The 143,308-nt window shown below is 47.4% G+C and overlaps 2 protein-coding genes across 4 annotated transcripts; both read left to right on the forward strand.

Annotated features, from left to right (window-relative positions):
* Positions 1-925: 925 nt before the first annotated feature.
* MYO5C (myosin VC) lies at positions 926-91,847 on the forward strand. Its single transcript, XM_070422669.1, has 40 exons — positions 926-1,053; positions 12,985-13,095; positions 16,635-16,800; positions 17,357-17,501; positions 23,073-23,229; positions 25,179-25,322; positions 26,857-26,938; positions 27,894-28,001; positions 32,176-32,282; positions 33,395-33,660; positions 37,401-37,482; positions 39,469-39,609; positions 42,214-42,339; positions 44,614-44,697; positions 46,289-46,423; positions 47,092-47,189; positions 48,024-48,110; positions 48,560-48,671; positions 49,339-49,550; positions 52,712-52,877; positions 53,522-53,668; positions 55,099-55,263; positions 56,513-56,606; positions 59,078-59,141; positions 61,554-61,734; positions 63,762-63,855; positions 64,207-64,270; positions 64,356-64,436; positions 66,343-66,523; positions 68,567-68,660; positions 69,139-69,338; positions 73,287-73,374; positions 75,879-75,977; positions 77,194-77,348; positions 79,135-79,224; positions 81,535-81,685; positions 82,473-82,755; positions 88,744-88,918; positions 89,402-89,482; positions 91,076-91,847. The coding sequence occupies exons 1-40, from the start codon at positions 1,027-1,029 to the stop codon at positions 91,226-91,228; spliced, it is 5,196 nt and encodes a 1,731-aa protein (XP_070278770.1). The 5' UTR covers positions 926-1,026; the 3' UTR covers positions 91,229-91,847.
* A 7,677-nt stretch (positions 91,848-99,524) lies between these two features.
* On the forward strand, positions 99,525-138,021 carry GNB5 (G protein subunit beta 5). 3 transcript variants are annotated; one of them, XM_070422683.1, is made up of 12 exons: positions 99,525-99,650; positions 105,374-105,485; positions 111,677-111,813; positions 114,602-114,643; positions 116,888-116,964; positions 120,447-120,579; positions 125,871-126,014; positions 128,942-129,033; positions 131,162-131,210; positions 133,829-133,925; positions 134,871-135,037; positions 136,357-138,021. In XM_070422683.1, exons 1-12 carry the CDS (start codon positions 99,525-99,527, stop codon positions 136,366-136,368), a joined length of 1,188 nt encoding a protein of 395 aa, XP_070278784.1. In that variant the 3' UTR covers positions 136,369-138,021. The 3 variants fall into 3 exon arrangements, with proteins under 3 accessions (XP_070278784.1, XP_070278801.1, XP_070278794.1); XM_070422700.1 differs by lacking the exon at positions 99,525-99,650 and adding an exon at positions 104,388-104,403; XM_070422693.1 differs by lacking the exon at positions 99,525-99,650 and having other exon boundaries at positions 105,313-105,485.
* The last annotated feature ends 5,287 nt before the right edge of the window (positions 138,022-143,308 follow it).

The raw sequence follows: 143,308 nt of genomic DNA on the forward strand, positions 1-143,308 counted from the left end.
TCATAATAGCATAAAAAAGGATAATATGCCTGAGAATCAGTTTAGTAAAGGAAGTGCCAGACTTGCACACTGAAAACTACGGAGCATTGCTGAGCCATCTTGCAGAAGTTTTCCAGCAATCCACACACTTTCCAGAGGCTGGTGCTCAACCAGGGTGGGACTTTAGACCATAAGAAATGTCAACCAATCGTAAAATTTTCCAGAAGTCCTGCTAGGGTTTTTGTTCCAAATATATTAGGCTTATATATTATTAATTTGGGTAGAATTGGCACATGTACAATATTAAATAGTCCCATCCATGAAACTGACATGTCTCCCCATGTACTGAGGTCTTTTATGCCCATGAAGGGAAATTTAAACATTTCCTGCACAAAGGCCAAGTGCGTTTTTGTTAGTGTAATTTCTGGACACTGTGTATTTTCGTTGATATTATAAATATCTTATTTTCCTATTTTACTTTCTTCGTATTTTCTAAATGGTTATTGCGGATATAAAGGAAAGTTATTCATTTTTATATTTTATTTTGAATATGGTCACCTGGCTGAGCTCTCACACGCTTGTTGATTCTCTTGGGTTTTCTATGGAAATGGTCATGTCCTTCTGCTCTTGACAGTAAAAACGCAGAGACTTAAGGGAGCTGGAACCTGGGCCGGGACAACCTGGGACACACCTGTTCCCTGCGGGCGGGACAGCGCAGCGCGCTCCGCCTAGTTCTTGGAGGGGCGCTCGCCCCGCAGGTGGACGCACTTCCCCGCAGACACTCACCGGGAGGAGGGCCGCGCCCTGCCCCGCCCCCGCCCCGGCCAATCGCCGCGAGGAGTCGGGCCGGAGGGACCAATCCGCGCCTCCCTCCTCGGGCCGCAGCCCTCGGGAAAGTTTGTGGATCCGCAGGAAACTTCTCCCGCTGGACGGCCCAGCGCTGCTGACGCGGCGCCCCGAACGGCCACCTCCCGGGGCCTCAGAGCCGCTGGCCCAGCCCCGCGCGTCGCCCCGTCGCGGCCCCGAGCTGCCCAGGCGCCTTCGCTCATGGCGGTGGCCGCGCTGTACACGCAGGTAGGCGGGGGGCGGGAGGGAAGGAGCCGGGAAGGAAGCGGCGGGCGCTAGTGCTGACTGTACCTGGGCCCGGCCGCTCCTGTGCGCCTGGCGCGCCCGAGGCCCGGAGGGGCCGCGGGGAGCCCGGGAATGAGGGCGCGGGGAACCTCGCCCCCCCCCCCCCCCCCCCGCCCCGCCGCGGGGACCCGGTCCCTGTCCATGGGAAAGGCGCCCCTGGAGCCTGGGTCCCCTCGGGACGGGAAGACCGAGTGTCACAGGTGCCTGGGCTCCAGGGGTCGCGCGTCAGGCCCTTCTCCGCGTCGCTCAGAGCCGCAGGTGGAGGCTGTTGCCCGCGAGCACGTGGAAATCTCAGCCGCGGGAGAATAATCGCATCCATCATCCCCCCGGCCTCCTGGGAGCCCTTTGAACTACTGGGCTCGGAAGCTCAGAGCGCGGTGCTGAGGCTGCTGCTGCTAGACTTGCTGGGTCTCCGGGGTGCGCGCGTGTTTGGGTTCATCCGAGGCCAGAGTCGCAGCAGCCGAGACGGGTGGCCCAGGCCTCACCCTAGAGGTTTGGGGGCTGCTAGGAACCCGGGCTCCTCACTCAACACGGATGTGGAGCTTTGCCGTGTGTACACCACCTTGCATACACACCCCTGGCTGCAGGAGTCACTAGCGCAGCCTCGGAAACCCCATCTCCCGTGGGGGCCGAGGGCTCCACACTTTAGGGAGGAAGGACGGCATTCCCACTCGGTGTCCAGAACTCTCTGAGATGACCTTGGCTAATAATTGGGATCAAAAGTGTGAAAGTGTTGGCCCTTGGGAAAAAAATCCATTTCAATCGCCATAAAGCCATTCCTCCTACTATACCCTCATCCCCAGGATTCAAATTGATGAGACTACAGACCATTCATTTGTCCTGACACATGCCTTTTCTTTATATTTAAAGACACTTTTGCTATAGATGGAAACGATAATTGTAAGTAAATATTTCAGTAGTCTAAGCAGTCTTTTTCTTCTACCTTGTTTAATTAGTAACAGACGTTTCCCCCTCTAATGCATGTGTTTCCATTAACTAGAGTTCTAAATGGACAGTGTTTGAATTGCCTCTATTCTGGGCTAGTTTTACCAATGAGAATATGAGCCATCAAATAGCCAACAGTGCTTCTTTGGTCTTCAATTTACTGGAGGTAAAAAAAAAAAAAAAAAAAAAAAAAAAGAAAGAAAAAGTTCTTGAACAAACCATTCTTGGAAGATACTGTGGAGGACAGAGAAAACTGTTAACCCATTTTAGGTAACAATCCCTCCCACTCCCTATCACCAAGTGCCTCATAAATATATGTAGGTTTACAGTTGTGAGTACACAAAACACAGAATTTATTCTTAGATTATTAATTATTGTATTATTTATTTGTATTACAACTGTAAACCTACGTTTGTCCACCCGTACATGAAATGCTAACTCGGACCAGGCACAGTGTAGGAAAACGGATATGGTAGAGTTTTCTAGAGATGAGCTTGAATGGATAGAGAATCTGAGTCTGTTTCTGTTCTGAGAATCCCAGAGCCAGAGGAACCTTGATGGCTGCCCCTACCCACTTGGTGTCCAAGTAGGCACACGTGTCCCTAGGCTGCCGCCTTCCTTCCAGGTGGGCAGTCAGCCCCCCACTGTGTCAATTTCAGAGTTTATGTAGCTGCCTGTTTAGGCTTTAGGAAGATTTTGTTAAAGATTTCTTTTTTAAAAAATATACTCAATTCCCGCCCCCCCCCCCCCCCGCCATATTCCTCTCACACCCTATTCCTCTCTCTCAAGAAAAAAAAAACCTACAGAGTATTTCGTGTACATTTTCAGAGAAGGAAAATGGTAATATATATTCTCACATATTCTTTACTATTCTTTTCCATATCAGCACACACTTCATTTTTAAAATTTATTTACTGATTTTAGAGAGAGAGAGACAGGGAGGAAAGGAGGTAGAGAAGGAGGGAGGGGTTATTTATGCATTCAGTGGTTGATTCTTGTATGTGCCCTGACCAGGGATCGAACCCACAACCTTGGCATATTGGGATGACACTCTAACCAACTGAGCTACACGGTCAGGGCAGCATACACTTTATAATGAATGTTTGCATTCAATAATATTTTGTATTACTTTCAGGTGTATAGCATAGTGGTTAGACATTCATATACTTTACAAAGGGTTTCCCCCAGTATTTCCAGTACCCACCTGGCACCATACATAGTTATTACAATATAATTGACTACATTTCCTATGCTGTACTTTACATCCTCATGACTATTCTCTAACTGCCGATCTGTACTTCTCAATCTTTTCACCCGGTCGCCCAACCGCCCTCCCCTCTGGCAACCATCAGTCTGTTGTCTGTATCCATGGGTCTGTTTCTGTTTTGTTTGCTCATTTACATTGTTCTTTAAATTCCACATATAAGTGAAATCAAAGATTTCTTTCTTAGATGAAATCTAAACCCTCTCCCTTGCTTCCCTACCACTCCCCCCCTCTTCCCCCCACCTCACCCTTTATTCACCCTCCTGAGCCTAAAGATCTAGTGGATTGTCCTAGAATGTCAGCCCACAGGATTGGCCTAAGTCAAATGTTTGTGACTGGAGACCCTTAGCCACATTTAACCCACACGCCATCTTAGCCACACAATGTTTTAAAAGAAGCTGAAACGCATTTCTGCACCCAGGCAAATAGTGACCCCGCAGTAGGGTGGTGGGCGGGCTGTCCATTCAGGGATCCCTGTGTGGCAGCCACACCGACCCCATGATCGCTTGGCTGCCCCAGTCACCCCCTTTACACAGTTACCTGCCTGGCCGCTGTCTAAGCTCTTCCTGCATAGTCTTGAAGACAGGCATACTCTCTCCCATAAAATATTTATTGGGCACTTTCTGTATATAAAACTTTATGCGTGGGGAAGGTTAGAAAGCATTGTTTGTGTTTTTAAGTGATAGTCCTGCCTCTCAGGGGGTTTTCTGATTAGTGAGAAATGAGAAATGACAAGTAATCCAGCCTGCTAAGGCGTAGAGGGCAGGGAGGAGCATGCTGGGCAACAGAGCCGAGAGGGGGAGGGTCATGGCAGCCAGAGGTAAGCCAGGGCCTTACACTCTGGTGAAGGTTTTAAGCGGGGAGGGGGAGACAGGATCAAGGGCAGTGTTTTAGGAGGTTGGGTGTGCCAGTGGGGCCGTGGGACTCTGTGCCCATGAGAGAGAGGCCAGAGTCACATTGTTGATTTGTCAGGTCTTCTTGACTGCCCGGGAAAGACGTGGGGCTGCAGTATTGGAAATGGAGGATGAGGCAGAGTCCGGAGAGCATGTGGAGATAGGTGAGAGGAGAGACTGGACTGGGGTGTGTGCGGGAGAGGGGTGAGCAAGGATGACATGGAGGTTAGCGTCTGGGTGACTGAGAGTCGGGGCGCACCGTTGGCACTAGGGACATCAGGCGGCGGGGATATTTCTTAGGAAAGTTGTGAGGCAAATCCCTGCCAGGGTTGAGGTGGTGGTGGGCTTCCGGGTAGTTGCAGGTTTGTGTAGACTCCAGAGGATGGGCCAGGAGTCTTGTGCCCAGAGGTGGAGCTGAAGCCCAGGCAGTGAGGGCCTCACCAAGGGAGAGAAGAGGGCCAGGACAGGACCCTGGGAGATGCATCTGATCAGGGAGGGAGAGGAGGGAGAGGGGCCGGGGCTAGAGCCAGGGCAGGGAGGAGGAGACAGGAGAGCCAGCATCCGGAACCAAGGAAGAGAGGTTCCGAGAAACAGGGACTCCTGGGAGAACAACAGTTGCTTCGGGGAAAGTATACAACGGCCCATCTCTTTTCCAGTGCAGTGTGGCGACATGCCTTAGAAATGTCCACAGCATTTGACCCAGCAGCTCCACGCTGGGAAAAACCAGTCTGGCCATTCTCTTCTTGAGGCCCCCTAGAGCTCCGTCACTTTCAGACTCGCTAACCGGCCATGACGTCCTGCCTCTGCCTCACCTCCCACCCCCTGCCTCCCACCCCCTGGCACAGGCTGCACCGACTTCTTGCTGCCTCTCAGTGCATTCCTCTGCCTGGGCACCTGGGCTCCCCCTGCTCGGAATGTTTGTCTGTCTCTGTCTCTCCTTTGCTCACCCCGGCCTGCACCTTCCAGATTCCATTTGAGCAGGACCTCTTCTGAGAAATCTTTGCCCTCCAACCGGCACCTTTAATATGACTGTGAACAGCTCATTAGCTCTCTGTCTCCCCTGTTGACCAAGAGCTTCTAGAGAACATGGAGCACTGGGCATTCAGTACGTGTTTGATGTGTGCATGCTTGAGCGAATGAGTTTTTCTGCTCTCAGAAAAAGCTGCAGGCATGAAAATGATGATGTTGATGATGGTTACTTTTATCTCAGTCACTGAGTACTTTTTATGTGCCAGATACTATCCTCAAAACTTTATTTGCCTTCTTTTACTTAATCTGAATAACCAATATCCCAATTTTACAAATGTCCCAGGTTAAATTGCCTAAGGTTCCATAGATGTGATGGAGCCAGGATTAAAAGCCTAAGTTCTTAACCCTTCCCACTACCATCCCCTTGGTTTTACGGCCTTATCATCTTCCTCCTCTTTAAGAGATCTGACCTTCCTCCCACACAGAGGACTGGTGGGAAGTCCATCCCCTTCGTAGCAGCCTCCTTTTACGCTGGGTTGTTTATCACATTATTTCTTCTAATAACAAATGGAAACAAACCCAATGTCCAGCAAAAGGGTAGAATTTGATGGATTATAGAAGACCTACAGGATGGAGTAGTATGAAGCCATTAAAAATGCTACTTAATGAAGAGTTCTTAGCAATATGGGGAAAATGCCTGTGTTACATAAATAATGAGGGTTCAAAAATTATATATGCTGTGTGATCATAAACATAATATATATGTTTCTATATGGCCTTCTTCCTTTCAAACCAGGGAGGAAGTCCATGTGTGTCAGTAACTGAAGACTGGGCAGTCAGCTGCCAAAAGGTCAAGGGGGGTGAAGGCCGAGGAAGCGTCATTAGGTTTGGCCACTAGGAGGTTCTTGGCATTGCTTCTCTTTCAGTACACCTGTGAGGGCAAAAGGGGACCCCTGAGCATGGTCACAGGCTGAAGAGAGGGACGTGGAGGACTGGGGTCGGAAGCTATAAGACAGGCACCAGGCATGGGATAGCCTCAGAAAGGAGGCGGGGACCTGAGGCCGTGGCCACAGGAGTTGAAGACTTGGAGATATTTAGAACAAAGGAAGCCCAGAGGCTTGACAGCTGCTGAGAATGCCACGTGGGCGGGGCTGAGAGGTTGGGGAGAGTGACAGTACACCCGCCTTTTCTCTTACAGCATCATTCCAGACCCTCAGCATCAAGGCCACCTTCCTCTGGGTGAATTTCGATACCTGATATCTATCTCATCTTAGTGGCACTATTTTCTACAGCTGGTCTGCTGAGCCATGAGTACCATGGGACTGGGGGATGCAACTCCTGTGATTGCCCTCAGTGCAGGCCAGCATTAAGTTCCTCTTCCGTTTGTTTCAAGGAGAGCTGCTCCTGTAGGTGGTGGCTGAGGTTGAGTCTTGGTTCTGGGTGACACTGGGTGACACTGTACAAGTTACTTAACCTCCTGGGTTTCCACATTCATAAAATGGACTTAGGTTTTACCAGTCGTTGTAAGGATTAAATCATCTGTGTAAAATCCTTAGCAAAATACCTGACACACAATGCTTAATAAAAGTTTTTTTAATATTGATGTTATTATAATACTGTTGATTTTGGGTCCCTGTATACTGGATTTTACATTTATCCCTATTAAATTTTCCAACTTGTTGTTTAGTGTTCTGCAGATTGTCAAAACCTTTAGCAGTCCTGACCATCCTTGGCTAATAATATTTCATCTGATATTTGATGCACAGGTGTTGTGTTTTTCATCTGAGATGTTGGTGAAAGTGATGAATGGAGATGAGGCACCAGAGCTCTATGGCGTCTCTGAAGACCTTCCTTAAAGTATTCTCACTCATTCATCAGAACTCAGGTTATGACTGGTTTTAGCCACAGATTCACAAATTCTATTATCCTTCAACTGTTTGCTTCTTTCACTTGTGCATGAAGAACTCACAGACATCTTCATTGAAGTTTTGCTTAAATTCAGATGTGAAGTATCTTTTTTTCCCCCTGCAGCACTTTTATTTTGAAGTGTCTTGACTAGCAGTCTGGGGTCCGTAGCTAAACTAAGGTCAAAATTCAGTTTAATGACTTTCCTTTTGGCTCTTCTAAGCAGCTTTTAGATTTCTATATATCATCAACAACTCTGAAAAATTATATTTAATAATATAATTTATATTATTATGTTATATTATTAATTATATTTATCTGTTGTATTATATATGGGTAGTTCAAAAGAATAAAAAAAGGGGAGGACATAAAGTCTAAACTACCACCTAGTCTTTCATTGATGCAACTGGACTACTACTGCAAATTCAAATTTTTGTTCAAAGATGTTCATTGAACATCTAGTGCTAGCTAGGGGGAAATCATTATATTGGGTTCCAGGGCAAAAAGACAACGTTCTTTAAGTTCAAATGTCAGTGGGGGAAGATGGAAGTGACCCAGAAACCTGGGAAGGGTAGAGAGAGCTCTAAAGAGGAAGCATTCAACTCTGCCTGGGGTGAGGGTGCCAGGGAAAGTGCCACAGAGAAGGGGATTTTGAGCTGACTCGACTGCTCAAAGCAGTTGCTCAGTGATGGGGGAGGAGGGTGGCTCGGGGGTGGAAGGACTCGAAGTGTTCAGGGTGCTCTATAAACTGCTGGTGGTTTGGGTGGGAAGCAGACAGAGGGCAGATTCACAAGGGGGTGACCCAAGGAGGGAAGTTGGATAAGATAGGCATAATGATCACTTGAGCTTGGGATTTGTGTCTGAGCACATTTGGGGGTTGATGTCTAGAAGGCAATTGGAATTGTGGTCTAGACTCATGGGGAGAGCTGGGCTGGAGGACTCAGTGGTACACAGTCTTGGAAACCATGTTGTGAGAAGAGACCAGGAAGGACTTTGGGAGACACTAGAGGAGGCCTAAGAAGGGCCCTGGGGAACGAGGGAAGAGGAGGAGGGAGAGAGGGAGCACTGTGTCACCACTCTGGCCTGGCTGACCCAGAACGTGTACTAGTAGAGTCCCTTCCAGGCCAGAAGGTGGCTGGGGTGGAAACCGGTGATATTCCATGATCCATGTGAGGTCTGTAGATGCCAGTGGAACCCCTCAAATGGGTGGGCAACCTGAGAAGATGCTGCTCTCTCTCACGTGAGCATGTGGGGTATGCGGATCAAACATGTTCCTGGGAACATATCACTTCTTAAGGGTCAGTTCCTTTGCCTCATTCCCGAGCCTCCCATGGCTTAGGGACACCACGATCGCCCGGCCTGGGGGAGGATTCCCAGAGAAGGTGTGGGAGATGGGCCTGCCCCCAGAGGGTGGCCTGAGTCCGGTGGCTCCTGCTTCAGGAAAAGGAACCACACTGGGGAGGTCACATGAGAGCTAGTCACATTGTTTGCAGGGACTGCGTTTGTTTGTCTAAATGCTGTAAAGTTAGCTCTCCCTCCGGTTTGAAGTGTTGCCTTGTGGGTAAAGGAATGAGAGGAAGAAGGGAGGGACCGAATGGGTGTAACTTCTGTGGAACTGGGTAAACTTTGGTGTGTTTACTTACCAGGCTGGGTTTCAGCCTAGATGACTGGCAGCGTTGTCGGTAGAGGCACCGGGCCCAGTGGGGGATGGAGGGCCTGGGAACTCAGGGGGGCCAGGGAGGCCGCTGTGTTCACACCAGAAGAGAAGCAGACACTTGGTTCCATACGTCCTAATAGTGCCTACCATGTAACACTACTTTGAGCTGAAATAAACCAATGAAACAGATGTAACCCGAGTGCTGGGAGAATCTGTGCGCCCTCAACAGGTGGTTGCACATGGTCCCAAGAATGTGTCCGCACTGCAGACCCCCACATGCTCAGGAGAAATCAGAATTATTTTCAGGGCCAGACTCCTGTAGTTAACAAGTAGTTCAAGTAGGAGTGCTGGCCCTGGCTCCCCTGGAGTCCGCACCTTTGAGACTCTCTGTGTGGTATCTGGTGGGTTACTGACCTCTCTGGGCTCCAGTTTAGGGATCAGGAAAACAAAAGGCCTAGATTGGCTGAGGGATTTGAACATTACTTCTCAGACCCCAGGATTCCTTGGAGGACTTGACAGACGTCAGCCGCAGCCCCCTCTGCGCTCCCGCCTGGACACCTCCATTTTCACCTCTTTCCCCCCGTTTCACGGAAGTCAGCTTTCTGCAGCTATGTGTGAAGAACACCTGGAGTAGACAGCCTTCATGGGCCCTTTCAGCTCTAAAATCCTACCGTGGCCAATTCGTGATAAATTGGGATATTCTGTTAATGATTTCAGCTTTATGAAGTTAGTAAGAAATATTTTCAGTAGCAGACCTGAGGTAGAAAATGGTAGCCATGGCAACAAGGATGCATAGAGTGTGGGCGTCTGTCTGAGAGGTGTGCCTGTCTGTGTTTATTAGGCTTATGTCCACCTATCTGCAGGGGGCGGGGTGTATCTGAGTATGTGTCATTGTCTGCCAAGTCATGCTTCCTCTCTCTCCCTCTCCCTCTCTCAAGTCTTACCCTCCCATGCTACATTTCAGCAAGCTTCTGCTCTTAAGTAGCTGTCAGTAATTAAAGCAACCCAAATAACTTAGGGAGTCATGATTGATATCCAACCAATTTTAAATAGATATATATATTACTAAGTGAAGCAATTTATATTAACTAGGAGATTAATAGCTATGCTCCTCAGCCAACTTTGCCCAAGTCTAGTACTGAAACCCTGAATTATGTCTTATACTTATTTTTTATTTCCTCCAACATCTTGTTATGAAAATTTTAAGCATAAAGTTGAACGAACTCTACAGTAAGCATCTGTCCCACCACCTAGATTTGAGCATGAACATTTCACCATATTTGATGTATCACATATCTATCCATCTTTCTATCCTTCTATGCAGCCCTCCACCCATCTTATATTTGGAAGCATTTTAGAGAAAATTGTATATGTCAATACCCATCCTCCTAAATACTTCAGTATGCATATTGTTAAGAGTTCTTTTTTGTTCTGTGTGTAAAATTTCCAGACAACAAAATGCACAAATCTTAAGTCTATGTTCTCTGAAGTTTGAAAGTGCTTAGCGCCTGTGTAACCCAAACCCCATCAAGACATCGAATGTAGCCATCACCCAACAACATTCCTTCAGGCACCTTCCCAGTTACTCCCAGGCCCTAGCTACTCCGAGAGGCAATACTGCTTGGATTTTCCCCACTGTATGTTAGTTTAACCTGTTCTGCACTTCATGTAAGGATACCTATACAGAATGTACTCGTTTGTGCAAAGCTAGTGCTTCAAAGATTCATTCAAGTTCTTGGTTGTATCAGTAGTTGACTTTGTGTTGGTTAGTAGGATTCCATTGTGTGCGTATGCCACAGTTGTATGTCTACTCTTTCTAAAATGTATTCTCACATCAATGGACATTTAGCCCGTTTCCAGTTTGGGACTGTTATGAAAACTGTGGAGCTCATCTTAGCTCTGCTCCTGGGGAACTTGGTGGCCAGTGTTCTGTGGGCAGTGAGGGTCAGACACTGCCGGCCTCTCACGCTTCATCCAGATCTGGCATCCTCGGCTACCGAGCCTTTAGATTCAAGAGCTTTCTTTCCTAGGTGCTGCTTAATGTCTTCATGGGGGTGCTTTTCAGTTCCTGTCCCTGTTGGCCTGCTTATGTCCCAAGATGTTAGGGTATCCTGGAGGGGCGCCCTACTGATAGACACTGCTGGTACTTGAGCCGAGAGATGCAAATATGCACATATGCACAGGCCAGTGATTGGCTGGTTAGTAGGAAGACCATGGTGACTATGAGAAGATGCCTTTCCTTTTTGGTAACCCAGCACTGTGCCAGACATAGGCATCATGGATGTTTAGCAAGTGTTTATTGAATGGATGAATGAATGGGCAGAGGAATGACTTTACAGACTGCTACAGGAGACTTGGATGCGGGGTCTGGGTGGAAGGGTATGATGCAGACAGCATGCCTGGAGGAGAGAGAGCAGCGAAGCATGGACCCTAGGATGGCAGCTGCAGTGTAAGCACTTGGCTGTCACCTTATATTTATCTTTTTAAATATATATATATATATATATATACACACACATATATATATTTACATACATATATATATACACACACATAGAGTTATTAGAAAGATCTCTTACCTTTTGAGACAGCATGGAGGAACCTGGAGAGTATTATGCTAAGCGAAATAAGTCAGTCAGAGAAAGACAAGTATCACATGCTCTCACTCATATGTGGAATCTAATGAACAAAATATACTGATAAACAAAATAGATCCAGAGACATAGAAACAAAGAACAGAATTCGGAAGGAAGGCGGGGGAGGGTGGGAAGGTGGGAAGTGATCAACCAAAGAACTTGTGTGCATATACGCATGACACATGGACACAGATGATAGGGTGGTGAAGGCCTGGGGAGGGGGGCGGAGGCAGGCTAGAAGGGGTCAATGGGGGAGCAAGGGGGACATATGTAATACTTTCAACAATAAAGGTTTTTGAAAAAAATATATATATTGTTATTAATTTCAGAGACAGGAAGGGAGAGGGAGAAAGAGAAACATCAGTGATGAGAGAGAACCATTGATTGGCTGCCTCCTGCATGCCCCCTACTGGGAATTGAGCCTGCAACCCAGTCACATGACCTGACCAGGAAATGAACCATGACCTGCTGGTTCTTGGGTCGACACTCAGCTACACAGACCAAGCACCTTGTCTTTATCTTGAATAGCATTCAGGTATGACTGGTAAATTCTGTGAATTTCCTAATATGTGAATTATTAGGCATGTGTGTTCATCAGCTTGGGTTGACATAAGACTATACCACAGCCTGGGTGCTAAACAACAGACACCTATTTCTCACAGTTCTGGAAGCTGGGAAGTCCTAGATCAGGGTGTTGGCAGGGTTGGTGTCTGGCGGGAACTTCTCCCCCTGGGTGGAGACAGCTGCCTTCTCACTGTTTCCTCACATGGCCTTTCGGCAGCGCATCAGGTGAAGAGAGATTGCATGTGTGCGAGCTCTCTGGGGTCTCTTCTTATGAGGACACTAATCCTAAAGATCAGGGCCTTATGACTTCATTTAACCTTAACTGCCCCTTAAAGACCCTATCTCCAGTCACATTGGAAATCAGGCCTTTAACATATGAATTTTGGAGGGACACAGTTCAGTACACAGCGGTGTGGTTCTGCCTGAAGCCTTGCACATCAGCACTGGGTGTACTGATGGCTTGTTGGGAACTGAGCTCAGCAGCTCCATCTGGACTTGCATTTCCCACAGTGGGAACCCTGGGCTGCTGGCCTGGGCGGTAAGACAGGGATAATGCTGCTGTGACATGACCTCTACAGCACTTTGCAGAGTGCTTTCAAGTACAGTGTCTAATTTAACCTCCCAGCAAATCTGCGAGGTAGGCCTTGTTGTACCCATTTTATGGATGAGAAAAATGAGGCACAAGAAGTTAAGTGTCTGGCCCAGAGCCCCATGGTACATCACCAGGGAACCCAATCTCTGCTCCAACGCTTGCAGGCAGCGCTCCGGTCTTCCCTTTAGGGGTGCTCAGGGACTTCTTGTCACTCCCAGGGGTTCAGCTTTCCAGGTGGATATAGGAGGCTTTGGGAATCCCGTTGTCTAGAAAATGAAGCAGCCAGGCCTGATGCATGGCAGATACACCAAAGCTTACCTCCTCAGCAAAAATTAGGTAAAAGTGTTCCTAATGAAGGAACAGAAGCAAACCTTCGAGTCTGATCACCAGGTGATCTGTGTCTTATTGTCGAAGTTCTGGAATTAAGCCTGTCTCATTGTGTTGGTCAGTACAACAGGGTTTGGATTCCGGATCCTGAAGACGTTTGGAAATCTGCTGAAATAGCAAAGGACTACAGAGTTGGTGACAAAGTTCTGCGACTCCTGCTGGAGGATGGAACGGTAGGTCCTCGCAGGCTGTGGCTGCCGTGACGTATGAAGGGATAACTGGGGTATGTGGGGGGGTGGGGGGCATATGGTCCTTGTGGGAGCAGCCAGGGGAAGGCCCATGTGGGGCACCCAAAATGGCCAGCTGGTGCTGTGGATGCACTCATGTGTACCACTCCCCCTTTTCTCCCCACCCCCCTACCCCCACCCCAGGCTGCCCAACTGAAGGCCAAAAGTGCCCTACCTCAGCTGGGCCTCTCTCGCACTGAGGTGGGGCAGGCAGGACACCAAGATGGGTAGACAGCACCGAGGTGTGGCAGACAGGCCTGTGCCCTGTGCTGCATTTCCAGGGAGTCCGCACTGTTCGGAAAAGGCTGAAAGGCAATTAGCCATTTTGGTTTCCTAGGCCTTAGCTCAGAGACTGGGCAAAGACAAGAACCTTGGAGGGAAGTAGTTTGAGCCCGAGGCATAACTGGCAGAAAACAACATCAAGATGGGAAGACAGCCCTAGCTATTTGGCTTAGTGGATAGAGCATCGGCCCATGGACCAAAGGGTCCCAGGTTCAATTTCTGTCAAGGTCATGTACCTCAGTTGCAGACTTGATCCCCGGCCCTGGTCGGGGCAAGTGCAGGAGGCAACCAATCGATGTGTCTCTCTCACATCAGTGTTTCTCTCTATGTGTCTCTCCCCCTCCCTTCCACTCTCTAAAAATCAATGGAAAAATATGCTTGGGTGATGGGAAGAGGAAGAAAAACAGAGGGGAGAGATAGAAAATAAGACGGGAGTGGGAGGTGTGAGAGGAGAGCAGAGGGAGAGCGAGTCCGGCTGCAGGTGGATAAAAACATGAAGAATTGGGACCTCCACAGGGAGCATGATGGGGCAATTAGGAAAGTGACGGGAGGTGGGACGGGTGGACAGGAATGTCCAGCTTTGTGTGACATCCTGAGGGCCTCTGTCCGAGTTGGTGTGGCGAGGCAGAGACGGGGCTGGGCAGTGCCTGTGGAGGAGCATGTTGGTGAGGACGTCCTCTCGGAGGCTGGGTATGCCTTTTGATGACCAGCTTCCGCACATTTGCCTTTGCTTTACCCATCGTGAGGCGTCCTATTCCTCCCCAGTGCTAATGACATCCCGCTGGATCCATAGCTAAGGTGGCTTTACCTTTTTAGAATCAAGTATGAGGATACAGAGCTGGACAGAGGATTCCTGACCCAGCTGGATGCCAGAGTTGGTCTGGGGAAGGTCATCTGAATATTTAAATGCTGGAATTTCCAAAGCATGCAAATGGCCTCTCTAGAGGCAGGACACACTATTTCCAATCAGAGTATCCTGGATTTGGGCATCATTTCCTGAGATACTGAAGGAAGATGTGAAGGGCACATCCTCTAGAATCAATATCTGGATTCAAATCCTACCACAGCTACTCACTAGTCCTGGGGTGGGCAAACTTTTTGACTCGAGGGCCACAATGGGTTCTTAAACTGGACCGGAGGGCCGGAACAAAAGCATGGATGGAGTGTTTGTGTGAACTAATATAAATTCAAAGTAAACATCATTACATAAAAGGGTACGGTCTTTTTTTTTTTTTTTTAGTTTTATTCATTTCAAATGGGCCGGATCTGGCCCGCGGGCCGTAGTTTGCCCACGGCTGCGCTAGTCTGTGACCGGGAGCCCTGTGATTGCTTCATATGTGGAATGGGTTAATAACGGCACCACAGCACAGGGAGGTTGCTGCAGATCAAATGAGATGGCCCAGGTGTGCATGTGCAGATGCAAGAGACATGTAGTAGAGGATGCTGCGCCTCCATTAGCCTCTCCCTTCCCATCCGAAACCCCTCGCAGCATTTGTGGAAAACCTCCTGTGCACAGCCAAGCTTCTAATTAGGGATCAGATGGCTCTGGGAGAACAATCTCAGACAGCAGCTGCAGCGGTGGCTCGCTGCCTTAGTAATATCAGCAGGGCCTCAGGTGGCGACATTCCTGGCCCTGAGCCAGCTGCCTGGAGGAGGAGGGAGAGGCAGGTGAGATGGAGGCTGCCAGGCTGCTCTGTAACTTGACTCTGTCTGTACCATGAAGGACAGAGCCTGCTTTGTGTAGGAGAATGGCAATTCTGCCCCGATTGCCAATCTGATGTTCTTCACATTTTCTCCCCCAGGCTCTCCCTTCTGTTTGTCTTTCCCTCTCTCCCTCCGTTTCTTACACACACACACACACACACACACACACACACACACACACACTGGCTGAACTGGAAAAGGAGGCTGTTAATTTAAAACAGAAAACTCAGGGAATGTAAAAATTATATATGAGCAGCATTTTTCTTTTATTCTCAAAGTGTGTAGATGAAGAATGTTCTGCAAACATAATGACATTGACCATGGAGCCGGCAGCTGCATTGAGGACTCACGTCCCGTTGTTGTCCAGAGCTGCGCTCCTTATGCAGAACAGAGCGAGCAACCAAACAAACCACACCCCTGTCGGTGTGGATGGGGTCCATCCTGATGCAGGCTTCAGGGTCAGCCAGACCCATATCATGTGTGACCTGGGACAAGGGCTGAACCTCTCTGAGTCTGTCTCCTTCACCGTTGATCAGGATAGTCATGCCCTCCTGGGAAGGCAGTTTTGAGGATTAAATGAAATAACCAGTGCCGAGTGCTGACACAGTAGGTACTTGCTAAGGGGCAGCTGGCTCACCTTGAGCTGGTCCAGGACCAGGTATCGAAAGGAAGGCAGCCTGGGAAGGCGGAAGGGAAACAAGCTCGCTGGGCGCCCTAGTTCAGTCGCTTCCCCAAGCTGTGGACGGCAAGTGAAGGAAGTTAGAGCAGGGAGCCATCGGTCCCTTGGTGCTCTGACATCTGGAAGGCACAGGCGTCTGAGGCGTGGACACCGCCAGGTAGGCTAACCGGGCCTTCACTCTGCTCAGGCAGCTGCCTCCGGAACACGAGGTGAAATGGGCAGAGGAGAGGCCAGCCTGGGGTTCCCCAGCCCAGGGCTGAGGCTGGTAAGCACAGGCAGCCCTGCAGGCGGAGCTGGGAGCCCTCGGGAACACTGGTAGCCTCGCTCAGAGAGACCACCACCTGCGTGGACCCCTTCAGACACTTCTCATCACGAAGCGTGTCAACTTCCAACAGAGATTCGGCAGCCTTAGCGCTGCAAGGGACCTTAGGTGACCATGTCATTTTTAGCAGTAGGATTCTGTTTTCAAATCAAAACTTCCATGGCACCCAATACCTAAACCACATACGAGTAGGGCGCCTGTGGTAGGACTGGGGGTGAGGGACCTGACCTGGTGCAGCCAGTCTTTTCACAGATGAGAGAAGAGAGGCCCAGAGAAGGTGAATGAGTTGTCCTAGGACACACAGCCAAGACCCCAGCCCCCTGGCTCCCACTTTTTAAAAGCCAGCCATGAAGATAATTTTCTCATTCCTCTACATAAGCTTGGTTTCAGAGTGTCGGGGGTCACTCTGAAGGGAGGGAGGGAGGACAGAGACGGTGGTCCAGCAGAAACACCCAACATCTTTCACTTCCAGAGCTTTAAGTGTATCTTCGTGCACAGGAGCTGGATTATTCCGTTGATCCGGAGTCTCTGCCTCCGCTCCGGAACCCTGACATCCTCGTGGGTGAGAATGACCTCACGGCCCTCAGCTACCTCCACGAGCCCGCGGTGCTCCACAACCTCAGGATCCGCTTCGCAGAATCCAAACTCATTTACACCTACAGCGGTAAGGAGAGGGTTCCCGGGAGTGGGACTGGCGCGGACACAGTGCATGCTGCCCAGAGCATCCTGATGACACATGTCATAGTACGTTTATATTAGAATTGCTGGTGTCTGTCAAAATGTGTAGTGACACCTAAACATGTGCCCACATTTCCACCTCAACGGCACAAGCATTTGATCTTAGGGAGTCTATTATAGAAAGAAGTGTCTGGGCGGGGAGAATTTTCAACAAGAGCTAAGGTTGGACTACCAAGAAAAATATATGTGGATGAAGCTTGTGTTGGAGTTTCCCAATGGAGGTGATAAATTTATTACTTATTTGGGGCAATAACGTAATCATCATATTTCCATTGGGAATTGCCAAAGCCTCTCAGTGTTAGGACAGTCTCATCTGTCACCTCATCGGTCCCCCTTAGAGTAGCCCAGACTGGGGGTGGCATCGGCAGGGAACTGATTCAGAGCACTGAGTGACCTGCCCAGAGTCACACAGAAGGTTTTGTAAGTGGCAGAGCTGGGGTGACAGTAAGAACCCCATCACTGTGTCTAACGTCTCTTCTCAGGAATCATTTTGGTGGCCATGAATCCTTACAAGCAGTTGCCCATCTACGGAGATGCCATCATCCATGCCTACAGCGGGCAGAACATGGGCGACATGGACCCGCACATCTTTGCGGTGGCAGAAGAGGCGTACAAGCAGATGGCCAGGTAGCCTCCTGCAGGCGAGCTTGCTCTGGCTCTCCTAATGCTCCTGCATTTGCTGGGTTCTCGCTGGGGAGGGAGACATCAGGCTTGGTCTCATTAGATGTGACCATCAGACCGGAGGGGCACTGGTAGAGCAGACTACGTGTACCAAGTAGCAAATGACTCTCAGCGCATACCTGACCTGTTTAAACCGAGTTTCCTGGGTTTTGTTCCTTCTGGGTGATCAAAAGTTGTTCCTACAAACCAGGGACTAGCAGGTGCCTCTCTTGCAGTGTGTTGGGTTGGAGGAATACTGACGTGTTCTCCGCCGTGAGGTGTTGAAGCTTTCTGACCCACCCAGGGCAGCAGAGCCCAGTGGTAGATGAACACAGGTGCCAGTGTAGATTTGGGTTTTATCCTAATTTTTCCACTTGTTTTTGTATGGCCTTGTGGAGTTCTTGCTTTGCTGGCAAACATTTATTAAAAGCCTCCTGTGACCACACACACATTCCTGTACATCATCCTTGCACCCTCGGGGTGGCCGTGATGGAGATGCCTGGGCAGTAAACAGAATCCAGAGCCATCGCGCAAGGTCACCCAGCACGTACGAGGCTGGGATTGGCACTGAGATATTTTTACTACATATGTAATTTATTTTTCCCATAACCAGGTTCTTTTGGCTTCAATATCCTCATCTGTAATGTATGAAGAATAAAACACCACCTTATTTTTGTAGATCCTTTCACATTTGCAAAACAACTTTCACAGTAATCTTTGAGTCTCCCAACACTCCAGTGAAGTCAGCTGAGCTACCATCGTCGCCCTCATTTCACAGATGAAAACCTGAAGTGAGGGACCTGGTCCTGCTCATTATTTACCATGTAACCTTGGGCCCAGGGCCTGGTCCCCTCAGCGCCAGGGTCCTCACCTGTGAGCTGGGTGCACCCATTCCAAGCTCCACTGCTTGTCATCAGGAAAAGATAATGGCGGCTTAGACAAGGTAGACGCGTGTGGTTCTCTCCTGGGCAGGCAAGGCTAACACAGGACCTCTGCCAATCACCAGGGACCTGGTACCTTGCAGCCCCCCACCCCTGAGGTGGCACTCGTCATTGGGGCCAAGCTAATACTTTTAAAATAAAAAAATTGTTTTTGTTGATTTCAGAGAGAGAGAGAGAGTGAGGGAGAGGGATAAAGAGGTAGAAACATTGATGAGAAACATCGATCAGCTGCCTCTGGGGGTCGAGCCTGCAACCCAGGCATGTATGCTGACCAGGAATCACACCGGTGACCTCTTGGTTCATGGGTTGATGCTCAGCCACTGAGCCACACCGGCTGGATCCAAGCTGATACTTAGCCATTTCCTGCACATGCTGGGTGACAGAGTGCCAGGGAAGGTTGTGCCCCTCCAGGTGAAGGAGACTTTCCAGAGCCCCGCAGAGCACTTCTGATCACAGCTCATTGATCAGGACCCACCCACTTGGCCATGCCTAGCCACAAAGGAGCCTGGGATATGTTGTTTTTCACATGGACAGCACTGTGCCCACTAAAAATTGGGGCATAGTCCCTAGGAAGAAATGGGAGAGTGAATGCTGGGTAGGGAATTGCCAATTAATAACCAAATACCTTGGTTTCTGCCACAGCACGTTTTCTCCCAACCCTAACACACCTGTGTTGTCACAGTGCATTCTGGGATTTTCCCTGGCTCCCTGCAGGTCCAGGACATCCCCTTAATTAGCGTCCCTGGCTCAGGGCCCAAAGGGCCAGGGCTGCTCCTGGACACCAGAGTATGTGCTGCTTGGAGCTGCAGGGCTGAGCCAGCTTCAAGCTTAAAAAGCCAGGTTTCTACAGGTCTGTCTGTCTAACTGTAGTAGCAGAACAAACCTAAAACAGGCTCCTGTGGGACTTTCTGAGGCTAGACTGGGATCGGGAGAGCCCGGCATTAATAACCCCAGCCCGATCGTACCCTGCCGGCCAAGGGCCCTCTCGTCCTCTCAAGCATTCATAAGGGAGGCTGTGTGCTCTGTGCCCTGGGTCAAGTCTCTTACTCTCTCTGAGTCACTGTTTTACTTATCTGTAAAATGGGTAAAAGCGGCATAGGATTTTTGTGAGGCTTGAATGAGAATCCCTGTAAAGTATTCACGGAGCCCCTGACACATAAGCCATGCTGGATACATAAAATGGCATTATAATAAAGTTCTACCACCATAATCTCATGACATGAAAAGTTCAATGCATTTTTTAAGCTCTCTGAGTTATGCAGCAGAGCATTTTGGCTTGCAGAGCACCTAAATATGTTCCCAAGCGTATTTTGAATAACGGCTCTCCAAATAATGTGTTTATTTTATTTTATTTTATTTTTTTTTTAAATCTTTATTGTTCAGATTACATTTGTTCCTCTTTTTTTCCCTCCCATAACTCCCCTCCTCCCAGTTCCCGCCCCACCCTCTGCCCTCACTCCCCACCCACTGTCCTCATCCATAGGTGCACGATTTTTGTCCAGTCTCTTCCCGCATCTCCCATTCCCCTTTCCCCCCCAAGAATAGTCTGTCCATTCCCTTTCTATGTCCCTGATTCATTATAATCACCAGTTCATTCTGTACATCAGATTATTTATTCACTTGATTCTTAGATTCACTTGTTGATAGATGCATGTTTGTTGTTCACTATTTGTATCTTTACCTTTTTCTTCTTCTTCCTCTTCTTAAAGGATACCTTTCAGCATTTCGTATAATACTGGTTTAGTGGTGATGAACTCCTTTAGCTTTTCCTTATCTGTGAAGCTCTTTATCTGACCTTCACTTCTGAATGATAGCTTTGCTGGATAAAGTAATCTTGGTTGTAGGTTCTTGCTATTCATCACTTTGAATATTTCTTGCCACTCCCTTCTGGCCTGCAAAGTTTCTGTTGAGAAATCAGCTGACAGTCGTATGGGTATTCCCTTGTAGGTAACTGAGTTTCTTTCTCTTGCTGCTTTTAAGATTCTCTCTTTGTCTTTTGCTCTTGGCATTTTAATTATGATGTGTCTTGGTGTGGTCCTTTTGTTTGGGGTTCTCTGCGCTTCCTGGACCCGTAGGTCTATTTCTTTCACCAGGTGGGGGAAGTTTTCTGTCATTATTTTTTCAAATAGGTTTTCAGTATCTTGCTCTCTCTCATCTTCTGGTACCCCTATAATTCTGATGTTGGTACGTTTGAAGCTGTCCCAGAGGCTCCTTACACTATCTTCGTATTTTTGGGTTCTTTTTTCATTTTGCTTTTCCAGTTGGGTGTTTCTCGCTTCTTCTCATTTCAAATCTTTGACTTGATTCTTGCCCTCCTCTGGTCTGCTGTTGGGAGTCTTTATAATATTCTTTATTTCAGTCAGTGTATGCTTACTTTCTAGATGGTCCTTTATCACACCATCGAGGGTCTCATTAGATTTCCTGTATATCTCATCAAGTTTATCGACAGACTCTAGAAGCCTCTTGAGAGACCTCAAAAGTGTGGTTCTGAACTCAATATCCTCCCTTGATAGTTTTGTCCTGTTTCTTTGTCTCTGCATTTTTTACGCTTTCTTGGTACACCCCCTAGTAGTCTTTGTGCGCAGTCTTCTTGTAGTTAAGCCCTGACTGTTGTAGTTAATACTAGAGGGATTTGACCACCAGGCTGACCGGCTGTGAGAATCAGCTGTGTGGAAAACTTCTGTCCTCTGGGGAGGTGCTAATCTAGCCTTTGCCTGAGGCGATCCAGCAAATGGCTCTGCGCAGGGCTTGGGCAGGGCAGGATCAACAGGGCGGGTGGAGGGAGCAGTTATGGCTGCTCTCAGTCCCGATCCTAGAGGCTCTGCTTCTCAGAACCCCGGCCGCCACTGCAAACCTCGGAGAGAAGGCTGCCCTCAGATTCTAACTGATGCCAGACAATCCCGCTTCTCCCGTCTGAGTCTGAGTCCCTAGAGACTCGCCCAGATCTGGAGCCCAGAGTCTGAGACTCCCTCCTGATTGAAAACGACAACCACGCCCTCAGCCACCAGCCCGCTTTGCGCGCGCACCTCGGTACCTTTATATTTTCCACACTGCGCCTCTTCTGAGCTTCAGTATGCTGTTCTCTTTCCTTCTAGTTGAAGAGTCTCTCCTCAGCCAGCTTTCCTGTGGTTCTGGGTGATGTCTGTTCCGTCTTTTAGTTGTATTTTTGAAGTGGTTGTTTGCGGCAGCAATCTCCGGTGTTTACCTATGCCGCCATCTTGGTTATTCTCCTCCAAATAATGTGTTTAAAATGCTTCATATTTAAGTGGGGATATGCAGGAAGGAGTTGACATAGGCTCACTCTCATTAGAGGCCTGTTGGCGAAGATGGCCCATGGCTGGCCCCTGGGGACTTGGACTTCAAGAAGGTTCTCCCCATTTCCTCATTGATGAGCGTGGCTCACTGTACTGACGCTTACTTCTGGGCTCATGCTGAACATCTGCTTTCCTCTGGGCACCTGGAATGTTGGTATCTGTTAGGGCGGCGGTTCTCAACCTGTGGGTCGCAACCCCTTTGGGGGTCGAACGACCCTTTCACAGGGGTCGCCTAAGACCATCGGAAAACACATATATAATTACATATTGTTTTTGTGATTAATCACTATGCTTTAATTATATTCAATTTGTAACAATGGAAATACATCCTGCATATCAGATATTTACATTACGATTCATAAAGTAGCAAAATTACAGTTATGAAGTAGCAACGAAAATAACTTTATGGTTGGGGGTCACCACAACATGAGGAACTGTATTAAAGATTGAGAACCACTGCGTTAGGGGATGCCTGAGTGACCAGCCCCAGTAGGAACTCTGGGCACTGGGTCTGATGCGCTTCCCGGGTAGACAGCATTTCCGCGTGTTGTCACAGTGCACCGCGGGAAGAATTAAGTGTGTCCTGTGGACTCCACTGGGAGAGGACTCCTGGAAGTTGACGCCTGGCTTCCTCTGGTCATGGCCCATGTGTCTCTTCCCTTTGCTGAGTTACTTTGTATCCTTTTGGTGCAATAGATCTTAGCCGGGCCTACGACTACATGCTGAGTCCTGTGGGTCCTCCTAGTGGACCACTGAACCGGGATTGGTCTTGGGGATCCTCAACACAGGAGACATAGGACACAAAATTGTGTCTTCAGCATGGTCCCATAGGAAGAAAGACCGGGAGGAAATTCTCGAATGCTGGAAACAGGTACGTTAGAGCAGCGATTTTCAACCTGTTTCATCTCACAGCACATCAACTAATTACTAAAATTCTAAGGCACACCAAAAATTTTTTTTGCTGATCTGATAAGAAAGTAGGTAGGATTTTGATTCATTCACACTGGACAGCATTGTTGTGTTGGCTGTTGTCAATTTCTTATTTGACAACCTAAGGGAGAAGAGGTCCGTGCCCCTGACTGAATGGTCAGGTAGTGCATGTTTCACAAATCCTTGTGGGAAAACCATGGTGCCTGCCGCCAGCACGCGGGCTGAAAAGCGCTGCTTTGGAGTGATGACACAGTGTCCCTTCCAGCTGGTCTGCATTGTTCTTAGTGAGTAGATATTGCTTTTTTAATAAGAAGGAATGAACATGCTAAAACCCTTTCATTTGTTTGCTTTAGAAACAATAAAAATCAGTCAATAATTGTGAGCGGGGAGTCGGGTGCTGGGAAGACGGTGTCTGCTCGCTATGCCATGAGGTACTTTGCCACCGTCAGCAAGTCGAACAGTAACGCCCACGTGGAGGACAAGGTGCTGGCGTCTAACCCCATCACCGAGGTGTGTGCCCCGGGGGGGTCGGGGCGGGCTGGGAGGCAGTGGCGTGTGGTGAGGGAGAGGCGGGCTGGACTGTGTGTGTGTTGTCCTGACTAACCATAGTTCCCTCCCCGCAAAGACCTGACTAACCGAAGTGCCATGCTTCTATGTCTCTGTCCAACCCCAGAGGGAAGGTGAGGGTGGGTGGGAAGAGATTAACCAAAGAATTTATATGCATAAATGCATAACCCATGGCCACAGACACTAATGTGGTAAAGGCCTGGGGTGGGGTGGGGTTGGGGGGCCAGGTGCAGTCTAGCAGGGGTCAATGGGGGGTAAGGGGACACCTGTAATACTTTCACAATAAAGATAAGTTAATAATAATAATGATGATGATGATAATAATAAAGATCAAAGAAGTGAGGGTGAGAAACAGCCTGGAATGCTGTTCTCGGTGGGATCTGAAGGAGATGGGGCAGAGATTGCTGCCTCTGAGGCTCCGCCCCTGTCTGCTGGGCTAGAAATTCTACCAGCAGCTTTCAGGAGCCCCCTGTTTACATTTGCATCCCGGGGAAGTGTCCTCAACCACAGACACCAGTGCACGGAGGCCAGCCGAGTTCTGCAGCCAGCGGCACCAACTGTCCTGAGCTGAGTGTTAAATATGCAGGCCTTGTATTGTGAGCTATTGTGAAACCCATGGGAGCTTGGAATCAATCGTGGTGGGAGTATCCACACCTTAAAAATCAGCACATGCCACGTAGCAAGGCTCTTCCTCTTTCCTACAGCGGATTCATCAGCATAATATTGACGGTCACGTGTGGGCGAGGCCAGCGGTGATAGCAGCCAGGGCTGAGGACACTACCCTCTCAGAAGAAGGGGCATCCGAAAGGCTCGGGGCAGGGCCCAAAGGCCAGCTCTGGCTGCCTCGCAAAGTGGGAAGAGGATTGACTTGGGTTTATTTGGAAGTGGAGCAAGTAATTAAGAACATTAGATTTCTAGACCTCTCCTCTCTGCTTTCTCCTCAGTGAATATCTATGTATCAGACCACCTATGTTGTGTAAGCACTGTGCCAGGTAATATGGGATGTAATGGGAAAGAGTAAGACCCAGTCCCTAAGTTTTAAGGCTCCTCTAACATGAGCATGTTTTCAAGTTAAATAGAAACATAAATCACAGTCCAAGGAAGCAATAGAAGAGTCAAGAGGCCCTGCCCGGTTAAGTGCCCAGTGGGTGATTTTATGGTTATTTGTTCAGAGTTGGCCTTGCCCACCAGCCTATGGGCTCCATGAAGGCAGGACCAGGTCTGTTGGGTTCACCTCTGCCTCCCGAGCACGTGGCCCATGGCAGGGGCTCGGTAAATACACGTCGTAATGAAGTGTGGTGACCGGGGCAGGAAGCACAGTATATGTGCATAAGAAGGGCACTTCTAGACAAAGGTGCTCAGGAAAGGAGATGGGCAGAAGGGACGGAATTCAAGGATAGAAGTAAAAAAGCTGAAATCGTGCTCAGAGTGGGGGGGTGGGGGGAATGGGAGAAGGCAGTTTTTCGGTTAAGGGAAGCGGTAAGGGCTAAGGATAGAAATAAAGGTTGAATGAAGGATGTGGACTTTTATACTATGTGGGGCATGGATGAGGCGAGGCACTCTATATTATCTCATTTTCCTCCCAGTTCTGTAGGGTGCTTATTTTCCCCATATTACAGAGAGAGATGAAATAACATTTCTAGCATCACACAGATAGTAAAAAGGAACCTGGGGACCTGAAGCATCAGAGCCTGCACTGTTTCTGTTCTGTTCAGCGTCTGCCAGAGATTGAGGAGAGCGCTTTCCCACTCACCAACCGCCCTCTGCCCGCCCCCCCCCCCCCCAACCCCCCGCATACAGGATTGGATTTTACTAACACTGCTCCAATAATGTTAATGCAGAGATATTTTTGATGTGGTGTGGTTATTTCAAGAGAGTTCTATGTTTTGCAGGCTGTTGGAAATGCCAAGACCACCCGCAATGACAACAGCAGTCGGTTTGGGAAATACACAGAAATCAGTTTTGATGAGAGAAATCAAATTATCGGAGCCAACATGAGAACTTACCTGCTGGAGAAATCCAGAGTTGTCTTTCAAGTAAGGATAAAAATATTCGTTAAATTTTCCTTTTCCCAACTTTTTAAGTATTGTTTCCATTCATATACTCATTAGACAGCCTACATTGTTCTGTGACTTGACTAGAGTCACTTCATTTACAGTTTGGTTTCTTCTGTTCTTAAAAACGTTTTTTTTTAATTTTTATTAAATTTATTTGGGTAACATTGGTTAATAACATCATGTAAATGTCAAGAGTACAACATGATAATACAGCATCTTTATACATTACTGTGTGCTCATTACCTGAAGTCTAGTCTCTTCTGTCCCCATATATTTGACCCCTTTTATCCTCTTCATCCTGCCCCCACCCTCCTTTCTCTCAGGTAAGTACTGAGCCAAACTGGCCAGGGCCATTTGTTGCTTTTTGTTTTATATCCCACATAGGATTGAAATCATACTGTTCTTATCTTTTTTTATCAGACTTATTTCAGTTATAATGCCCTCAAGATCCATCCATATTGTCACAAATGGCAATATTTCGTCCTTTTTTATGAGTAGTATTCCATTGTATATATGCACTACATCTTCTTTATCCAGTCTTCCACTGAAGGACACTTAGGTTGTTTCCGTATCTTGACTGTTGTGACTAATGCTGCAATGCACTTAGGGGTACATATATCTTTTTTTTTATTTTTTAAGAGCAGTTTATTGATTTTTAGAGAGAGAGGAAGGGAGGAAAGAGAAACTATGTGAGAGCATAGCATCAATCAGCAGCCTCCTGCATGGCCCCCTACCGGGGCAACCCCCAGAGACTAGACTTTATTTATTTATTTATTTTTTAAATATATTTTATTGATTTTTTACAGTGAGGAAGGGAGAGAGATAGAGAGTTAGAAACATCGATGAGAGAGAAACATCGACCAGCTGCCTCCTGCACACCTCCCACTGGGGATGTGCCCGCAACCCAGGTACATGCCCTTGACCGGAATCGAACCTGGGACCTTTCAGTCCGCAGGCCGACGCTCTATCCACTGAGCCAAACCGGTTTCGGCCAGAGACTAGACTTTAGGTAACGAGTGTCGGCCTGTGCACCAAAGGGTCTTGGGTTTGATTCCCAGTCAAGGGCATGTATCTGGGTTGCAGGTTCCATCCTCCGCTTCAGTCAGGGCGCATGCGGGAGCCAATCAATGTGTCTCTCTCTCACATTGATGTTTTTTTTCTCTCTCTCTCCCCCCTCCTTACCCTCTTACTCTCTGTAAAAATCAGTGGAAAATTTATCCTTGGGTGAGAACCAAAAAATGTTTAAAAATAAAAAATAACATTTTCTCTGGGGTCATTATTTGGAGGGCCACCAGAGCCACCAGTTCTCCGTCTGCAGGGCCGGCCTATGGGCCAGCAGAGGGAGCAGGGTGGGTCCCAGCATGGCTGACGCAGCAGAAACCGAGGTAGGTGCCTGGGTCCCCAGAACAGAACTGTCGATCCAGGATCAGCCATCCAAGACCCCCTGGTAGAAACCTCACATTTTCACTTACAAAGGACTGGTGTAATTTGGGGTCTTTTCCTTCTTTTACAGTCAGAAAATGAACGAAATTACCACATTTTCTATCAGCTTTGTGCATCTGCACAGCAGTCGGAATTTAAACATCTTAAATTGGGTACGTGATGGATGGTATGTGGGAGAGTCTCTCTTTTAAATTCTAGGTTAACTTCTTCTTACGGTAACATCACTTCAAAAATATATTCTGTCCAAAGATACAAGATCCTTGGGTTTTGGTGTGGAATGGGTGCCTCTAAGGAGATAGATAAGGGCTGGAGGGTAGGGTGGGCCCACGGAGAGCGGAGCCCTTCAACCCAAGGCCTCTTTTCAAGGTCATGGGGATTGCGTCATCGAGCTAGAGCCACGTGGAGAAGGCCTCCTGACAACTAGAAGTTATGCTCTAGGTCTCCAAACTTTTCTTTTTATCTGAACTTGTCGGTCATTTTTCTAATGTGTATGACGTATTTGTTCCTTCTAAGATAGAGTGCTTTTATCATAATTTGAACTTTCCTGATGACTCAAGGTCACCATTTAGGAAGTCATAATGAAGTCACACGAAGATACTATCCCTGCTTTGTGCTCTAAACAGACTGTGAATAGCGAACGTGGAAGAAGGGTAGACTACTATCCAAATATCAGATGCACAGGAGGTCATGATCTTGTTTGTGGTGATGTTTATCAGGGTACACATCTATCAAAACGCATCAAAGTGAACATCTAAAATGTGTGTGGTTCATTGTACATTTAATAAACCTCACTAAAAAGTGTCTGTGACACCGACATTTGTACAGAAGCTTGACACAGAAAGCTGTGTAATAGAATCGTTAGATGTGGGATCAAAAACCATGAGTGTTGGAGGCAGCCTGTGTTTAAGTTCTTGCCCCGCCATCCATGCGGGACCCTGAGGAAGTGACTTTTCTCTTCAGAGCCTCAGCTTCTGTAGGTAGAATTCTAGGGAATAAATGGAATAATGTGTGTAGAATGCTTACTATAGTTTATTAAGAACTTCCCTTTTTGATAAACTTGGGTGTCCAAGTTTTTATGCTACAGATGTAATAATCTTGTGATTTCAGGGAGTGCGGAAGAATTCAATTACACGAGGATGGGCGGTAACACCGTCATTGAGGGGGTGAGTGACAGGGCTGGCATGGAGGAGACGCGGAAGACCTTCACACTGCTGGGTAAGGGAGACATCCTGTCCACGGTGTGGCCATTTCCTCTTTTAAACAAATTTAAGAAGTTTATTTATTTATTTTTTTTTAATTAATTTATTTTTTTTTAAATAGATTTTATTGATTTTTTACAGAGAGGAAGAGAGAGGGATAGAGAGTTAGAAACATCGATGAGAGAGAAACATCGACCAGCTGCCTCCTGCACATCTCCCACTGGGTATGTGCCCGCAACCCAGGTACATGCCCTTGACCGGAATCGAACCTGGGACCCTTCAGTCCGCAGGCCGACGCTCTATCCACCGAGCCAAACCGGTTTCGGCAAATTTAAGAAGTTTAAAAGCAAGGGTGCCCAGCATGCATGTGTTCAGATTATTCCTAATAAATCCTAATTTTAGAATGAGCCTATCAGAACGTAGAGGCCAAATGATCAAAACTGTGTCTCTCCCGGAAAAGATGGAGCCCCCAGCTTCTTTGTTCTCTGCTTGCAGTTGCTGGGAGGGCTGTGGCCCTGTGGGTGCTCTGAAGCGCTTCTGGGCTGACCAGGGAGTAGCCTGGCAAAAAAGCTTCTGCTCAGTGTGAGACCAGAGCCAGCTCAGCAGGTGATGGGCGTGGCTGGCAGAATGCCAGGACTACAAAGGAGTCTGCATGCTTTCCTTTCCATATGCCTGTTGTTCAAGACCATGTTCTCTTCTGACTGCCTGTGCATTGGCCATTAGACCTCACAGCCTAGTACTTAATTATCTGTTGTCATGTATTTTCTTTTTAAAAAAATTCGTACCCAAGGATATGCTTATTGATTTTAGACAAAGGGGAAGGGGGGGGCAAGGAGGGAGGGAAGGAGAGAGTGGGAGAGAGAGAGAAGCATCCATGTGAGAGAAGCATCCATGTGAGAAGCATCCACACCAGTTGTTTGCCTTCTGTATGTGCCCCAACCAGAAACTGAACCCAAAACCTAGGTATGTGCCCTGACCAGAACTTGCAGCCTTTAGGTGTATGGGATGATGCTCCAACCAACTGAGCCACACTGGCCAGGGCATGCTCCAGTTTTTCATGTGTCATAACATAGGTCCTTGACCTCGTGCAGGTCCATTATTATCTCTGGGCATCAGTTTCCCATCTGTAACCTGGAAGAATAATGACAATATTTAGTTGTTCCAATTATCTATTGCTGTTCCCCAAATATTAGTGGCTTACAATGACAGTTTATTATCTCTTGTGATTCTGGGTGGACTGGGCTCAACTGGGCACGTCTCACGTAGGACTGTCATGTGATGGCGGCAGGGCCTGGATCCTCTGTGAGCCGGGGCAGCTGCAACCACGGGGGGCTGGGCGGCATCTGTCTCTCCACATGGACGTCCCAGCTGCTGGTCTCACAGTGAAGGGACTGCACGCGTGTGGCTACCTTCTCCCAGAGCTGGTTCCAACAGGCTCAGGTGGACTTTTCCAGTCTTTTTATGAACTATCCTCAGAGGTAATGTGGTCTCACTACTGCCACATGCTAATGCTCACAGCCAGCCATAGGCCAGCTCAGACCAGGACTCGTGGAGGAGCCACACAGGCACGAACGCTAGGAGGGGGCACTGGGGCCATTGGAGTAGCCACCACAGTAGCTGTGAGTGATGTTGTGAGATGAAGAGATCATCTCTAAAATGGCTTATGAACTGTGCCATGCTGTGCCAGAGGTCAGTACACATTTAATGAAAGCATGACCTCACTGCATGAATCACTAAAATTATCCTAGACCAAAGGTCGGCAGATGGCATCCCATTTTTGTAAACACAGTTTTTATTGGGACCCAGACACACTCATTGGTGTAAGTAGGGTCTGTGGCTATTTTCACGCTATGGTGGCAGGTGAGTAATGATGACATCAGCGGCACTGCCTGCAAAGCCGAACAAGAAAACAGTGGCTGACCCTTGACCTAGATGAGCGTTTTCTTGCAATATGGGGAAAGACCCAGGGAGTTCATGAAGCCATCTAGCTTCACCCCGTGTGTCCAAACACGGAAGTCCCCTGACCACCCAGGGCCAGGCAAAGGGGAATGTGATGGACTCTAGAGGTCCAGTCACTGGATTCGTGTGTGGGACCAGATGGCCCCGTAACTTCAAGATGGCCATCATCCTGTGACCCTGCAGCCAAGGAGATCATGCTGGGAGTTGGTTTCATGGTCTCTAAACTGATGTCCTCCAACACAGTAGCCACCAGCCACAAGTACTTTAATTAGAGTGAAATGAAATTGAGTCCCTCAGCTTCCCTGGGTGTGTTTCAGCTGCTCGTAACACATGTGGCCGTAGCTCCTGAGCTGCCCAGCACAGAGACGTCATGTCGGAGAGCTCTGTCTCCTAGCAAGGTGAACACTGCACCCTCTTTATACTGCCTGTCCCACTGGCTCTGTTCTCCTATCCCTGCCGCAGTGTTGTCTGTCTTAGGCGGAGCCCTCCTCCAGGGCAGGTTGTCTAACTTGACGCTTATGCAGGCTTATAACGCACTCGGGCACGTCACCCTCCTTTAAATGTGATTGCTAGCTGTTGGATGATTTGTCCGTGCCTGTGTTCTGTTATGGAAACAGTAGAGAGAAGCGGGCACGGTTAGCCGTGAGGTCATCTCGTTCAGTTCACTCGCCGCTTCACACCAGGCCCAGGAAGCGGGCCTCTGGAGCCCGCGCATCCTCTTTGCCTGGCCTGGGTCACCAGGGCACCTCCACGTTACTCACACCGGGTAAAGCTAAGATGGCTTCACAAACCCCACAGCCTTTTCACACACCGAAGTGGTCTGTTTAGGTCAGACATACCCGGGCTGATGGTGGGCAAGTGTCCTAGCCCTCCTGTGCCTTAGTTTCCTGTCTGTACAATGGGAATAACCCGAGTACTTGCTTCATAGAGTTGTAAGCATTAGAGAGGTGACCGTGCCCGAGGGACACAGGGTTCCACCACATCCCCTTCCCACCCAGCTCCTGAGGCACCTCCGCCAGCTGGGCAGCTGCAACGGTGCCCCCTGAGGAAGCAGAGGTGGTGCGTGTTGATCATAAGCTCTTTCCTTTGTTCGCCTCCGACTCATTGAACCCCGTCCTTTGATCCTCGCCTGGCCGGTTAGAGCTCCCACAGAGAGCACCCTGGACACAGTCAGACCCGGCCAGGACTCCGGCCCAGGGGACCGGACCATTGTGCTTCTTGCTGAAATCTAACTCAGGCCGGCGGAGCGGGTAGGGCTTCAGGGGCAAGAGGGGCAGTGGGCACCCAGTGCAGCAGCAGAGCTGTTCACTGCACCTTCCCGCTCAGGCCCAGGGGTGTTACTGGAGCCAGAAAGGAGGGTTGGGAAAGTCAGTGCTGGACCAGGAGCAGTGACCTTACTTCAGTCGGCAACATAGTCAGCTTGGGACGATGTTACCAGAAAAGGGACGAGTGAGCAGATCAGCCCCTCTCTCCTCCTCCTCTCTGACCTCCTCCCTCCAGCCCCCACTGGTCAAACCCAACCAGAGGCCAGAGGACATGACTGCCCAGTCCGTGATCTGCCCAGGTCAGTCCCCTGGGGCAAGTGAAATACATCCAGCACTCCACCAGAAAAATAATTCAGGCAGCTGTGAACAGAAAAGAAAAATGCACAATAAAAACAAAGCAAGTACATCACAGAGTAAACGAGAGCCGATTCTCCCGGGCGCCTGGCACGAAATGGTTACCTGGGTATTAATTTGTGTGGAACTTCCAGCAGCCTCGGCTGAGGGGGACCTAGCGGGTTGCAGAGTTCACACTGTGCATTTGCACAAGTCCAACTGGGGAGAAGAGTGAGCCAGGTTCACCTGGGGGCCACTTCATGCTCCCTGTCCCAGCTCTTGGCACCAGTGGTCTTAGAGCAGTGATGGCAAACCTATGACATGCGTGTCAGAGGTGACACGCAAACTCATTTTTTTGGTTGATTATTCTTTGTTAAATGGCATTTAAATATATAAAATAAATATCAAAAATTTAAGTCTTTGTTTTACTATGGTTGCAAATATCAAAAAATGTCTATATGTGACACGGCACCAGAGTTAAGTTAGGGTTATTCAAAATGCTGACACGCCGAGCTCAAAGGATTCGCCATCCCTGTCCTAGAGGATCTTAAAGGAATCCAGGTGTTCGCTTCCTAGTGGCTAAGTAAGAGAAGAAGTGCAATATTCCTAATTTGGGAACATTTTTGTCTTCAGGTTTCCAGGAGGATTTTCAGATGGACGTGTTTAAGATCCTGGCAGCCATCCTGCACCTGGGCAACGTGCAGATCACAGCAGTGGGCAACGAGAGGTCCGCAGTCAGTGTAAGCGGTTTGCTTGTTCCACCCTGCCTGTGTTTGGAGGGTCATCGGTAGAACATCTCAGGCTTCCCCTGCTTTTGCTTTTTAGCACCAGGAACGTTGGACCAACTGGGGAGGCCAGCTTAATAGGAAGAGGAAAGCAAGGGTTCCCATGGGTTGTCTTCAAAGAGTAAAGCTTCTTTCTCTTGTAACAGAAGAGGAGGGGGAAGTGCATTTTCTATGTATTTTTCTTTTACTCAACAAATTTGACTAGCACTGCTATGTGCCAGGCACTGTTGTAGGCTCGGGAGAAACAGCAGTGACCAACACAAAGCAAGGTGCCCCTCGAAGAGCTTTTAATCAGAGGAGAGGAGACACTATAAACAATCACAGGCTCTGGCAGCTGCTGATGGCTGTTGAAAAGGAAAATGAGGCAGAGCAGGGTTGAGAGGAGCAGGGCCTTCAGAAAATTTCTCTGTGAAAGGCCGCCTCACATCCGAATCCTCCTCCTTTCTTTCTGACACGGCAGCAGTGGGCAGAGGCCTGCACACAAGGACGTGAACTCTGCCTGTGTCTGGGGCAAGGAGCTGTAATTTCAGAAATAGCAAAAAAGTCAGTATATCCAAAGAGGAGTGTGTGAAAGGAGGGGTGGAAGGTGAGGCTGGAGGGGCTGAGGGGTGCAGGTTATGTAGGGCCTGAAGGGCACAGGACAGTTGTAAGCAGAAAGGACACCTCCTACCTCTTACTGTGTAAGTTCTGTGACAGATTGCTTTATTAATGGACACTAGGTAAGTTTATGTGTGTGTCTTCTGTGACAAATATGAGTGATGGTTGGTAGGGGGCCTGTGTTTAGTTAGTCTCATTAATGTCTGCACGAGGAAGAAAAGAGCACTGGTGAAAAGCACATCTACGAATGCAGATGGCAGCAGTGTCCTGCCAGGGGCAAGGTGCAGGCTCCTGCCGCTGGGCCCTCCCGCTTCATGCCCAGGCCTGGCCGTGTCGCTGAGTCCTGGCCTTTCTCACACCAGCTCGTCCTCCTCTCGTGCAGGCTAAGTGGGGGCCAGGGGCCCTGGCGGGGGGGCCATGCTGGCTTTGGTGGCTGACGGCCCTGATGGGGCCCGTGTTTGTTTTCAAAGGTGGATGACGGTCACCTGCAGGTGTTCTGCGAGCTCCTGGGCCTGGAACGTGGCAGCGTCGCTCAGTGGCTGTGCAATCGCAAAATCATCACGACCTCGGAGACGGTGGTGAAGCCCATGACCAGGCCCCAGGCCGCCAACGCCAGGGACGCGCTGGCCAAGAAGGTCTATGCTCACCTGTTTGACTTCATTGTGGAGAGAATTAACCAAGCGTTGCAGTTTTCAGGCAAGCAGCACACTTTTATTGGTGTTTTGGACATTTATGGGTAAGAGCCTATCTTTCCCCGTTTGAATGTCGAATGCCCGTTATCCTTAGATCATTCGGTTCTGGTTTCTCCTCTGTGTTTCATGTGATCAGAGAGGCGGCGTCCTCGGTTTTTTCACATGTGGATGTTAAGTCCAGTCTCCTGGGCAACAGTGTCTTATTTAGTGTGTTAGTAAATGCTGAGTTAACAACGGCCCCTCGAGAGCTCACCGTGGCCAGCGACTATGCCGGGTGGTTTCCATGCGCTGCTCACCTACCCTCACTCAGCCCTGAGACTCTCCCCTGTTAGGCCGGGGCAGGACCCAGCACTGTGGGGGGCCCTGGCCCACTTCTGTCTCCTGATAGAGACCCCGCGAGGTGTGGACCCCGTGTCCCTTTCCCGTTTCACAGGGAATGACGTCCCAGAGGTCCTGCCCTCGCCCAGGCCCACAGGCCGGAGGAGGACTCAAACCAAGACCTTTCACCAAGCTGCCTCCCACACCTAAGTCCTCATCCTTTCCCGTATAATGCGAGTATTGCATTTGCCCCAGCCCTTCCCCAGGAGTCCCCACGTTGGAGTTCTGTTCTTCTTCCTTCTCTTTGCCCCAACATGCTTTCCTAAATCCCAGGCCAGACTCCCACGAACGATGCTCACAGACACCCAGAGGGCGTGTGCGGCCAGGCCCGTGTGGAGGTGGGCGCGAGGGGCCATCACATTCCGGCTCTATTTGTTGGCACCTGGCCTTCCACGCCCGAGCCCTCCCCTCCCAGACCAACCCTGGCTTCTCTCCGGGACAAGGGGCAGCTTGTCCCACGAAAGGCACCACAGTGTTCTGCCCAGACTGGGAGCGGTCAGTCCCCCAGGTCTGTGAAAAGCAGCCCAGCCCCTTCCCCATGCAGAGGGGAGAGCCGGGCCTGGGCCTTCCCACCTGGGGAAGGGCAGGCAGGGAGGCACACTGACCCCCGGTAAAGAGGGTGCCTCAAGGGAGTCACTTTGTTTAACTTAGACTCAACTAATACAATGACTACCAATTAATAGCACATGTCAACAGTTATAAACTACTGAGGCATTGCGGGGATCTCTAGTAAATTATTTACCTTCCCTTGTTCTAAAAAAGGTATGTGAGCAGCCGATAAGGATGTAAGTAGACTTGTAAAACAATAGTCTCTTTGTGGTAGAAATAGGTGATTGTTGTACTATTCTCTGTTGTTTTCTGTGTTTTTAAAAATGCCTTAAAAATAAATAGGCCTTTATTATAAGAATATATTATTTCATTCATCCAACAAATAGCTATACAAATATCTATGTGCCAAGCCCGGTGTTGGGTGTGATCTGTGAACAGCATAGACACATGGCCCCTGCCCTTTTGGGATGTAAATTTTAGTGGAGTGGGCAGGTAGGTAATTAGGTGGGGATGATTCTTTGAAAGGAATGTGTGGGAGGTTAGCTGGGGATGGGGAGAGAGGAGGCAGCTGAGTGCGAGGAGCAGTAAGTGAGGAGAATGGCATGTAGCCCAGAGTCAGATCCAGGAATCTGAATTTTTTGGCTAAGTGTGCAAACCTGAGACAGGAATAATTATAAATTCACAAGAACTTCTTAGAGTATGTATTAAATTTTAAAATTAAATTCCTCTTCAAAAAGTATAAAAGTAACATGCTTGCCACCACCCCTCCAAAATGGTACCCCTCCAAGAGCATAAGCACCCCTTTTTAAGTAGCAATGCTATTGCCTAGGTGAGTTCTTTCATGCCTTCTCCAGGATGCTCATGTCTAGTGAGCCCTGTTCCGTGCGCACCCTGAAACTTTGGAGAGAACTGAGCTCAGTTTGGCCTAGAAATGAGGCAGCCTCATAGGCAGTGCTCCCTCACTCAGAGCCTTTAAAGATGAAGCTGTGAGCTGCGAGGTGCAGCTGGGAACGACATGAGGGCTTGGGGTCCCCTGGCCAGTGGTGTTTGTGTTCTCCGGCCCCAGAGCTGTGAAGGCCTGGGCTGGGAGGTCAGACCCCTGGGAGTGCGCACTGCAGCGTACCGGGCGTGTGGCCCCGAGAAAGCCACAGAGCCTCTCCGAACCTCAGCTTCTGCATCAGTAGAATGGGGCCTCTGTCTCAGGGTATGATGAAGATCAAACAGAAGAATTGGTAAAGATATCTTCAGAACCATCAGCATCGTTCAGATGTGAAGTGTTGTCATCACCAGTGAGCTTCTGGCCTTTTAAGTCATAGGTTTAATTCTTTCCATTGGGTTGTGAACTTTAGCTCTGGGGAAGGTGGGCAAGAGGGCAGGGAAATAATCACTGATGAGTGACATTCCGTTCCTGCTCTAGAAAGCCCTGCCTCTGGCCTTGGCCCTGCGCTGTGGAGCGCAGTAAGGCCCTTTTGACCCTTCCCCAACCAGCCCCGGCCTGTCCGCAGTGTCCAGCCTCAGCACCCCCCTGCTGCCTCCCCCCCCCCCCCCCCCCCCACCCAGTGCATGTGGAATGGGGCTGTGTGGGTTCGGCTCCTGCTCCGAGTCAGCCTGGAGCTGTTTAGAGAAAGTCGAGGCCCTTCAACTGCCCAGCAAGTCTAAACTGAGCCAAGCTGGCTGTCGAGTGACACTCCCAGGGGATCCATGTTGGCAATGGCAGGACCCCAGGGGATAGAGAAGTGAAGAACCACAGCTTTGGAGGCACCAAGAGCTGGCGTCAAATTGCATGTCTGGCACATTTGCTGGCTGCCTTCTCCGCGATGGTCACCGTCTCCTCTGACCCTCACGTGTGACCGTGGGGTCGCTGTAGCCCTCCAGCTGGGGTGGTGGTCGGTGGAAGTGGTGTGTATCTATGCTGATGCCTAAGCACCGGGGAACTTCCTCCTGGCAGAAGCGTTCCCCTGGCCGGGTAGGGGAATTTCATGCATGAGTTTTGTTCAGCCAATAACATGGGATAATTCACTAAACGTCCAGATTTCTGGCTTTTCTGGAGAATCAGGTGATCTAGCATCCTGACCTGCATTCATCCATGGACACAGCTGGCGGGAGCTGAGTACCAGGTAGCAGCTGCCCCGTTGGATAATCCTGTTTGCCACGGCCCCGCACAGCTTACTGGCCGCTCTCCAGCCCGCTTCCCCTCCCCTCTCTGTCACCTGCCCACCTCCTGCCAGCCCACGAGTGGGCAACTTTAGGGCAGCACCAGAGACAGCGCTGAAAGTCTGAGGATGGAGGCAGGGCATGTCTGTCGCAGACCTGATGGGCCTGCTGGGCTATAGTGTTAAACGACCTTGACCTTTTCTTCCAAGACCTGGGAAAGCACCCTGGTCGGGGCAGAACTGTGCTGCCTCTCCCTCCAACTGGCAGCGAGTAGGGAGTAAGAAAGAGCATTGCTTTTTTACCGCAAGCGTCAGTGTTCTAGCCCGGCAGGCTCACAGCAGTCTGACATCACTGTGTGACCTTAGGCAAGTTTCCGAACCTCTCGGAGCCTTATTTCCTCATCTACAAAGTGATGATAACAGTACGGCTGTGAATGAAATGATACATGATATTGTGAGGGGCCTGATCTAGTGCCTGCCTCAGGGTGGGTGTTTTGTACATACCATTCCTTCTGAGGCAACCTGGGAAACGCTGATTTATGCTGTAGATTGACTGTCAAGCATTCAGGTATATTTAAAACTTTCAGAAAGCACAGCAAACTTTTAAGCTATGAACTTTGTCCAAAAAATACTGACCAATAAATGATGTATATGTCCTCCAAGTTACATTTTAACTTTACATGTACATTTTAACTGCATTTCAGCTTTGAAACCTTTGATGTGAACAGCTTCGAACAGTTTTGCATCAATTACGCTAATGAAAAACTGCAACAGCAGTTCAACCTGGTAGGTGACTTTTCTCCCTTCTTGAAACTCATTCTTAGCGCTGAGCACAGGGAATCTGGAAGGAGGCAAACCAGGCTTCTGCCCTCTGCCAGTTGTGATTAGTAAAGGAGCTGCAGCATCACTGCACCACCTTGTGGCCGTGTCTGAAATCACACCTTCCCACCTTCCAGTTTTATCTTTCTGGAGCCACCTGCCTACTCTTCAGTTCCAGTTCCTCATCTGTCATTCTCGGGTACAGACCCTGATATGCAGCCAGTCCAAGTGGTCTTGTTAGCTTCCTGAAGGCCCCACGTCCTTGCAAAACTCTGCATCTTTGCACCTGCTGCTCTGTCTGCTGTCACCCACCTGCTGTTCCCATCCTTTCCCCGCCCCTCCATCTTCACCTGGTGAACTCTCCTGCTTGTCATTTGAAAGTCGTCTTCTCCCACACAACCCCGAAGAAAAGACAGAATGACATCCTGGAGAGCACAGACTTTTCCCCAAACTGAACTGGTTTGAGTCTCAGCTCTCCCACCTGCTTCCTCTGGGACCTCGGGCTCTCTGAGACTCAGTTTCCTCACTTTAAAAATGGTTCAATAGCACCTACCTAATGTTGTTGAGAAGACCTAACATTGAATCATATTCAGTAAGTGTTTCTTTTCTTTCCTTTTCCTTACCCCAGAATTAATTCACGTGTAAGCATTACATGTTATCCTATTGCAAATTTCTATTAGCATTCTCAAGGATACCTGTGTTTCGCATTTAATGACCACAGCCAAGCTTTATTCCAAGTAGATATGCAGTATAACTAAAATACAAATCTCCAGATCTTCCCTCTCCCCAACACAACTTAAAATAATGCATATGCAAGACACCTCCTGGAAATAGCATAGCAGAGGCTGCAACTGTGATTTCCTCCTGTTCTTCTCCACCTCCTTTCTTTCGAGTCCTCTGTCAATGTGCAGAGCCTCCTGGGAGGGGGTAATGCCTTAAAATGTCAGCACTAAAGCCCTAGTGAGGACTGTCTCCTAGCTCCTGTCCCATGAATCTGGCTGCTGCTGGGCCCCCGCACCAGGTGGACTCAGGGAGCTCAGCAGTGACAGAGGGAACCCACCGCCTTCCCCTCTTGGCCTCCGTACCCTCCCTGCTTACTTTTGTGGTTAAACCACTATCATTGACACAGTGTCCTGGCCTAATGTTTGTCCTAACTGTGGCTCTTGGTCACCTTCCTCCCCCAGAGTCCTCCAGGTCACCTCCCGAGTGTCCGGCCACAGCAGAACTGAGTCCTGATGGGCCTCTCTGCCTCCAGTCCTGCCCCCACCCCAAGCTGAACTACCAGGTCTCATCCTGACCCTCCTTCACTCATCCCCTCCCCTTCCTGGGTCCTCACTGCCCTTAGGAAAAGGCCACATGGGGCTTGCACCCACCCACCCTCATCCTACTGTGCTTTCCCATCGCCCCCCTTCGCTGCTGTGCTCTCTCTCTGGCTGGTTCTCAACCACCTACTGTGCTTCAGAGCTGCTCCCACTGGATGTTTCTGTGGGAGGCTCTCTCCTCACAGCCCCTACCCCTGCCGCCTGCAGCCAGGAAAAGCCTGAGCCAGGCTCTGGGAAGCCCCCTGGTACCCTCACAAGTAGTGAACGAAGCTCTGCTAGTGGCTGGCTCCTCACACTGGCCCACAGCCAGCATTCTCGGCAGGCTGGCTCCATCCTGGAGAGCAGCAGTGCGAGAGCAGGGAGGCCCCGGGACCACCCTGAGTGCCATCGGTGCTGGAGGTGATGGGATGTGGGCACCCACCCAGACTGGGTGGGGGAGTGAAGTCTAAACCTGCGGTAGGAATTCAGTGGCATTGGTCAGGGATAAGGGGCATAGCCTGCACCTCTGGGTCCTCGACAGACATTGAAAATCTGTCCTGTATCTCCATCTTCCAAATGCTTACACCCTACCCTTCAGAAGCACACCTCGGTGTTCTGTTTTACTCCGCATTAACTTTTGGATTCTTCCCAGCATGTCTTCAAACTTGAACAAGAAGAATATATGAAGGAAGATATCCCTTGGACTCTGATCGATTTTTATGACAATCAATCAGTTATTGACCTGATTGAAGCAAAAATGGGCATTTTGGAGTTGCTGGATGAAGAATGCTTGGTAACTTAAAAAAATTTTTCCCCCAACTTGTGAGTAGTAACAGATGAGCATATTGTAAAGTGGATTTTTTAAAAACGTACATGTAAATTCTTGATGTGCTACCCAGTGGTTGTATATTAATGCTGGGCAGCGTCCGCAGCAGGAGCCCACGACGGCCAGGTGAGCCTCCCACCTCAGTGTGTGGGACCCACCCTTGGGTAACATGCACAACCTCTTAGGTCACCTCCAGCAAGGAGGCGCCCTTTGAGGCTGCCCCTAGGAGTGTGTGCACATGGAAGTAGCAAGTGACCCCGTGCCCATTGTAAATAACTAACAAGAAGTGAGTTCCTGATTCTGTGACTCACCCATCGGGGGGTGTGGCTGAAAAATCAATGCCATGCACTTGGGAGAAGAGGTCCCTAGGAGTTCTCCTCTTCTTAGTTCCCCCTGGGAGGAGCAACTTTGTGGTGAGTCAGCCTCGCAGTGCCCTTCATGGGGCCACAGGAACAAATAATCCCCAGGACACTAGTCATTTTTTGGTTTAAAGGCGGTGTTTTGATGTTCAAACATAGGTTCTGTTTCTTTTTCAGATATTTATTTGTACCAAAAAAAGATTATAATGTTGAGGACTTATTGGCGTTTTTCTCCCTAGAATTCTCAGCCCCATGGTTCTTCTCACAGATCATCTGTTCTGGTGCCTCTAGCTTTAGTACCTGCAGCGATTAAAGGGCCAGTGTGAGTGCCAAGCACTCTGGAATGATCTACTTGGGGCAGGGGTGGTCTCTAGAAAATCACAGATAGCCCTAGGTGACCAGTGTCACAAAGCAGTATGCAGGAGTCATCCCACATAATAAAAGGGTAATATGCAAATTGTCTCCTCTACCTGGAGTTAGACCAGGGGGCAGGGCCCGCCAACCGCCCAGGGCCTCTCCTCCCTCCCCAGCTGTCCCAGTCCCCAGGCTGGCCAGCCAACCTCCTGCATCCCTCTCCCCCAGCTGGCCGACCCAATCGGGGAGGGCAAGCCAGACCCCACCTGTGCACGAATTCATGCACCGGGCCTCTGGTTTGAACATAATAAGGTATTAGATTCACAGCGCTCAGGCTGAATATACTTGATAGCTTTAAAATCACCAGTATCAAGAACAAGTTTTGCTGCTAGCTTAGTTTGAGGAGGTAAGATCTTAGTGCAAGGAGGTAGTGATTCATTAGGCAGTGAAACAAAAGAAAAACTTCTCCAGGGGGGAGGGGAACTACATTTAAGTGCCAATCTTTTCCCATAAAACTGAGAATAAAGTCTTGTGCACATAATGGAACCAGTGCTACTTTTCCCTGAACCTTTGGACTTCTTTGGAGAAAAATATAAAAATACTGCCCATTTTACAGAAGTAAAATTCTTCATTTTCTTAAGTTATTATATGACCATTTCCTTGTAGTTTATAACATTTTGTTCTAAAAGGGCACTGATATAGCCATTTAAATATCACTCTGAAGATTGTTGAGATCAAGGACAGATTTATGCCTAGGGTTGCTTTTTTTTTTAAGCATTCATTTATTCATTTATTTACTTTATCCTCACTCGAGGTTACGATTTCTTAATTGATTTTAGAGAGAGAGAAACGTCAATCAGTTGCCTCCTGTCATGCTCCGACCAAGGATGGAACTGGAAACCTAGGTATGTGACCTGACTGGGAATTGGACCCACCACCTTTTGGTGTACCAGACAATACTCCCACCCACTGAGCCACCCGGCCAGGGCTAGAGTTGCTTTTTAAAAAGGAGCTGTGGTAGAGCCCTTCACTCCTAAGGCCCTCATGTCTTGGTTTCCCAGAATAAGTGCTTTTCTATAGAAAGAAATAAAATCTTAATTATTTGTGACAGCATGGATGGACCTAGAGGGTATTATGCTCAGTGAAGTAAGTTGGTCACAGAAAGACAAATATATGATTTTGTTTATATATGGAATCTAAAGAACAAAACAAATAAACAAAATAGAAATAGACTCATAGACACAAAGAGAGAACTAGTGGTTGCCAGAGGGGAGGAGGGTTGGGGGACAGGGTGAAAGGGATAAAGGTCTCATTTGATTGGAATGTCATCCCATACACCAAAAGGTTGCAGGTTCCATTCCTAGTCAGGGTACACACCTAGGTTGTGGGTTCAATTCCTGGTTGGGGCACATTCAAGGAGGCAACTGATTGATGTTTCTCTCTCTCTCTCTCTCTCTCTCTCTCTCTCTCTCTCTTTTACTCCTTCCTTCCCTCTCCCCACCCCTTTCTCTCTCTCTCTCTCTGTCTCTAAAAATCAATAAAAACTTTTCCTCGGGTGAGGATTTAAAAAATACAAATTAGTATTTACAGGGATGTAAAGTACAGCATAAGGAGCGTAGTCAGTAATACTGTAATAACTATGATGTCAGATGGATACTAGATTCATCAGGGTGATCACTTCGGAAGTTATATAATGTCCACTCACTGGGTTATACTCCCGAAACTAATATAATATTGTATATCAACTGTAATTGAAAAATCAAAAAATTATTTTTAAAAAATGAGCACTTTTCCTTGCCTCTACTGAACCTTCCTCTCTATTTTCTTTACTTGATATTTGGTTTGCTTCCTCTTCCAGTTGCCACATGGAACTGATGAAAACTGGCTTCAAAAGCTGTATAATAATTTCGTCAACAAGAACTCTTTGTTTGAAAAGCCCAGAATGTCAAATGCATCCTTTATCATCCAGCACTTTGCTGATAAGGTACAGTGATCTGGGAGGGCGCTGTGTGGGGAGCCGGAGCTGCTTCCCGTGGGAGAGGCTGGCCAGGGACTTCTCAGGTCGGATCCAACTCATGGGACATGAGTAAACGCAACAATTTTTCATTTGTCTTTATCACAGAACGCACACCTTCCTATTGTACTGCTTTAAAGATAAACATATTGCCGGTGGACCCCATTTCTGCGTTAGAATTTACTGTGAATTTATCAACCTCTTGTCATTTTATTTTCTCCATGAAATTGTTATAATCAGGACAGCGTAATTGTTTCTTATAACAAAAGCTATGCCTTTTTTTGAGGTTTTCCTTTGTTACTAAGTTGTAATGTATTTATTATATGGGTGAAATAGGTTGGCGAAGATGGTGGGTTTTCTAGGTGATCTTTATTTTCTTGATAAACCTCCTATTTTTAATGAAACAAATGTTACTCTATTAAAAAAGAAAATTACTTTGTAAAAATCATATGGCAGAAAGCTTAGAAAATACAGGGTGGGGTAAAAGTAGGTTTACAGTTGTGAGTGCCCAACTTATTCTTATATTATTATTTATTAATTATTGTGTGATTTTCCCTACAATCAACTGCAAACCTACTTTTGCCGCCCCCTAACGAAGGGGAAAGACAAATCGCCATAACCACCTGCCGTAAACGTGCCTTCTCACCTTGTTTTCCTTTCCCAGGGAAGCTCCTCTCCTCAGTGGGTGTCACGCTCGAGGCCTGGCCAGCCCTGGGGATGCTGGGAACGGGCTGTGCTTGCCTGTCCCAGCGGCCGGTGCTGTGGGTCAGCGTGGGCTGGCCGTGCGAGTGACCGAGGGCCTGGGAGGGACAGGAGGCTGGAAAGCGGTAGCAACTCTGTGGGCTAGAGGTGTGCTGTTAAATGTGGTAGCCTTTTAGAGCTTAGGGCTTCTCAGATTTGGTTCCTGAAGAGAGGCAAGTGCGATGGATGATGATATAACGAGTTATACTTACATTTTTGAGGTGTCCTTTATAATTTCCTATTTGGGATCCCCAAGGGGGAAAGAAAGGAAGGATCGGACTTCACGCAAAGCACCCCTGGGATTTATTTCAGAGGCCCTCTTTATAACACACAGTTTCTGTACATCTCATGCTCTCACCTGGCACTTCCAAGAAATGCCTCGTAAAAGAATTGAGGCAGTAACTCGAGTGGGCTGCGGATTGGTGGGAAAAACACACACACTGTAAGGTCAGCTTAGCTCTCAATTCAGGAAGCCGAGGACATAGTCATTTAGAAAGTGAGGCAGCTATGCTTAGATGCAACAAGACGGCCCATCTTCCCTCGGTCCCCTGGCCCCCGACAGAGGCACACAGCTCTCTGTGACCTTCCCCACAGATGGTCTCCCCGATCGAAAAGGCTCTGCATTTGTCACAGCTTTGCTCATTTCAACAAGTGGCTCACACCACCAGCTGGAAGAATTTATACAAGAGTCCAAGTACTTCATTCACAAGGGAGTGTTTACAGACCGTCAGTGATCCAGAGAGGACCCCTCCTCACCCAGAGGGACAAGCAGAGTCCTTGCTCGGGCGTCGCTGAACACCCGCTCTGCCTCGAGGTCCCAGCACCGAAAGCCCGTTTCCTCAGAGTTAATATTTTTATTCTCAAACATTTTTTTTTAATTTACGAAGGATATATGTCATATGAAAATATATAACTCAGAAGCAGATTCCTGAAATCTCGTGAATCTGGAAGGGGCTGCTGGAGAGCTTTTCTAAGCCCGATTCAAGCAGTGCAAACACTCACCCATTCTCACCCCGACTCTAAGAGCTTTGCTGGCTCTGGGAAGCTCTGTGGTCAGGTGGTCAGGTTCTTTCCTTTCTGCCCCATTAATGCTGATTTAGGAAAACATTTCTGTTTGAACCCAAAGGACACCACTGAAATGTTTCCTCTCCCCGGTGGCTTCTAAGGCCAGGTGAGCCCCAGTCCAGGTCTTGTTAGACCTTCATGTGTATTAACCGCCCACGCTGCAGAGAATGGTCAGTGTGGCCAGAGGGAATGGACAGGTGAGAGGACAGCGGGAAATCCGGGCAGTGGGCAGCCGGCCTCTTCCGTCCGTGACATGTTCCCAGCTTTCTAAGCTTCATCTGTTGGGGTGGCTGTGGTCAACGAAACCGAATCTCTTCGTGGGAAGATTGTCTTTAGAGCCCTTCGTTGCTCTTTCTTCAAAAAGAAAAGAAACTTCTGGTACTTAGATGCTGTCTGCTGTTGTCTTTTTGGAAATAATGAATTCCTTTCTCTGCATAGGTTGAGTATAAATGCGAAGGTTTCCTTGAAAAGAACAGAGACACTGTCTATGACATGCTGGTTGAAATCCTGAGAGCAAGCAAGGTTTGTCAAGTCCAGAGGGGTAATTAACGTTCTGCATTATGCAGATGCGTGTCAGGAAAGAGTACGAAGTGTCAGTGTGTGTGTGTGTGTGTGTGTGTGTGTGTGTGTCTTGCAGTGGCAAATTGTAAGTCAGACATACAAAGAACTATTTTAGAATTGGGATTAAAATATGTGTCTAGCTTCTGAAAGCATACAAACCTCTGCTATATGCAAACTCAGAAATCAAATGTGCAAATAACAGAGGAAGAACAGCTGATCTGGCCATTTAAAGAACCACAGCTCACATTTTATTCATTCAGTCACAGATACTATTTATGCAGCACCTGCCATGTGCCAAGCACTGGCCTAAGTTCTGGGGATGCAGCAGTGAGCAAGGCAGACGGGGTTCCTGCCTCACATCCTGGAGGGAGCACCAGAATTAAGCACGTGATCAGCAATGGTAGGCAGTGCTGAGTGTGCGAGGAAAACCCAAGCACGAGGGGGAGAGAACCACACAGGGAGGGACAGTGGCTGTGGCCGGGGAAGCTCCTCAAACCCACGGTTCTGTGTGATCACTAGTGTCACCAAAAGAGTGACTTCTGGCTTTTTTAAAAATTTCCTCTTTAAACATGTCTTTATTGAAATTTGAGAGAAAGGATATTTCATAAGCCTTCATTTTTGTGAAGATTTGGTTATCATAATTACTTTCCTTCTTTTAAAAGATCCCAGTCCTTTGTTGATGTTCAGGTGTTTTGACCATTTCCCAGATGAGCACGGGAATTCCACTAATGACAATAAATCAATCACTGGCTGTGACACCTTCAGTCATTGAAACTGGTTCATGGTAGAGAATCCAGTGTAGAAATGGCCTGCATCTTGTGTAGAAATTAGTTGACTTAATTTGCCAGTTGTTTACTCACCCCCAAGCTTAGCCTGGGGTCCAGTCTGGAAGCCGCAGGCAGATCCTGTGGAAGCACCGATGAGTCTCCCATAAAGCACATAGGCTCTCGGAGACTCGGGTTTCAGACCCACTCCTCCATGGGCACACCAGATGCATCAGGCAGAGATTCTGCCCTGAAGGAGATCAATGTCCAATTTAAATTAAAAAATAGGAGGTTCACTCTAAGAGAGAAGGCGGACATTTAAAGACATAACTGATTAGGTAGAAAGTAATGAGTGTCTTAGAAGAGGTACAAATAAAAGATTAAGACAGTTCAGAGAAATGTGGAATTCTTTCCTGCTGGGCATCAGCGAAGGCATTGTGAAGGGGCAGGGTGAAAAATATGTTAACAAAACCCTGAATGACAGGTTGGGTTTGGATCTGTGGGAGTGAGGATGTGGGGTGGGAGGGAGACTGCAGGCGCACAGGTAGGCCTTGTACATGCTTCCACCTTCCCGACACTGGGCGATGCCCACATACAGACAATCTCTGCTTCCATTCCTGGTCATCCTGAGTGAGGAGATCGCTCAAGGAATTGAGACTTGATGTAAAGACTGTCACTTGACCCTCCACTGGTTTGGATGGGCTTGTTGTGGTCATTTACGTGGCTTGTACCAGCTGAGGGCTGTGGGTGAGCATTTTTGACCCTGAAATCCTCTCTGCTCCTTCCAGTTTCACCTCTGCGCCAAGTTTTTCCAAGAAAGTCCAGTTCCCCCTTCCCCTTTTGGTTCAGCGATCACAATGAAATCTGCCAAGCAAGTCATCAAGCCCAACAACAAGCAGTTCCGGACCACCGTGGGGAGCAAGGTACCGGGAGGGGTTGAGGGTGAGGGGCCACGGGCTCAGCCAGGCCCCAGGGAGCCGGGCTCTGGGCGGACCCACCTTGCAGGCCTGGACATGGCACCACGCTTCATCCAATGGGACGTAAACTCAAATGCAAAGAAAAGCAGTAGTTCCTCGTGGTCGCACCTCAACCTCCGAGGCCACACACACCTGGGCAAACCGCACATTTGCACAGTAGCGTGACTTACCACACTTCCTGCTGTGTGGGAATGTGGGATAGAGCCGTGTTCCATCCAGGGCAGTAGGACACGCTGATAACTGCAGTCACAGGTTGAAACCTTTCAGAATAGATGTTTAGCATGAAGTTAACTCTTCCTCCCAACTTACCAAGGTGGGGCCTTTTATTGCCTCGATGTAAGCCAGTGGTTCTCAACCTTCCTAATGCTGCGACCCTTTAATACAGTTCCTCATGTTGTGGTGACCCCCAATTTCATTGTTACAAATTGAACATAATTAAAGCATAGTGATTAATCACAAAAACAATATGTAATTATATATGTGTTTTCCGATGGTCTTAGGCGACCCCTGTGAAAGGGTCGTTCAACCCCCAAAGGGCTCGCGACCCACAGGTTGAGAACCGCTGATGTAAGCATTCCCTTTCAGCACATTTGTTGTCTGACTCTGTCTCCTAGTTCCGCAGCTCTCTGTCCTTGCTCATGGAGACCCTCAACGCGACCACGCCCCACTACGTTCGCTGCATCAAGCCAAACGATGAGAAATTGCCCTTTGAGTAAGTGCTCTCATGCGGCAGAGTGTTTCCGTCATAATATTTGCGGAGTGTGCCTACACTGTTTCTGATTCAAAACGATCCTGCCCTGTGCACATAATGTTAGCACAACCCCTGTGGCCGAGGCCCCTTATCTCCAGCATGAAGCAAAGTGGCGAGAGGTGAAAGAACAGTCTGTACCTGAAGTTTATGCAACTGAGAAAGCCCGAGCATGTTCCCTGGTTCTGAAAGACTTTGCATGTGTTTAAAGGAGAAAGGCTGAAGGAGGGAGTCACAGTTTCACCTTCCGACGTGGCAGGAGACATGAGACTTTCCTCTGGGGCCCCGGGAAAGGGCTCCAGACCTGTGAGTGGAAGGTCTCGAGTCCCTCTTAGCTGATGGAGCTGAGGGCTGGCCGAGGGGACGTGCTGTCCCGGAGGTGGTGGATGTGGTCACCAGAGGGTCAGACCCAAGGCAGAGGCCTGCCTGCCAGTGTCTGTAAAGGGAACTCAAGCATCAAACGAGCACTTGGACGAGGGCAGCTTGAACATTTCTCCCACTCTGTTGTCATTCGAAGCTTAGCCCAGTGGTGTTTCCCCATAAGGCCCTCTCCCTGTCGCCTACAGCAGAACCAGCCGCTCCTTTCTCTGTGTCCTCAGCCCCCTGAGCTGTGTCACAGATGTGCCATTTTCACCTGACACAACCAATCTTCATTAGCCGTCTGCTGTGTGTGGCCTGTGGGTCACAGAGACGGCCTGCTCCCTGGGGGCTCCCGGTCAGGGCAGCTCTGCTGCACTACTCATGGGCACGATCGTCCATGATGATGGCTTAACACCTTGTAAAATCCTCTTCTTTAAGGTTTGACTCCAAGAGAATTGTCCAGCAGCTGCGAGCCTGCGGCGTCCTGGAAACCATTCGCATCAGTGCACAGAGCTACCCATCCCGGTACGCGATCTATCCTTGTTTCGGAAGAAAGTGCCCAATTGGTCACATACTTTTGTAAGATGCTCCCAAGTTGTGTCCCACTGTGCTGGGCCAGAACAGGGTGATAGGCAGGCAGCGCGGGCAGGGGGCGGGGGAGGGGGGAAGGGAAGGGAGGTTGCCATCACCACCACCCCATCCCCCACCTCAGCTGCTGCCGAGGGTCACTCGCGGTCTCCCAGCGCCTGGGAAAGGGAGTGGGGATGGGGGAGAGGACACTGTTGGAGCTGAGCATTAATAAAACAGTCCAGGTGTAGACAGGTGTGCTCCGCATGAGATTCGGGTGGTGTCCCAGCAGGGAGGAGGGTCAGAGGTCAGGGCCATCACCCCAGAACAGACTGTACCCCACCAGCAGTGACAGATGACACGCTCCCTGCCTGGCACGCCTTCTTACATCCACTTTGACTTTCCAGGTGGACGTACATCGAGTTCTACAGTCGCTATGGTATCCTCATGACCAAGCAAGAGCTTTCGTTCGGCGATAAGAAGGAGGTCTGCAAGGTGGTTTTACACAGGCTCATCCAGGTCAGGCTCGCTCACCTCGGGTCTCGGGCTCAGACCGAGAAGTGCGTCTCCCAAGCGTTTCCTCATCCCTGCTTCAGTCTCTGGGCTGTAATTGTCATGGTGGCTAAGAGGAAAGAAGATGGGCCCTACGCCTGTATGTGCTAAGGAGGTCAGAGCAGCAGGCTCATGGGCATCACCTCCCCTGGCAGCAGGCGTCTCCTTTAGGGACCCACATTCCAACCCTGGCTTCCCCCAGTGTCCTCCTGTCCGGCTTTGTTCTCCCACACCCTGGGGATCTTCCATGGGCCTGGTTTATGTTACACAGTCCACCAGACGTCATCGAGCCAGGGTTCCAGACGTCGCCCTCAGCGTGGGTTTAGATTATTACCGAAGCAGTGAGTTATGATGGAAAAGAGATAGGGAAGGAGTTATGACGGTCAGGAAGGGGGTCAAAGAGGAGCCAAAATGAAGACAGAAACCAAGCCTTTCCCAGTGCCTGTGCCCCTTTGTGGACAAACAAGTCAAAATATAAATTTCTAGATCATGACCAGAGTTTGTCTGCTTTATGTCAAAGAACAAAAATGTAAACAAATGTTTTGGGCATCTTTGAATCTCTGAACGTCTTTCTCAAATACTGTAGAAAATCTGAAAAGATTTTGTTTTTGATTATGTTATTTTTCTCTTCCAGGATTCCAATCAGTACCAGTTTGGTAAAACCAAAATTTTCTTCAGAGCAGGCCAAGTGGCTTATTTAGAGAAGCTCCGACTGGATAAACTGAGGCAGGGTTGTGTTGTGATACAAAAGCACATCCGTGGCTGGCTCCAGAGGAAAAAATTCCTCCGAGAGAGACAAGCCGCCCTGACCATCCAGCAGTACTTCCGGGGGCAGCACACCGTCAGGTAGGTGGGAGCCAAGGGGATGTGTGCAGTTGTGCAGCTTTCTTTGCTGGTCACGTCCAGGAAGGGGGAGGGGCCTGTCAGGGACAAAGGACCTTTCTCCTGGGACCAGGGTGCATGTCCCCGAGGCGGCCATAAGCCTCCTGATGAGAAGGGTGTGTCCCTCAGGGCAGGGAGTGCTGTCTCAGCCCGCTGTCCCCATGTGGGACAGGTGACAACCGGGACCCAGAAGAGAGGAAACCCCAGTCAGGGTGTCTCGGAAGAGGTCAGAATTCCCCGTGAGACCAGGTGAAGGGACTGGGCCCCTGGTCTGTGAGAACTGAAAATGCCTAGGACAGTGGTCGGCAAATTCATTAGTCAACAGAGCCAAATATCAGCAGTACAACGATTGAAATTTCTTTTGAGAGCCAATTTTTTTAAACTTAAACTATATAGGCAGGTACATTGTTATTAACTTAATTAGGGTACTCCTAAGCTGGCCTTTGCTAAAAATGTCCTCAATCTGATTGAGGTACGTTTGCTGAGGTCGACCCCTTCCAACGCTCACATCCACACTTGTCTTGTATACTTGTTTCGTCTATCTCCTTTCGTTTATCCTCTCTATGTCCAAACCAACTCAAAAAAAAAACTTCTTCAAAATAGACTCGCCCAGGCCGAAAACCGACTTCTTCGCATGAACCACAAACTTTTAATCACAATGTACGTGTGCGCCCGCACTTGGTATTTTGTGGAAGAGCCACACTCAAGGGGCCTAGGAAGACTAGGGTCTCGGTGAAGCCCCTGAGTAAAGATGCCAGAAATAGCCACTGACCAGCCTACTGGCAGAGGACAGGAGACAGAGCACGCCTGAGGGGATTGACGGGGAGGCCCTGCCAGCACATGCAGAGCCCTTGGGCAAGGCTACGCGGTAGCCCAAGGGGATGGCTGAGCGCAGGGCAGTCCCACCAGCCATGCCCATCCCACCTTCCTTAGGTGCTCCCAAGAGGCCATGTTGGGCTGGCCATGTACAAGCCTTCTTCCCAGTCTACACTGTGTGCTTCCATGTGTGTAGCCCAGCTCGCTTCCTGGCATGCCCCTAGGATAGTTGCGAAGGCAGGTGTGTCACTGAGCCTGACCTCTTTCTGTGCTTCTCCACGTGGTTGGTGCACCACCACCTTCATCTCAGCCCGCCCCAAACTGGCCTTGCCATCGCAGCCCCCATGCCCCAGGCAACCGGCTTACATGCACATGCAGCCAGGCTCGCCCTCCCGGGCTTCTGAGTTAACAACAGCAGCCTCCAGGGCAGGAAACCCTAGACTTATCTTCTTCCCCAAGTGTGTGCTCCCTTTCCAGTCGGGAATCACAAAGGCCTGACTATTCCATGCACCCTTCACTTGCCTCTGTGTCTGTCCTGCTCGTCCCATTCCTGGGTGCCTGCCCTGGGTGAGGCCTCCATCATCGCTTCCTTACACCCTTAGAGCACATTCCTTCACCACCCGCTGGCCCACAGAATGAGTGAACAGGTGAAGGAGCAAGTGCAGTGCCGCCTTTCTCTCCATCTTCCTAAAGCAGGGCTGATCCAGCCACTGCCCTGCTCCTGAGCTGGATGCCTCCAGCAGCCCCTGTTTCCTACCAAAGAACATTCAATCTTTTTAATGTTTTTAAAATATGTTTTTATTGATTTCAGAGAGGAAGGGAGAGATAGAAACATCAATGATGAGAGAGAATCATTGATTGGCAGCCTCCTGCATGCCCCACTCTGGGGATCGAGCCCACAACCCAAGCATGTGCCCTGACTGAGGATTGAACTGTGACCTCCTGGTTCATAGGTTGATGCTCAACCACTGAGCCACACTGACCGGGCAAGCATTCAATCTTTGCTATGGCCTGGATGCATTCATAAGAATGGAAGCTCTGTGAGGACAAGGAGCATACTTGTCTGGTTCCCATTACATCCATACTAGGACCTAGCACAGTGGCTGTCACATAGTAGGTGTCTAATACATATATATATTTCAACTAGAGGCCCAGTGCACGAATTCGGGTGGGGTCCTTTGGCCTGGCTGGTGATCAGGACTGATCGGGGCTGATCAGGGCCAGGCAGCCGGAGGGAGGGACCACGGGAGGTTGGCTGGCTGCAGGAGGTTGGCTGTGGGACATCACTGGCATACCTCATTTTCTTGCTCCTGTTTTGAGCATCTGACCCCTGTGGTCAGTGTGTCGTCAGAGTGACCCGTCGACTGGTCATAAAGGTCACTTAGGCTTTTATATATATATAGATATATATTTTAATAACAAATGGTTCCCATCTGTTTTTCTAACCTTATTGACTACTAATTTTCTCCATGTATCTCATATTCAAGCAATTTTAGACAGAGTCTCTTTTTCTGAACATTCCAGCACTGCTAGGCCTCCAGTATGAAATGCTTTTCCAACCTTCACTGTCTACAGAAATCCTTTTCCACCAAGGGCTGGCTCACAGGTCAGCCCTTCCCAAGCAGTTCTGTAAGATCTTACTGACGGATCTTTTAGCAGTCATTCTATTTCTCTCATATCCCACTTGGCCACTTATAGGTCTGTCTGCTCCACAAGGTGGTAAATCCTGAAGGTAGGAGCTCTGTCGTCTTCTCCAGTCCTTTGGGTAGGAGTCGACAAACGCGTTCTGTGAGAGCTGTCGGGGCCCTGCCGTTTCTCTCAAGTTGTTCACTCTGCCGTGTAGCATGACGTCAGGCACGGGGAATATTGTAAAGCATAGGCGTGTGTGTTCCTGTAGAACCTGACCATCTCAGGTGGACAGCTGCAGGCTTGGCCCCGAGGCCCTGGTTTGCCACCCTCTCCCTGATCTGGAGCCTTCAGCCCGCTGGCCCACAGAATGAGTGAACAGGTGAAGGAGCAAGTGCAGTGCACAGGCTTGTTGCCACTGTCCCTGTGGGCGTGAGGGAGGCGGATTATCAGCCTAGATGTGAGGAGTGTGAAGTTCCTCGTGCCTGGAGCCAGCATATTCAGATCAGGGTGAAAGGGGAGACGGTAATGACTGATCTCAATCCGGCGTTACAAGAAACCACTCACAGAGCATAATGTGTAGATTTGCAAAAATGTGACTATTCCTTAGTCGGAAAGAGCACACGCTGTAGAAGCCAGTGCGCTGTGGGTAACAGGTTGACTCCCCATTCTTCTCAACCAAGGAAAGCTGTGACCGCGGCCGCCTTGAAAGAGGCCTGGGCAGCCATCATCATCCAGAAGCACTGCCGTGGGTACCTTGTCCGCAGTCTGTACCAGCTGATCCGCGTGGCCACCATCACCATCCAGGCCTACACCCGAGGATGCCTGGCCCGGAGGAGGTATCGCAAGGTGCGGCCAGGACCACAGGCTTCCCCAGGGCTCGTGTTATTTTTCATCAGCAGTACTGGCATACCTCATTTTCTCGCTCTTCACAGATATTGTGGGGGTTTAATATTTACATTGAAGGTTTGTGGCAACTCTGTGTTGAGCAAGTCGATCAGCACCATTTTCCAACAGGCTTGGGTGATGGGTAGTATTGTTTAGCAATAAAGTATTTTTTTATTGTTTTGTGCTTTTTAGACATAATACTACTACACACATAATAGACTACACTATAGTGTAAATATAACTTTTACATACCGTGGGAAACCCAACAATTCATGATACTCACTTTACTGCGATATTCACTTTATTTCTGTTTCTGGAACTGAGCCCACAGTATCTCTGAGGTATGCCTAGAGTGAGACAGTGCTTTTGCATGAAGACCTTCCTAGAGCAGGAAGTTCTGGTATGTGAATGTCCGGACATGGCTGCTACAGGTGGAATTTGGCTATTGTTTCAAAGGTCTATTGTAGGTCCCTATGGGTTGATGACAAGAAATCCGTATTTTGCACTGTGGGAACATGGTGGTAGTTGCACCTCCCAACATTGGAGGCGTTGATGAGAGAAAGAATGGCGAGCCAGTTTGCATTTCACAAAATCTTGTTTTAAAGATGCTGGAGGAACACAAGGCTGTGATCCTTCAGAAATATGCTCGGGCGTGGCTGGCCCGGCGCAGGTTCCAGAGCATCCGACGGTTCGTGCTCAACATTCAGCTCACGTACAGGGTCCAGCGCCTGCAGAAAAAGCTAGAAGATCAGGTAGGTGTTCCTAATGCATCTTTCATACTTACTTTTTCCAATAGATATATTTTGTTCTGGGCCAGTTCCTTAGCTATGCAGTCAAATTTATACCCATGCCAGGAGGTTCAGGTCACATGAACCCTGAGCCGGAAAATAGAAGCACATTTTAAAGGGCTGCTACATGTGTTCGTGCAGGTTGTACACTGCACAGGGCAGCTGCCCAGGAGGGCCGGTGGGGCTGAAACCCAGCCTGGTACTGCTTGGCGAGCCATGTGTTCTGGCACCGAGATGGGCTGCCTAGACGCAGGGGTGCGTTTTTTAATTTGCACAGAGCTGCTGCTGTCTGGGTGCCAAGCCAGGCTCCCTCAGCGAGGTCTTGGCTCAGAGGAGCTGCCATTTCCTAATCTGCCTGAAGGTCCATATGGCCTAGCTGTAGCCCTGCCTCGTGTGAGAAGACTCCCCGTGCCATTCCCACTGCTCTCTGCCCGTGGGTGAGGGCTGTGCAATATGCAGCATCCAGGCCTATGGAGCTCACTCCTGGGCTGCCTCAGTTTATACTGAGAGTCTCCTGAGGTGAACTTTAAATGTAGCCTTAGCTATACCATGAGTACCCTTAATGAATGGATCAGCATGCAAACCAATACATTTGACATTTTGATGCAGTTTCCCCTATTGTGCTGCTGTGTGACAGGCGTGTGTTATGTGGCTTGTGCAGAATATCGCTCCACGTTCAAGGTGTTGGCCAAGCTGGTTTCCACTGAGTTGTCTCCCCTGGGCTTGCAGATGGCGATCTCTTCCCCATGTCTTTTTTTTTCTAAATATATTTCTACTGATTTTAGAGAGGAAGGGAGAGGGAGAGAAAAACATCAACGATGAGAGAGAATCACTGATTGGCCACCTCCTGCATGCCCCTCCTGCATACTAGGGATCGAGCTGGCAACCCGGGCATGTGCCCTGACTGGCAATCGAACCGTGACCTCCTCCCTGTGTCTTCACAGCACCTTCCTTCTGTGTGTGTCTGTGCCCAACCTCCTCTTCTTATAAAAACACCACTCATCCTGAATTAAGTCCACCCATGTGGCCTCATTTTACCTTAATTCTGTTTAAAGTCAGTCACATTCTGAAGTGCTGGGTGTTAGGACTTCACCATGTGACTTGGGGGCACTGGGAAACCCAATCCAGCCCACACCACGCGAGTTGCCTGATGCTCCGGGATTAGGCCGGCCCCACAGTAAAAGAGCCCCACCAGCTCAGGAACATTAACACACCAGCTCTGCCTCGCTGTTGTCGCTGGGACGAGGATGCTCAGACACGCCCTCACAATGATAAACGTGGCCAATGTAACTGAACCTCTGAGAGACTTAGATGCCGTGTAAAGGCTGTGAGAAACCAAGGGAACGGCTTCTTTATTTGGGGAAAACCCCTGAGCACCTGCTGTTGTTCTCTAGAACAGAGAGAACCACGGGCTGGTGGAGAAGCTGACCAGCCTGGCTGCCGCTCGGGCCGGTGATGTGGAGAAGGTTCAGAAACTGGAATCGGAACTGGACAGGGCAGCTGCCCACAGGCGCAATTATGAGGAGAGGGGTCAGAGATACAAGGCGACCATGGAAGAGGTTGGTGCTGGTTGTGACTGGCGATCACTGTGAGTCTTCCCATGGGAGGGGCCTCAGCGTGTGTCCCCACAGAGCTCCCGCTGTCAGAGGGGCCTCCCTCTCAGAGGACAGAGGGCAGAGCCCAGAGTCTAGGAAGAAACACAACATGACGTTGCCTCTTCCTTTCCATTTCTGTCAAGAGACGAAGGCCAAGAAGGAGCCCTGTGGCTGCTTCCCCCTCTGCCAGGACCACCTTGGTCCCCTGTTGCTGGCCCATCTGGTGTGAGCCCTGGGCACCTCACCCAGGACAGCAGCGCAGAGCTCGGCAGGTCTTCATCTCGGCGGTGGGGTCAGAAGAGCAGCAGACATAAAAACCCAGTGTCCCTGCTCTAAAGCTTGTCTTTGCTGCTGTCTGGCTGGGTGGCCTTAGGCAAGTTGCCCTCACCCTCTCTGAACTTCAGTTCCTCGTATGTAAAACGGAAATGACAAAAAGTGACTTGGCAGCGTTGTTGTGAGGATGAAGTTCTCTGGTGAAATCATTTAGCTAAACGCCTATCACAGAGCCCTGCCCAAGCACGAGCTGATCATTTCTAGCGAGGTGTCTTTATTCCTGTCCATCCTCCCGCACTTTTCAAAGTCCTCAGCACCCAAGGTTGTGGCAGCCTGGAGTCCTGGGTGTCTCTGTGCCTCCCCAAGGCCTGGTGCCTGGCTGCTGGCACTGCCCACACTGCCGCTCACCAACCGTCTATCAGCACCTTCAGCTGCCAGCCCGGCAGACACTTGACCAAGAGGAGCTAAGATAGTAGAACTTACATGACGATCACACAGCCTGCCTTCCTGAGTCATAACACTCTCAAAATGTGAATCCATGGTACATCACAGATAATTTACATCGTATTAAATAGATAAATACCCTGTGTGTCGAGAAGCTCAAGAAAAGGATAGAGAAGATGCCGTGACATGTGAGGTGACCTTGGTTTGGTCTGGCTCCTTGATCTCAGCCCTTGCAGGCTGGGAACTGGCGTCTGCTTGTGGTCACCTGGAGCCCTTGCATGCGAAGGTAAATGCAGTGTGATGCCGTGTGCTGGTGCTGGCTGCTATCCACGGATAGAACGTGTGTGTGTGTGTGTGTGTGAGTACACATGCATACATACATACACACACATGCACACACATACTATTTTAAAAAGACAGCCTTTCACCAAGTAGGACAATGGTGACCAAACTTAAAATGAGGTTTTTCAAAAAAGTTTTTGCTTCCCTTTGCTAGAAATTGGCAAAGCTTCAGAAGCATAATTCGGAGCTGGAAGTACAAAAAGAGCAGATACAGCGGAAGCTTCAGGAGCAGACTGAAGAGCTGAAAGGTAAAGCCCACAGCGGCCGGATTCATCCACCCATGCGTTCGCTTGTCCAGTCATTCTGGAATAACTGTCGGCTGTGAACCGAGTTTTAGGCAGCATGGGGAGCCTCTGGTGTATACTTAGTATAACAAGAACATTGTTGCTCCACAGAAAATAACGATATTTAAATTGTGGTAATTTACCCTATAGATTCATCTGTTTATTTCCATCTTTGTCAGACAACACAGCAATCCCTGTCTCAGACCCTCCCTGGGCCACTTGCAAGGTACCGATGTTTGGCCATAAGCCTGGAGCCTTTCATCACAGGTGGAGAAGGATGTGTGTCTGTGTGTGTGCATGGGTGTGCTCTGGGGGGTTAGGGTAATGTTGGGGTCGTGTTTGTTGTTTGCCAAGGATTTGCAGTCAGGTTGCAGATCTGTCCACCTTACTTGATCTAAGGGGTACCCTGGCCCTGAACTAAGGGCATGCTTTCCTCATGAGCCACAGCTCCCCCAGGCTGTCAGGCACAGATGCTTGGAACCAGTGGTGGTACCACTTTAATTTATGGGTGCGAAGCAGCCACTCTTAGCTTCACTCTGTCCATTTGTAGCTTTCCAACTTGAATTCTAATCGTAAGCACTTGCTAAACCCCAACAGGCTCATGAACCTGGTGGTTCCTGACCAGGTGGTTTAAATCACCACACTCAATTGCCTATCTTTTCCAGGGACCTTTTTCCTAAAGCTCTGACTCGAGGCACATGAGGCCTGAGGGTTCAGGCCTGGGCATCTAGCATCCCCCTGGCCCCTGCTGGGTGGAATCCAGAGCACAAGAGCCCTGGGGGTCCAGGTGAGAGTGTGGAGGGGGTGAACATCCCGAGTCCTGTCCAGGAGAGCAGGAAAGGCCGCCCAGATGAAGCTGAAGACGGCGTGCCTCCTGCTCCAGATTCTGTGTGCACCCTGTCTCTAAGGACTGATGATGAACAGGGCAAGGTCAGAGGTCAGGTCTAAGAGTAAACATTGAACTTAAATGAGGGAAGGCCTTACCCATCGTTACCTTTCTTTTTACAATACACTCCTCTTGAGCACTTGTTCTTTTTTTCTAACTTTAAGTGGCATTTCCCACAGGAATTTTAAAATTCCCACAAGTGTGTCTTGAAATTTACATATTTGGTAGCATTAACATGTTTGGGTGGATAATTTTATACCTTCTTCTAAAACGTGTATGAAAACTGTCAAACCCAGTGTTCATAAACTGCTTGTCCCGAGGGTCTCCCTACACATGGCAAACAGTGCTCTGTGAAAGGCACCAGCCTTTGCTCATCCTGGGACCTAGACGGAGGGATGTTATCAAAGTCTTTTCCCCTTTTTGAGATTCCGACTTGGACAGAAAGTCACATGTGAGCAGCCTGTTTAGCCTTTTTTGCAAATGGCCCAAGATGGTAAGCCAATTCTGGAGTGAGGTGAAAATTGAAATTATATCAAATATGCTGGCTTCTAAATGTAACCTTAGGTGTCTTCCCTCGTGTTTTCTGGCTGACTTACGATGTTTAAAGCAGTCATTTTGATTCAGGGACATTTGACACTGCACTGGATAAACTATTAAACTGTTGGCTTTTTTTTAACCAAATAATTTGGAGGATTGCTATTGTCACTTCATCCCTGGGCTCCCCTCTGGGGCAGGACTCAGGAACCAGGCAAAACTCAAGAATGAGGTGTCAGCTAAGTACAAATAGGGACACCAGGCTCTGATGGGCTGCATCTGTCGTCCTGCTCTTGTTTTGAAGGGCACCTGTCGTGTGTGGACATGCTGGGGACGTGGGATTGTCATGGCCAGAGGCTGTCCAGAACCCCATGCTCCCTTAACCTGCACTGTGTTAGGGATCCCGTATTTAAATTAAGACACTTTATTATTTTCTTGGTTATCGTGAATGACTGGTTTCAGTCAAGGCGCCCCCCAGGACACTTGGCAATATGTGGACACATTTTCAATTGTCACAAGTGGAGTGAGTAGAGGTGCCGCTGGATTCTAGTGGGTAGAGGCCAGGGATGCTGCTCAATATCCTACAGTGCACAGAGAGCCCCCTCCCGCCCCCGCCAGGATAAAGAATTACCTTCCTTGAAGTATCATCATGCTAAGATTGAGAAACCCTATCATAAATTGGTCATTTTCTCCCCAAAGCGTTTCTGTTTACTTTTAATAAAAATATTTATTATCTCAAAGCCAATATGCCTAATTTTAATCAAATGATATTCAGACCAATAAAATAATATAAATGAAACTATTTATTGATTTCAACATGACAAATTTGTGAGGATTATTATTCTGAACCCCCGGACCTGTATTTCTAGTTTATAAAGGTGACAGCTACACTCATCGTCCTGTTAGGAATAAACACCCCATGACTGTTCTTGCATTCACACTTTCTTAAATAAGACGTGAAGCAATCCAGGCATTGGTGTGCAGACCTGTTTCAAAAAGCGTTGTCTTTCCACAGGGAAAATGGATGACCTCACCAAGCAGCTCTTCGAGGACGTGCAAAAAGAGGAACGACAAAGAATGTATGAAAGATGGGTTGCCTTACAACTGCCACTTTCTCTCTCTGCTGTTCTCTACTTTGCTTCTTGGCTTGCAGATAGCAGGTCACAGGCACAGGAGAGCAGGGTGTGCATATTTGTAGGAAGTGAAGACGTGGAGGTGTGCGAGAGCGAATGCCCACCCTGTGCACCTTTCAGACACTGCCCGGGCTCTACATTGTGGGCAGGGGACCCTGGGAATTTCCTGCTTTCCCTTTTTTGCCAAGACAGTGAGGAGTTCAGACACTGCCACCCTTTCAACTCCCATGAAGCCTAAGAATTAAGATTATTGCCTAGGAAATACACCTTCCTCCCTCCCCCCTCCTGTTACACCTGTTCACATGATTCTTGTCCCACACAGTAAGGGATAGGAAACCCTCACAGAAACTAAGGCAGCTCCCCATGACCTCGTCAATATTAAACCCTTTACTAATCTCCAATCTGGGCTCCCTTCTCTTAAGATGTCAACTGAAAGGCTTTAGATCTCAAAGTAGGAATGCGTGGCAAGGTGTAGGGGAGAAATGGAACATTCTTGGCATCCGGGGTGTAGGGGGCTAGGAGGCTCAGGGCTGCCTGGGGTGGTAGGATGTGCACCCTCCCCATGCAGTTAGTTAGTAGCCTGGGTCTGGGTGAGGAGGAGGATGCCAAAAAGTTAGGGGAGGGGGTATCGCTGAAGAGTCCAAGAGCTAACAAAGTGTCTCATGATCCTACATCGGTTTTAAAATAGGGATATTTGACTCTACCTTGAAAAATCTATTTTTCAATGAACTTTCAACTGTAGGAGAAGAGTTCAATTTTTGGACCCTCACTGTGTACTGGGCCACTTGGGAGTGACCATTGCAAGCAGGGAGGCTGGGAGAGTCAGGCTGAGGCCAGGTCACCTTGAGCTCTTTGCAGTCCTCATCAGCACTCACCTGTACCTCGGTCTGGTCCCTGGTTAGTTGACGGGGGACATCTTGGCCACTGTCACAACCCGACAGAGTTACAAAGAAGCCCACAGTCTGTGGAAACACACCTCATTTAGGTTACACATGTGACTGCCGGCTGCAGTCTGCTTCTTCAAAGGTATTTTGCTGGCCTCTTAGGAGCACTGCGGGGTTTTTTTGGTTTTGTTTTTTTTTAATATATTTTTACTGACTTCAGAGATAGGAAGGGAGAGGGAGAGAGGGATAGAAATATCAATAATGAGAGAGAATCATTGATTAGCTGCCTCCTGGATGTCCCCTACTGGGGATCAAGCCCACAACCCAGGCATGTTCCCTGACCGAGAATCGAACTGTGACCTCCTGGTTCATAGGTCTATGCTCAACCGCTGAGCCACACCAACCAGATTAAAAACCTGAAAACAAAGTTTAAATTTTTGATAATATCTATAAAAGGAAATGAAACAAAAACCTAGTGGGAATGTGACTCTTTTCCTCAGGAATTTTCCTTTTGTGCTATAAAAGCAAGTCCTAAAATAAACCCGTCGACAGTTTAGCAAGTAGAATGATAACTCATAAACTCAGAACCCCTAGGTCTGCTTCAGTTCTCACTGGGCTGCTGTGCACTGTGTTGGCTGGTTTAGATCATGGATCTCTCTTCAGATATTTTCTTGGTCATTCATCCGTATTTAATTCAGCAACCATCTCACGAGGAATTGGGTTTTCATGGAAGTTGGGGCACCTGAATTTGCTGAAACTTATTCTAGAGCAGTGGTTCTCAACCTTCTGGCCCTTTAAATACAGTTCCTCATGTTGTGACCCAACCATAAAATTATTTTGGTTGCTACTTCATAACTGTAATGTTGCTACTGTTATGAATCGTAATGTAAATATCTGATATGCAGGATGGTCTTGGGCGACCCCTGTGAAAGGGTCGTTCGACCGCCAAAGGGGTCGCGACCCACAGGTTGAGAACCGCTGTTCTAGAGTCTTTGAAGGGCTGGATGCTTCGACATATTAAATGACTACACTAACTTGGGTAGGACCAGGCCAAAGCCCTCCAGGATCCTTGGGACGTGGCAGGGGCCAGGACTTGGCTGAATGTGCCAAGGTCTTTGCTGAGGGAAGTGGCCCCTCCATGGGGGGCCACATGGAACTGGGATGGCTTTGGGAATACAGTGCCCCAACCACCACTGAGACTTTAAGTTCAACCTTCTGTGCTGTGTTTCCTCTGTGCGGGACTGTGTTAGAGCCACACTTCTCAGATCAGAAAGTGTAAGAAGCTTCCTTTCCTTAAGGGGACAGGAAACCGTCAGCTAAAAATAAGGCCATTATTATGGGAACTGTCACAATAGATCCTAATTAACTTGTCTCCTTTCTGGAGTCTCCTCTTATTTTCAAAATGATGTATCGTTCTACCTCAGGGTAAAGACTTTAGAGACAATTCTGAATTATTTTTCCTTTTGCTGCCTAGACTTCTTGAAAAAAGTTTTGAACTGAAAACACAGGACTATGAGAAGCAGATGTGCTCTTTGAAAGAAGAAATCAAAGCTCTCAAGGATGAGAAAATGCAACTTCAGCGCCAGCTGGAGGAGGAGCGGGCCACCTCGGCTGGCCTGCAGGGGGAGGTGGCCCGGCTGAGCCAGCAGGCCAAGGTAGAGGCTTCCACTTCCCCAGCTCTCTCTGAGTCAGGTCACTGCACAGGGTGTGTGTGTGGGAGTGGGGGGGAGGGGTATGTGTGTGGGGGGGGAGGGAGGCGGGTGTGTGTGTGCGGGGGGTGGTGAAGGGGGAGCAGCTTCACTTTCCCACAGGATCAGACAACTAAATGCAAATGCATGTGTGAAGCCAGAAGTGAAAGGACCCTGATTGCTTCAGTTCCTCCCAGTATAAACCCCCAACCACCTTTGATTTAGCAATAATGGCTTTTCCTATTTTAAAGGTCAGCTCTCTTTTTTAAATTACATTTACATAAAGTTACTCAAATATGTTGACCTAGAGAATACGTCCAAATTAAATTACAAATGGACATAAGCTCTTACACAATCCATCATGGTGTTATCCTATATAATAAAAGGCTAATATGCAAATTGTCCCCTCAACTGGGAATTTGTGCACCAGGCCTCAGTATACCTATAAATGCCTGTATTAAAATTACATTGCCGTACTGTCAGAATCTTACATTTTAAACTGCTACCAGAAACTCTCACAAAAGCAATGATGCATGCTTGGACAGTCAGGCTTAACTGGAGTTCCTTCCCCACCAGAATGTCCCTGTGTTGTTAAATGCAAAACATTTCTCTGCAAGGTGGGAAAGTTTTTAAGCTTCCACTGAATATGTGAAACACATGTGAGTAGAATGTTTGTGAAGATTTTGCAAATATTATCTGATTGTCATGGAAGAGCCATTCATGGTTCAGAAGAGCGCTAAGAATCACCCCGGCGTTGCCTGTGAACTCCACAGCGGAGCTGTCTGTATTCTCTGGGCCTTGGGCCCCTGATGCTGAGAGCGGGGGGTGGGACCACCCAGCCCTGTGACTGCCTCACTCTCAGCAGTCACATGAGACTGCTGTCCCTCTGGAAGTCAGGCCATCTGGCTACTGTCTGCATCTTGGGAAATGGTATGGCTATACTTGGAGTGAGGCACCGATATTTGTCACTTCCTCTTTGGTACCTAAAACTGTGGTCCAGACTCTCCAGTGTGGCGATTAGTCTCATTTGCAAAGAAAGTGAATGTATCATCATCAAGTTATCTGTGTTATAATCCATCTGTATAAATCCACTTACAACTGGTAACAATGACTGAACCATTACAGAAAGCAGGGCTTTCAGATTGGATAGTCCTGGCACCCCATCAACTTGCCGTGTGATCCTGAACAGGCCGTTTACTCTGTGCAGCTTCAGTTTTCTAACCTGTAAAAGGTCACCCTAGTCACCCTCTGGGCCTGTTTTAAGGAAGAGGTTGTGTATGTAAAATGACCAGCAAATGTCACTTTGATCTCCTTTCCCATGCCCTGTAGAAACAGGAGTTGTATGTAGGCCTTAAACACTTACACTAACTGAGAAATGTCAGCACGGGCTTAGTCACCTCTGCATAGCTCCCATAGCTGCAAGCACAACCCTGACATCCTTACTCAAGCTGAGTCGATAGGTGAAAGGCAGAATACAGCCCCCCGCCCCCAACCAGGGCTGCCCCTCAGGGGACCCCGGCACACCCCGTGGCCACCCCCCAAATCCTGGGTGCGCCTGGCTCTGCCGCTGCGCCACTCCTAAACCCAGCTGGAGCCCAAACCCACACTTCCAAACGTGGCGGGCTTGCCCACATCCAGGATTCCATCCTACGGCGAAAGATAATCAGCCCCTTTGAATTTCCTTCTCTGGGCTCTCCTTCCTCCCCACCCCACCAAAGCTTGTAGTAATTAGTTATCGTTTCCCTTTAAGTAGGGAAACCAATTCTGTTGATACAACCAAGTAGATCTGGAAATAATTAACAGTATTTGGGGGCAGTTAAACATGTATCAAGGCCACGCTGTATGTATGGGCAGGGATGGTTTATCAAGAGTTTAGCCAAGAAGCAGCAGTGAGGACACCCTGCCTGAGTAGACGGTGCTGTAAGAGTGTTCCCTCTGTTTGATAAAAATTACAAAAGCTCTTTTTTCTTCACCTGGTCATTGCTGTGATTCAGACAATCTCTGAGTTTGAAAAGGAGATAGAGCTACTTCAGACACAGAAGATAGACGTGGAAAAACATGTGCAGTCGCAAAAACGGGAAATGAGAGGTAACAAAACTACGAGGCACCAAGCCCATGGGTGCAGACTGAATGTATCATAAGTGTCCCTGGTGAGGAAATGCTCCTTTGACTGGCATGAGGCTGGTTGGTTAGCTGGTTGGTTGGATATATGGCAGGCTGACTAGCCGGTTGGCTCCGTAGCTAGTTGGTTGGTTGGTTGTTTGGTTGGTTGGTTGGTTGGTTGGTTGGTTGGATAGCTGGTGGGTTAAATAGCTGGTCAGCTTCTTGGCTGATGGGATGGTTAGCTGGAGACTCTGTGAAGGTAACTGGGCCCTAGAAAGGGAACAGGAGAAATCAGGCAAGAATGTAATTTATACCAGCTCTGCCTTTTCCTCTCAGAAAAGATGTCAGAGATCACCAAGCAACTTCTCGAAAGCTATGACATTGCAGACGTGAGAAGCAGGTAATCATTTTTGCATTATCAAACATTTAGAAACGTGTAACACATGAGAGAGATGATAGACTTTCTTACCCTCCTTATTTTCCAGGCTGTCTGTGGAAGATTTGGAACATTTAAATGAGGATGGAGAACTTTGGTTTGCTTATGAAGGACTAAAGAAAGCAACCCGGTAAGGAATTCCCCCAGGGTTTCTTTTTCCCCCAGAGATAATAAGACTATTGGAAAGTGAAAAGTTTGTCTTACATAGATTTGATACATAAAATAATTTCTTACAGTAGAATGATCTAATAATCACTGGAAATATTTCTTTGAGTAATTGGTAACAAAGAACACTCTTTATGGGATAAAATGCTGAGTGATAAAATGCATAACCTATACAGTAAAACTGATTATATCAAACTAGAAACCTGGTACATGAAAATTTGTGCACTCAGGGGAGGTGAGGGGAGTCCCTCAGCCCAACCTGTACCCTCTGGCAGTCTGGGACCCCTCAGGGGATGTCCACCTGCCAACTTAGGCCCGCTTCCCGGGGGGATCAGGCCTAAGCTGGCAGTCAGACATCCCTCTGGCAGCCCAGGAGCCCTCGTGGGATGTCTGACTGCGGCTTAGGCCCCCTCAGACATCCTTAGCACTGCCAAGGAGGCAGGAGAGGCTCCCACCACTGCCACTGTGCTTGCAGCCGTCAGCCCAGTCTGTGGCTGAGTGAAACTGCCACTGTGGGACACATTGACCACCGGGGGGCAGCTCCTGTGTTGAGCTGTGCGTGTCATAGCAACTGGTCATTCTGGGTTGTTCTGCTGTTAGGGTCAATTTGCATATTTCCCTTTTATAATATAGGACTAAAGGCCCGATGCATGAAATTCATGCAAGAGTAGGATTTCCTTCCCCTGGCTGCTGGCACTGGCTTCCCTCTGGCACCCAGGACCCGGGCTTCCCTCGCAGCCCCGGCTTCATCTAGAAGGTCGTCTGGAAGGAAGTCCGGTCTAATTAGTATATTATGCTTTTATTATTATAGCTAAGGTAGCCAGTGTTGCTATAGACAAATAGGTGTGTTTAAATTTAAAGTTTGATGCATTTTTTACATTAATAAACTTTATTTTTAGAGTAGTGCTAGGCTTACAGTAAAATTGAGCAAAAGTTCAGAGATTTCTCATATACTTCCGACCCCCACACATACACAGCCATTATCAATATCTCCAAGCAGAGCTTACATTTGTTGTTGTTTTAAAGATTTTTAAAATTGATTTTTTAAAAAATATAATTTATTGATTTTTCACAGAGAGGAAGGGAGAGGGATAGAGAGTTAGAAACATCGATGAGAGAGAAACATCGATCAGCTGCCTCTTGCATACCCCCAACTGGGGATGTGCCCGCAACCAAGGTACATGCCCTTGGCCGGAATCGAACCCCGGACCCTTCAGCCCACAGGGCGACACTCTATCCACTGAGCCAAACCGGTCAGGGCTAAAATTGATTTTTAAAGAGAGAGGGAGGGAGGGAGAAGGAGGAAGAGAGAGAAACCTCTATGTGAGAGGAAAACATTAATCGGCTGCCTCCTGCATGCCTCCCACCAGGAATCAAGCCTGCAACCCGGGCACGGGCCCTGACCAGGAATCGAACTGGCAGCCTTTCAGTGCACGGAATGATGCCCAACCAACTGGCCAGGGCAAGGTTACATTTGTTAAAACTGATGAACCTACGTTGACACCCAGAGTCATTAGTTTACATTAAGGTTCACTTTTGATGTTATATATCCTGTTGGTTTTGGCAAATGTATGATGAAATGTATCTTTACCATTATTGCATCCTACAGACATTTTTTAAACTATTAGAGTAAAAATGTAACTTTAATAATGTCTAAAGTAATATTTGTTATTAACTGCATGTTAATGCCACATATGCTTTCTAAATTTTATAATTCTGTGTTCCTAGTTCCAAAGCCTGTAACGATGTGCACATAAGTATGCTCTCTGTACTTAGCACTTGGCTCTAGTGGTGGGTTTTCATAACTGCTGCACGTGCACACACTCAGAGTGAAGACCAAGTGGCTAATTTCTCGGCCCCTCTTCCAACAGCGTCTTGGAGAGCCACTTCCAGTCCCAGAAGGATTGCTATGAAAAGGAGATAGAAGCTTTGAACTTCAAAGTGGTGCATCTAAGTCAAGAAATAAACCACCTGCAGAAATTATTTAGAGAAGAGAATGACATCAATGAAAGTATTCGTCATGAAGTTACCAGGCTGACATCAGAAAACATGGTATGGTCTCAGCCGTGGGTCCCGGTTGTGGGCACTATTCTAGAAATGTTATTCATTAGCCAAGTCATATGCAGTTTCTTGGCAATAAAACAATGGATCAGACTTATGTTTTCTAGGAGTGAAATACTTGGGTCAGAAGAGAAACTTATATTACCCCAGGCTGGAGAGCACTCTGATTTGAGAGTATGTGTCTTTTCCATAGGATGGGTCCACATTCTGTGTGTGTGTGTGTGTGTGTGTGTGTGTTCTAAATCTAGCCAATACCCCTTGGAAATTGACAAAAGCAACATTAAGGTAAAAGGATAATTCAAGAGGGACATGCATTCAGGTCAGCCTCTACTCCTGCTTCTCATCTCACCTTTTCAGAGGCCTTCCCTCTTGTGATGCCCATTCTTTCCTCCTGCACATGTCTCATCCCTTCTTCTACCTCATGCCTACTGGCATGGAGAAAGGCTTCAGAAATCTCCTCACTCAAAACTATCCCTTTCTTGGCCCCACATCCCTGGTAGCTACCACTCCATTTCTTTCTTCTTTCCTTTTTCTTTTTTGGTAATCCTCACCCACGGATATTTTTTTCCTTTTGTTTTTTAGAGAAAATGGAAGGGAAGGGGGGAGGGGGGAGGAAAAGAGAGAGAGAGAGAGAGAGAGAGAGAGAGAGACACAGACACATTGATTTGAGAGACACATCGGTTGATTGCTTCCCATACGCTCTCCAACCAGGGCCAGGGAATCAACCTGCAACCCAGGTGCGTGCCCTGGACCGGTGGAACCTATGACCTGTCAGTGCTCAGGCCGACACTCTAACCACTGGGCTGTGCCAGCCAGGGCACCACCCCATTTCTTTGGGAGAGTTGTCAGACTTCTCAGCAGCCATCCAACTGCCATCTCTCCATTCACCTCCCATTTGCTCTGTGGCCACCCCATTTTGCCATGTGCCCCTACCATTAAACTGGTCTGTCTGCATCCAGCTGAGCACAGAGGGTTCATTTCCGTCCTCCTCGTTGTCTCCCAGGGCACCACCCTCTCCTAGGTTTCTCATCCTCTTTGCCATTCACAGGCTGCCCCTTCTCAGCTTCTTTGCTGTCTCCTGCTCCTCTGCCTAACCTCGAACTACTAGGACCTCTCGGGTCTGTGCCAGCAGGTGAGGAGCTGTGGCCCCGGCATAGCCAACACGTGGAGCAGGAGTAAGGACCTTCACATCTTTGTTTGGTCCTTGAGTGAAACTTTCATGAGGAATCCGCGTTGAAATCCAATTGCATAATCAAACAAGTATTCTTCATTTGAGCATTAGCGGTGTGGGTGTTTTTATAAACTTGGGCAACAGAAAAACTGTTTTTACCTGCCTGAGGGTAGAGGTGACAGACATTTAAAAAACTATACAGGCGGACAAGGACAAAGGATTGAGCCACGCCTGGAATGCAGAGGGCGCAGTGCGACCCCCTTGAGGTGGTCCATCCCTAGATGAAGAGGTGAGGTCTCTGGGTCTGGACCAGAGAGGCTGGCTGCCACCTCCTCACATCACCCTCCCTCAGCTCAGCATAGAATTCCCATCCGCCCCTGCCCCACCACTACACACCCTTCCCTCCGGGAGACATCCTGATGGGGACCGGCTGTGTGGAACCGCTTTCTCTGAGCGTGCTGGTATTTCTTGTGACGATATAGGTCTCGAGGTAAAAAATCATGATACCAATGGAGTATAATGTCTTAGCTGGCCTTCTTATACAATTCACTAGAGGCCCAATGCACGAAATTCGTGCAAGAGTAGGCCTTCCTTCCCCCCAGCTGCCAGTACCAGCTTCTCTCTGGCACCCGGGACCCGGGCTTCCCTCACAGCCCAAGCTTCGTCCCAAAGGTTGTCCTGAAGGATGTCCGTAAGGATGTCCAGTCAAATTAGCACATTACACTTTTATTATTATAGATTAGATGTATGTTCCATGGGGTTAAACTCCTCAGCAGTTGGGTTTGCTTCTGATGAGCTCTGAGATTTTAAAGTTCATAGATGAAAGTATTTCATAGTCTAATATTTCTAATTTTTCTCTAAAGATGATCCCAGACTTTAAACAGCAAATCTCAGAACTGGAGAAACAGAAGCAAGACCTTGAAACCCGTCTGAATGAACAGACTGAAAACATGAGAGGTAACTGGACCCCTCAGGGACCTGCTTTTAGAAAAAGGTTTTCTCCACCCAGGACATGACAGAAGTCACTGCACTCGGGGTCTCACACTCTGACCTCCCGTGGGCCAGGCAGTGGCGTGAATGTGAGGAGTGGGCTGGGTGGAGGGTGCAATAAGGTGCATGGGCACCAAAAGGGGGAAGCTGCCTCAAGCTCTGGGGATTGTTGCCACATAGGCATGCAGGCCCAGTGTTGCTTGATAGTCCTGGTTTTTTGGTTTTTGTTTTTTAAGAGAAGCCATTTTTATGTGAAATAAAAATTTTATGTGAAATATCAAGTTTTAAACAATGACTTAAAAATATTTTAAACATTGTTTATGCCAAACAAAACCTAATCTCTGGCTGGATGCAGCTTAGGACCCCTGACGACTATACATAGGACCAAGCCCCAATCGGAATCCAGTGATATGGCCCCAAGTACTGACAGTTCTTCTCACCGTAGGAAAATTAGAAGAATTTTCTGATGAGTTGAATCACACTCGAAAAGAAGAGGGAATACACCCCAAAGGGAAGGAGAAGCTGATGGATGACATTCATGCAATGCCAGAGGTCAGCGAGGGCTTGGAGAAACAGGTTGAAACTGAACCCAAAGTGGAGAGTAGCCTCCGGCAGGAAGCGTCTCGTCTCACTATGGAGAACAGGGTGAGGAGTGGACGAAGTTGTTGATAAATGACTGCCTGCCTGTGCGCAGATGTCACAGAAGGGGGGACAGGCCACCTGGAGCACACACTGAGCAGCTGTGGACCAAAGCCACTGTCAGAGCACTCTGTTTCCTTTTGCAAAAGACAGGTGGTCTCTGAGGTTGAGCCCACTCAGGGGAGGCTCAGGGCTCACAGGGACGTGCCTGATAAAGCAAAGGGAGGTGGGGTGCAGGGGTCCTGCATGCTGTCCCATGGCGGCACCCATCTGGGAAGACGATGTCCATGTGTTCTCCTGGGGGTATGTCCTTCCTACAAATTTCATAGACAAAATGTTCTTCCATGAAATGACCATGGTAGTAGGCAACAGACTTTAAATCATGAAAATCTTCATCAAATTGAAGAGGCCCTTGTCAAAATGAAATTTGGCAACTCTATGTCGGTCCCCAGCGATTCTTTTGATATTAATTGGTGTGTGAAGCCTACAAGACTGAGACACACTAAAGTAGCAGCTGGGGTGCTTTCCTGGGGGCTGGAAACTGAGGCCCTTCCAGGCCGGGCAGCCTCTACAACATGCCCAGGGGAGGGCTTACCAGGGCAGTGGGCACCTGGACATGCCCACAGGCCCTGCTCCCCATGGTCAGGGCCCCCCCATTTTCTATCTTACAGGAAAACCATGGTAGGGTGAAATTATATTTTACATTGTCAGGATTTGACTTTGAAGAATGATTATATTTTAAAAGAGGAATCCACAAAAAACAAAACAAAACAAAAAAAACCTTTTTAACTACTGGCAAAAAAACAAACAAAAAAAAACACTTCTTTTTAACTACTGGCAAAAAAACAACAAAAAACTTCTTTTTAACTACTGGCAAAAAACAAAAACAAAAAACTTCTTTTTAACTACTGGCAAAAATAAAATAAAATAAAAATAAAAAGAGGAATCCAGGGAGTTTGATATCTAACAGGAAATAACACATTCCAGTCAGGGGCGCCCAGATGATGGCCATCTTTTCTCAGGGGACACAACTTCCTCAGAGAATAGACTCATCAACTCACACCAAATGAACAGCTGTCCACTGAGCCTGTGTGAGGATGTCCTGCCTGCCGGCGTGTCCTGGGTCTCAGTTGGGGCCAGTGGTAACGGGGGTGGGCCATGTGTGTGTTGCACGTCTTGTCCCGTGTGAACTGTCATTCCTTAGCTGTGAGTGTGTCCCTCTGGGTATGTATCAGGCCCTAATTGTGTGGGATTTGTGTGAGTTTGTTCCGGATGCTCCTGGACCAGTGAGGTCCCACGCAGTGCCCCTCTCAGGAGCCCCAGGTGTGTGGCTCTGTTCCCAGGTGGGGACAGGCCAGCCTGCTGCCTCCACCCTGAGCTGGGGAACAGTCATAGCTTCCTGTTTTATATCTACATGGTCCTTCCAACAAACTCCCCCTAAACCAATGAGGAGCCTCAGTGCTACCAACGAGCCAATGAATATGCCACAAAGGAATATAATTCCTATAAATTAGGTGCTGATTTTACCCACAAGTGAGGCTTAACTGTATTAGTTTCCTAGAGCTCCCATAACAAAGTACAACAAACTGGGTGGCTTAGAACAATAGAAACATGTCCTCTCATACTTGTAAAGGCCAGAAGTCCAAGTTCAAGGTGTTGGCCTAGCCACATTCCTCCAGAGTCTCCAGGGGAGAGGATTTCCTTGCCTCTCCCAGCTCCTGGAGTCACCTGACATTCTTGGTTTGTGACAGCGCACCCCCAATCTCTGCTGTCCCTTCACGTGGCCTCCCCTCTGTATCTCTGTGTGCCCTTTATCTCTGTTATAAGGACAGTCTCATTGGATTCAGAACCCACCCCAATCCAGCAAGTTATCATATTGATCTGTGGTTTAATTACAACAGCAAAGACCCTATTTCCAAATGAGGTCACACTCAGGGGTTCTCAGTGGACATGAATTTTGAGGGTACACTATTTAATCCCATATCTGATCCTTTAAGTCAAAGAAAATCCTTATTAAAAAAAATAATAAAAACTTTTAGTGATCATCTCACTATTTATCAAAGAAATTCTAAATTAAAACTAGATAATATGTTTGCCCCTGAAATAATAGAGATCTTATGGTGCTGGTGAGACTGTCATCACATATGGTTTCTGGGAACATAAACTTGCCGGAAGCTAATTCCAGCAGGTCATAAATGCAAGAAGTTCATCAAAAGGTTGGTGGACCTTGAGCCTTCAGCAAGGGCTGGAAAATCATGTTATTACCTATTGGAATGGCCAAAGGCATTTCCCCAAACCTGAAAAGGATGCATAAATGATTTCTTGCTGCCAGACAGCTGAGGGCATTTCAATCTACATGTTATTGCCTCCTGCTGGCCAAATACCTGAACAGCCATAGGCAGTTCCCCCAATCTGACAATGGATTCTGTATGCTAAACCTTGCCTTTGATATGTATATCTACCTTGCTTTAGGACAATTTGTGTTAATAAAAAGCAAGGGGTCCAGAGAGACAGAAGGACTTGGTTTCTTTAGCTGAGTCTCCTCTGGTTCCCCAAAATGCCTTTCAAAATTATGTTTCGTCTCTAGACTCTAATAATTTACCGCAGCCCCTTCTCCAGATTCCTGAACCCTTCTAGATACTGGATAAACTCCCGGCATAAACTGGTATAAGCTCTCTAGGGAGGTGCATTCCCTTTAACTCCGTGATGAACCACTAAGATTCTATTCCTAGTAAGTAATCAGATATGTGGACAAACAATAGTGTTAATAATCATAACCAAAAAAAAAAAAGAGGGGAATAAAGTGGATGTCCAATAAAAGTGGGTAGGTTAATTACTGTATATTACTGTATCCATTAAAATGACGGTTTGGGTATGTTATCAGACATGGGAAGGTATCTGCACTATAATTCGAGAAAAATATAGGATATAAAACTTCACATACAGTATGATCCCAATTTTATAAAACATACATGTGCCATATTGGAAAAAAGAAAGGAGTGAAATAAAATGTGAGCAGTGGTTTCTTCCAGATTATGGATTGATGGGTGCCTTTTTTGGTTTTTAGACGTATAATAGGATGGGCTCAAGTTATAAGACAGTATACCCACACCCCCACTTCAAAGGCCAGATAAAGTTCCAAAGGTGGTAGCAGGGAAAGAGGTGGCCACAAGGGAGAAACAGCACGATTTCCCTCTGCCCAGGAGGCCCGAGGGGGCGCAGGGCCGCAGTGACTGCGTGGTGGGCATTGCTGAGCTGGAGGGGCCCAATTCCTTCCTGTGCCAAAGCCCCTGGGATTCAGGAAGAACCTGAAGACCCTGTGCCCTTTAGAGGAAATATTTATAGGAATCCCAGACTCTCCCTGTTCTTGAGCCAAAATCAGCCTGGGCAAGGCCACCCCTTTTCAGGAAGGAAGGTCAAAGCCAGGACTCCAACCTCTGAAGAGTTTCTCCGCCTCCAGCTTCTGACATTCAGGGAGCTTACTTTCCCACATTCATGTTTTTTAATTCTCTACAATGGACATTATTTTATTAAGGGGAAAACAGATCAAGATAAGTGTGGTGTATGCACACAATAGGATATTATTCAGACACAAAAAGGAATGAGGTACTGATACAGGCTACAGCATGAAGAAACCTTAAAAACAGTAATGAGAGAAGCCAGGCACAAGGGTAGATAGAGACAAAAGTAGGTTAATGGTAGCCAGGAGCTGGGAAGGAATGGGAGACCAGGGGGTGACGGCTAAAAGTCACAGGCTCTTTTTGGTATGATGAAATGTTCTGGAATTAGATGATGGTGATGATTACACACAGACTATATACAAACCATTGTGTAGTATAGTAATCTATAAACTATATGTGAATTGGGTGCAAATTATAGCTCAATAAAGCTATTACCAAAAAATCAATTTAGATGCTTCTAAGCTAATGATCTTGTTTCTTTTGATCTCTGCAGGATCTCGAAGAAGAGTTAGACATGAAGGACAGAGTGATTAAAAAGCTACAAGACCAAGTCAAGAGTCTAACTAAGACAATTGGAAAAGGTGGGAGAAATAACATTCATTTTCTTATTTCTTGAACTTTCAGCTAAGGTCAACATGTGCTGACGAAATGTTTAGTTTTTGATGTGGCCCAAAGTCTTTGAAACCCAAAGGAATGATTCTCAACTGGCAGGGTTTGGGGCTCAGTGATGGGGAATGGAAAGAAAGATCCTTTGAGGCAGGCAGATCGCTCACCACTCCTCAGATAATACCACGTCTGTCCTTCCCAACCCTCGTTGTGTCCTCATTGTTGGAATGGATGAATGAACTGCCATCTCTGCATAAGGACTTCCACAGCGTACCTCCCACTCCTCACCTCTTTGCTAAAGTCTCAGTTCTTTTGCCTCTAAGATTACCTCCTTTGCCTTTCTCTTATCACCTCCAACTCAACATGTCTAAAGCAGAAATGCATGAGCTTCCCTTCCTGTATTAGTTTTCTATTGTCATAGCAAATTACCCCAAACTTAGCAACTTAAAACCACAAACACTGTGTGTTGCTACACACAGTTTCTAATGGTCAAGAATCTAGAAGCAGCTTAGCTCAGTGCTTCTGGCTCTGAGTTGCAGTCAAGTCGACAACAGGGACACAGTCATCTGAAGGCTAAACGGGGCTAAAGGATCTGCTTCAAACTCATTCACATGACTGTTGGTGGGAAGCCAATATCTCCTAAACACTGCATAGGTGGCATTAGCTTCCAGGTTCCTGCAAGGAACATGCCCACATATAAGTCTTCACACTCAAGAATACCCAAAGTTAAGGGGGAAAGGAGGACCTATGTAATACTTTCAACAATGAAGATTTTAAAAAAAAGAATACCCAAAGTATCCTTATCAGATACATCTGCTTCATTTATTGTTCTCCCTGGTCCAGATGCAATTTACCAATCAGAGATCATTCTTTTTTTATTCTTATTGAATCCTTTTTTAAAATTCTCATCCAAGGATATGTTTTTATTGATTTTAGAGAGAGAAGGAGGAAAGAGGGAGGGAGGGAGAGAGACATTAATATGAGAGAAACAGGATGAGCCACCCAGCCAGGGCCAGAGGTCATGCTTACCATAAACAGTGTTGCTTAGTAAAGCAGTTGACACTCTACCTTTATCAGTCTCCAAGGGAACAGAGCTAGTAAGTTCAAAGAGAAATTCTCACGCAGTAGGAAGAGAGTTCTGTAACTCTTTATCTACACCACCTTCTTTTTCATCCACCAAAGGCTACTTACTTCTCTTGGCCCAACTGGAGTGCTACCTCCTTCAAGAAGCATTTTCAACAGCTTCAGTTCATCTCTGTGTGAATCCTTATGGCCCTTGTGTTAATTTCCTGTGGCTGCTATAACATCACCACAAAATTAGTGACTTGAGAGAGTGCAGATTTATCCTCTTAGAGACCTGGAGGTCCGAAGTCCAGAATGGCGTTCACTGTGCTAAAATCAGCCAGGCAGCATTTCTTCTGGAGCCTTCAAGGGAGAATCCATTCCCTGGCCTTTGCCAGCTTTTAAAGGCCACCACATACCTTGGCTTGTGTGCCCCTCCCCCATCTTAAAATTCAGAAGCATGGCATTTTTGAAACCTTTCTGACTCTCTTAACTCTGCTTCTGTCATCAGACCTCATTCTCTCAGAATGTACATGAATCTTTGGGGACCAGAAGGTAGACTGTGGCCCACCCAAAATGTCCCTCTCCCAGTCCTGGGAGCCTGTGAATATGTCACCTTACATGGCAGAAGAGATCTGCAGGTGGATTAAGTTAAGGGTCTTGAGATGGGAAGGTTATCCTGGATTATCCACATGGACCCAATATCATAAGAGAGGCAGGAATGTCAGAGAGAGAGAAGGTGATATGAAAACAGAAGTAGATGGAGAGGAGATATGATGTGGAAGCAGAGATTAGAGTGATGTGGCCACAAGCCAAGGAATTCAGATAGCCTCTGGAAGCAAGAAAAGGCAAGTAATGGATTCTCCCCCTACAGCTTTTAGGAGGAGCACAGCTCTGCTGATTGATTGATTGATCCCTATGAGATCCATTTTAATCTTCTGATCTCCAGAACTATAAGATTAAAATTTTGTGTTGTTTTAAGTCACTGCATGTTAATTTCTTACAGCACATGGGATCCTAATACAGTCTCCTCAGGGTCATGCACTTTGGTACTTTCCAAACCAACTGTTTCATGAATCTTGCTTCCTTAACTGTAGCATCAGATCTTAAAGACAGGGGCCACCTCTTGGATTGCTTTTGTATCCCAGTGTGCTGGATGCGAACCAGGCACTCATAAGGATTTCTTCAAGGATAACTCAACCTTTTCAGCAGAAGCTATACTCACTGATATACTCACAGATAAGAATCACTATCAGAAGAAATTCTTCAGCACTCAAGAAAGTTTTCATTGATCTGAAATCCCCAGAAGTTCCGGTGCCAACCAGTCAGAATAGGGTAGAAGGAGATAAGAGTCCTATTATAAATCCTGTGGGTGTTGTTATTGAGTGTTTAACTAATTGTTTACCTCTGTCTACAGCCAATGATATGCACTTGTCCTCGGGACCCAAGGAGTACCTGGGAATGCTGGAGTACAAGAGGGAAGACGAGGCCAAGCTCATTCAAAACCTCATTCTTGGTAGTGAAACCTGGAACTCTGAATTTTGGCTTTATTTTGCAAACTTGAACATCAGCCATTGCCACAGTCCTGAGTGCTGGCAGTCCCTTCTCTTCTTTCATTGCTTCTTGCCCTAGCCCGGAGTTTCTCAGTCTCAGCCATGTTGAGCAGATAATTCTTTGTTTGGGGTGCTGTGCATTGTAGGATATTGAGAGGCATCCTTGGCTTCCACCTGTAGAAGCCAGTAGCAGCTTCTAGTCATGACAATAAAAAGGTATCTCCAGACATTGCCAATACCCCGTGGGGATGCATTGTCCTCAGCTGAGAAGCACTACCCTAACCTCCTCCCAGCCCTAATCACAGGGCCCGGATAGAAGACCCGCTTCCGCAGCTTCGGGTCTCAGAACAGGGTCCCTGGTGGGAGTGAGCGTGGCTCCTGTGCCCTCTTTGACTTCTGCTGAGAAGTGTATTTGCAGGCAATGTGACGGGCTTCCCAGCAACACCCTGGTTGCAGGAATGTCCATGTGCATCATGCTCAAGGGTTGGTGGTCTGAGAACTAATGGGACGAGACTGTCTTCACCATGACAACCACATGCCTCTTTATCAACTGGTCCCAGGATCTCAGAGCGGGAAGCCGCTGTGCAGCCTTACTACCGCCTCATCTAAGGGAGGAAGGAGCACCCCTACCCTTCCTTCCCACCCTCGCTTCGGCACAGCTTTGGAGCCTCCTCTTTGTCGCCCCCGTTTTTATGCAGCCACTGAGAGGTCTTTGTTTGCTTATCTTAATTTGTTCTATAAAGCTTCTCTCTCCCCTTCATCCCACCTGTCTCCCCACCACTCTCTCCTCTCCAAGCCGGCAAGGCCTCCTCTGTGGGACTGTTGTGCTCCTGTTTTCCAGATTCAAGGCAGAGATCGTATTGCATCCTCGTCATAGAGATGAGGGTGGGGTGCTTGGAACTGCGGTTCCTCTCTTACGCTAGAGATCTGAAATCCGGGGTCTCCACACCAGGGAGAAGGCACTTTGCAAATGAGAAGAGGAGCAGGTAGCATCTGAACATTTTTGCCAAAAGAAGAGCCAAACTAAATTCCTCAAACAGAAAAGATATGCCTGTGCATTCAGGCATTGCATCGAGTGCATCGGGCACAGAAAAGCAAATAACCCCTCCCCATAGTCAGAGGTTCCTTCGGGAGAGAGCTAACCACAGCGGTCATCCTCACTGACTCTTTCCGCTCCAGACCTGAAGCCCCGCGGCGTGGTGGTGAACATGATCCCCGGGCTGCCGGCTCACATCCTGTTCATGTGTGTACGCTACGCAGACTCTCTCAATGACGCCAGCATGCTCAAGTCCCTCATGAACAGTATCATTAATGGCATCAAGCAAGTGGTTAAGGTAGGAACTACCTTTGACATTGCCCTTGGAATTATAGGTCCTTTAGCAACATCTGTGGGGATGACCAGATGCCCATCCTTCACTCCTGGCTTTGGTGAACCACATGATTCCTCGAACCAGTCTGAGGCCCAATCGGTGAAAGAAGCCAAGTTGTTAGGGAAAGACAAGTTAGGTCAGGGATCCCCAAGGGTAGGATCTGCCAATTGACCTTGAAGCCTTACCTGTGCGATTACAGCCTCGTAGCCACACACACACACACACACACACTATTTCTATCCCCTCAGGGTGTCAGAGTTCTGGCTGTAATGTAGGAAGTGTGTAATGTAGGAAAGGTGAGGAATGGGAAGGCCTGAAAAATTACTCATCTATAACTGTCCCTTCTAAAACTACATTGTGCACCCTTAGTCCCAACTCAGAAACAAAGAAGAGCTGCATGTTAGTAGAAAGCAGTAAAATACAGATCCAATATTTTCATTCCCCTTCCACGTGGGGAGCAATCTTTGATGTTGGGATATATTTGAATTTTTAGTTGCAAAATGTCCTGTCTCACTTTTAGTAAAATATATGTTCTAGTAGAATCATGAGTAATTAAATCCTATTTTAAATATCCTAGGGAAAGAGAAGAATAAAAGCAGTGGATGCATGAGAGGTTAGAGTAATTCTTCCCTCCCCTCCCAAAAATTTTGTACCAAGAATTCATCTCGAGTTAAGAGGAGAAAATTAGCATTTGTTTGGTCCTGGGTCCTTTATTGTCTCTGTCTTCACAGTAGCCACCAGAGCGTCCTAGGAAGGGCCTCCCATATGTGGATATTTCCCCTGTCCATATTTTCATAAATCAGGTTTTCTTAGGACACACTTGCATTGTATCCCAAGATGCAGACACACAGTATTTGCCCCGTCTTGCTGCTCTGGAATTTTAAATATTTAGAAAGTGAAAGATGCCTGACATGAGGAGTATAAATACTTTCCCACCAGCATCTTCTGTCTCAGCTTCCCCAGCAGCTCCCTGTCCTATGCCTTTGCTGATGCCAGTATCTGCCCCTTCCGCTCTGGTGCACAGCACATTGAAGCAACCCTCACTTGGACCCACACCCTTAGCCATGGTTCCTTTGCCTCCAACCCCCTGCCCCCCCGACTGCCAAAAGTGTTTAAACTAGTGCTCTTCACCAGTTCTCTTTTTTATCCCTTGCCATCTGGCTTCTACTCCGTCACTCCACAAAAAGACCACCAGTGATTCCTCTTGCTGAATCCAGTGGTATTGCTGTAATTCCTGTTCTCCTTAAATGGAAAGAAGCAGTAGCATCATCCCAACAGTCCTGGATCCTGAGCTTTTGTCTGTCCCCCGCTTTCAAGGAGGACCATCCCCTCACTTCTCTCAGGTTTTCTCAGCTGCCCTGGTTTCCCATGGTCCCTCCATCCTCTGAGCACAGTCTACATCTACCACATGGGCAATCGGCCACCTAATTACTGTGTCCCATATGTTATGTCCATCCTCCCAGTGGAGTGGGAACTTTGGAAGGCAAGGCCCGAGATTGACATTTCTGTGGTATTCCTGCAGGGCCCCATTTAAGCTTCAAACAAGTAACCTGCTCAATAACATAAGGGCCTATCATTATAGCACAAATTTAATAAAGGCTTTAGTGAATAAAAGAGGACTCCATTTTGGGCAAAGACACTAACTAACCAACAGGTAAGGTAAGGCTGATGTTGCTCAGAGGCACCAGTAATCACCAACTCCACCTTTGTCTTTTCTTGTTTTGTTTTGTTGTGTGTGTGTGTTTTTAAGGAGCATTTAGAAGACTTTGAGATGCTGTCCTTTTGGCTTTCCAATACTTGTCATTTCCTCAATTGCCTGAAGCAGTACAGTGGAGAAGAGGTAGGAATGCTTGCCTGCTCTGTGTTCTGTGCCGACTGCCAGTCTATAACCTCCTCATGAGCCAGAGCTCACTACAGGGGTAGGAATTGGGGCACCCAGCTCCAGGGACAGCCTCTGCCCTCACTGGCTTTCTGGCCTCCTCCACACCCAAGAGGTCAACCTCCAATCACCAGGTAACAGAAGTGGCAAGCAGAAGACTTCTAAAAAGAGGCTTAGACTTTGGGCATGGTACTGAGCCTCAGTATCCTTGAGTTTTAAATCAATGGGGTAGACTAGATGATTTTTAAGTTTCTTTCTGATTGTGAAATTCTGAAGTTTTTAGTATTATGACTCTAAACTACAGCCTTTAGTTCAATATGCCTGTTTGTTCAGAGCTGTTCTCTATAAAATTCTGGTTGTTCCCTCATAGTCCGTAAATCCTTGGCCATTTTGAAGGGACTGACATCATAAAGGAGTTTTCCACCTCCAAGTATTCACAGAGCAGAATTTCATTGGTTAAATAATAACAAAATGGCTTTCAGGGTTTTTACTGCTCTCCAAAATAGTTGCACCATTTTATAAAGTGTCTCACTCAGTAGTGTATGAAGTTTCCAGTGTCTCAGACCTTCACCAGCACTTAGTATTGACAGACCTTATTGACCAAGCTCATGGGCATAAAACAATACCTTGTTGACTTCAATTGAAATTACTTGATGCCAGTGAGATCAAGCATCATTTCATATGCTTATTGGTCATTTGGGTTCCCGTTTAAACTACCTATTTACATCTATTCTTTATTCTTTTAGGGGTGATTTTTTCTTATTTACTTATAGAAAATCTTATATATTATGGATAGATTGTGGTGTATCTTCTAATTTTATTTATGGAGTTCTTTTTCATACCCAGTTTTTGAATTTTTATGTACTTAAATCTATCCTTATGTTATATGTTTCAAGAAATTCTCCCCTACCATGAGATCATGAAGATATTCTCTTACTTTCTTCTAAACTCTTACAATTCAAATTTAGAATTTACAATTATGCTTTTACCTATCCAAAATTGGTGCGATTAGCTATTCTACATTGACTTGTGAGGTCATGAACTCATATCTTCTTCCACATGGATAGCCAATTGTCCCAATGAAGAGAAAGTAAAACAGAATATAAAAGTATTCCTACTGGAACTATAGAACAAAAGGAGAAATAAGTAAAGAAGATCCAAGCTCTGACTAAAAGGAATGCTGAAGTGTGTGGGGGAGGGGAAGTGGGAAGGAGAAGGGAGACACAGGTCGTCCATTTAAGAAAAACTTGCATCTATGAGGCATTAATGGAAGAGGATATTATATTATACAACAGCGTTTACTTTTTAGTCCTATTTTTGTCCCCTTCAGCCATGTACACAATGTTCTTTCCCCTGTCTATTTTTTCAATTACTCTATTTTTATTTCTAAAATTTTAATGGTTCTTTTTCACCTCTGCCTTTTATCATAGTGTCCTATTCTTGTCTTAATGTTTTCCTTTTATCTCTTGGGACATGTTAAACATATTGTATTCATCTGCCTGGGTTGCTATATACAAAATACCATAGACCAGACGACTTAAACAAAGAAAGTCATTTTCTCACAGTTCAGGAGACTTAAGTCCAGACCAAGGTGCCAGCAGCGCTGGTATCTGGTGAGACCTCTCTCTCTGGCTTGCAGACAGCCACCTTCTTGCTGTGTCCTCACATGGCCTTTCCTCTGCATGGGGGCGAAAGAGATTGAGCTCTTTAGTGTCTCTTATTATAACACTAATCCTAACAGATGAGGGCCCTACCCTTATGACCTCATTTGACCTTAATTACTTCCTTAGAGACCCCATCTCTAAATATAACCACATAGGAGGTAAGAGCTTTAACTTATGAATTGGGGACCGGGGGAAGCATGAACAGTCAGTCCATAGCACATATTTTATAATATCTCAGAGTAGTCTATAATCTGCAATTACAAAGTCATGAATCTCATTTATCCACTGTCCTCTTATAGCAGTTTGTATCCTTGGGTGCTTTGCAGTTTTTTTCTGCGAGATTCCATGGGAGTGGTTTTCTACTGTGGCTTACAGGCCTGGGGGCACGTATTTGTAGGACGAGCAGGCAGTACAGTGACACTTAGTTAATTATAGAACATAAGTGCTACTCCAAACATCAAGAACCTTTTTGATACAAATCAGACATTAAATTGTAAAGTGCGGGAGTATAGTAGAAGCGGATTATAACATCATTAATAGAGATAGTATTTTCATTTCCTATGTGTCTATATTATGTTAATATTTATATGCCCCAAATTACTTTCAGGAATTCATGAAGCATAACAGTCCACATCAGAACAAGAACTGCTTGAATAATTTTGACCTGTCAGAATACAGACAGATTCTTAGTGACGTGGCTATACGAATATATCATCAGTTCATTATCGTCATGGAAAATAACATTCAACCAATAATAGGTAAGAAAAGAATTGATAACCAAAAATATTTATAGTAACATTGAGGCCTTAAAAAATAAATCAGGTGTATGGTTACAATGTGTGGTTATAAAGAATATAATTTCTAAAACCAAGAAAACTTAGTTGTGTATATGTGTACCTTTTAATTCTTTGTTTGCTTGAAGCAATCCCATATATAAAAGTACATGGTTCATAGTTTTTTCCTGTAAGAGCGATTCATCCTGAGGGGAAAACCGTGGAAGAGCTGCAGCTATTTATATGGCTAATCCTGGGTCTTAGACAGGTGTTTCTGAGATCCTAAAGTCCTACTTCCTTCAGTTTTCTGAAATGTAAATACTTTAAATCAGGGGTCCTCAAACTTTTTAAACAGGGGGCCAGTTCACTGTCCCTCAGACCGTTGGAGGGCGGACTATAGTTTAAAAAAAAACTATGAACAAATTCCTATGCACACTGCACATATCTTATTTTGAAGTAAAAAAACAAAACGGGAACAAATACAATATTTGTATTTGCATGTGGCCCGCGGGCCATAGTTTGAGGACCCCTGCAAATGGTCGCAGACCATGAGCTACCATGCTAACCTGCTTCCATTCCTGCAATTCTCAAAGAAGAGGTCTGCAAGCCTAGCCAGGGGCTGCTTCCCTGTTGAAAACAGTGTCTGTCCCATCCACCTGATTCTATCGCTTTGTCACAACTACACCCACTACTAACTCTTGTAGAAAATGTTGCACCTCCTGAAACAGGCACATAGAGCAGTGAGAAAGTCCTCTGGGTGTCCCCCCTGCAGTGCCGGGCATGCTGGAGTACGAGAGTCTGCAGGGCATTTCCGGCCTGAAGCCCACGGGCTTCCGCAAGCGGTCGTCCAGCATCGACGACACGGACGCCTACACGATGACCTCCGTCCTGCAGCAGCTGAGCTACTTCTATAGCACCATGTGCCAGAACGGCCTGGACCCCGAGCTCGTGAGGCAGGCAGTGAAGCAGCTCTTCTTCCTCATCGGGGCCGTCACGCTCAACAGCCTCTTCCTGCGCAAGGACATGTGCTCCTGCCGGAAAGGGATGCAGATCAGGTAAAACCCAGACACCACCACTTCCTCCAGGAGGCTGACGGGGAGTAATGCTCATCAAGTCTGACACACACTCCGGTCCTCCTTCCCCAAGGGCTGTAATGCCAGGGGTAGGGGGCGTGGGGCAAGGTGACTCTTAGAAGCTTAGAGTGTTTGCCACCCACTGCCCAGACCGCCTCCCGTCACTCCACACTGTGCTAATTTGAGCTGTGGAAGAGTGGCTTTCACTGGGAACTAGTAACCCTATATTTTAAAAGCCTGCCTCCTGTGGTTATCATACACACACCCAGGGTTTACTGACCATCACCTCTGTGAGCAGCACTGTCTGGTGCAGGACAGAGGAAAGCAAGGACAAGGCTCTGTGCCAGACATAGGCATCATGGATGTTTAGCAAGTGTTTATTGAATGGATGAATGAATGGGCAGAGGAATGAATTTACAGACTGCTACAGGAGACTTTGATGTGGGGTCTGGGTGGAAGGGTAAGATGCAGACAGCATGCCTGGAGGAAAGAATCATGGACCCTAGGATGGCAGCTGCAGTGTAAGCACTTGGCCGTCATCTTGTCTTTATGTTTAAAACAAAACAAAACATATATATATATATATATATATATATTGATTTCAGAGACAGAAAGGGAAAGGGGGAGAGAGAGAAACATCAATGATGCACGTCCCCTACGGGGATCAAGCCTGCAACCCGGGCATGTGCCCTGACTGGGAATCAAACCATGACCTGGTTCATAAGTCAGTTGACTCTCAACCACTGAGCCACACAAGCCAGGCTGTGGTTTGATTTTCTGAACATTCCATGTGCAGTTGAAAAGAATATATATTCTGTGGTTGTTGAGTGGGATGTTCTATAAATGGCAATTGCTGATGGTGTTTTTCACTTCTATACAGGGTGGGGATAAGTAGGTTTATTTATAGTTGTGAGTACACAAAACACAAAACAGTTTATTCCCCCTACATCTCATTTGGATATCATTTTCCTTCTGCCCGAGGAAATTCTTTTAGTAGGGCTTTTAGAGCAAGTTCACTGGCAATTAATTCTCTTAGGTTTCTTTTACCTGAAAATGTCTTCATTTCACCTTCATTCCTGAAATACATTTTTTGCAGGCTTTAGCATTCTGGGTTGACAGTACTTTTTCCCCATCACTTTAAAAATGTTTTACTTTATTCTGGCTTTCATGATTTCGGATTAGAAATGCACAATCATTTGAATTATTGTTTCCATACAAGTAATGCATAGTGTTTCTCCGGTTGCATTCAATTTTTTTCTTTGTCTTTAGTTTTCCACAGTTTGATTGTGATGTGGGTGTGATTTTCTTTAGGTTTACCCTCTCTGGGGGTTCCCTGAGCTGCTTGAATCTGTAGGTTTGTACATTTCACCAAATTTGGAACATTTGCAGCCAGTATTTCTTCAGATACTTTGCACCATAATTTCTTCTTTCCTTCTGGAACTTTGGTGACATAAATGTTAGATCTTTCATTATTGTCCTCTGAGTCCCTAAAGTTTGGTTCATTTCTTTCAGGTTTCTTTTTTCTTTCTCTGTGCTCTTCAGTTTGGATAATCTCTATTGATGCCTTAAAGTTCACTGGCTGTTTCCTCCGCCATCTCTATTCTGCTATTGATCCTATTCAGTGAGTTCTTTTATTTGTTATTGTATTTTTCATGTCTAAAATTTTCATTTTTTAAATATCTTCTATTTCTTTTCTGAGACTTTCTATCTTTTCATTTATTTCAGGATAGTTTGTTTTTACTTTTTGGAGCTTTTTTATTTTAGCTTCTTTAAAGTCTTTGTCGGGTAATTCCAACATCTGTGTCGTCTCAGAGTTGGCATCTGTTGATTATCTTGTTTAGATGTGAGTTGAGCTTTTCCTGGCTCTTTATATGCCAAGAACAGATACTCCTCAACTTATGGGGGTTACATCCTGATAAACCCATTACAAGTTGAAAATGTTGTAAGCTGGAAATGCATTTAATACACTTACCAGTACCTACAGAGTATCATAGCTTACCCTACTACCTTAAACGTGCCCAGAACACTTACATGAGCCTAAATTTGGGCAAAATCATCTAACACAGAACCTATTTTATACTACTTTGACTATATCATATAATTTATTATAAATATCACTTCACATCATCGTAAAATTGAAAAATTATAAGTCAAACCATCATAAGTCAGGGACCATCTGGTAATTCTGAATTGTTTCCTGGACACTTCTAATATTATACTATGAGACTCTGGGTCTTTAAGTCCTGTGGAGAATGTGGATATTTTTATCAGATAGTCAGCCCATTTGGGTTCAAGCTGCAAGTTCTGAGTATCCCCTGGGGGCTGTGGTTCCCATGTCAGCTCATTTTTCAAAGTCTTTGTAATGCTATTTGATTCTGTCTCATGTATAACACACAGTGGCCAGACTGAAACTTGGCTCTTGCTCTGTCCCATAGTTTAGTCCTCACATCTGTATGTGCTATTGAGGGTCAAATCCATGTGTGGGTTCGGGGGTGCGCCCAGGAGTTCATAAACAACTTTAAGGGGTCACTTTCCTAAGCTCCTTCCTCTCCATAACCCCCTGGTACTTTCCAGCTCCTTGCAGATCCCCTATTTGCCGCCGCCCCCCCCCCCCAACTGAAAATGGGGGCTTTACTTTATTTTATTTATTTATTTATTTATCCTCACTGAGGATATTTTTCCATTGATTTTTAGAGACAGTGGAAGGGAGAGGGAGAGATACAGAGAGAAACATCGATGTGAGAGAGATACATCAATTGGTTGCCTCCTGCATGCACCCTGACCAGGGCCAGGGATCGAGCCTGCAACCGAGGCATGAATCAGCCTTGACTTGAATCAAACCTGGGACCCTTCAGTCTGCAAGCCAACGCTCTAGCAACTGAGCCAAGCTGGCGAGGGCCGGAGACTTTACTTAACTCTCTGTGTGGCACAATTCCTAGAAATGTCCCCATCTGGGGACAGGTGGAGGGAGGATAGAGCAGTGGGACTTCTTGGAGCACAGCTCCTCCAGTTGCAGGAACTTCCCTCCTCTCAGAGTTTAGGTTTCTATTGGACCTTTTGCCACCATTGCCATCACCAGCTGATTGTTTGGGGCTTGACTATGAGAGAATGGAGAAAAAGAAAGAAAATGGAGAAGAAAAGAAAAACAGGAGATTTCCACCCTCTCTCTGAGCATTAGAACACCCCTCTCAGCTCCTAGAGCCAGAACTAGATTATTCCTCCTGGAGCTCGTTGTTGGCCTCAATGCTCACTACTAAGTTTCAGGCTGCTTTGAGTTCAGTCAGGCCAACGAATAGCAGGAGGAAAAAACTGGCAAACTCACTATCAAGTGGAGATACTTCAAAGTCTGGTTTTCTTCCCCGATCCACCTGCTACTGTTCACTTTTCAGAGTCCCCAGACAGCTGCTCCAGGCATTCCATCCAGGCTTTACAGCTGCGTTTGGTAGGAGAGGCACAGTGGGGGGTGCTTTCTCCATCGTAGCAGGAGCCAGAACTCCACTGCAGACTTTTGAGCAGGAAGATTAACATGCTCAAAATTCAGATTTAGAAAGTGCTGTGGCAGGATTAAGATGGGTAAGAAGGAGTGAAATGGGAGGCTCATTAGGTATCTATTGTAATAAGAACTCAAACTAGCAGGACAAAATAGACAATGAAAAAAGTGAGGGGATGAACCAGTACAAGAGGTGTTACTTCACTCATTGCATTCCTGTGGAATACACTAATTCAGCATTAGCACCTCAGTGTTATAACCAAAGAGAAGAATCCCCTTCCCCTGAGCACCTAGTTCAGTGGTTGGCAAACTGCGGCTTGTGAGCCACACGTGGCTCTTTGGCCCCTTGAGTGTGGCTCCTCCATAAAATACCGACTTCTGCGCATGGGCCACGAAGTTTCAATCGCACTGTACGTGCGCGCCCTCATGTGATATTTTGTGGAAGAGCCACACTCAAGGGGCCAAAGAGCCGCATGTGGCTCGTGAGCCGCAGTTTGCCGACCACTGACCTAGTTCAACACTTCATTTCTTGAAACGGCTTCATTGATATGTAATTTATCTGCCATGAAGTTCACCCATTAAAAGTGTATAATTCCATAGTTTTTGGTATATTTACAGAGTTGCATAACCGTCACCATAATGTAATTTTAGAACATTTTCATCACTCCAGAAAGAAACCTTATACTCATTAGCAGCCACTCTTATCACTGCCCACACCCCACCTCTCCAGTTCCCTCACCCTCAGCCTACACAGCCATGAATATATTTTCTTTCTCTATAGATTTGCCTATTTTGGACGTATTTATAAATGGAATCATAAAATATACTGTCTTTTGTGACTGGCTTTTTTCACTTAGCATAATGTTTTCACAGTTCATCCATATGGTAGCATGTACTAGTTCCTCATTCCTCTTCATTGCTGAATAACATCCCATTTATGGATATAGCACAGTTTGTTTATTCATTAGTTGGTAGGCATTTGTGTTGTTTTCATTTTTTGGCTAAATTAAAAGCTATGGCCTGGCTAGTGTGGCTCAGTAGTTGAGCATTGACCTATGAACCAGGAGGTCATAGTTCCATTCTAGGTCAAGGCACATGCCCGGGTTGCAGACTCCATCCTCAGTAGGGGGCGTGCAGGAGATAGCCAATCAACGATTCTCTGTCATCATTGATGTTTCTATCTCTCTCTCCCTCTCCCTTCCTCTTTTAAATCAATAAAAAAAAATTTTTTTAATTAAATACTGTGAACACTTATGGACAATTTTTTGTGTGTGGACGTTTTCAGTCTTCTTGAGTGCATATCTAGAAGTTGAATTGCTGGGTCATATGGTTCTTTTATGTTAAGCATTTTGAGGAACTGCCACACTATTTTCCTTAGCAGCTGTCCCATTTTACATTCCCACTAGCGATGTATGCGTGTTCTCAACATTCATTTACCCAGAGAGTTAAGTAACTTTCCAAGCTCACACAGTGGACTGGTGAGAAAAAACCCATGCTTCTTAACCTATGATAATTAGTGACAGAAAGGAGAATTAAAAACCTCAGTGGACTGGAAGAAAAGCCTTCTGCCAATTGAAAATGTTCTGCCAATTTAGAAAAAGAAATTAAATAGTTTTTATACCAATGTAAATCTTCTCTACAAATGCCACTATTTTTTCCCCTTTAATGATCTGCAAGTCTATTATTGACTATTTTAATAGATTACTTTATAAAGTATTGTAGTCACTATACTTTGCTCAGATTTTCCCCCAAAGTTTATAGCTGTTATAGTCCCTCACCCTATACTATTATGATCCTTAGAACCAGGAATCATGGTCCTACACCCTCATATTATAAATGAAGAAACTGCTGGACTGTGGTCCTGGTCCTCTCAGTGTACTCTGGTACCCTCTCAGGACACACTAGGGCAGGGGTGGGCAGCCTTCTTGTGAGTGCGTGCCAAAACCAGCAAAATCTATGACTCAAAATTCTTCTGCATGCCAACCCTAATTTTTTGAGAACATGTTACACCTACTTGATATCTCTTAAGGTGTACGTATGTGAAGAACCTTGAAGAAATAATAAAATTCATTCGAGCGACAAAAACACATATGATGATGAAAAAATACATTTATTTTTTTAATGTATACATGTTATGTAAAATTATTTATCTAAGAGGCACCTACATGGAATTTATCTGAAAAATAAAAAAGTACACATTGTATGCGGGAAACGTATTTATACATTTTACGTTGACTGTAAGTAGTAGAGCCACCTGTTAGCGCACGATAAAAACTACCCGCAAACAATGTGTTAAGAAAAAAATTGTAAATGGAAGATTATAAGAGAGGGTTTCGCATGCCAGCAAAAGTTACTGGCATGCCATGTTTGGCACGCGTGCCAGGGGTTGCCCACCCCTGCACTAGGGGATTCGTCACCCTCCCTTAATATGTCCTATATGGATTGTCTACCATTCTCTGCTCCTTTGGCTTTTACTCCAGGTGCAACATCAGCTACTTAGAAGAATGGCTTAAAGATAAGAATTTGCAGAACAGCTTGGCCAAGGAAACTTTGGAACCTCTCTCTCAGGCAGCCTGGTTGCTTCAGGTCAAGAAGATCACAGATAGCGATGCCAAGGAGATCTTCGAACGCTGTACCTCACTGTCTGCTGTGCAGGTAACCAGGCTTGCTGAGTGTCTCCCTGATCTTCACCCATAGACCCTATCATTGGTGTCAGCTTTCCTGGCCTAGCCAACCATGGGGTGCACCTGAGTCTCTGCTTTTTGGTAGCATAGTATCTCCCATAGCCCACCTTCTTATCTCATAAACATTTATTAAATACTAAGACCAGGCCTTAAAACAACAAAAGTGCATATGACATATTGCCTACGCACTAAACTTACAGATATGGATGGGGGCAGGAGGCTGGAAGAGGAGAGTTGTCTGTCATCTAATTGTGTGATTTGTCTTTGCTCTCTTCCATGCACTTCTCACTTTGTTTTCTTTCCTTGGAAAGAAATAACACCTGGTTCCTAGAGCCAATTATAGTATAAAGGAGCTACCTCTGGTTCTTAGCTATCCCAAAACCACCAGAACAATTATATCACAGGCAGAGCTGTCTTTTTTCATGGTCTAACATGTCTTCTGTGTGGTTTGCAGATCATAAAGATCCTTAATTTATACACGCCTATAGATGACTTCGAGAAAAGAGTGACTCCATCCTTCGTTCGCAAAGTACAGGTGAGATCCTTAAGAATGTGACTTTTAATTTTTAGTAGAAGACAATTATATTTAACTAGAGGCCCGGTGCACAAATTCGTGAACCAGTGGGGTCCCTTGGCCTGGCCTGCGGGATCAGGCCAAAACCAGCTCTCCGACATACCCCGAGGGGTCCCGGATTATGAGAGGGCGCAGGCCAGATTAAGGGACCCCACCAGTGCACAATTGGGGCCGGGGAGGGACGCGGGAGGTTGGCCAGCTGGGAAGGGAACGCAGGAGGGCTCCAGGGCATGTCTGGCCCATCTTGCTCAGTTCCGATCAGCTAGACCCCAGCAGCAAGCTAACCTACCAGTTGGAGCATCTGCCCCTTGGTGGTCAGTGCATGTCATAGCAACTGGTCAACTGGTCGACTGTCTGCCCCCTGGTAGTCAGTGCACATCATAGCGAGCAGTTGAGCGACTTTAGCATATCATTAGCATATTACGCTTTGGTTGAACGGACAACAGGATGACCGGACACTTAGCATATTAGGCTTTTATTATATAGGATTAACATTACAGAAATCCACGATTAAAGCACATTCACCAAATAAGCAGACAAAGCAGCAGAAATTTTCCCTGTCAGGTTCCCAGTTTTCAGAGCCCATGTTACCTCGGGGAAGGGAACAAAAACACCAGAGGTGACTGACATTCTTAGTTCCTTCAGCAGGTCCTGTTTCTTATCAGCCTTTGAGTGCCACGCAGGTGCGCAGAGGCTGAATGGAAGCAAAGACCTATGTACCCGTCTTCCTTGTTTTAATCCCAAAAGTTTCTTCCCCAATGAACTAGGGCAACAGTTCTCAACTTTTTTTCTTATACTTCAACCAAAAAAACAAATCACGATAGGTTGGATGCAGAAGCAGATCTGAGATTCATTCCACCTATTAAGTCAGACATTTAAAAGATTTACAAAAAACATAAGATAATACCACTTCTCACTAATCTTTTTTGTTTTAAAAATATAGTTCTTTTTCAATAAGAATATATGAACATGTGTTGGGTTTCCTCTTGTTATTTTTTAATTTTTTTTATTTTATTTTTATTTATTTATTTTGCTCTTGATATTTTAGTGAATGAACACATTTTAAGTTATTGCTTTAATTACTAATATGGTAAATATCAGTAGTTAGACCCATATACACGAAGGCTCTTGGAATCCTCAATAATTTTTCAGAGTATAAAAGAGGTCCTGAGACCAAAAATTTTGCAAACCCTTAAATAAAAAGAAAGTACTGAGTGCGATAAAAATTTAATACTTAAGATCTATTCATGTTTGAGCTTGGAATTCTGCCATGAGAATAGCGAAGAAGAGAGAACAGATCGATTTAGTGGGAAGTTAACTTCTGGAGTGAAACAGACAAGGACGCATTGACGAGAGCTGATCTGGAAGTCCTGCCAGACCATTTCACCTGGGAGTCGTGCTGTTAAAAGGCTCTTTTGTGTGTCATCTCATGTGCTTTTGGAAGGAGTGTCTCCCTAGAGATGGAGCTGTGTTTTCCTTACTCCTGGCTTTCAGATAGCAATGAAGCAGAGTGCACACGTTTCCTGACTCACTTCCCTCCGGTTCTCCTTTCAGGCTCTCCTGAACAGCCGAGAGGACTCCTCGCAGCTGATGTTGGATGCCAGCTATCTCTTCCAAGTCGTCTTTCCTTTTACGCCCTCTCCCCACGCTCTAGAAATGATCGAGATCCCCAGCAGTTTCAAGCTAGGCTTTCTCAATAGATTGTAGCGGGGAAGAGAGCAAACACACTTTTCCCTCAACAGCGAAACGAAGGCCAAACATGAGGGATGTGGCATAGTACCGGGAACTGGAGATGCTCTAGAATGTGATTTAAGGGAGAAAATGAGAACTCTCCCAAAAGGGCCACATCTCCTCTCGCTCACAGTGATGCTGTTGCCACTGTCATTTTACAAAAATTAACACACACCAGCTGTGGCCTTGTCTAGCTCTGCAAGCCCAGCTGGCTTTTACTAGAATTCCTGGAAGCTCCCATTTTCTCCCAGGTGTCTCTTGGTCTCAATCAATCTTGTGACAGGGCTCCACCCACAGGGGCATAAGATCGGGGACACGTTCCTGTGAAGCCTGGGTCCATTTATGAAGCCACAGTGGGGTCCAGGGCTGAGTCTTCCAAAAGTCCCCTCACCCCATGCCTGTTTTCGGGGTAGGCGGGGAGTGGGGGTGGGGTTCCACTGACTCTTTCTAAAAATTCTCCTGCATAAAAAAGTATTTATTATTTCAGACCCTTCTAATTTTTAAGAGAATATTCCATCTGAATGAGTTATATGAAGTATTTTATGTATTTATCTAATTAAAACCAACATATTATTAAAGCTTAATTGCCACACCAGTTTTCATCTCCTCCTCCCAAAGAACATTTCTTAAATTTCATCTGCCAACACATTTGCCACCATTTTTTATTGTTTAGTATCTTTCATGTATATTTTTGTGTGAATATATTTTTAAATACATTTTTTATTGATTTCAGAGAGGAAGGAAGAGGGAGAGAGAGATAGGAACATCAGTGATGACAGAGAATCATGAATCAGCTGCCTCCTGCACACCCCACACTGGGGATCGAGCCCGTAAACTGGGCATGTGCCCTAACCGGGAATCAAACTGTGACCTCCTGTTCATAGGTTGATGCTTAACCACTGAGCCACCAGGCAGGCTCATACAATAACTTTTAAAAACTAAGTTTAAAAAGGTAACCTAGTCCTAACCAGTTTGGCTCAGTGGATAGAGTGTCGGCCTGCGGACTGAAGGGTCCCAGGTTCGATTCTGGTCAAGGGCATGTACCTTGGTTGCGGGCACATCCCCAGTGGGGGGTGTGCAGGAGGCAGTTGATCGATGTTTCTCTCTCATCGATGTTTCTAACTCTCTATCCTGCTCCCTTCCTCTCTGTAAAAAAATCAATAAAATATACTTAATTAAAAAAAGGTAACCTAAATTATTTTCTCTATCTTATCAGCATTGAACTATGTTTTAAATTTTCTCATAAAAATAACTGAAGAATTTTATTAGGTCCCTCCTTTTGAGAAGTCTGTATTTCCCAAGTTGTATGGGAGCTGACTATTCCTTGTCCCCCGAGATGTCCTCATTCCTTCCTTTCAGATCATAATATGTCATTTGATAAGCCCTCCTAGCCTGTGGCCTGTGGACCCAGTGCCCTTTGCAACACCCCAAGAATCCCAACCGGCCCTTCTGTTTCTGACAGTCACAGGCAAGAGGAATGATTCTGTAACACAGACATGTATCTTAAAAGTGGAAATCATGCATGATTCTGAAGCATCACCCTACTAACATGGAATAATGTTGTTCTTATGATAAGTAATTAAATGTAGTTCATTGGGATACATTGTATATGAAGAAATGAAAAGTAGAACTTTGTAATATTTTAATCAATGAAATAAATTCCCATATGTATTGGGTCAGGTTCTTTTAATTGCTAAGAGATTATATTTTTCTTAAGTACACAAGTTTTAGTGCCTTTCTTTAAGGGTCTTATCTTGCCAGGGCTGACCAGCAGCCCCTGAAGGAAGGATGAACAGGTTACTCCGACACAGTTTCACTGGGGAAAGAGGGCTAAGGAATGGGCCGCTGAAGGTGCCAGGCTGCCTCGTTAGGCTTTTCTTGGAATTTTTATCTTTAGATACAATCAGTAGGGTGAGTAATCTAGGGAGGACACATGTGTTTACATTGTCCTCTAGGCAAGGGCATCCAGGGATTAAGCATAAGGATTCCAGTGAACACCCGGGGATCTGCACGTGCACAGACTTGTTTGGAAAGGTCAAGGAATAATTAGGGGCGCCGCCTTCGACACTCCCCTAAGTCAGAATTCTCATAAACAGGCGGCCTTCCACACACTTCCCTTTTCTCAGAATGTCCTCCTTACAACTTTCCAACCAAGTCTCGTGTGCTCCCCAACATTATCTCATACTATCTCATAGAACGTATGTAAGAATTCCTAGAGAGGAAGGTAATGTGCCCTAAGTCCTGCCTCGGGCCGCACCTCCCACCTCCGGGGGCTCCCAGACTGCTGGGTTTCTAATCCTCACCTGCCCCTTCCAGACCTTCCCTATGCCATACAGAGCCCATCGCCCTTCCTTTTCCTGCTCCCATAACTCAGGTTTGTGCCTGTTTCTACAGCACTTACCCTCGGCTGGAGGCCCGTAACGCCCAATCCTCTGCTGGCCTGGCCTCTGGACTCTGGAGAGCGGGTCCACTCTCCCTCATCCCTTTGTGCATCTTGACGCTGGGGAGGTGGGAGGGACTGCAGGAGACAAGTCTGCTGAAGGTGGCAGATCAGGGGTGGGTGGTGGTGGTGGTCAGCCTTGGGAAGGAGTAGATCTTGTTTGGGGACCTGCAGAGGCTGAGGCGTGCATGCACAGGAAAGGGGACGGGGGTCCGCATCCCATAGCTTGATCAGTTCTTCAGGCTGAAGGTGGGAGCGGTGGCCAAAATTAACAAGGTGCTGGTGGGATGAGGACTGAGGAGGCAGGAGGTGCTGCTGACATCCAGTCACAGGTGAATGTCAAGGTTGCCCGGTGGAACAGGTCGTGGATCAAACCTGTGAACTCTGCCTCCTCAGAGGGCAGACGGAGAACTAAGCTCAAGAAATTGGTCAGCAGGGGGTTCCAGGGACACCTGGCAGCAGGGGTGGGAAAAGGTTCAAGGAGGAGTACCTGATGCAAATGCAGTGAGCGCCCAGCAGTGCACCCGGGGCTGCCAGGGGGCGGATGGAGCAGCTGAGTGTAATGCCCAGATAAGGGGATTAGATGTGTTACAGCTCCTTTGCACCTCAGAGCTGGCGGCTCTAACTTCTCGCCTTCCTGCTGATCAATTCCTAGCGCTAACTCTGTGGAAGGTATATATGTATTGATATTAAGTTAGAATACTCGGACTTCCGTAAGAGCTCAGAAGAGTGTTCAGGTATGTATACAGCCAGGTGCTCGCCGTGGTCTTTCTGTGCGGCGGTAGCATAGGCGAGGGCTGGCGGTGTTTGTTAATCTGTATGTTCTCATTTTTCTACAATTCATGTGCATTTCTTTTGAAATAATGTTTTGTTTTTAAAATATATTTGGTATCGGCATCAGGGAAAAAGTTAGTCATCTTTAAAATCATTTAATCAGTTTTAAAAATGGATCCAGGTTAATACTCTACATGTCAACATAAGCCTCAGAGTGCAACTTATGGAATTGAAAGAGGTTTTTGACAATAAACATTAGTCACAGTAAGTCTGAGATACATCCAGATGGTCACGTGTTCCGTAGTTTATTCTCTTTTATTGCATATGTCATAAATTATTTATCTAGTCTACTAAAGATGAACACTTGCGTTTTTCCAGTTTGGAGCTATTATGAATAAAGCTGCTATGGCATTCTTCTTCTTCTTCTTCTCCTTCTCCTCCTTCTCCTCCTTCTCCTCCTTCTCCTTCTCCTGCTCCTGCTCCTTCTCCTTCTCCTTCTCCTTCTCCTTCTCCTTCTCCTTCTTCTTCTTCTTCTTCTTCCTTCACCAATTTATACTTTCCACAGCAAGAAAGGAGGTCCGTTGCCCACTTCCGATTGTTAGTACTTTTCATTTCAGAGACACTAGTGGCTCAGTAATGATAGCACAGTATGGTTCTCACTTTTCTTTGATGACTAATGATGTTGCGCTTTTTATATGTTTATTGACCATATGAATATCTGCATTTGTGAAGTGTTTGTTCATATCTTTGCCCATTTAAAAAGTAATTTTTACTGTGATACTGGTATAATGCACAGAACAAAAAACTCACCATCTAATTCCAGAGCACTCCCTTCACCCCAAAAAGAAAGCCCAGACCCACTAAGCAGTCATTCCTGACCCCCACCTCACCTGCCCGGCAACCTCTAATCTACTTTCTGTCTCTGTGGATTTGCATGTCTCAGACATTTCATATAAATGGAAACATAATGTGTGGCTTTTTGTGTCTGTCTTACTTCACTTAACATAATGTTTTCAGGGTTCATCCATGTTGTAGCACATTTCAGAACTTCATTTGTTTTTATTGCCAAATAACATCCTACTTTTGGATCTACCACATTTCGTTTATCCGTTCGTCCGTCGATACACATTTGAGTTGTTTCCACGTTTTGACTTAACTGCTGTTACAGACCAGTTTTGTGTGAACATATATTTTCAGTTCCCTTGGGCATCTACCCAGGAGTGGATTTGCCAGTTCATATGGTAACAGCCTGTTTAAGTTTTAGTGGCTACCAAACCATTTTCCACAGCAGCTGCACCATTTTACATACCCACCAGCAAAGGATAAGGGTTCCTTTGCCCAGTTTTAAATTTGGTCAATGAAGCATTATTTTGAAAGTAAAAACTGGAGATACTCTATATATCCAACAATAGATTGGTTTAATAAATTATGAGACTCCATAGTAGAGAATAATACTAAAGCTATTACCAAAAATACAGATAGGTCTAAAGTACTGACAGAATAAGTTAGGTGAAGAAAACAAGTAGCGAACAGCCCTTTGTGTAGCTAACAAGGCTCTACCTAAGGCATCAGAAAAGCCTGGAGGAGTGTGCACCCATCTAAACAAGGGGAGTGAGTGCGGGGCAGGCCATGAGGACCTTCACTTTTGACTTTCTATCTTTGGCATTAATTCTTTTTTAAAATGTGGGAGGGGGGGGATTTTTAAACCATACATTTAGGTGAAATATTTTAAAGAAATTTTGTGGTTGGCGTAGGGTTGGGGGAAGGTTTGAGAAGGTCTATAAACTTTTTCTGCAGAGCAACTCCCCATCAAAACTTGTTAAAACGGGGCATTTTTATCTTTTCTTGTCAAAGTGCTCATGGAAGCATTTACTCTAGCTGTGAAAAGTTCCCTCGTCATAAAAATGATTATGACAATAGTACAGTAGAATATACTAAAATTAAATCTAGCTCATGATATAAATACTAAATGAAAAATATATCAGGATATAAAACTGTAAACAGTATACATGAACAAATTGTCTAAAAATCTGTTCTTACATACACCAAATGTAAAAAGGGAGCTCTCTGGACAATGGGACTATGGGTGGTTCTTTAATTTCTTACACCTTTTATAGTCTTTTCCAAACTTTCTACAATAACCATGTATAACATTTATGGTTTTAAAATACTATAATTTTTCAAATTTGGTTTGTAGCTTCCCCTAGTTTAACCAGATATAAAATGCTAATTATATGAGTTAAGGTTGATATGACCAAAACTTGTGGTCTCCATTAAAATAAGGTGTTTTCCAAGAATATGTAATGACATGTGAAGACAAAAACACTATTAAACAAAAAGTTGAAAATTGTATATGGCATATAATTCTAATTTTTTTAAAGGTATACACATATATGTTTATGTTTTTTCTAGTATCTTCTACATTTATGAAGATACTAGAAAAAATATAAAATGCTAACAGAGGTCAATTATTTGTTAGTATTAGAGCATGTAAGTGGTAACTTTCCTTCTTCATGTTCTTTGTTTCCAATCCTATATAATAAAAGCCTAATATGCAAATTGAATGGCGGAATGACCGGTGGAACAACCGGTCACTATGATGCGCACTGACCACCAGGGGGTAGATGCTCAATGCAGGTGCTACCCCCAGCTCGCAGGCTCCAGGCCCTCCAAGGCAGGTGACAACGGGGGCCCCCCAATTGCCCAGCTGGTTGCCCCACCAAGGGAAGCAACCAGTGGTGGCAGTGGGGCGATTGGGGGGTGGGGCTGGCTGGCAAGCGGGCAGCACCATCCCCCAATCACCCCACCAGTCGCCTCCTGCAGAGGGGGTCAGCGAGCAGGTGGTGCCAGGCCAGCCAAGGCCAGTGTCAGCGGGGGTCCTCCCGATCACCGTGCCAGTCATCCTACAGATCAGCTCTGATTGCCAGTCAGGCCTAGGGACCCTAACTGTGCACAAATTTTGTGCACTGGGCCTCTAATTATTTATAATGAACACCGGCAGCTCTTATAATTAAAAAAATAATTCAGTTTGGGAAGGAAAAGATTGTCTCTATCCAGATTTGGAATATTGACATATTTTTCTACTTCTGTTTTTCTTGATCTACTATAACTCCTAGCCTCCTTCTATTCCTTCTCTTCTTGGTTCTGGTTCCTCTCGCCTTTCATCCCTGCAGTTGCTTCTGTCCAGAGCTCATTTCCTCTTCCCCAGAATTGATAACAGTCTCTTAACTTAGTTGGTTTTCCTGCTGTGCATTCTGTCGCTGACCTACTTCTGGAAGCACTGATGCTGGAATAATCCACTTGACATTGCTCCCTTGCTGAAAATCCACGGCTCACCTTCCTAATGCTATTACTTGGAGTCCTCAGCACGACCTTGTGACTGCTCCCTGGGCAGCTTGGCCAGTAGGGGGCAGCATTACCAGGGCCCCAACACAAGCCAGGCTCTAGTGGGCAGAACCTTTCAAGTTCTTTCACTCACTCGTTGTGACGAAGCAGAGCAGCTTCATGGTGCTAGCTTGAAGGTAAGGGTTGTGAAGTCCCACTACGTACAGATTCAGGCTGCACTGCTGACCTTGAACTCGTTTAACTCTCAGCATTTCCTCAGCTGTAGTACAGATGTCCTGCTGCCCTCCCAGGGTGGCAATGAGAGCTGAGCACGCTGTGGCTGGCAGGAGCTGGTTCTCTTCTAACCTCTCATCCTTTAGGGCTGTCCTCCGCTCCTCTGTCACTTAGAGATCCCAAGAACTGTCTCCGCTGCCCCTTTGCTGTAGGAGGTCACCCCAACTCATGAACTCCCCGTTCTCTATGCAGCCCTGTGGTGACCTCTGCATTGCAGACATTCCTCTCCGAGGTATCCCCACTGTCACCTGCCCCTCAAATACATCCCTCACAAATTCGGCTCTGTGGTCAGACAAGTGCCTCAAAATATCTGTATAGTCAGGGGGTCATTTCTTGGAACCTCGATGTGGCCCAGTCTTAGGAACACCTATTCAATTGGCATAGCGACAAGGGCTGCCCCCTCCCATCTTAACCTCCTGTCTTCCATCGCTGACAATGGCACCACAACCCCTCAGCCTCCCGAACAGAAACCTAGGAGTCGTCATAGACATCTCCTTCTCTTCGTCTGCACACGTTGCCAAGTCCAGCTCCTTCTTCCTAATTGTGGTCCACATCTGTCCCACAGTATTGGTGTAGCTCAGGCCTTCATGTGTCAACCTGAACTTTGGCAACGGGCTCCTCTCTGCTCTGTCCACATCTCCAGCCTCTCTCCCTCCTTCCTGCTGCTGCTGCTATTACAGCAACTCGCAGGGCAGCATAACAACTCACTGTATGCTGAGTGCTTCATGCTTAAAATTCCCTGACAACCCTAGGAGGTGGATTTAAGATCCTCATTTTTAGATTAGCGAAGATTCAGAGAGATTAAGCAACTTGCCCAAGTAAAGGGGCCAGGGTCCACTCAGCCAGAGCCAGCACCTTAGCCACTGGATGGTTTTGGTTCAACGTTGCCCTCCCTTCAGTGGCGTGGGCCAGCGGACTTCTGGGTGGACAGGCCAGGACCCTGGGTCTGCGCTGTCACATGTTTAGAAGGAAGTGGGATGCTGCGTTCCTGGCAGGGAGCCAGCGCGCATTTACACCGACTCATGCACTGTTTGGAGTTAGGCTCTGCCATTTTCTGACTCTTTACTCCAAAAGTTCGCCCTGAAGGGAGGAGTTGTTTTGTTTTTTTTTAATTCAGATTATACTATTCATTACAACAATGCGTTCCATGTTGAGCCCCACAGAATTAATATTGTGCTGCAAAGATTAATTGTGCCCATGTCTGCAAGCTGCCAAAACAACCAGTTAAACCTAAGGTCAGAAGACCTATTGTCGGATGCTTACTGATCAGATGAGCGAGTTGGTGTTGACCCCGCACGTTGTAATAAATCAAAGGTTACAGATTAACTGCAGATACTTTATCCCAGTGTAGAGGTCTGAGCTTTAAAACAGCGTTTTCTGTTGGCTTTTCTCACACACATCCCTTCTCTCTCTCTCTTTCAGCTTCATCTCGCGCTAAAGATGTGTGATCAGACCTTTCTAGTTAACGTATTTGGCTCCTGTGACAAATGTTTCAAACAAAGGGCTCTGAGACCAGTTTTCAAGAAATCTCAACAGCTCAGCTACTGCTCAACATGTGCAGAAATTGTAAGTGTAACTTAAAAAAATTTTTTTAACTAGTTACCTATCTTAAAACAATGTCTAATGTGCGGGTCCTGTGACAGACGAGTTGCCACAGAACCAGTGTACACACACAAACATTTTCCGCACCCCAGGCTGGGTAAGGCAGTGCAGCATGGGGGAGGGTGTGGATTGGTCTCTGCCTCCCCGGGTTCAATCCTAGTTCTGTTCCTTGGTGGTTGTGAATCAACAAACTCAACTCTTTGAGAAGGTCTATTTTCCCACCTGTAAAATAGGAACAATAGCAGCTATCCCATAGGGCAGTGGTTCTCAACCTGTGGGTCGCGACCCCTTTAGTGGTCAAACAACCCTTTCACAGGGGTCGCCTAAGACCATCCTGCATATCAGATATTTACATTACGATTCATAACAGTAGCAACATTACAGTTATGAAGTAGCAACGAAAATAATTTTATGGTTGGGTCACAACATGAGGAACTGTATTTAAAGGGCCAGAAGGTTGAGAACCACTGCCATAGGGCTTTGTGAGTATTAAACGAGTTCATCTAATAAAGTGTTTTAAACAGTACCCAGCACAAGAAGTGGCCAATGAATGTTTCAGTGTTTTAGCTGGTACGCTTTTTTAGAGCTAAGGCTTTTTTCTGTTGTCTCCTATTAGTCTTCTTGGCAAGCAGCCAAGCTAAAAGGGACACTAGCAAATCAAAAGCTTGGGAGCACCTTTCCAAAGGCCCTGTGCCCTCTGCCCCTGGGAACAGCTCTGCTGAGACTGAACCACACAGGGCCACAGTAATGAGCACAATTAAGCTGAAAGAAAAGTGCTCCTTGGACCTAAAACCCAAGCCTTCAGCAAGGGCTAGAGACTAAACATAAATCCTGGCATTTTCCCAAAGTACACAAAATCAATCCTCACCAGAGGTGGCTATGCACAGGTCTTGTATTCAGATCTTTAATTATGGAAGATCTGTATTCAGATCTTGCAGGAAAAAAAAAAGTCCAGAGCATGACAAGCCCTAGGAATTAGACCTATCTCAGAGGATTTGCAAAGCTCTGCTCTATAGCCTGGCTGAGCCCAGCAGAGCCCCCACCTGGTCAAAAGTGGTAAAGCACTCTTTCCCCAAAGCCAACAGGAAATCTTCAATTATTAACACACTAGAGGCCCAGTGCACGAATTTGTGTACATTGAAAGGAAATTAGAAGAAATATTTTAGAAGCTGGGGAGGGACCAAGGGAGGTTGGCTTCAGGGCGTGTCCAGCCCATCTTGCCCAGTCCTGATCGGCCAGACCCCAGCAGCAAGCTAACCTACCAGTTGAAGTGTCTGCCCCCTGGTGGTCAGTGTGCATCATAGCAACTGGTCGAGTGGTCAACCATTTGTTTGGACACTTAGCATATTAGGCTTTTATATATATAGAATTTAAGAAACCTTTTATCAAAAGAGAAGAAAGGTGACTTTTACATTTTATCTAACTAAAGAGGAAAAGGCAGTATTCATCCTCCTGCTTGTATTATAACCCCTGACAGTGCTTTAAAAATTATTCCCATAAAGTAAATGGCATACAGGGAGGCACACAGGGTAGGTGCAGTTTAGTAATCCTGATGTCACAGAGTTCAGGCCCAGGTCAATGGGCTCCTACCTGCAGCACATTATGTTCTAAACTTTGCTCTGCAAATTGTCAAACTGAGAACATTCAATTCTGAAAATAAGCCTGCTTTCTGGTGGCCACATTCCCACCCTGGAACCGTGCTATTTATTAATCTAGCTCTTCTGTTATTTATTTTTTAATTTTTTTAAATATTTTTTTATTGATTTCAGAGGGGAAGGGAGAGGGAAATAGAGATAGAAACATCAACGATGAGAGAGAATTGGCCACTGCCTCCTGAATTCCCCCTATTGGGGGTTGGCCCACAACCCAGGAATGTGCCCTTGACTGGAATCAAACCTGGGACTCTCCAGTCCACAGACTGCCATTCTATCCACTGAGCCAAACCAGCTAGGGCTAGCTCTGCTGTTTTTTAAACAACTTTCTCTGTGGACAGAAGGAGCCCAAAATCCCAGCAGTCAAGTAATCTGTGGCCTCATAGGTTCTTCCCAGCTCAGAGGCCCTGCCTGGAGATAGTCTGCAGGGGCTGTACCAGCTCTCGCCATCACAAGCACTTGGGGTTCCCAGACAATCAGGCAGCCTCCTTTGGCTGAGGAGACATCCAGATGATGACAGCTACCTTTTTCTCTCTCTTTTTTTTTTTGACTTTTAATTTCTTTATCGATTAAGGTATTATATATGTGTCCTTATCCCCTCATTACCCCCCCACTCATGCCCTCACCCCCCTGTTGTCTGTGTCCATTGGTTAGGCTTATATGCATGCATACAAGTCCTTTGGTTGATCTCTCCCCCTTACCCCCACCCTCCCCTACCTTCCCTCTGAGGTTTGACATTCTGATTGATGATTCTCTGTCTCTGTTTTTGTTTATCAGTTTATGTTGTTGATTATATTCCATAAATGAGTGAGATCATGTGATATTTATCTTTCTCTGACTGGCTTATCTCGCTTAGCATAATGCTCTCCAGTTACATCCATGCTGTTGCAAATGGTAAGAATTCCTTCTTTTTTATAGCGGGGTAGTATTCCATTGTGTAGATGTACCACAGTTTTCTAATCCATTCATCTGCTGATGGGCACTTAGGCTGTTTCCAGATCTTAGCTATTGTAAATTGTGCTGCTATGAACATAGGGGTGCATATATCCTTTCTGATTGGTGTTTCTGATTTCTTGGGATATATTCCTAGAAGTGGGATCACTGGGTCCAATGGGAGTTCCATTTTTAGTTTTTTGAGGAACCTCCATACTGTTCTCCACAGTGGCGACTGACGGCTACCCTTTATCCGAGTGTTTGGGAGTGTGTGGACAGCCCCCACTGGGCCCTTTGCATGAACAGGGGCGACCCTGTGTCTCCACCACTGTTGAAATGTAGCAGATCTCCAGCTGCTCCACTTTGTAAAGAAGCAGCTAAAGCCAAAGTACAGGAAAGCACTTTTCCAGCTATTACTAGTAAAAGTCTGGTAGGCTTTCCAGACTAGAGGAGGGTTGGGATTTCTCTGACACAGAGAGCCTCCAGAGGAGGTCGCACACCAGCGTGAAGCACCGCTCATCCCAGGTCTTCACAGACGGGCAAACGCACACATCCCACCAGGGCCAGGAGGTGCCAGCCGGAGAGGGGGAGGAGAGGATGCTGCTTTTCCCAGACCTTCTGAGGTGACCCTTGTGAGAAGTGTCCAGGACCTAGTGTCTCCTCATTTAAATTACTTCACATGAATTGTTCCAGTGTACAGGCAGCCTTAACAATAATAGCAAGCAAGCAAAATAAGCCAGTTGGAGAAAGATAAATATCACATGATCTCACTCATATGTGGGATGTAATGATCAACAATAATTTGATGAACAAGAGTAGATCGATCTAGAGACAAATGGTAGGGGAAGGGGGGGGGCGGTTAGAGAGCAACCAAAGGACTTATATGCATGCATATTAGCATAACCAATGGACACAGACACTGGGGTGGTGGGGGCTTGCCCGGGCTGGGAAGGGATGGGGGAGGGGGTCAATTGGGGAAAAAGGAGACATATGTAAAACTTCAGACAATAAAAAAAATGTTCATTTAAAAAATAATAATAATAGCAAGCAAGTACTGTGTGCCACACATTGCTCAGAATGCTCAAGCATGTCAAACTCATGAGGACCCCATGAGGAGGGTGTCATCCCCACTCACAGATGAGCCTGAAACACAGAAAAATTAAGTAAATCGCCCACAGCCACATAGCCAGGGTTGGCCCCTGGGTAGTCTGACCTAGATAGAACCCATGCTCTTAACCTTTGCTCTGCAAACTCTTGACACAGATCTATAAATAGGTGAACATATCTAAAACATTTAAACATTGTATACACTTGATATTTTACTTAATTACACTTTATATATTTATATATTCTGCCACACATCCATTTGTCAAACTAACATTAACTGAGCACCTAATATATTCATTATAGACTAGAGGCCTGGTGCACGAATTCGTGCACTGGAGGGCGGGCATCCCTCAGCTCCGCCTGCACACTTTCACAATCCAGGATCCCTCAGGGGATGTCTGACTGCCAGTTTAGGCCTGATCCCACAGGGACCTAAACCGGCAGTCAGACACCCCTCTTGCAATCTGGGACCGCTGGCTCCTAACTGCTTGCCTGCCTGCCTGATCATCCCTAACCGCTCGCCTGCCTGCCTGATCGCCCCTAAACCGCCTCTGCCTCGGCCCCTGCCTGTCATGGCCCTGCCGCTGTGGCTTCATCCAGAAGGTTGTTTGGCTGTCCGGTCTAATTAACATATTATGCTTTTATTATTATAGAATATTAATATAGATTACTCCCAACTTTTCTTAGAGAGGGCTCAGGCTAGCAAGTCCAGGCTGGAGTCCTCAGGAAGGGAGGGGCTACAAAGAGGCGATGTTTCCCTTTAGAATGTGTAACTGTGATCTGCCTTCCAGTCTGTACACAACACACACAGGCAAGGGCATGGAGAGGGGAAGAGGAAGGAGCCTGGGCGGGGTCCTCCACACTGACGTCCTGAAGCTGTAACTGAACGGAGCCAGGCTGCCTGGGCCCAAATCTTGCCTTTGCCTTTCGGGGAGAGTGAACCCACAAATCATTTAACCTTTCTGTGCCTCAGTTTCCTCATCTGTAAAATGGAATGACTATAGTACTCATTCAGGGTGACTGTGGTGAGTTATTAACGTGGAGCACTTGGGACAGTGCCTGGCACTGTGGGGGGCTGGAAGGGGGATGGCTTGAGTGTCACAAATCTGCAACCTTGGGAGCGTTGTGGCGACCCCGCACTGCCAAGTGGAGGAAGCTGCCTCCGAACTGACGGGTGAGATAGCCGGCCAGGGGCTCAGAAGGCCGGGTCTGGGCCCCGTGTGCCATGGCCCCTCCTTCCTCCGGGACTAATTCCCCAGCGAAGAAAGCAATAGCACAACCAGCAGCGGGCCTAAGACCCCCCGAGCTTCTCGGAAGTCAGAACTCGTTTTATTTGCGTATATTGATGTCAACAAACGAGGGAAGTTTCCGGTTCGCTGTGGGGGGAGCAGCAGAGCTACCCGGGATCAGGCCGGGCATCTGCGGCGCGAGCCGGACCGCGCTGCCCTCTCCTCTCCCGTCTCCGCAGGAAGAGCCCTCCCGGCCGTGCGGGGAGATCTGTGCGGGGAAGCGGGAGGGAGGCGGGAGGGGAGGCAGGCTGTGTCGCCGGGAGTTCACCAGACTCCCAGGAGCCGGGCGTCCGGCCTTGGAACCCCAGCGTGGCCCTCACTCCCTGCGCGTCCTCCACCCTCCACCCAGTCGCGTGTCTTCCCCGAGTCTCGGTTTTCCCACCGGGAAAATGGGCACCATACTCCTGCTTCCCCCGGGCGGAGTGCGCAGCCTCGCTACCCAAGGCCTTGCCCGGGGCTCTGCGCCGGGGCGCGGCAGGTGCGGGGCGGGGCGCGGGACGCGGGGCCCGGAGGGGGCTCGGTGCCCACCCGCTAGGCCGGCGGGAGGGGGCGGCCGCCGCAGCCCAGCTCGCAGCCGCCGGCGTCAGCGCCGGAGGGCGGGGCCGCGCGCGGGAGACGCGGCTGGAGCTGCGCCCGCGGCGGCCTCCTCGCAGCTCACCCGCACCCTGGCTCTCCGCTTCCCTCCCCGCCGCGTCCCCGCGCGAAGATGGCCACGGACGGGCTGCACGAGAACGAGACGCTGGCGTCGCTGAAGAGCGAGGCCGAGAGCCTCAAGGGCAAACTGGAGGAGGAGCGGGCCAAGCTGCACGACGTGGAGCGTGAGTGCGGGCCGGGCGGGGGTGCGCGGGAGGCGGGCCGAGGGAGCGAGGAGGAGGGTGCGGGCGGCCCGGGCCGGGGCGGGATGCGGGTCCCGGGCGTCCCCGCGCCAGGCGAAGGCGGGGAGTGGCCGTGCGCCCCCGGGACGCGCGGGTGTGGGGGCCGAGTAGGCGGCCCCTGGAGGCTCCGGGCACCTGGCAGAGCCCCCGCCCGTCTCCGGGCCTGGCCGCCGGCCTCCCCAGGAAGGATCGTTGGACCAGTTACCTTCGTCGCCTGCCTGGAAGGTGCAAACTGATCGCACTCGCGCCCTTCCCAGGCGGAGCGGGGTGGGGGGTGTTGTCAGCGGTGCGAGCGCGTCAGCCCGCGGGGGCGCGGCCTAGGGTGAACTGTTTTGATTTTTAATTATTTGACCTCCTCCATCACTGTTGTGTCTTCTCAATTTTGCTTTTACACGGAACTAGACTCTGATTTAAAAGCTCATTTTCCCCATCTGCCCGTGTCCTTGGGGGTGGAGAGCTGGATGGGGGAAGGGAAGTGGAGGAGCTTACCGTTGAGTTCATTTGTGGCTGTTTTAAAAGCTTTGGCTGGATGGGGTTTGATTGGCATACAAGACAATAGCAGCCTTACACTTACCTTATTGACCACTGCCATCCTTTAGACCGGCTCTGTGATTTTATTTGCGTGAGCAGTTAGGTAGCAGGTGGGCTGGGTCAGCTTCTCTTTACCGTGTCATATGGTTCGCCCTCAGCAGAGCTTGGGCTCAGGGCCAAGCTTGGGAAAGTGGCCTCTTCTGACTTTTCAACTCTGAAGGTGGCAGCTCCCCTTTGCTGAGCAAGACCTCCTCCTGGTACCCTCAGGCACACCTGCACATGGTGCTCCTGCCATCTGCGTTTGGTACCATCCCCTTTAAATTCTGTGGGAAAGAAAGATGGGGTCCATGCTAGGCCCTATCGCACCTGATTCCTTTCTTTGAAAGTTACTTGACAGAAGCAGGTGACCTGAATCTAGAGTGCGCTATGCTCCGGTAGGGGCCTCTTTAAAGAGGAGTCACACGAAGCCCCTGTCATTTATATGCAGCTACAATGAACCATAAACCCCTAATAAAGTCGTTAAGCAACTTGGTAGTTATTTTCCTTACATAACAAGAACAAGGGTAGGCAGTCACCAGCTTTGGTTCAGCTGCCCAAGGTGCCATCCACGCTCCTGTCTCTCTTCACCACCCTGAGAGCACTGGCATTTGCCCCATGACTATAATATCGCTGCCACGGCTCCAGACATCACCCCCGTATCCAGGACAGGAAGGAGAGGGAATCTGGTTACCAGCCTGTTTCTCCTTTTTCAGGAAAGCAAAAGTTTCCCCCGAAATTTTCTTTCTTCCCCACAGATTTTTGCTTGTGCATCATTGGCCAGAACTAGGTCACATGGCTTCTATAAGGGAGGCTGGGAAAGGGAGCACTGAACTGGGCACGTTGCCATCCTCAAACAGCCGGGTTTCCATTATCGGGGGAGAAGCAAGGCATGGATATTGGAAGGCATGGGGCAGAGTCTTCCCGTTTCTTTTTGCAATTTTGTACACTCTGCAGATGATAGCGATGATGCTGTGAGCGTGGTGTTCTCTGAGGTAGGTCTGATGTCTCCATTTTACAGCTAAGGAAACCGAGTCACACAAAGATGACAGGACTTGCAAAGAAAGACCCCAACTAAAAAGTGGTTGGATCAGGATTCCAGCGCAGGCAGTCAGAGCTCCAGCCCAGCCTCACTTCAGCTTTTTTGCTGAACCTTTGTGCTCAGTGCAGAGGGGTTCTCCAGAAACTCTCTTACTCGGGTACAGGCTGCCCGATGGGATATTTTTCAGCCTCTTCTGTGAATTTGTAAATTGCCTTAAGGTAGAGAGATAGTCAAGTTGCGGCTTTTCCACAGGGAACCCACCCCATAACAAAGAAACAGAATTTCCAGAGGATGAGGCCCAGAAATCAGGATTTTAAAAAGATTCCCAGGTGATTCTAATGTGCAGCCAAGGTTGAGAACCACTGGTTTAAAGTGAAAAGTATCTCTACTTCCCCACTCCCGGGGTCCCTCTCTAGAGGTAAGTTTCTCGTGAACTCTGCCACAACGTTAATGCACATACAAGCATCTCTTGATTAAACTAAAGAGCTCATGTTATATACACTGTTCTGCAACTTGCTCCCCTCCCCCAACCCACAATATTGACTTTTCATACACACACACACACACACACACACACGCACACACACAAATTTACTTTGTTTTCCTTTTTAATGTAAATCGCAACTTTCTGAGAGACGGCCTAGCATGGTGAGGAAAGCTGGACTAGGAGCCTGAACCCTGGTGCCTACTCCCCATCCTTCCTTAGAGTAGCTGCATAGCCTTAGGGAAATCCCCTAACCCTTCCCGGATTCCAGCCTCATAAAGAAAGTGATGGGGTGGCTGGGTGGCTTAGTTGGTTGCAGTATTGTCCTGTACACCCAAAGGCTTTGGGTTCGATTCCTGGTCAGGGCACATACCTAAGTTGCAGGTTCGATCCTTGGTGGGAGCATGTATGGGAGGCAACGGATGTTTCTCTCTCTGTCTCTCAAATCAATAAACATATCCTTGGGTGAGAATAGGAAGGAAGGAAGAAAGGAAGGGAGGGAGGGATAGAAGGAGGGAGGAATGGAGGGGGAGGGAGGGAGGGAAGGAGGGAGGGAGGGAGGGGATTGTTGGGAGAAGAAAACTTTTAGTGCGTGAAGACAGGAAGGTTTAAGCAGATGGGTTCCTCTAATTAAGAGCTGTGTGATAGGCCCTCCAAAGACATCTGCATTTTAATCCCTGGACCCTGTGAATATGTGACCTTACATGGCAAAAGGGACTTTGCAGACATGAGTAAGTTAAGGATCTTGAGATGAGATTATTTTAGATTATACAGGTGGGCCCACTGTAATCACAAGGGTCCTTAAAAGAGGGGGGATCAGAGTCAAAGGAGATGTGATGACAGAAACAAGGTTGGAGTGATGTGGGCCACAAGCCAACGAATGCAGATGGAAAAGGCAAGGGGTGGATTCTCCCCTACAGCCTCAGAAGGAATGCAGCCCTGCTGGCCCATTTTAGATTTCTGACCTCCAGCAATGCAACAGAATAAAGTTATGTAGCTTTAAGCCACTATGTAGAAATGAGTACAACAGCAATGGGAAACTATTACAAGCTGTAACCTCATGACTCTAAAATGCCTTCGACTCAAGCAAGGAAGCACTAACCAATGGTAGAAGGCAAGCAGAAGGGACAAGGAGATACATCCAGGGCAGGAAGTGCTGAAGGAATAACGGGAAAGGCAGGGATAGAGGCATGGGGCCTCTGGCTGTGGAGTTTGAGATAGGCTGGCTTCCCCTGACCACCCACGTAAGCCACTTCCTGTATGTAATGTTGGCTGAGGGTCTGACTTGGGGATGAGGGCCCAACAGGATGATGCTGTCTGAAGGTCAAAGGGATGAGAGGTGAAGAAGATTTGAGAGTTTCCTCAAAAAATTAAATATGGAACTGCCTTTTGACCCTGTGATCCCACTTCCAGGAATATATCCTAAGAAACCCGAAATACCAATCGGAAAGAATGTATGCACCCCTATGTTCATAGCAGCACAACTTACAATAGCTAAGATCTGGAAACAGCCCAAGTGCCCATCAGTAGATGAGTGGATAAAAAAGCTATGGTACATTTACAAAAAGGAATACTACACAGCAGTAAAAAAAAGAAGGATCTCTTACCCTTTGAGACAGCATGGAGGGACTCGGAGAGTATCATGATAAGTGAAATAAGCCAGTCAGAGAAAGACAAGTATCACATGGTCTCACTCATATGTGGAATCTTAGTAACAAAATAAACTGATGAACAGAGCGGATCCAGAGACATCGAAGCATGATACAGACTGTCGAATCTCAGAGGGAAGATGGGGGTGGGTGGGTGGGAAGAGATTAACCAAAGAACTTGTATGCATATATGCATAACCCATGGTCACAGACAATAGTGTGGGGAAGGTCTGGGGCAGGGTGTGGGTACAGGCTAGAAGGGGCAAAGGAGAAAGCACAGCTGCTCTGAACAAGCTCCCACAAATTATTTACAGAACATATTCAACTCCCAGTTATTTTTATTCATTTATTCAATAAATAATAATAGTAAAGGACTTGCAGCCAGCTGAGTACAGTAGGAATCCATGAGCCCACGCTGGGATAAATGAATGAATAAACAAGTTGGGGTGAAGGGAAAGCTCCCTCTGCATGAGAAAGCCAGCTTGAAAATGCAGAAGGGATGATGGAATTAGAAAAATCACCACTGGCCAACTCTCCCCAATCACCAGCTCAGGCAAGAGTCATTCATGGGTGGATGTTAAAACCAGGCATTCGAGTTTGAGGAGTAGGGAGATGCATGTAGTCTCAACGTGCATCCCCACGGGGTACTTTTTCATTACCAGAGGCAAAATGGTAACTGCAGTGGAGAAACCTGGAAGATGCCACCTCAACCAGGCGCTTACGGCAGGTGCGTCCTGGTGGGTCACATGGGCAGGAGCTCAGCTCAGCTGGCGCGTTCCTGCCAGACGTGCATCACCCGGACCTGGTCCCGGGAAGCAGCGGATAAGCCCAGACGGGAACAGAAGGACTGGGCCTGAGAGAAATGTGAAAACTGAATGCAGCCCAGGATCTTTGGGTTTCCATTGCTCTACAGCAAGCATGTCAAACTCGAAGGCTAACACGGGCCAAATAAACAAGGTTTAAGTTTCTGTGAGTCACAAAGCTTCAATTTTCATAAAAATGTAGGTTTATTTAGAAAAGTATAGTATAAAATAGAATAAGCAATGATAAAATTAATGTCTTCTTACACACCGTTATATTGGCTAGGTCACAAAAATAATCGTTGAGGGCTGCATGCGGCCTGCGGTCCACAAGTTTAACACGCCTGCTCTAAAGCTGTTGTGGGACGGTAGAGGGCATCTCCGTGAGGTCTGTGGGTTAGGCGTGGAATTGTTTCAGTGTTCGTTTTCAGACTTTGGTGATTACACTGTGGTTATGTAAGAGCTCCTTCTTTTTAGGAAAACACACTGGCGTGTTTAGAGGAAAGGGAGGGCGGGAAGCAGGAAGGAAGGGTTTCCCTAGGAGGCGCGTCAGCCCCTCTCAGCCCGGACTTCTGAAGGAAGCTGGTGGGCACTGCAGCAGCTGAAGAAGCCCCAGCGGAGAGGTTTAAAGGAAGGAGGCTTGGACTCAGCCTCTACCAGAAAGCGAATGGGGCTCCGTGAGCAGGAGGAGCCACAGGATCCCTCGCCTGGGTTTCCCCACCTGCACGACGTGGGGGTGGACGGGACGGCCTCTGCGACCCTTTCTGCTCCGAGGGAACTGGTCTCCCTCTGAGACTCGGCAGTGGCAGCATCTGGATAAGCCCCTTGGATCTCTCCCTGAGCCTCAGGAGAGAGGCTGTGGCCCGGCCCCTGAAAGTCTGGTTTTTGGAGCTCCTTCCTGGTATAGGCACCTCCCCTAGGTCCTGTGTTCAGACTTCTAGAACATGCCTTGATCTGTGCCGACACAGAGTTTCCGGTAAACCCAAAGTGGATTGCTCGGCCGCCCGTTCCTGCAGCATGTGGGTGGGTCATCTGTGTCCCCGGCCCGCACGAGGCACAGGGGTCAGTTAGGAGTCGCAGGGCCTGCCACAGAGCAGCATGAGCACACACCACGGCACCTGCCCGGGTAGTTTTTGTAAAGTCACTTTTCCTTGTGACGAGAAAGTGGTAGATAAAAGAACCAGAAGCCGCAGCTTCCCTCCCAGGGAGTCGTATGAACTCGTATTAGCCAAGTGACCCCTGTGCGCCTCAGTCTCCTCACCTGTGAATGGGGACAGCAATCGCACTCTGCTGCCACCTGCCCCTCCTGCAGAGCTGTGGCCCTTCAACTGCAGAATTCCGTACAGTGCCTTACAGACACTGTCCTTAGTCCCTCAACGTGCACGTATGGCAGTGGCTTGAAAAACACAGAGAGAACGACACTGTTGTCTCTGCCCTCTTCTAAGCCTGAAGGAGAGAGCAGGCGAGGGCCTGGCAGAGTCAAGGGGAGTCCAGCCGGGGCTGAGAGAAAGCCCAGTGTCTTCCCTGAGCCGGCGGCGTCTGGCTCAGAGCCTGGCCTCGGTAGCAGGTTGACTGTGGCCTTGTCCTCCTAGTGCACCAGGTGGCGGAGCGGGTGGAGGCCCTGGGGCAGTTCGTCATGAAGACCAGGAGGACCCTCAAAGGCCACGGGAACAAAGTGCTCTGCATGGACTGGTGCAAAGACAAGCGGAGGATCGTGAGCTCGTCGCAGGTACGTCGCGCCTGTTGTGTGCTGGTGAGCGGCTTTCTGATTTCATGGCGGAGGGGACGAGAACAGTCCTTCTCAAAATCCTTTCTGGGCTTTCCGCCTCTGCTGATTGGCCAGAGGACGCGAGTGTGGCGTGTGGCGTGTGGCGTGGCTGAGAGTTGTTTTATACCGCGGAGCCGCGCTAATTTGGGGAGATTTGGAATTGGTCCTGCTGAAACGTTGCAAACTCTATTTGACTCACCATTTAAAACTGTTTCTTCCTGAGCATACCTCACAGTCTTATTTGTGAGGGAAACCAACTGTAAAACAGTGGGTTTTCCCAGATTGGGGGCCATGTGGTTGAGAGGCTACCGTGGCTTGTTGAGCAATTATATGCCTTAAAGAACACATTTAAGATATATGGTTTGTAAAGACTATTTAAAAACAGTTCTCCAGAAGGCGGGGGGCAGGGGGGCGGGGCAGGGAGGCGGGGATAAGAGATCAACCAAAGGACTTGTATGCGTGCATATGAGCACCACTGGTTATGCTCATATGGGGCTTGTCCTGGGGGGTAGGAGCGGCTGGGGGAGGGGGGGGTCAGTTGGGGAAAAGGGAGACATATGGAATACTTTAAACAATAAAAATGAAAACAGTTCTCCAGGATAAGGGCTCTGAGAACCCACCCCTGTCTGGTGATGAGGATGAAAAAAAAAGGATATATATATTTTGTGAAGCCTGATTTTTCATTCATTTTGTACAGTTGACATAGTTTATTTTACGTCTTATATTATCTATTGCTGCATGCCAGATTACCCCAAAAGTTAGCAACTGCAAACAACAAATGTTTATTCTCTCGCGTGGCTCCTGAGAGTCAGGAACCTGGGCAGCTTGGCTGGGTGGCTGGCTCGGGTCTCTCAGGAGCGTGCGGGCCGGACGCCGGCGGGCTGCAGGCGGCGACGAGGCCCAGGCTCACTCTGAGGTGGCTCACTCACATGGCTGGGCTGGAGGTTTAGTTCCGCTCCCTGGGGACCTGCCTCAGGGCTGCTCAGGACATGGAGGCTGGGCACCCCCGAGCACGTGATCCAGGAGAGGGAGAGGGAGGCAGAAGCCACGCCTCCACGCCCAGGGCCTCTCTAACCTGGCCTCACACAGACCAACCTGATAAAATGAGGGAGAGGCCCATTGGGCTGTGTGAGACCGGCATGACCGGGGATTCTTGGAGCCTGGCGGCCACTGCTTGGTACTTTTTAGGTTTATTGTGATGTTACATGCACTGAACATACAACTGTATGTTCATACATGTGTTTTCATAGCCAGTTTGGGCTTCCTTCCACCCTTGCCTTCATCCCAGCTTTTTCAAAGGACAACTTGTTGTTGTTTTTAATAACCGTTTTAAGTATAAACACTGTATATATCCTACATGATCCTCAGCTCCAACATCCACAAAACGGGTTGTTTTGACAGGACCCGTGTCATTAATCTCCTGTATTAGCATCCAGTCTAGTATGACACATAGCGCTTGCTTTTTTTATGTCCATTCGCACTCGTATTTCACCACATTTAAGAAGCACCGGAAAAGGGAACGCAGAAAGGGTCTTGCTGCCACCACCGTCACAACCATTGTTTTCATTTTGGAGCAGTTCTGTCTAGACATTGTTTTTTCAAATGCTCACTTGTGGTTATTGAGATGTGCATGTTGCCACCCAGCCTTTTAGACTGTTTTATCCTAGAACGGATAATGTATGTTTGATTTTTTTGTCACTCATGACAAAGAGAGGGAGGCAGGGGCGGAGGGCTGACAGGCTCCATCCACCCGTGTCTGCTGCAGAGAGAGTGGCTGGGATGTGGCAAGGAGCTGGGACAGCAGGAAGGCTCTGGAACAGACCTGGAGTGACTCAGAGCCGCCCTTCTCCCTTAAAAGGCAGGAGATGAGTCAGCCTGACCGTGTGGGTCAGGGCTGGGGTGGAGGTATCGTCTCAGCAGGCCCACAGGTCCTGTTGTATAAGCTGTGCTCACGGAGGGACCACATTTCATCTTATCAGACTGATTTTAGCCTCGTGGGTGCCTTTTTCTCTCCAGAGCACACAGTGGGTGGGCAGTGAGGACAGGCAGGCCTGCAGTGCGGTGGAGGAAGCCACCGAGTGAATGCTGGGGGGGGAGGGGGAGGGCTGCACTGAGTCACACCCCAGCCCAGCAAGCAGGGGCTCCAGGCCCGAGCTCCAGCTCTGTCCTCTGCACTGTTACTTGACCCTCCCCACACATCGTGCTTGCAGTGCCGCCAGAGAAGTTAGACCAGGAGACCAGTGTGCTTAGGGATCTCGAAAGGCCCAACACTGTCGACTCTGACCTTGTTTTGGGCCCCTCAGCCACACTCAGCATGAGCATGGAAGTCGTGCAAGGCGAGCAGTGGTGTCGCTTTAGATGATCGGACCCTGCTTGTGCCCCTAAGTGGCATTACCGCCCCTCCCATCGTCTCATTCGCCAGATTTGGCTCAAAATGGCTTGAGTGATTAAAAACATCAAGCCTGCTATGGAGACTGCAGATTCACCCTCTCTGAGGATGCCCCGGGACCCAGGCATTGAAGGAAGTCAGCTCAGCCACCCTCTGCCACTGCCGCCCAGAGCCACCATGCCTTGTGTGCTCAGGTAACTGTGTTGTAGGGACCAGAGCCCCTGGACTTCTCTCTAGGGGCTTGTATGACAAACAGATGGCATCGTGGTCACTCCCCACACGGCCATGTGGGCTGCAGCATGGTTACAGAGGAGGCGGACTTGTTGACGACGCCTGAACGGTTTTCTCTTTTCCCTCCAGGATGGAAAGGTGATCGTGTGGGATTCCTTCACGACTAACAAGGTAAGGTGTCCCCGGCGCACTGGGGCGCCCCCAAACCCCAGCCTCATTTAAAGGTGCTCTGGTCCAGCTCCCCAGCCCTGGCCCCGTTTCCTGCCTCTCGGGGAGCCTGTCTGGGGATGAAAACCCCACAAAGCCCATCTGTGTTAAGACAGCTCAGCAGCCCACGGTAGCGTTTATTCCTCTCTCGAGCTGACACCCCTTGCCCACAGAGGAGCCTGCAGAGCCCCACAGAATAAGCTCACACTGGAACAGGAAGGAGCGAGGCCTGACACCCTGGTCCCATGCACACAGGCAGCTGTATGTATTCTTCCTCTGAGTGACGATAAGAGGTACCCCGCTTCCTCTCCCCTCTGTCTTTGGCCAGACTCCATGGCACTGTGGACATGAGCAAACGGTGGGTGAAGCCCTGGCTGCAGTGGAGTTACGTGCTCTGTCCAGGACGCAGTGGAGAATGAGCCCCCTGCAGCTCTGGCCTGAGCGTGCACAGCTACAAAGTAGACCTAAATTCAGACTCTTTCCTAAAGAGAAAGACTGAAACCTCTGTAGGTGTGCTTGCATGCCTGCATCGCAGTGGCATTTACAATAACGAGTGTGGTGTATTGAGTATGGACTCCAATATTTACTTAGAAGAAAACCTCCCTTTTCACGATATTAAAAAGGAGACGTATTGTGACAAATTTGAGCGATGCCCATATTCTGCATTATTGAATGTGGTTAGTAAATGCCATGTAGGCAGCTGTTACCTGACCAGATCAAGTGAGGCCCCAGAACCGCCTGTAGAGCAAGTCCCTAGTGTTTAGGCCCCTGGAGAACAATAAACAGTTTGCAAAGGGCAGTGTACCTCTTCTACCTCCACGGAGGACTCCGCCTCTCCCAGCATGCCCTAGCAGTGCGTGCATGGGGTTGTGTTGTGTCTGTTTATGCCTTAGGGTGGCATAGAGCACACACTGCCTGGTTTCTGGGAGCTGTAGGGTCACCACTTGTGGCCTCTGGCAGGGAACCTAGCCATCACTGGTGGGGAAAGGGGCCTAGATGCCCTGTGCTGAGAGTGCAGCCACCTCGCCTCACTCACTGGCGGGCAGTAGGTGATTCCCAGCCTCAGAGGCTGCTGGACTGTGAGTGACACCAGAATTTTGACATGTGGTTTCGGGCCTATGTTTCCCCATAAAAACACAGAGAATCTAGCGGAAAGGCCAGCGCTGGTGTGTCCTGCACAAACTTAGTCCCATTCCCTCCCTTCACAGACGAGGATGAGGCTGAGTTAGTACAAATGGCTGGCTTGCCAGTTGCACATCTTGTTGCTGTTGGAACCACGTTGTTGAATCGTGGCTTTGTTGCTGGCTCATCTGCACACAGGAGGATGTGGGTGACTCGACCACCATCCAGGAGCCGGGGACTGTTAGGCCTTGCACTTCATTCTTCCACTGTACAGGTTCTCTCACCCCTGAGCACAACTCAAGATCAGCCTCCCACCCCCATTCATCCCTCCCAGGAATCGTTTAGGACTCAGAGGGGACAGAGGCTCTTGTGTACTCACAAGTAAAAAAACTCATAATATACACGTAAAAAGTTATTCAAGATTATATTATGAAAATGGAAATCAGATTAAATAAGGTGAAGTATATATTGGAAATGAAATTTGGATGGACCTTTAAAAGAAAAGGAGCCCAGTACTCATTCATTCAGAAGAACAAGTGGGGTGTAACATTAAGGAAAAAGTAAAACCTTAAGGATTTTTTTTTTTTTTTTTTTTTTTTTTTTTTTGCTAGTTGGGATTTTAACTTTTAGAATATATGACATAACGGCCTGGTCAGCATGGTCAGTGGTTGAACATCAATCTATGAACCAGGAGGTCACGGTTCAATTCCCAGTCAGGGTACATGCCTAGGTTGCAGGCTCGATCCCCAATGTGGGGCATGCAGGAGGCAGCTGATCAATGATTCTCTCTCATCACTGATGTTTCTATCCTTCTCTCCCTCTCCCTTCCTCTCTGAAATCAATAAAAAAATATATATATTTAAAAAAGAATATATAATGTAATGTTTGATTGATTATATGGGGCCGAGTCTCCTTATCAGTCATAAGCTAGTTGTTACCCCACTCCACTGCCCTTGGAAACTATAACATAATTCAGTAAGATTGCCAGTGACTTTTTAAAAATTAAATGTTGAGATGTGTGTGTGTGTGTGTGTGTGTGTGAAGCCACCCTTGTTTATTCTATGAACGGTTCACACTGTGTTTCAGGAGCATGCGGTGACCATGCCCTGCACATGGGTGATGGCGTGTGCGTACGCCCCGTCGGGCTGTGCCATTGCGTGTGGGTAAGTAGGGCCCACAGCAGCTTTTCAGCTGTCCTGTGAGCCATAGAACACTGTTGTATGGGCAGAAATACACAAACAAGAACTTGTCATTTTTATTGTTTGCTTGTTAAGCAATGTGTTAAATTGCTCCCAAAAACCTCTTTCATAATTATTTTCATTACAGAGTGACAGTGGTATAAGTTTTAGACCTATGCCCCTCACTCAGATGCACACATCTTGGAATGCATGTTGGTAACGTATATCAGAAACTTGGACAAATGTAGAACCTTTGATCTAGTGATTTTACATCTAAGAACTTACTTGAAAGCAATGACTCAAAATATAGAAAAGAACATATGAATAATAACATTTATTGTAGAATTATATAAAATAAAGCCACAGACAAAAAAAGAGAAACAATATGTCCATCAAAGGCAATTATTAAACAATTGTGGTATCTGAATTGAATGGAATATTAACAGCCATTAAAAGCAAAATGCTTGATCACAGTAAGTGAAAAGAGCATCTAGGTTACCAGGAAGATTGTACCTTATTCTCTGCTCTCCTGAAGATCAGTTTAACAGGGTTCAGCAATGAGAACTGCAGCCCCGTGGCTCCCTGTCCCCGTGTTAAACAGTTGTGGGCCATTTAAAATATTTCCACAGCAGAATCTCAGCCCTTTTTAGAAAAGAGGCATTAGTATAAAAGCTGTGGTGAACTAGACCAGCGATTTTCATCTCATGACACACGTAAGCTAATTGCTAGAATTCTGCAGCACACCAAAAAAAAATAGATTTTTTGCTGCTCTGACTTAAAATAAAGGTATAATTTTGATTCGTTCACACCAGACAGCTATTGTTGAGTTGGCTGTTGTCATCTTTTAATCTGACAGTCTGAGGGAAAGAGGTCAGTGCTCCTGACTAAATAGCCAGGTGCTGCATGTTTTACACATTCGTGTGGCACACCTCTGAAAACCTCTGACCGAGACTGAAAACACCGTACTAGTTCTTTCTGGATGATGGGACTGTGGGTGTTTTTCTCTTCTTTATAATTTTCTGTGTTTTCAGTTTTTAAAAGTAAGCACATGTTATTTTTATAATCAGGAGGGAAGGGTTTTATTTAAAATATGAAAACCCTGGGCCTCCAAGCAAAATTTCTGGAGCCTCTTCAGCCAGAGTCACACCAGCCATCATCCCCAGTGTCCCCCTCTTTGGGCGACTACTTTGGGGGCACCTTCCCACTCTCTTTCTCTGCTGTTTGAGACCCGGGGTGCCTTTGGAACCCATGTTCACATACAAGTATTTCATATTTTTTAATAACTCAAAAGTAGATTGTGTCTTCATTTTATAACTGGAAGACAATACATAAAATTCATCCCCATCTACTTCCTGAAAGGATCTGAGGTGACCCCAATAAAAACCATGGGTATATATACATATATATATTCACAGGAATATATATATACCACATATGCAAGAACAGTTGTTTTATATATACACCACAGATATTTTATTTATACACACCACACAATTATAAGGTAGGTACAGAGGAGTTCAACCAGCTGTACAGTTAGAAGGCACAGTCCCCACAAGACTCCCCTCTCTTGAGATTCCAGCTGCAAATTGAAGGGTCCCCACCACGACCCTCTGGCTCAGTAATTGACTAGAATGACTCACAGAACTCAGGAAAGTGCTGTGCTCAGGCTCACGGTTTTATCACAGTGAAAGGATATAGTGAGAACCGGCCGAAGGAAGAGAAACAGGGCAGAGTCCAGGAGGGGTCTGAATATGAAACCTCCACTTGTGCCTCCCTGTGGAGTCACGGCCAGCGTTACCTCCTCCCAGCTACAGCTGTGACTATATGCCAACTGGGGGACTCGCCTGAGCCTTTGGTGACCAGAGATTTTATATTCACTCTCCAGTCTCCTGGTTTCTTCAGGGAGGGGGTGTCCCAAAGCCCCCATCACAGATCACACCATTAGGCTGTGGGGTGGCCAGAGCCCCAAGCCAACAGACACCCCCATTAGAGATCACCTCCCGTGGCCAGGGCACAGGCCACACCTCGCATTCGGTACAGCCAGTTCTTCACTACTCAGTATAGAAATAAATACTCCACATTTTTAAACTCTGGAATAATATGTTTCTAACTGGGCATTAATTTTAGTAAATGCATAGAGTTCGCTGGGTTACATAATTGCTCAGTATTTGATGTTGAGATAGCAACTGTCTGGTTCTAAATTACAAAAAGAATATATGGGCTAGGTCACAACGAATATAACACCACAGTGAAGTGTCTTCAGTGGCAGTTTAGAAATGATGCCGTGCCTCTTCCTATTTTAACCCTCACTCAATGGAGCCCAGTGGGAGATTCCCATAGGGCAGGGGAGCAGGCAGGGGAGAGAACACGTCTCCAAGACCCACCCAGGTGGCTTTCTGGTGACACCTTGAGAGTCCAGATGGAGGAATGGCTAGTGCCTCAGTACCGGTATAGATGTATAATTATGTAAGCATGTAAGTTGCTTTTTTTGAGAGCCATATTCCCCAAGAAGCCTTCATTCAGGTATTGTACACTTGCTCTGAGTGACTGGACTGGGTGTCCTAGAGGAATTCAAAGTTGAATAAAATGTAGTGCCTGCCTCCAAGCAAGTAGGACATAAAACTAATGTTAATGACCACTTACTGGGCATCTATCATGTGTCAATGACTATTCTGAATTCTGTACAGTCTTCACAACAGCCCCTTGTGATACGTGGGTGGGATATACTCATTTTATAGTTGAGGAAACTGAGGCTCTGAGAACCTAAAAAAAAAAAAGCAAAACCAAGATTGCAAAATGAGTTAGCTACTAAAGCAGAGGTTCAACACCAGATGCGTCACACTGCAAACTTCTCTGCCTCGCATACGTTGCAGGTAATCCTGAGCAATGCACAGCCCAGCTACAAAACTTGCAGCGTCAGCATGGCTCGCCTCGAGGGTCGGGAAGCCCTGGTCCCCAGCAGGCTGGTTCTGGCCACAGCCAAGTGCAAATCATTCTCACCCACATGACAGTGTGACAAGTCCAGAATGTGTGACATTCTATACCACAAGTAGCCTAAGGTCTGTGGCTGTGAACACCAAAAAATAGAGGGCCAATTCTAAATTAAGTGATCTTAAAAAGATATAAAAACCTAATGCACTGTGTGACCCTTGATTGGGCCCTTGCAAATTCAAGTATTTAGATGTAACATGTCATGTCTGCAATTTGCTTCAAATGGTTCAGAATTTGTTCCCACAAAATATTAAGTTAGGAGTTTAGGTGAAGGGATTGAGTGTTCATTGTACTATTTTTCTTTCAGTTTTACTGTGCATTTGTAAATCTTCAAAGTGAAAGTTGGGGGGAAAGGTTATAATGTGTGATACTGCTCAAGGGAAAATTTTTTTTTGAAAAGTCTGTGTGAGTGAGAAAGTATACACACACTCTATTGTCCTGCATCAACATTTGACACTTCTTTCTTCCCATGCCAGGGGTTTGGATAATAAGTGTTCTGTGTATCCACTGACCTTTGACAAAAATGAAAGCATGGCTGCCAAAAAGAAGTCTGTGGCTATGCACACCAACTACCTGTCAGCCTGCAGCTTCACCAACTCTGACATGCAGGTAAGCGAGGGCCCGCGTGAAGGGCCAGCCTGCGGGAGGGCAGGGGAGGAGCCCCAGGGGAGAGCAGAGGCTTTTCCAGGGTTCCTCCTAGCAGGAGGGGTGCTCCAGAGGAAGCTCCTGTTCCTCATTGATGATTATTGTTTTAAATAAAAGCAGAAATGAGGAAAGCCAGGGCTATTGGCTGTTGGTAGAGGAGATAAACCACATGCCGTATTGAACACCCTTCACTAATTGCCTTGTTGGGGTGGATCAGGGAGCCTGGGGTGGGAAGTCCACCTCCCGGTCTGAGAGATGGTTCCAAGGCACGGATGTGTGTGCACCTTCACTGAGCGGCCGGGCTTCAGAGGGTGCGCTTTACACGCTTCGCTGAATCTGCTCCACACTCCTGTTTGAACAGATGCAAAAGAAGAAGTGTTAGGAAGTAAATCTGTGCTCTACTCTGGGTAAACCCAAAGAAAAAACACTACTCAACACCTAGACCACGTTTTCTTAACAAGTTATAAAGGTATACCGTAGTTTATTTCTCCACATCTATTCAGCAGACCTTTCTAGGTGTCCACCACCCATGTTGCCAGGCGCTACCTGGCTCTGGGCCACAGGGACACTCAGTCTCTGCCCTCAGGGACCTTCACGGAAACCAGTCGGGACTGAACAGCGGGGAAGGCTGGGAGCTCAGGGCGGGAGGGGTGGTCACAGGCCACATGGAGTTGCCTGGACCAGCCATGGAGGGTGAGGGTGTTGCCAGTGAGGTGTGAGGGGAGCTCAGTGGGAGGCAGGCAGCCTGAGAAGTGGGCAGGGACACAGCCCAGGGTGCCCTGAATGCCCTATGGATGGAGGGCAGCCCTGCAGGGACTGGGTCATATTTGGACTTGTTTTAAGCAGGAGAGTATGAGTCAGATAAAGCCTTCCACGGCCCACTCTGGCCTCAGCTGACTCAGTCAGGGAGACCAGGTGACTGGGTCATTGTTTAATTGCTGACAAGACGAGTGTCAGGCCTGAAGTGTAGTATTTACACCTGGTGTTTGGGACCAGGAGCCTTGCAGACCTGTACAGTAGGGGGCGCTGTGGGCCCAGCTGGCTGCAGCAACCACAACCTGATAGATGCCTTTGAGCCTGAGCAGTAGCAAAGCAAGAAAGGATCTCAGTGTGGAAGAAGGAAGCCACAGAGGGATGCAGGCACAGGGTTCGTCAGGCATCTCAAGTGTCTCTGGTAGAGACCTGTCACCCTCACTCTGAGTTGGGGACCGAAGAGGGGCACCTGGAAGGCAGAAAGTGCTTGTTTCCTAATAGGCAGCCAGAGGGAGTTAGACGGAATAGAGGGAAGTCCGCTGGCCACCCTGCCAGGGCACAGGGCACAGGGCACAGGGCACGGCTCAGAGACAGACAGCGGGGATCAAATCCTGGCTCCACTGCATTCGGGCTGGTCAGTCCTAAGCAAGGTGTGTTCCCTGTTTTGTTTTCTCACCTGCAAGTGAGGATGGCAATAAATTCCTCCCTGGTTGCCGAAACCGGTTTGGCTCAGTGGATAGAGCATCGGCCTGCGGACTGAAGGGTCCCAGGTTCGATTCCGGTCAAGGGCATGTACCTGGGTTTCGGGCACATCCCCAGTGGGAGGTGTGCAGGAGGCGGCTGATCGATGTTTCTCTCTCTCATCGATGTTTCTAACTCTCTAACTCTCTCCCTTCCTCTCTGTAAAAAATCAATAAAATATATTTAAAAAAAAAAAAATCCTCCCTGGTAAGGTTTTCTGAGAATTAAACTAGATGATTGGTATAAAATAATACATACAGTCTCTGGTAAATATTAGCTCTTACTGTTTTATTATTGATATTAACACAAAGCTTCATTACACAACAGTTCAGGTGTATGGCCTGGTGTGGGTACTAATGAATTAATGAACCTGAAGCTTCCTGCCATTTCTGGGATCAAGGATGAAAAAAAGAAAAACTCGCCCTGCTGGTGTGGCTCAGTGGTTGAGCATCAACCTATGAACCAGGAGGTCGCAGTTTGACTCCCAGTCAGGGCACATGCCCGGGTTGCGGGCTCGATCCCCAGTGTGGGGCATGCAGGAGGCAGCCGATCAATGATTCTCTCTCATCATGGATGTTTCTATCTCCCTCTCCCTCTCCCTTCCTCTCTAAAATCAATAAAAATATATATATTTTTTTAAAAACCTCAAGGGGCTGGTATAAGACTATGGCATTAAAGCTATAAATTCTTTACATTCCAGAATAAATGAGTGACACAGTTAGAGGTTATGTTTAGTGCATTTATAGTAATGAGTGTTTGGTTTTAGAAATTTATTTGTACTTACATTGTAATGAAGATCACAACAGTATTTTGTAAATATTAAGAATTTACTTTTTACTTCTAAAAGCAATCCATTTGTTTGATTGAAGAGCATGGTATGAAAAATGACCAAACTAAAGAGCTAGTCTGTGGCAATCATGTAAAGCAGGTTATTTGGACCTGGCGTCCCAAAAAAGATTGGAGATACTGACCCTTTGCAAGTGCTAGGACAGGAGCGGTGTGGTGCATGCATGCACTAGTGGGAGTGGGCCTGGAGCGATTGGAAGGAATTGTAGCATAGTTCAAAGTACAAGTACCCAAATTGAGATGCGGTCAGCGTCTTGTGTGTTCATAAGCTACTTTTACCAGCCTTGCTCATCTTGTCGGATGTACGTTTGATGGAAGCCGAGGCTGTAGGGAGTCCCATGGACAGCTGCAGGGGTTTGCAGCCTTGGAAATTCCCCAACTTTGAGACCTTGAGGAGGACTTTGGGGACTAGACCCAAGAAGCCTGAGCGCTCCATAACTCTCCCAGCTCTTGTTCCGGGAGGTGCTCCAAAGGGACCTCTCCTGGGAGGAGGTCCTAGGCCTCCCCAGACTTCCCAGCAGGACATCCATGCCCAGACAGTGCAGCCTGCAGGCACAAGGCCAGGCGGGAGCAGATTCCCCTCCTGTAACGTGTTCCCTCCCTGTCAGTGCTAGGCCTAGCGTGCAGGAGAGAAGGAGAGGGAATGGGAAGGCGGGAGGCCTTCCACCTCCACCTCTCCTCTTCCCCCTGAAACACTGAGTTCTCCTTCAGGCCTTTCTCTCCTTAGAATCCTAATGATCTGTTTCTTTCCTCGTTATGCTTTCTGTGTGTATGTGACATTTTAGAAAATGGAGCTACAATTCACATATCATAAAATCACCCATTAGAAAGTGTACAGCCCAGCCCTGGCTGGTTCGGTTCAGTGGATAGAACATCAGCCTGCAGACGGAAGGGTCCCAGGTTCGATTCCAGTCAAGGGCACATGCCCAGGTTGCAGGCTCAATCCCCAGTAGAGGGCCTGCAGGAGGCAGCCGATCAATGATTCTCTGTCATCATGGATGTTTCTGTCTCCCTCTCCCTCTCCCTCTCCCTTCCTCTCTGAAATCAATAATATATATATATATATTAAAAGCGGGGGAGAAGACGCCAGCGAATGGAAATTGAAGGTGCAGCAGGTCAGCGGGCCGTTGCCTGCCAGCAGTCCTTAAGGCCTGATTCCTGTTTTCTTTCCTTGGCCATCAGTAACTATCACCCACAGAGGGCTCTCTGCTGTGGGCACTTGACATTGCACAGCCACTTCCTGCACTAACTTATCACCTCCTCCAGGCCCTGGAGCAGCCAGAAGGTGGGGCACGGGGAGGTTCTGCTATGGCTTGTCATCCCCCCCATGGCTTCTCCTGGCTCCAGGGTGCTGTGGTGCCGCCAGCTGGGTCTGGGAGCCCTGGATCCCACTGCCTTCTCCCAACCCCACGAAGGTATGCTTGGCCGGAGCCCAGGCCTCATGCACTGGCTCTGCCCCCATGCCTTTCCCCAGGCAGCCCAGCGTTCCTCTCCCTGTGTGGGCCAGCCTTTACTGAGGGATCGCGGCACTGAGCTGACAGAGTCTCCGAAAATATACCCTAATCTTATCATCCTGCTTGGAAGCTTTCCATAGCTTCTTTTTGTCTGCAGACTGAAGTCTTCACTCTCCACAGACACACCTTTCATTCAATGCAGAGGTAGGTGGTCACTGCAGTGCCCTCCCTCATTCACCTGACCAGCTGTCACTCATCCTCTAAGACCAGCTCAGATGCCCCCAGGGTGCATTTGGTGCCCCTCCCGTGGGCCCACCTGTTTCTCAGCACTTCTCACACTCTGTCATAGTGATCAGTGTCTTGTCTACAAGACCCCGTTCAGCAATGCTAAGTTCCTTAGACCTACTGCAGTGAGGGAGGGAACCCCAACCTGAGAATCTCTATAGGCCTTAAGGTGGAGAAAGCAGGGAAGGCTGCTTGGAGGGTTTCAGATACTGCACTGGGTGGTTTTAAGGTGGACCTCTCACAATGAGAAACTGGTTGACGGTATAATAGCTTTGGATTGGTGAGCCCAGCGAGATAAGGGCCTTAAAGCCCGTCTTGATGAGCAAGCGATTAGTCTTGATACGTTGTTTACTTGGTTCACAGTCTTATTTTGCAGGAGCAGGTATTTCCTAGAGCAAGCAGGTAGGTTATTTTTGCTTGGTCACAGGGTTGTTTAGCACAGCATCAAGAGAGTATGCCTGGTCCCAGAACTGACTAACACGGAGACAGGGGATTAGGTTGGTTTCTGCCTTGACAGCCAATCCTGTTAAACTGAGCAAGCTTCAGGAGAGTGGAGGCCAAGACCCAATCCTCCTGCAAACCCTAACCCTGGCAGAGCGCTGGGACGTCATCAGCACATGACCAGTGCTTGTCGGCACTGTGCGCGCACGAGTGTCAGCACCTCTCAGTGGCCGGGAGCCTCTGGGGAGCACCCTGACCTGGGAGAAGCAGCAATAGGAGGGTGTCTAACAAAATGCTGCCTCGACCCCTGCTGCTGCAGATGGGGTCCAGTGACCAGCGTCGGCAGCACTGGGAGCTTGTGAGAACTGCAGGATCTCTGGACTCGCCCCACACTCTGTAATGGGCAGCTGGTGACTGCGATGCTCCTTAATGTCCGAGGAGCACTTTTCCAGGCTGGCCTGTACAACCGTGGGTGAGCCTGCTGGTGGGAGCCAGTCACGGTTCTGTTCAGCAAATGTTCACAGAGTCGTGCATGCCCGGCAGTGGAGAGCCCCGCGGGTACAGCAGGGAGGCCTCTGGATCCGTACGCTGGAGGACAGGCACAGGAACGCAGCTCAGTGACAGGGTGTGTGTGTGTGTGTGTGTGTGTGTGTGTGGAGCCTCTTTTCCCTGACGGCCTTGCCCCTCACAGAACTAATAATGACAACACACTCTTCCTGTCCTTTCCCACGTCAGATCCTGACGGCGAGCGGCGACGGGACATGCGCCCTGTGGGACGTGGAGAGCGGGCAGCTGCTGCAGAGCTTCCACGGGCACGGGGCCGACGTGCTCTGCTTGGACCTGGCGCCCTCAGAAACGGGAAACACCTTCGTGTCCGGGGTAAAGACCCAAGGAACATGTCTAGAGTCCTCTGTCTACCAGGGAGGGTGGTGGTAACAATTCATGTCACTTCCTGGGACTAGATGGGATGGGTTCCTGAAAGGGTTTTCAGGTACTCCTTAGCTTCCCTCTGCACCCCCAGGTCCCCACTGCACCCCCAGGTTCCCACTGCACCCCAGCTCCCCACTATACCCCCAGGTCCCCACTGCACCCCCAGCTCCCCTCTGCACCCCAGCTCCCCTCTGCACCCCCAGCTACCCACTATACCCCAGCTCCCCTCTGTACCCCCAGCTCCCCTCTGCACCCCCAGCTCCCCACTGTACCCTAGCTCCCCTCTGCACCCCCAGCTCCCCACTATACCCCAGCTCCCCATAGCACCCCAAGTCACCACTGTACCCCAGCTTCCCATGGCACCCCCAGGTCACCACTGCACCCCCAGCTCCCCACTGCACCCCCAGCTCCCCACTGCATCCCCAGCTCCCACAGCAATGGTGGTGCTGGGAGGGCCTCCCATTCTGCCCCGACATTCAGCATCCACAGAAGGATCTGGAATGTTCTCCTGGTGTGACTGCTATCACTCGGGGCGCGTATCTGCCACATTTAAAAATCATTCCTCAGATAAATAGTGGAGTTTGTATCTGACAGCATTGCAAGTGGCCACCAGGGCACACGCTCGGTGAGGCAGCACTGTGTGTGAACAGAGCTTTGGGGCTGGTGGGACCCTCTCCTGCCCCACCCCTGCCAGTCACCATCGAACAGCGTATCTGAGGTCTCAGAGTTGGGCAGACAGGCCACGATGACACAGAGCAGCACTAGGCTAGGAATCAGGATGCCTGGGTCCCGGCTTTGCTACCTCACCTTAATTTCATCATCTGTAAACTGGGCGTGATGCACAATAGTTCTTGCCTCCTCCCTTCCCGGGACATTATGAATAGTGGATAGAAGAGTTTACATTGTGTTATACAGATAGTAGGGGCGAGTACTTTTGTGGACAGCTAGGAATAGAGATGGGGAATTAAGCTGGCTGGCCTGGCCTCGAGTCATTCAGGAGAGGCCGATGATGCTACACCATCAAATTGAAACGCGGGGTTCAGGGTGCAGACTTCTTGTGGATTCTTGTCCGGCGAAGTTGAATAAATTCGTGGACTAACAGATTTCTTTGATAAAAATGAGGAAACTTATTGGAAGCATATATAAACTCCATCTGGGCAAGAATCCCCAAAGGGGGACCCCCCAGCGGAGAGGCCCTCAAATGGGGAAAAAATGCTCACTCGCTCTCTCTCTTTCTCTCTCTGATGGGAAAAATCTAAGTCCAAAAATCTAAAATCTGTCTCATGTCCCTTTGTCTCTGGTTTACATATGTTGTAGTTCTTTGTTTGAATCTGACCCTTAACAATTGGACCCTTTCCTTAATGTAAGACCCCCGGCTTTCCTCATTGGTCATTCTTCTACATAGTATTAGTTTTAAAGTCTAAAGCCCACAGTGCCTCCCCCCTCTACCCCCCCGTTTTCTCCTCCTCATTTTGCAACATTATCCATCTAATCTGTTCAAGTTGGAGTTGCTTTTGATCTCCCTTAGGGCTCTCAGTTGTCTTGGCCAGAGATGTTTTATTACCCCTATGGCTCTCCCAGCTGCTCAGGCCAGAGATACCTCTGTCCTTGGTTTATGGCTATTTTGATTGCTCAGGCCAGAAATGCCTCCATCCTCTCTGGACCCTCCCTTCCTCTCTGCCTAATTAAGCTAGCTAGCTAACCCTTATCAAAGTGATGTTTGCAGCTGGAAGACATAAGACCCTTTGCTCTCAGCTGTCCACCTCTTAGTTCTGGGCATCAGGCGAGGGCTCTCTGGCCTCTAAATAGCAGGGACCTCACTTTTATTCTTAGGCATTTGACCATCTCTGTGTATTTCATTCCTGCACCTTTGAATAACTGTGTTTCTCTCTCCTCAGCTATGCTGTTTACTCAAATTGTCACTGTCATGGTAGATTCTGTTGTCTCTTTCAGAGCATTAAACTCCTCTGATTCAGTGTCCTCTAAGGATTAGAAAACACTCCTGATCCTTCGTCCTCATTCTCAGTAAAGACAGTCAGTGCTGAACCCACAGCAGGTCTTCCTGAGATGTCAGTTATGGTACCTTGTCCCCGCCCACTTCCTCTAAGTTGAAACCAACAATTTTGACACCAATTTTAATCCAGTACTTCTTCTATTTGACAAGTGAGAGACCACATCATAGTCCCCAAACTTGACAACAGGACTGCTCTGGAGGACTTTATCAAAATGCTCCTAGAACCATGATCGTATAATGTAGGAATCGTATGTTTATGAACCTCTGGATCAGGCTGGCGATCCAGAGAGAGTGGTTTACAGGTCTTGAGGTGGAAGCCAGGTAGGTGACTTACCCAGGCAGCCAGCTAACTGCTGGCAGCGCCATGACTTGGCTCCTGCTCTGCTAATTCCCAGCCAGGGGGCTGCTGGGGTGCAGATGGCCCAGAGGCACCTAGAGGTCCACCTTTGCTCAGGGCCGCCCCTGACGCCTGAGACAAAGCTGGGAGGACCCACCTGGCACCACTGTCTGTCTGCTCTCCCCTCTGGGCTTAGAGAGGCAGCGACAGAGGGAGGAGGAAGGAAAGGGAACAATGAAGACATGGGAAATGCCATGGGGAAGGTGGACGTAGACTCTGGACAGTTTGTGCCCACTCAGAAAGCTGCCAAAGAAGAAAACATGCTACAGGGGGAAGCTGGGTCCTGCCCTTGGCCCCCGCCCAATCCAAGATCCAGTTCTGGCCTTCTAAGGCCTCATCAGTTGAAGTGGCCTTAGGCAAAGCTGGTCTCCAACATAAATGGTCTGTGTTACATATCTGGAACTCATGCCTGTCTGTGGGCATTCCTTGCAGCGGCCTTAACTCTTGGTAACTTTGCATTTGTAGGGATGTGACAAGAAATCCATGGTGTGGGACATGCGCTCCGGCCAGTGCGTGCAGGCCTTTGAAACTCATGAATCAGACGTCAACAGTGTCCGGTCAGTGAGTACGGTGTTCAGCTACTCCTCTGTTCTCCTGGGCTCCCTGGCCTGGGGTGATCCTGAGCCCACCACCGCCTCCAGGCTCAGTGTACTGGGCTGAGCGGCCTCCCAGCAAGAATGGCTGATCTGTGGTGGGATTGAATAGCGCTCCAAAGCTTTTGGAGACCTTTTAATATAATTGTACCAGGGGCACTGGTGTTATCCTCCCTGTTGAGTCGGTATCTCTCATTCATTCATTCAAAAAATATTTATTGAGTACTTCTAGGCTAGACATTACTCCAGGAACTGGGAATACAGTTGTGAATAAGATAGACAAGGTCTCTCCTTTCCTGCAGGAGACAAGACAACGCACAAATAAACAAATGTATGATTTAATTTGAGATACTGATAAGTGCTATGAATAAGAGTAAAACAAGGAGATGTAATGGGATGGGTTGTTTCTTAGAATGGTCAGGGAAGGCCTCTCTGAGGAGATGATATTTAAATTGAGGCCAGGATTATACAAGAGCCAGGCTTACAGAGAGCTGGGGGGAGATGAGATGTTCAGGGACCTAACAAAAGGCCAGATTGTTGAGTTGGGGGAGAGGGTGGCTAACATGATCTATGTTTTGCCTTTAAAAGATCATTCTGGCTGCTGTGTGGAGTACAGGGTATAGGGGAGCAAGAATGGAAGGAAGTGTGACAGCTGGTTAGAAAGAAGTTGTGTGAGATCAAGAGAGAAAGGATGGCGGCTGGAACTAAGAAAGCATAATAGAGACAGAACTGTCTAGAATTGGGAATGTTCTGAGGTTTTACACGACCTGCAAGCTATCAAGTTAGGCTACCACAAGTTCATGGCTGCTGGTAGATAGGAGACATGAGACTCCAGGGTCAGAGATGAAGGACAGTTTATTACTCAGAGCAGTGGCAATAGTCAGAGTGTCAGCATCTCTGTGCTGGTTACTTGAGCCCAAATTCCACAGGATGACATGAAAAGGGCCAAATGACATGCAGGATCTATGAATTGGATCCTAAGAGAGAGGTCAGTACTTGACGTATAAATTTGGAAGATGACACTGTTCCGACAGTATATATAATATAATCACCCAGGAATCTTCATTATGCTTCCTGGGCAATACTAGGCTTGTTCCCCTTAAAAGCAAGAATAAAATGAGATGACTTAATTACATTAGTAGTAGAAATGTTAGTAAGAACTGTCTAGCTCCCTGCCCTCAAATATGGGATAAGATAAAATGGAAAAAGCTATCACATTTTGCAAATGTGTAGCAATTACCTAGAAAATCAAAGAAAATCAATCCAGAATTTACTACAGATAGAAAATGAAGTTACTAAGGTGCAGGACAGAATATCCACAAGAATCAAGTAAACCCTTATGTTGAGATACAGCTTAAAAAGGCGCAGTCTCTCATCCACGCTTTTGCCTTTACCCTGATCCTCTTCTTCTGATGGCCACTATTCCACCAGGTCTCCACTGAGGCCTGCCTCTCACTGGGAAGCGGATTATAGAAAAGAGATGACTGTGACAGAAAGCACCGTTACTTACTGAAAGCTGTTCACTGGCACCGTGCCACGTTCTTTGCATATGCTGTCTTGTTCCCTCTTGACGAGGAAGCTGAGGCTGTGCAAGGTGGAGTCACTTTGCACAAGTATCCCATGCAGTAAGTGGTCAGTGCAGGGGTCTGCAGGTGGCTCTGGGTGTCTGATTCCAGTGTCTGTGTTTATAACCACTTTCTTGGTTATATAGGCCTAGTTTCGCCATGGCCCTGAGGTCTGGGCCACGTCTGAGGAATGAGGTATGTGGTCAAGGAAAACTACAGGTCCAGGGACCTGCTCTGTGTTCCATGTCTGGTACAGATACCTGTATTATCACATTTACTCCTCACCGGCACTCTACAAGGCCAATGCCACTGTCCCCTATCGGCAGGGAAGAAAACTAGAGGCCAGTGGGTCTGCCGGATGAGCTTCCCTTTCCGGCCTCTGTAACAGATGGCCCTTATGTCCCTAGAAGTGGGGATTCTGATTCTGAGGGCCTAGCATGGGACAGCCTTCCCAGACGGTTGTGACTGGCGTCCAGGGTTGGGACTCACCACTCTAAAGTGCTTTCTCCCTAACTTCCTCTCCGCAGGTACTACCCAAGCGGAGATGCCTTTGCCTCAGGATCAGATGATGCTACGGTATGTTTCTAAGTCATTGAGAGCTTTCTTATTTGAGAGAGAGATGTGCTGCCTTCATTTTATTTTTTTAAATAACTTTTTTTTCTGATTACAAAAATAATGTGTATTCTTTGAAGTCATCTTGGGGAGAAATTAAATTACCTTAATTTCCCTACCCAGGAAAAATCACAACTAGATGAATTCCTTTCTGTCTCTTTCCTTGTTAAACAAAATTTGTTTTTTTTCACTTACTAATAGATTGTGGATATTTTCCTATGCCAGTAAACATTGTTCTATATTATTTTTTCTTAATGATTGAACAGTTTCCCATGTTATAGACCAGGGGTCCTCAAACTTTTTAAACAGGGGGCCAGTTCACTGTCCCTCAGACAGTGGGCCGGACTATAGTTTAAAAAAAAACTATGAACAAATTCCTATGCACACTTCACATATCTTATTTTGAAGTAAAAAAACAAAACGGGAACAAATACAATATTTGTATTTGCATGTGGCCCGCGGGCCGTAGTTTGAGGACCCCTGTTATAGACAAACCATCATTTACGTAGCCAGTCTTCAATTTTGGGACATTTAGGTTTTTAAGGTATGTGTTTTTTTCCTGTTTAAAAACACTGCTATAAGTAAGTATTTTTGGAGCCTCTCATTATTTCCGTAGAATGAATTCTCAGACATGAACTTACTGAGTTAAAAATAGGCCTAGTTTTGCCGTAACCGGTTTGGCTCCGTGGATAGAGCGTTGGCCTGCGGACTGAAGGGTCCCGGGTTCGATTCCGGTCAAGTTCATGTACCTTGGTTGCGGGCACATCTCCAGTGGGGAGTGTGCAGGAGGCAGCTGATCGATGTTTCTCTCTCATCGATGTTTCTAACTCTTTATCTCTCTCCCTTCCTCTCTGTAAAAAAATCAATAAAATATATTTTTTAAAAAATAGGCCTAGTTTTAAAGCTTTTGATACTAATTAAAAAATTATGTTCCATGATTGTTTTTAAGAGAAAAGAAATACCTTCTTGTGCCCTGAAAATACCAAATAAATTATTAAATAATAGTAATAATGGTTTTGATTCTGATTCAGTACTATGGAAGAAATTACAAAGGAATAGATTGAGAGTTTTGGTAATAATAAAAATTTAACTTATGGATGTCAAAAATATATAACCAAATGTAAGTGCATACATTTTGGAAAAATCCTTGCTACATGTATGCCAGGCCAAGTTGAAATCCTTTAGATATGAATGGGGGGGCATAATCAATAAGAAATAGACCCCAATTTTAAAGAAAGATAGAATGCAGACCATTTATAAAGCAATACATCCAAAATAGCAAATAACTGAAAATGTCTCCAAAATCACCTCTAATCCAAGAAATGCAAGTTTCAATGATCAGATGCTCAGCTGCAGGAGAATTGCTCGAGTGGAGGTGGTGTGGCGAGGAGTCTGGGGCCAGCCTGATCAGGACCCTGGGTACCAGCCTTCTAGAAAGCAGTTCTGTGATAGAAGAACTTTCAAAATATCTCTACCCTTTGATCTGGGCATGCTATTTCTTGGAAATAATTCTATCCTAAAGATTCTATGCCATAGCTATTATAAGGAGAACATCAGGGATTTTTACGTAAGAATGGGAGATAAACTATGTATATAAAAGCCTAAGCGACCATTACAACCAAACGACCGGTCAACCAGTCGCTATGACATGCACTGACCACCGGGGGGCAGACACTTAATGCAGGAGCTACCCCCCAGTGGTCAGTACACTCTCACAGCTGGCCAGTGGCATCAGCGTCTAGTGTCCATTCCTTCTGCGCCTAGCCCAGTGATCATTGCCTCCTCTCCTGACCCCACCCGGGGCCTTCGACCCCTGGCTGGGATGGGGGACCGAGGCTGGGTGGTGGCAGAAGCAGCCCCTTTTCCAGGAGGGCCGAGGGCCTGCTCCCTCCTTGGGGCCAGCGGCCAACCTTCCATGCCCTGTCCCTCCCCCCGGCTGGCAGGCCCTGATCGGCCCATCCCTGATCGGCCCTGATTGCTGGCCAGGCCTAGGGACCCCACCTGTCCATGAATCCATGCACTGGGCCTCTAGTTTTATTATAAAAGAAAAAAAATAAACACAAACATCTTTTTAACAGGGTATGGCTAGATTCTGATATATCTACATGAAGATTAACAACCACGTTAATTATGGTTTTTTTGGAAGATTATTTAATGATACGAGATAATACTCATAGCATAATGAGAAAAGTAATAATGAAACATCCACCCTATTTTTTTCATTATTAATTTTTTTAATACATAAAACGGAAGTAAGTCTGAAGAAAAAAGATTTAGTCAATACCTCTAGGATTTGGGGTGACTTTTATTTTCTGTGCATTTTGAGTTTTTCTGAATTTTCTACAATGAACATGTATCCTTCATCAGAAAAAAAGGATGGGTTTCATTTTTGGTTTTGTACCTGAAGAAATCTTCTATATTTGCTGTGTCTTTAAGTCTCCATTGGAGATGAAAAGGAATCGGGATTGAGGGAGAAAATACTAGGAGAGAAAACGTAAGAGGTGTTTCCCTTACCTCTCCAACTACACAAGCCATTGGCACCGCTGGAGCCAGAAGTAAGTGCTTCTTTGTTTGCACCCCAGTGTCGCCTCTACGACCTCCGGGCAGACAGAGAGGTCGCCATCTATTCCAAGGAGAGTATCATATTTGGAGCATCCAGCGTGGACTTCTCCCTCAGTGGTAAGATTTTATGTCAGAAACTTTCCCGGGACTGTAAAACAGGACCTAAGTGACACCCAGCTCTCTGTCAAGCGGCCCCTCAGCTAAACTTCCTGTGGGCCCAGATGCCAAATAGTCTCCTTTTGTGCCAGTTCCGCACCCCCCCTTCCAGCCCCCCGGGCTGTGTGAGCCCTACTTCGCCCTGCCCTCAGCGGCTGCCCCCAGCCCCAGTCACTTCAGGGGAAACGAAGGCTGTGCCCATCTAATACTCTTCTTCAAGGCAGAGATGGACAAACACTCACATATGAAGGGCCTTTAGGCATTTCTTCCCCAGCCTTCCATTCTCCCTTCACACCTGAAAAAGGACTTTTTTTCAGAGGTGGAGGGTGGGTGACCTTTCTCAATGCCCTGAAGCTCATGGCACCTCTGCCCTCCCAGCTGGGGAGGCTACTAGTGAACATTAAGGCAGCACTGATACTCTGGGTCACTGGACCATTCAATTTCCCCAGACACTCCCCCAATTCTGCACTTGAGCCTTCATGCATGCATGCAGCTACTCCTGCCTGAAACATCTTTTCTCTCTTTTTTCTGCATGGCAAACTTCTATTCACCCCTCAAGAGCCCATCAGATGTCATTTCCTCTGCAATGTCTTCCTTGATCCTTCCTCTGTGATGGCATAGCACATGACACATAGCTGAGCACTTCCATTATAGCCCTTATCACATGGTGCTATGATTTATGTGTCTGCCTACCAAGACCACCCTCCACAGGGGCAGCAACTGCTTTCTCCTCTGAACCCTCAGGGCAAAGCACGGTATCTGACACACGGGGCCACTAAATCACTGTTTATTGAAGGAATGAACGAATGAATGAATGAACGAACAAGCAAGCAAGCGAGAGTCATGAAAAAGAAAAACAGGAAGGAAGGAACTGGTTTAATAACTATCACATCCTCCTGCTTCCAGGTCGCCTGCTGTTTGCTGGATACAACGATTATACCATCAACGTCTGGGATGTGCTCAAGGGGGCTCGAGTCTCCATCCTGTTTGGACATGAAAACCGTGTCAGTACTCTACGAGTTTCCCCTGATGGGACTGCTTTTTGCTCAGGATCCTGGGATCACACCCTAAGAGTAAGCGAGGAGACTTTCTATTTTACTCTGTGTGTGAGAAGAGGAGTGATTGGCCTTCCTGAAAGCAGAAGTCCGAGTGAGCGAGGAGAGGCCCGGACAGCTACATGGAGCTCAGATTTCAGCTCTACTCAGAGCCACAGAAGGAATGAGTGGCCTGGGAGGTAGTGAGTTCCCCATCGACACAGGTGTTCATGCATGTAGTTGAGGGAATAGCTGAACTAGGTGATTCAAAAGGTTTGACCTTAAAAATCTGATTCTTCTGAGTCTAGCCTTTGACAAACCACAGATTGCCAATCTCGCCTCCTAGAACTACAGGGTTCTTCTGTGGTCACAGACCCCTATGAAACCAACAGAGGGGCCTTAGGAGGGCATGAAGCCCCTGAAAGTATATGCCAGATTTGTGTGTGTCCTCCTCATGGCCTTTTTTTTTTTTTAAATATTCTCAAAAAGCTCCAAGACTTTGTCGGGTGTTGGCTCCCCAGAAATACTATTTGCAAAGCAAAGCTCACCAGTGTGGAACACCACAAACTTGACCGTCTCAGTAGTTTCTTAGGAGGGAGAGCAAAGGCAGATCCTTGAGGTTTTAGGGATTGAGGCAGATCTTTTGATGGAGGGACTTTAGTGGCATAGAGTTTAAGATTGCTGGGCACAGGCTGGGGTGAGGGGAGGATTTCGAAGATGGGCTTTAACAGTGACCAGTCCCTTGATGCTCTGTGTTGTTCTAAGAAGTGTCTCTTCTAAAGAGGATACTTGACTCATACTCGTAGGATAAAGGGGTGAGTGGACTTTTGCAAAGTTCCTGAAACAAACAATAAAGTTATTTGTGACTTCATTCATCTTCCTGGTCAGGAGTTGCCTAAATTAGTAAAGTTGTGTTAATGTACTCAGAGAGCTGTCTGGGTACAGATGGCTTCTGTTGCCAATCTAAGAGTTACCAGTCCCTCGTGGGAGGCCACAGATGCCCTTAGACAGTTAACTAAGGGGGGACAGGGGGGAGGCGGATCAGGTGCAAACATGCACCTTTCTCCTCTCTCAATCCTCAGGGCAAAGCACAGTACCTGATACACCTGGGCACTAAATCACTGTTTATTGAATGAATGAACAAATGAGCTGCTAAGAGGAAAGTGTTTTATTTTCCAAGACATGCAAGTGCTCTATTTTGGATGGAGTATTTCCATCCACTGTGTGTGTGTGTGTGTGTGTGTGTGTGTGTGTGTGTGTGTGTGAATAAAGACACTTTGATTTATCCCTTTAAACTCAGGTTTTGTAAGTTGTTAAGTACTAAAGAAACTAACAATTATCTGTTTGTGTCTTTGCAGGTCTGGGCTTAATTGTTTCCTCACAATATGCATTTAGGTACCTGAGGTTAGAATTTGAAATCGCCACATGTAAATAGATCTTACTTCTAGAGAACTTTCGAGTTTATCACAACTTGGCTGAAAGGTCACCGAACGTCTCCAGTATTACTATTAAAACTACCACCCCTGCGAAAGCACCACTGTCAGCCTTCAGCACCAGGAGAGCACCTTCAAGTACAGTGTTGCTGGGGGATTTTTTGTTGTTCTTTTCATTTTGAGCACTTCTTAAATTTATTCATTTAAAAAATATATGAGGGAGAGAGAGATAGAAACATCAATGATGAGAGAATCATTGATCAGCTGCCTCCTGCATGCCCCACAGTGGGGATTGAGCCCACAACCCTGGTCAATGCTCAACCACTGAGCCACGCAAGCCAGGCTAAAATTTATTCATTTTTAAGGTTATTCTTAATTATACTCAGCTCAATTCATGCAGTTACCAACAGAATCCGGCATCTAATGTATTTCCTGCTGCTTCTTTGAATCAGGCTTGTTTTGGAGCTCCTTAGAACCTGATCTCTGTCAGCGTGCGCTGTGACTGGGCCTTCCTCCGGACGTGCTGACGTTAGTGGCTGTAGGAGGAGGGCCGTGGTAACTGATCTGTGATAGGAGGAAGTTCCCATTCCAAATGTAATTAGACAGATTCACTTTTTTAAAAATGTGTTTTTATTGTAAGAGTATATTTCCCAGTCTTGCATCATATTGTCTTGTTTCACATAAAACATTTTCATCTGTGTGAACTGTTATAAATGAAGCAGGTGTGCATAAGATGGACAGGAGGTTTAACTTATGAATCATGTGATGATGTGATAGGAGTGTTATCATGTGGACAGATCATTTTCTTCCAAGGGAAAATCTGAACACTGTTTGTGACACACATGCTTCTCAGAGCAAACAAAACCTTTCTGTGTGGGAACACAGGACAGTACATTTAGTTCAAGGCCTATCACTAGTATTAGACATGTGAGGATTAGTGGCATCCCTCAGCCTAAAGTGGATCTTGTCCATATCCATTATACTCATATTTATTGCATTATGGATGTAATTGCATATACAAATTAATTGCTAGGTTTTAAAAAGTAATGTTTTATATTGAGAAAAAGAACATAAAAGATATCTTGTCTTTATTTGAAATTCAGCAATTCCTTCTGGAAGATACCAAGTGCTTTGTTACAAGACCCTTCGTTTTATTTTGTTTCTAAAGGTATAGAGAGGCTTATTCTCTGTTTTAGAAAATCCCTTATTCATCCAGATGGCATGCATTAGGGAAGTGAAAAGTCACCTCAAATTCTAAAAATCACTCCTGGGTGAGGCTTGCCGGTGGCTCCTGTGGTGCCCAAGGGCTGTGTCTGCTGCATCCCCTGGATCTCCAGTCTCCTCTCAGCCCTGTTCCCGCCTGGCCCTTCTCCCAGGGCTAGTACGGGCTCTGCAGGCCCAGCCCCAGGCCCTGCTGCTCAGAGAGGCCCTTCCAGAGTGGGCACAGCCATCGGATAGGCCTGGGTCTGGCACCTGTAAGCTCGGGGGTGCAGGACCACCCTCAGATCTACTTGTTCAGGTGTCACAATGGACCAGTCAGGCCATCTTTCCCATCCGTTTTAAAAAAAATAAACAGAATGGTTATATTCAGTCATTTGTGAGGGTTTTACTATGCAACAACCCTAGTGAGAGAGCAATATAAAAGGCTCCCGCTTGCCTCAGAAGAGCCCAGAGGGAAGAAGAGGACATGGTCCCCGGGGACCATTTTCCAGCCACCTTCTCCTCTCCGCCGCAGGGGACCGCCTGGACAGGGGCTCTGGGAAATGGGCGCAAGGTCCACCCAGCTGCTGAGGGGGCAGGTCCCACAGTGTGTCCATGGAACCCCTCAGCTGCACTCCTAGAACATTCCAGACTGCTCCTCGTCTCCTAGTTACGGCACCCCCTACCTCTCTCCCACAGACCCTTTCCTGCCTCTGCACAGGAAAGTCAAGCTTTATGTTTGGAGAGGCAGGGCACATCTTCAGCGCATAACAGTCCATAACGTTCCAATTAAAAAACAACTTTAAGGGCCCGATGGGAATATTTTGTAGAATACTCACCCCGTGGGCAGTCAGCCACCTCCCTATCAGTACTTCATCTCACAGTGTGTGCTGTTTAGTATTTATTGATGAAATACTTGGTTGGGAATGTACTACACTATATGGACACTCGAGGGTAAACTCCAAGGAATAAATTGTATTTTGCATATTGAAAATAATGCCAAGTGGAGTTTTTCAACCAGTTTGTCCTTTTTTAGAGGACTTGGGGGCAAACCCAGCAAACTGATTGTGGTGAAGGGGCCCAATGAATGTGCCCCTGTGTGCGTAGCCTCGGACCCCCCACCCCAGCCAGAGAAGAGAAGGGGGAGGCAGGAAGGGAGTCACCTCAGGAGGTGGGCAGTGATGGGGGTTGATGGGAAAGGCCTGTGACCTGAAACCAGGCAGCTGCTCCGGAAATACCCAGCGGCAGGCACTCCACATCCCCTTTCCCCTTCCCGCCCCTTGGCCTCCTCCACTCCCTTCCCTGGACTATAGGCAGCTTAATGGCAGCAAAGGTTGTAAAGGCCTTTGCATTCTGGGCTTTCATAGTTGTTTGGCCAGCTGGCTAGAAGGTGGCACACTGACAATTAGGACTCATTTGTAAGCTAGAGGGGGACAGCATGGTGACAAAGGATGTGACCGTAGGTTCAGACCCAGCTCTACCCCTTTTACAGGATATAGGGTATCATCCAAATTTCTCCCAGCCTCAGTGTTCTCATCAATGAAATGGGACAGCACTGAAATACATAAAGTATATACCTAGCTCAGCCTTGGCACATCTTCAATAGGGTCAATTCCCTGTTTCTGAGTTCTGTCTGTCCACCCATCCTCCCTTCCCCTTCTCCCTTTCCTGTTACCTTCCTCTCCCTTCTCTCTCTCCCTTCTCCCATCTTCTCCCTCCTCTCTCTTCCTGTCCCACGTCTCTCCTTGTCTCCTTTCTTGCTCCTCCTTTTCTTCCTCTCTCTCTTCCCTTTCCACCCCCTTCCTCCCTTTCCCGAAACCATTCCTTTCCTTTTTCTTCTCTGTCTCCTCCCCCCATTTCCTCCCCTCCATAAGCAGCCTCATTCATCTATCAAATTAGTAATTATCACCAATTAGAAAACCATCTGGGTCAGGTTTCTCAAAGTTTTTGGTCTTATAATCCCTCTATATTCTTAGAAATTGAAGACCCCAAAGAGTTTTGTCTGTGTGGATATTTATTATTAGTAATTAAAACTGAGAAAAATTGTAAAATAAGAACAGAGACTAACCCATTCCACTAGAAAACTCCTGAGAGAATGAGCATCTAAAAAGCCACACATACAAAAAGAAAAGGTATTATTATCATGAAATTAGTTTTGACCTTGGGGACCCTCAGGTGGGGACCACTCTTTGAGAACAGCTGATCTGGCCTAACAAGCTCCCTTCAGCACCTCTGTGGGAGAGGCCTCCTGAGGCCATGAAGGCCTTGTAAGGGGCTTGGAAAAGGGGGAGGAAGAAAGGAGGGTGATTAGGGGGAGGAGGGGCTTAATGAGGAACTCTCAGAGGAGGCTTTGGGATGACTACAGGCCCCATAAGAGATCCTGGAGGGGCACGGAGAGGCAATGGGAAAGGCTAGAGACCAACTGAGGCCTGTGAACGGCTGAATGTCTTTTCAAAGGAGGACACTTGAAATCCTGAGTAAGCAAGCCCAGCTGATAGGTTAGAAGATTAACTGAGGCTGGGGTGGGGACCATATCACTTCACCTGGCTTTCCCCCAAGTCCAGGAGAGCCGACTGAGCAGGGAGTTGTAGACCTGCATTTCCCAAACGGGCTGCTGGGTCAGCAACAGGTTAAAAATACAGATCCTTCGGGCCCCTCCCCCGGAGCTCCGCTGGGCAGGACTGAAGTGGGCCAGGCCTTCTGCTAAGGCAACTTGAGGGAAGCTCTCAGTGAGTCTAATCTCTGTGGATCCTTTGTGAGAACAAGAGGCCCAACCCTCTCACTTATGATTGGAGGGAATTGGGCCACTTGTCAATGCATAGCATGGACCCCTCATTCTCCAGACAGGGCCTGGCTGGACGTAGGCTGGCCTTTGGGACGGGTCATTTTCCACAGCGAGCTGATTCAAGGCCATTTCTGGTGAAAGAAGTGAAATTAATATTTTTGCATCGTTGTAAAAAGGATGCGGACCCTCTAGTGAGGAGAAGGGATCAGGGATGATGCTCTGATTTAACCACCTAAGTAAATATGAACTAAATATATGTATGGTATGAGCATTTGTGTGAAGAGTATGACCACACAATCCCCATATTTGAACCAAGTTATCTGAACAACACACCAATGGTGAACACTTAACTTTATCATAAACCGGGAACCATGAAGCAGAGGTCACTGTTTTCATGTGTTCCCCAGTAATAGGTGGCCTCCTACTCCTAGGTCTATGCCCAAGAGCAATGAAAACATATGTCCACACAGAACCTTGAACACAAATGTTCACAGCAGCCCAGAATGGGACAACTCCAATGTTCAAAAACTGATGGAGGGATGAACAAAAACATGGAATAGCCATACTATGGGATATTATTTAACAATGAAAAGGAATGAAGAACTGATACAGGCTAATACACAGATGAACCTAGAAAACGTTATGCTAAGTGAAAGAAGCCGGACACAAAGCGTCACATATTGTATGATTCTGTTGATATGAAATGTCCAGAATGGGCAAATCCATAAAGACAGAAAGCAGATTAGTAGTTACTTAGGGCCCCACCCCATAACAAAGAAACAGAATTTCCGGAGGATGAGGCCCAGAAATCAGGATTTTAAAAAGATTCCCAGGTGATTCGAATGTGCAGCCAAGGTTGAGAACCACTGCTCTAGAGTTAAGCCTCAAATTGACCTGTGGAGAGCCACCAACAAGTCCCAGCTTAGAGGGCAGAGCCCTCTTAGCATAATTAAGCTTGACCTTATGGCCACCCCTTAGATCAGTGGTTCTCAACCTTCTGGCCCTTTAAATACAGTTCCTCATGTTGTGACCCAACCATAAAATTATTTTTGTTGCTACTTCATAACTGTAATGTTGCTGCTGTTATGAATCGTAATGTAAATATCTGACATGCAGGATGGTCTTAGGCGACCCCTGTGAAAGGGTCGTTCGACCGCCAAAGGGGTCACGACCCACAGGTTGAGAACCGCTGCCCTAGATCCTTCCTAGGTGGCTAGTGGGCTGTGGGAGGTGCAGCAAGTGCTGCCAAAACAAGTGAAACTCACAAGAACATTGTAACTATGTTGACCACAACCTTGTTTGTCTCTGACTATAAAATAAAGCCTCAGCTTGCTGGCTGGATCCTTCTCTGTGGCCTCATCCAGGCACAGGAGATCTACCGAGCCCCAGCTATATTCTCTTTGTCTTTTCTTTAATCCTTCACCGCCTGCGGGCCCCCCCCCCCCCCCCCCCCCCCACCTACTGGAGCCCAGGTTGAGTGCCTGTGAAAGAGAATTTGCCGTGCTAGCCCTTTAAGAGGGCACCTGGGTTTTTAGCATACTCCTATCTCTCCCTGGTGGACAGAATCCATGCTGATTTTCACAGCCAGATGTTGTATGGCCTCCTCTTCCTGGCACTGGTGCTCCGGACTGGTGAGCCCAGCATGGGGTTGAGATACCCCAGCTCCTCAGTGGGGACCCCTTCTCGAGTCTCAGTGCAGTACCTGGGTGCAGGACCAGCCCTTTTCATATCTATCTCTGCCCTTCCTACCTATGTTTATGTGGTTTCTTCTGTAAATGCTTGATTATAAGACTTTTCAGCTATTTGTAAGACAGTTGCAACTGTCAAAAACCAAACTGTGCATACTGAATAACAAAGCAGAAAGATGAATTTATTGCCAGGCCTTTGATGTGCCACCTGGGAACTCAAGGCAACAGAAACAATGAGTTGCAAGTTGTTCACAGACCAAGGGATTTTTATGAGGTACATGTGGAAGCTATTTGGCTTTGTCAGTTAATTGGTTGCCTAGGGGTCTTCCCTATTTGAATCAGGGCAGCTGAGTCACAGGCACAAGACTCTTGAGATGGCATGAACAAGCTTGGTATCTTGAGGTTGGAGAGTATCTTCTGCTGATTTCTGAGAAGAGCTATAAATTCCTGTAAGGTTGGGTTAAGCTTCCTTTGTGGGCTTTTGTTGACCTTCTCTGTTTTATCCGTGACATAGAACCAAACGAAATTTTTCTCCATTTTGGTTTGGTCCTGCAGAACCAAGCCAGTTGCTCACATTGACCAAATCACTGCTATCATGCTGGGTTTGGCTGATTTAGCTGAGGAGGTCAATGTAAATGGTGGTGGCAAACTGCTCAAGATTACAGGCTAGGCAAGCCCTGGAAAGAGTTACAGTTGTTCTTGGTTCTAATAAATTGGTGATTGAAGAAGCTGAGCACTCCATTCATGGTGCTCTCTATGTTATTCACGGTTTAGTGAAGCAGGGAGCTCTTATTCCAAAGGGTGGTGTTCCAGAAGTAGAGTTGGCATGGAGAGGAGTGCTCGACCCAGAGGGGAGTGTTTGTCCATGGTTAATTGAATATTCACAAACATTGAGTGGTATGGAATTCTACTGCATTGGTGTCCTTTGCGGGTGTTATGGAGGTCATCCGGTCTACACTAACTGGCACTGACGGCCTGAATCCCGTTTCTTCAGTAACAGGATTAAGAAACCAGGATAGCCAAAGAGAAAATAACTACAGGCACTAATGTCCCAAAGGGTGGTATTTCCAACTTTCAAGGAACTGGTTGTCTAGCCTTTGTTGGTTTCCGTCAGTGACCTGACTCTAGCAACTGAAACCATCCGAAGCATCAGCAAATAATGTGGTGAACACTCAGTAATCTGGATAACTCTGGCTGCCTGGCA

The sequence above is a fragment of the Myotis yumanensis genome, unplaced genomic scaffold (genome assembly GCF_028538775.1).
Source record: "Myotis yumanensis isolate MYYU_CA2020_CCGP unplaced genomic scaffold, mMyoYum1.0.hap1 SCAF_1, whole genome shotgun sequence".
Classification (NCBI taxonomy): Eukaryota; Metazoa; Chordata; class Mammalia; order Chiroptera; family Vespertilionidae; genus Myotis; species Myotis yumanensis.

Coding starts and splice junctions, on each gene's coding strand:
- MYO5C (XM_070422669.1), top strand. CDS start 1,027: ATGGCGGTGGCCGCGCTGTACACGCAG. Junction 64,271..64,355: donor ATTGCAGACGTGAGAAGCAG/GTAATCATTTTT, acceptor CTTATTTTCCAG/GCTGTCTGTGGAAGATTTGG. Junction 88,919..89,401: donor CCTCACTGTCTGCTGTGCAG/GTAACCAGGCTT, acceptor TGTGGTTTGCAG/ATCATAAAGATCCTTAATTT.
- GNB5 (XM_070422683.1), top strand. CDS start 99,525: ATGTGTGATCAGACCTTTCTAGTTAACGTATTTGGCTCCTGTGACAAA. Junction 99,651..105,373: donor GCTCAACATGTGCAGAAATT/GTAAGTGTAACT, acceptor CCCCGCGCGAAG/ATGGCCACGGACGGGCTGCA. Junction 129,034..131,161: donor TCAGACGTCAACAGTGTCCG/GTCAGTGAGTAC, acceptor TCCTCTCCGCAG/GTACTACCCAAGCGGAGATG.